Source organism: Moschus berezovskii, chromosome 26, assembly GCF_049115385.1.
Source record: "Moschus berezovskii isolate FMDL1 chromosome 26, NW_MosBer_1.0, whole genome shotgun sequence".
Taxonomy (NCBI): domain Eukaryota; kingdom Metazoa; phylum Chordata; class Mammalia; order Artiodactyla; family Moschidae; genus Moschus; species Moschus berezovskii.
Window position 1 is genome coordinate 3,384,062 of NC_142485.1, and position 124,613 is coordinate 3,508,674.

Sequence of the window (124,613 nt, forward strand, 5' to 3'; positions counted from 1 at the left end):
GCCGAAGAATCGATGCTTTGAACTGTGGTGTTGGAGAAGACTCTTGAGAGTCCCTTATACTGCAAGGAGATCCAACAAGTCCATTCTAGAGGAGATCAATCCTGGATGTTCATTGGAGGGACTAGTGCTAAAGTTGAAAGTCCAATACTTTGGCCACCTCATGCGACGAGTTGACTCACTGGAAAAGACTCTGATGCTGGGAAAGGTTGGGAGCGGGAGGAGAAGGGGACGACGGAGAATGAGATGGCTGGATGGCATCACCGACTCTGTGGACATGAGTTTGAGTGAACTCCGGGAGTTGGTGATGGACAGGGAGGCCTGGCGTGCTGTGATTCATGGGGTCGCGGAGAGTCGGACGCGACTGAGCGACTGAACTGAACTGAACTGATTTTTATTTGAGTCCTGAAGCTGAAATTTTTTTTTCTCAGTGGTTTTAAAAAATTTTTTTATTGAAATACAGCTGATTTACAATGTTGTGCTGGCTTCAGATGTATAGCAAAATGATTCATTTATACATAAATGAAAAAGTGAAGCTGTTAGTCACTCAGTCGTGTCCAACTCTTTGCAATCCCATGGACTGTAGCCCGCAGGCTCTTGAGTTCCTGGAATTCTCTAGGCAAGAATCCTGGAGTGGGTAAAGTGAAGTGAAGTGAAAGTCGCCCAGTCATGTCTGGCTCTTTGCGACCCCATGGACTATACAGTCCATGGAATTCTCTAGGCAAGAACACCGGAGTAGGTAGCCTTTTCCTTCTCCAGGGGATCTTCCCAAACCAGGGATCAAACCTGGGACTCCTGCATGGCAGGCAGATTCTTTACCGTCTGAGCCACCAGGGAAGCCCTTATATAAATATACATAGCCACACGTATTCATTTTTACATTATCTTCCATTATAGTTTATGATAAGACATTGAGTTGAGTTCCCTGTGCTATACAGGAGGTCCTTGTTGCTTACCTATTTTACATATAGCAGTGTGTGTATGTTAATCCCAAACTCCTAACTTATCCTCCCCCTCTCCCCTTTGATAACCATAAGCTGGTTTTTTTATGTCTGTGAGTCTATTTCTGTTTCATAAAGAAGTTCATTTGCATTGTTGGGATTTTTTTAGCTTAAGAAAACTTCACTGTGTTGTTGAGAGAGAAAACCCTAAGAGTTCTCATCCTACATAAAACAATACACAGCAAGACGACTGCAGACTGTGATGAGCTCTGTGAAAGAGACAAGAGGGTGTTAAACAGAGAGTGAGGAAGGGAAGGGGACAGCTTTAGGAGACACTGAACCAGAGAATCATCCAGCAAAGTGAGGAGCTGTCAGAAGACCCACTTAGATTGAAGAAAAGTCAGAGCAAACGCCTGGAAAAGGAAAAGGGCTTGTATGTCCAAGCAAGAGAAAGAAGCAAGCAAGCAAAAGGCAGCTGGGGAGAGCGGGAGGGAGGTGTTGGTCTGAGAGCAGAGTGTCTGTGGTTGGGTTGGGTACCGTGAGTGGTGCTGCCAAGACAAAACTGTGATGGGAGATGGATGCTGGGGACGGGGAACAAGTTACTGACAGGTTAGGGAACTGAGAGACCCTGGTGTGTGTTGCAGTAACCCAGAATGGGGACGGGAGTCAGATGGAGAGGAAGACAGTAAGCTGAGAGGGTAGATCCTCAGTGAATCAAGTGCAGCAGGAAGGCAGCAGGTTGACGGCTGTGTGGAGAGATGCCATGGAGCAGAGTGACGCTGTCCCGACCTTCCAAAGCCATTCAGGTCTTAGAGGGAGAAAGGAGGCAGGCTGGTTCGGCCAAAGCCCTGGGGAGCAAAGTAAAAGTGAAAGTCGCTCAGTCATGTCTGACTCTGCAATCTCATGGACTATACAGTCCATGGCATTCTCCAGGCCAGAATACTGGAGTGGGTAGCCTTTCCCTTCTCCTGGGGATCTTCCCAACCCAGGGATCCAACCCAGGTCTCCCACATTGCAGGCGGATTCTTTACCAGCTGAGCCACAAGGGAAGCCCTCTGGAGAGCCAAGTGATCTATTCCTTTCCCTGGCCTAAAGGACATTTTTTTTTTAACTCTTCAAAAACAGTCTGGAATGACATGACCCAACCTAGAAGCATGGGGCTCTGTGTGTGGATCTAGACCAAGGAAGGATTTGTGGGGATTTTCTGTTTTGACTTATATGCTTGTGTTTTGTTTGTTTGAACAAGGAATGTCTGTGCATGATATTGCATTTTTAAAACAATGAAAACAGAAGACAAGATTCATGGGGAGAAAGCCAACATAAAGTCTATACCATCCCCATCCAGTAAAGAATCTGCCTGCAATGCAGGAGACCCAGGTTCGATTCCTGGGTCAGGAAGATCCCCTGGAGGAGGGCATGGCAACCCGCTCCAGTATTCTTGCCTGGAGAATCCCGTGGACCGAGGAGCCTGGTGGGCTACAGTCTATAGGGAAGCAAAGAGTTGGACACGACTGAGGGACTAACACTTTCCCTTCCTTTCACTCCCATCACAACTATTAACGGAAGAATTTTCACAGGCTATAGTTGCTCTAAGGGTGTACGGTTTGCAGACGGTTTCCCCAGACCCCTGAAATCAGCCACTGGACGTCTCCGATGGAGGAGCTGGGCCCAGCTCCAGGTCACTCTTCTAGCATCAGAAACGATCAGTAACAAACCGGAACGGGTCTAGAGGGGCCTCTCTAACTGATGCGGTAAGTCCAAGACAGTCTCAAATGTTCAAAGGAGGTGTCCTTGTCGATCTGTCTTCTGAAACTTGTCTTGACAGGATTAACGAGAATTCTCTTTTGATAATTGCCAAAGAGAGTTCGCAAAATGCTGGAGGCTTCCGAGTCAGTCTCTAATAAAGCGCTGTATCTTGGGATGTTTGTTTCCCCTCAGCCCCTGGTCTGCCCTCCTTTTGGGGGCAATCCCTAAGTTGGTTCCTGGAGAACATTCCAGAAGAGCTGTCTCAGCCTCAGAACCTCTAAGGAGCCCTGGGTGGAGTCTGAGGCATCAGGTGGAGCGGTCCTCGCCTCGAGGGGGTCCAGACTCTCTGGGAGCTCCGTTGCACCCCATTCCAGGGCACCGGCTTTACCAGCCCCCTCAGCCTCCCCCCACCATAAGGGATCTAGATCTTGCTGCATGGCGCCCAGGAATCCACATACATTGAACAGGACTCCCTAGGGGACTTTTTCCACCTCATAAAGTTTGAGCAGTATTGACCTAGGGGCTTGACTGAGGTTGTGAAGGGTCATTTGACAACTTGGTAAAGAACCCGCCTGCCAATGCAGGAGAGACATAGTCAGGGGTTTAATCCCTGGGGCGGGAAGACCCTCTGGGGAAGGGCCTGGCAACCCACTCTAGTATCCATGCCTGGAGAATCTCAGGGACAGAGGACTTGGGTGGGCTACGGTCCATAGGGTCTCAAAGAGTTGGACATGACTCCACTAGACCATTCAGATATGACCTAAATCAAATCCCTTATGATTATACAGTGGAAGTAAGAAATAGATTTAAGGGACTAGATCTGATAGATAGAATGCCTGATGAACTCTGGATGGAGGTTCGTGACATTGTACAGGATACAGGGACCAAGACCATCCCCATGGAAAAGAAATGCAAAAAAGCAAAATGGCTGTCTGAGGAGGCCTTACAAATAGCTGTGAAAAGAAGAGAAGCAAAAAGCAAAGGAGAAAAGGAAAGATATAAGCATCTGAATGCAGAGTTCCAAAGAATAGCAAAGAGAGATAAGAAAGCCTACCTCAGCGATCAATGCAAAGAAATAGAGGAAAACAATGGAATAGGAAAAACGAGATCTTTTCAAGAAAATTAAAGATATCAAGGGAACATTTCATGCAAAGATGGGCTCGATAAAGGACAGAAATGGTATGGACCTAACAGAAGCAGAAGATACTAAAAAGAGGTGGCAAGAATACACAGAAAAACTGTACAAAAAAGATCTTCACGACCAAGATAGTCACGATGGCGTGATCACTCACCTGGAGCCAGACATCTTGGAATGTGAAGTCAAGTGGGCCTTAGAAAGCATCACTACGAACAAAGCTAGTGGAGGTGATGGAATTCCAGTTGAGCTACTTCAAATCCTGAAAGATGATGCTGTGAAAGTGCTGCACTCAATATGCCAGCAAATTTGGAAAACTCAGCAGTGGCCACAGGACTGGAAAAGGTCAGTTTTCATTCCAATCCCAAAGAAAGGCAATGCCAAAGAATGCTCAAACTACCGCACAATTGCACTCATCTCACACGCTAGTAAAGTCATGCTCAAAATTCTCCAAGCCAGGCTTCAGCAATATGTGAACCGTGAACTTCCAGATGTTCAAGCAGGTTTTAGAAAAGGCAGAGGAACCAGAGATCAAATTGCCAACATCCGCTGGATCATAGAGAAAGCAAGAGAGTTCCAGAAAAACATCTATTTCTGCTTCATTGACTATGCCAAAGCCTTTGACTGTGTGGATCACAATAAACTGTGGAACATTCTGAAAGAGATGGGAATCCCAGACCACCTGACCTGCCTCTTGAGAAACCTGTATGCAGGTCAGGAAGCAACAGTTAGAACTGGTCATGGAACAACAGGCTGGTTCCAAATAGGGAAAGGAGTACGTCAAGGTTGTATATTGTCACCCTGCTTATTTAACTTATATGCAGAGTACATCATGAGGAACGCTGGGTTGGAAGAAGCACAAGCTGGAATCAAGATTGCCGGGAGAAATATCAGTAACCTCAGATATGCAGATGACACCACCTTTATGGCAGAAAGTGAAGAGGAACTAAAAAGCCTCTTGATGAAAGTGAAAGAGGAAAGTGAAAGGTTGGCTTGAAGCTCAACATTCAGAAAACGAAGATCATGGCATCTGGTCCCATCACTTCATGGGAAATAGATGAGGAAACAGTGTCAGACTTTATTTTTTGGGGCTCCAAAATCACTGCAGATGCTGATTGCAGCCAGGAAATTAAGACGCTTACTCCTTGGTAGGAAAGTTATGACCAACCTAGATAGCATATTGAAAAGCAGAGACATTACTTTGCCAACCAAGGTCCGTCTAGTCAAGGCTATGGTTTTTCCCGTGGTCATGTATGGATGTGAGAGTTGGACTGTGAAGAAAGCTGATCGCTGAAGAATTGATGCTTTTGAACTGTGGTGCTGGAGAAGACTCTTGAGGGTCCCTAGGACTGCAAGGAGATCCAACCAGTCCATTCTAAAGGAGATCAATCCTGGGTGTTCATTGGAAGGATTGATGCTAAAGTTGAAACTCTAATACCTGGCCACCTCATGCGACGAGTTGACTCACTGGAAAAGAGTCTGATGCTAGGAGGGATTGGGGGTGGGAAGAGACGGGGTCGACAGAATGAGATGGCTGGATGGCATCACCGACTCGATGGACATGAGTTTGAGTGAACTCCGGGAGTTGATGATGGACAGGAAGGCCTGGCGTGCTGTGATTCATGGGGTCGCAAAGAGTCGGACACGACTGAGCGACTGAACTGAACTGAACTGAACTGAAAGCGACTTAGCATGCACGAAAACCAAACACAACCTGTTATACTGAGTTTTGCATGAATTTGTGAATTTTCAAAAGGTTTTTTTCTTTAAATCAAGTTGAGAAAAGTCATTTCTCAAACCCCTGAATGTTTTGAACCATTGCATTTAAACTTTAGGCCCCATACCCCGTCCTACAGTCCCACGGCTAAACGTGGAAAACAATGCCAGATGCCCTCCTGTACCCAAACTCGGGCTCTCTGGCCTTCCTTAAATAACCCAGGAAACCCAGGCGCATGGGGCAGAGTCAGATGGCCACTGTTCCTGAGCATTGTTTGTGGAGCAAATGGAAAGACTCATTTCATGTTTTATGACATTTCAGAATCGATTTACAACTGCCTACTCCCTCTGAGTCTGGATTTTCCTTTGAAATAAAAAACACTGTAATAAAAAATAATAGAGAGGAACATTGAATTGGAAAAATGGTAATGGTACAAAAATGATATAAAAATAAAATCATACCATTGTTGTTCTTTAAGATTCATTCAATATTCACTTAAAAAAAATAGAATCCAGGCAAGGTTCTAGGCACTGGACCACAGCAGTAAACTGAGCAAGCATCCTTGTTCTCAGGGAGCTTCTATTCTAGTTGGGAAGAAGATAAAGAAACAAATATATCAAGTGTCGTGTGGTGAGAGATGCAATGAAGAATAGAGCAGGTCTGGGGGTAGAGAGGGCTTCCCAGGTGGCGCTCGTGGTAAAGACCCGCCTGCCCGTGCAGGAGACTAAGAGAGCAGGTTCGATCTCTGGGTCGGCAAGATCCCCTGGAGGAGGGACGGCAACCCACCCCAGTATTCACGCCTGGAGAATCCCATGGACAGGAGAGCCTGGTGGGCTACAGTCCATGGGGTTGCGACTTAGCACGCATGCACGTGTGGGGGTAGAAAGTGGGTAAGGGTGTGGGGCAAGGTTCCTGCTTTTGGGTGGACCAGGTAAGACATCTGAGCAGAGACCAGAGAGGGGTGAGGGAGTGAGGTGGGCGGAGCCTGGGGTGGGGACAGGGCAGCAGGAGCCGAGAGAGCAGGGGGCAAAGAAGCAGGAGATGGGTCAGGAGGCTGGCAGAGAACGCCACGTCACATGGGACAGTGTCGCCGTCGGCTCAGATTCTGCTCAGAGCCGGGAGGCCACTGCAGGGCTTGGGGCAGAGCCGCCACCTGATCTGACTTGGAATTTGTAGGTGCAAACGATCGGAGGCTGCAGGTGGAAGCAGAGGGGTTCAGGACGGGGGTGCGCCAGGGATCGCTGGCTGCAGGGGTGGTGGGGAAGCGGCGTGGGCTGCACCCCTGTCTTGCTTCCTCTTGGTTGTCAACTGAAGAGCCAGCTGAGAGCTTTAAGATTCTCCCACAAAGACACGATGAGCGGCAAGTCCAAGTTCACGAGCCAGGTCTCATTTCAGGTGGGTCTTCGCTCCGCTCTGCCGCCACTAAGTCTCCAGGTTAGCTACATGCCAACAAAAATTCATTTAAAATTTTTTAAATAAATAAATACCATTTCTAGGCACACACACGCACGCACACACAGCCACACACACACACAGTTTCCAGGCTGTAGGGGCCACACGGCCCTAACCAGATGATTCCATCCTTGCTAGGGAACAAAATGTCACACCCTAAGACCTTTCAGTGCAAAGATTCTATGATCTCTCTGCTTCAGACATTCCTTGAGCTTTCTAAGGCAAAGTCTCCTTGCTCCTGGAGACAATATCCTTAAAGGGCAGACAATTTATGAATATTCAAAAGAACAGAGAACTCAGCTTAGGAAGCTGGTTTACCTACAGTGTTATTGACTATGGCAAATGGGAGGAAAGCTTTTTCCTAAAATCCCACATCAACATATTTGCAAAGGCTGATAAATGTAACGGGAGCCCTCCCAGGGATGCCCAGCTGTGAAAGCAGGCCTTGAAGACTGCTGCAGGGAAGTAATCTCGTGGTGGAGCTTGGGGCATAGACAGGTCACACTGGTGTGCGCGCTCAGTCATGTCTGACTCTTTAGTGACCACATGGATGGAGGCCCACCAGGCTCCTCTGTCCATGGGATTCTCCAGGCGAGAATACTGGAGTGGGTTGACATCTCCTCCTCCAGGGGATCTGCCCTATCTGGGGATGGAACTTGGGTCTCCTGCATTGCAGGCAGATTCCCTACCACTGAACCATCTGGAAAGTCCCAAGACAGGGCCGAGGGATAGCAGAGATGCCTCGTGTACACCCTTAGGCAGCTGCCCAGCTTCTCCACTTCCTTCCTTCATTTCCTCGCCGGCTCATGTACTGACCCATCCATTCATCCATCAGATTGATTGCATCCCTACCATGTGCCAGGCACGTGCTGAGAGCACTGGGGCGCAGAGACGTAAAAGCAAAGACCAGACGATTCCTACTTGGAAGGAATTCATGCAGTCGGAACCCCAGATTTCATTGCTCACCCCACAGGTGGAGGGGCTGCTATGCCCAGAAAAAGGGTGGGCTCCCACAGGGTCCTACAGTCTCCTGACCTGTCTCCAGCCCCTCATCCCCTCTTCATGAGCTTCTCGCTCCAAACCCTTGGGTTTATCTCTGAAATACTCAAGCACAGGGCAGTCTGCATTTTAATTAAGTTGATGGATTTAATTCTTTTTTTTTTTTTAGTACTCAGAATTTTATTAAAAATATTTTTTTTCAGGTGCTGATGGTTCAGCCCATCTGACTTGTGAAAGCACTGGAATAAATCATTTGATTTTGTTTTCCCTTGACATTTTCTTACAAAAGTTTTCAGGCATCCAAGAATGTTAAAAGCCTAGAATATGCCATCTTGATTTACCAGTTGTTAGTATTTTGCCATACTTTGTATATACTTAACACAAATTAAGAGTAATCCATAATATGACACAATATCCTGTGCATATGAAAAAGCATATATATTTCTGTACAGTGAAAATTAACACAACATTGTAAATCAACTACACTTCAATAAATTTTACAAAAACAAACAAAACTAGGTGGAAAGAATTTTCTGACCCAGTGTCTGGGCCCTGGAAGGCAGCTTTTGTATTCATGAGCTTAAAGTAATTTTTAAGTGCTCATCATGTAAATGTGAAGAGAAAGAAATTCAGGATATTAATGTATACATATAGAATGATCCCTATTTGGGAAAATAATATATTTAATCACAAACATATACATGGAGAGAAAATATTGGGAAGATAGTCAACTAAATGTTTCCTTGGTTATCTCAGGATTGTGGATTTATGGGAGAATTTTATGTTTTCTCCATCTTTATTTTTCAAATCGCCTATACTGAGTGTGTATTACTTCTATTGTCATTCAAATGTAGCTTTTTGAGAATCAGGTTTTAATTATTTGCCATTAAATCATGGCATTTACTACTGCCATTTGCACAGTGCCGTTTACTCAAACTTCAAAAATGCTGCACAGAAACCTTTAGAAAGCGGCTGCTAAGTCCCACTGAACTCTCCACGACAATCGTGAGCCCATCTTCATGTTAGGGATAAGCAACTGAGCTTTCTGAGGACCGAAGAGGGTCAGAGAGGGGAAGGTGTAGACGGATCCCCCTGGGGGAGCTTGTGAAAACACAGATTGCAAATACTGCTAAGGCAGGGCCACAGAGGAGAAGCAGGGCCTGGGGCAGAGGCCCATGGCGGACCCCTGCTCTAAGACTGTGTCTCGGCTTCCTCACCTGTCGATCAGGAAGATTCGTTTCTGCCTCGGGGTGGTTACGAAGGTAAAACAGGAAGCTCATGTCTATGGGTTCCCAGACTGCAGCGGTGAAGAACCCGCCTGCCAATCCGGGAAACGCGAGAGACGCAGAATCGATCCCGGCATCGAGAAGATCCCCTGGAGCAGGAAATGGCAGCCCACTCTGGTCTTCTTGCCTGGAGAATCCCGAGGACACAGGAGCCTGGCGGGCTGCAGTCCACGGGGTCGCAAAGAGTCGGACACGACCGAAGGACCGAGCACACGCACGCATGCAGGGCGCTTGGCGCAGGGCGTGGTCGTCGCGCCCACTCCACCGTTGTGAGATCTTTCTCACGACTCGGGTCTTGCTCCCCGGGTTACAGCATCCTCACGCCTCAATGCCCGCCAGCCTTACTGGAAGCTCTCAAAGCCTCTCTTATTCAAAGTGCCCGGAGTACAGTCTCCACTCACCCACACGTAGATGTAAATATTGTCTAAGGGGCCTCTGTTTGCAAGAAAGCTTGGGAAAATACTAGGTCTTTCTTTGCTGCAGAAATTTACTTTGCACTTAAAAAAGAGGTGGGGGGATCTTTGGTTGAAATGTTTGCTTGGGGGCTGAGAATGAAAACTTATGTTCCTGAACCCACCAAAATCATTTTCTGTGACACTTTAAGTCTTGAAAAGGAGTGCCAGGAACCCTGGAGGGAGAAGACAGCCTTGTGGGTTTTTGTTTGTTTCGCAGATGCTTCAAGGGGTTTCCTCCGACACAGATGGAAGCAGAGGGTGGGGACAGGGTGCAGGGAGGGGTGAAGAAGACCCAAGGGAGTGGCACCGTTTATGCTCAAACTCCCTGCTCCCTGGGCTGTCCTTTCTCTAAGGTCTGCTGGTCAGAGCCGAGGCTGGGGTCACAGGTGCTCAGGTAAACCCAGCAAGGAGGAAAGCATCTTAGGATGGGAGCCATCTTGAGTCTTGTTTTCCCCTTTTTGCTCTATTGGGATGGAATTACCCTAGGTGAAATAGATGACCAGTGCAGGTTCGATGCGTGAAGCAGGGCCCCCAAAGCCAGTGCTCTGGGTCAACCTAGAGGGATGGGGTGGGGAGGGAGGTGGGAGGGGGTTCAGGGCGGGGCGGGGCAGGGGGAGGGGAGGCGGAACACATGTATACCCATGGCTGATTCGTGTCGATGTATGGCAGAAACCATCACAATATTGTAATTATCCTCCAATTAAACTACGTTAATTAAATACATTTTTTTTTAAAAAAAAAAAGGATGGATGGGGAGGGGAAGGTGGGGCACTGCCTCCCAGTGGCTCCTGGACCGCCCACCTGGGCAGGTGCTGGGCTGGAGCCCAGCGTTTCTCTCAGCCCTCGCTGTCTCCAGGGTGACTGCACGGCTTAATTACACAGTCAGGTTGTTGGCTCCGTCTAGACAGCGAGGGTGGCGAAGGCTGAGACGGAGACGAGGAAGAACAAGGGGACTCCGGAGGTCTCTGAGCCTTCCAGTCGCCGTTTTCCGGGCCCCCTCCAGGTGGGAGAGGGCTGCTGGCCTCCTCTGCTCCTACACGCACACGCAGGGCCTGGCTTCAGGGATGTCCTTGTCTGGCCCCGGTTAGTTTTACTCCGGTGAGTGGCATCAGGGAGCCCTGAATTCTCTCTGAGGCACCGCCTCCCGGGCAGACAGGTCGCCCACCCCCACTGAAAGCATGGAGGCCGCAGAGAACGGGGACCAGGGACACAGGACAGATGGCGCCAGCACACCAGCCCACGCACCCTTACGGGGCTGCCGGGGCAGTCTGGGGAGGATAACTTTTTCTATCATACATGGTGTATTTGCTTTTGTTATATTATTATGGAAATATTGGAGATACAGATAAAAAGTAAATAAGTCACAGTTATCAAATAATAGCATCATTATCTTGGTATTTATGATTCCAGATATTTAAAAAATGACAATGTACATTTTTTTAAAGCAGGTGTTTTTTTTGGGGGGAAGGATAACTGAATAGCATCATTTTAGGGGATCTCCCTGGCAGTCCAATGGTTAAGACTCAGCTTCGAATGCAAGGAGTTTGATCCCTGGTCAGGGGACTAAGATCCCACAAGTCTTGTGTCACAGCCAATAAAATATTTTAAAAAACAGTAATCATAACATCATTTTATAACTGAGAAAACAAGGAGGAGAGATTAAGTGTCTGGACCCAATCACACAGAAAGTAAAGTACGGAATAACACTGAGGGCTTCCCTCATGGTCCAGTGGTTAAGAATCCACCTTGCAATGCAAGGGACACCGGTTCAATCCCTGGTCAGGGAAGGTCCCCATGCCGTGGAGCTACTAAACTTGTGTATCACAACTACTGAGCCAGTGTCCAGAGGCTGGGAGAAACACCAAGCCCGCTGGCCACAGCGACTGAAACCTGAGCGCCCTCGAGCTTGAGCTCCAGCGAGAGGAGCCACCGCCGTGAGAAGCCCGCACGCTGCAGCTGGAGAGTAGTCCTCACTCACCGACTAGAGAAAGCCCTCTACAGCAACGAAGACCCAGCACAGCCAATAAATAAATAGATGAAATTTTAAAAGAGTAACATTGAGGCAGCCAAGTATGCAATGTGAGTAAATAATACAGCATCTAATAAAGAATAAATTAATGTTGCTCAACTTCATATGAAGTTTAGTTAAATCTATAACTTATATGCAGAGTACATCATGAGGAACGCTGGGCTGGAAGAAGCACAAGCTGGAATCAAGATTGCCGGGAGAAATATCAATAACCTCAGATATGCAGATGACACCACCCTTATGGCAGAAAGTGAAGAGGAACTCAAAGGCCTCTTGATGAAAGTGAAAGAGGAGAGTGAAAAGGTTGGCTTGAAGCTCAACATTCAGAAAACGAAGATCTTGGCATCTGGTCCCATCACTTCATGGGAAATAGATGGGGAAACAGTGGAAACAGTGTCAGACTTTATTTTTTGGGGCTCCAAAATCACTGCAGATGCTGATTGCAGCCAGGAAATTAAAAGACGCTTACTCCTTGGAAGGAAAGTTATGACCAACCTAGATAGCATATTAAAAAGCAGAGACATTACTTTGCCAACCAAGGTCCGTCTAGTCAAGGCTATGGTTTTTCCCGTGGTCATGTATGGATGTGAGAGTTGAACTGTGAAGAAAGCTGATCGCCGAAGAATTGATGCTTTTGAACTGTGGTGCTGGAGAAGACTCTTGAGAGTCCCTTGGACTGCAAGGAGATCCAACCAGTCCATTCTAAAGGAGATCAATCCTGGGTGTTCATTGGAAGGACTGATGCTAAAGTTGAAAGTCCAATACTTTGGCCACCTCATGCGACGAGTTGACTCACTGGAAAAGAGTCTGATGCTGGGAGGGATTGGGGGTGGGAGGCAACAGGGACGACGGAGAATGAGATGGCTGGATGGCATCACCGACTCGATGGACATGCGTTTGAGTGAGCTCACAGAGTTGGTGATGGACAGGGAGGCCTGGCGTGCTGTGGTTCATGGGGTCGCAAAGAGTCAGACACAACTGAGCAACTGAACTGAACTGAACTGATACTCTGGTCTTCAGACGGTAACAAATCAGCCTGCAGTGCAGGAGACCTGGGTTCGATCCCTGACTTGGGAAGATCCCCTAGAGGAGGGCATGGCAACCCACTCCAGTGTTCTTGTCTGAGAATCCCCATGGACAGAGGAGCCTGGCGGGCAGGGTCAGTAGTTGTGGCTCATGGGCTTAGTTGCCCCGAGGCAGGTAGAGTCTTTTTGGACCAGGGATTGAACCTGTGTCCCCTGCATCAGCAGGCAGATTTTTAACCACTGGACCACCAGGGAAGTCCCCAAATGATCATTTTTAGTAGCTTTAGAGTGGAAATAGGCTATGTGAAAGTTTCAGGAAACTTTTCTTTTTGGAAACATCCAGGCATGACAAAAGATGCTCTTTCGATTTTGTGACATAGTTATCTTAACCACAGTTTGCTGAGATCTTGTTGTCTCTCTCCCATATTAGGCTGATGTCTATGGGGTCACACAGGGTCGGACACGACTGAAGTGACTTAGCAGCAGCAGCAGCAGCATACACCTTTTCGGAGAAGGCAATGGCAAGCCACTCCAGTACTCTTGCCTAGAAAATCCCATGGATGGAGGAGCCTGGTAGGCTGCAGTCCGTGGGGTCGCTAAGGGTCGGACACAACTGAGCAACTTCACTCTCCCTTTTCACTTTCACACATTGGAGAAGGAAATGGCAACCCACTCCAGTGTTCTTGCCTGGAGAATCCCAGGGACGGGGGAGCCTGGTGGGCTGCTGTCTGTGGGGTCAAACAGAGTCGGACACGACTAAAGTGACTTAGCAGCAGTAGCAGCAGCATACACCTTTTAAATCTATTCCAAATATATTGCATGTATACATGCTAAGTTGCCAAGTCATGTCCGACTCTTCGCAACCCCATGGACTGTAGCCCACCAGGCTCCTCTGTCCATGGGATTCTCTAGGCAAGAACACTGGAGTGGGTTGGCATGCCCTCCTCCAGGGGTTCTCCCCGACCCAGGGATCGAACCCTTGTCTCATACGTCTCCTGCATTGGCAGGCGGGTTCTTTACCACTAGCACCACCTGGAAGCCCTCAAATATCTTAATGGCTTTTGCATAAGTAACTGTAAATATTTCCAGGATTGGGATTATTACAGTTATCAAAGTAAACATGCTGTTATTTCTGATATTTGTAGCAGAATGAAAAAAGCAGGGAAAAACCTACTAGTGATTTCAGTGGCAGAAATCTGGTGAAGACTGCACGCAGTTTTCACAGCTATCTTAACTGTGTGTGCACGAAAAATGCGATGGCTCTGACTGAGGGTTCTGGGGGTTGAGATGCCTTTTGCCAAGTGTGATTTCACACCTTGGAGAGGACAGATGCTCATCTGAGAGGTTTAGCCCAGAGGACCCACTGATGGCCGTGCCTTTTAAAACTGACTCAACCACAGCCTTTAAAAGAGAAATCTCAGGGTCGGTGTGTTTGGGTATAATTGACCAACACATCCTCTTGATTCAAAAATCCTGGTGAAGAAAAACCTAAACATCTTTTATAGAAACAGCAGAACAGATCCTTCCAAAAACCCACATGGTGTGGCAATACTGTTTTAGGACCACGTGAAGCTATTTGGAAATCAATATTGAAACGTCTTTATGAAGTGAGCCATATGTCAAATGAGAAAGGACAAAAGGAACAGAATCGCGAAGAAGAGAATACAGAGCATCTGATTATGGCATCACTTAATATGTCTGTTTTCCTCTAGGCAAAGTTTCTTTATTATTGTTGATGCGATTCTTTTTATTCCATTCTCTGTACCACGAGCAGAGGGCAGGTAAGAAATGAGTCTGTAATTTTATATGCATGCTGTATGCCTTCCTCTGTAAATACCTATTCATACTGTGGTTATACAAGTAGTAGGATAACGTCAGTGAAAGTCTGAATAAAAGAAAGAAAAACACAGACAGAAAACATCTTCATCTGCTAGTGCAGTGCCTCATGGTGTTTCTGGCCACTGCCTCGCTGTCACATGGTACTTTCATATGGTGACTTCCCGCCCGGGCCTTGCAGTCCGGCGGGTTGAGCTTGCACCCATCTGCCCTTCTCACCAGCAGTTTGACCACCGCTAAACTGAGTGTGAGCATGCTCCGGGAGTTGGTGATGGACAGGGAAGCCTGGTGTGCTGCAGTCCATGGGGTCGCAGAGTCAGACACGACTGAGCAACTGAACCGAAATTGTTTGAACTTTTGGTGCCTCAGTTTCTCAGCTATACAATGGAGATGATAAGAATAGTACCTCTTCGGTTTTGAATCAGGGGATTCAACCAAGTGCAGAACAGAAATATTGGCGGTGGGGGGGGGGGCGGATTCCAAAAAGCAAAACCTGATGGATGGACACCAAGGAAGTGGGGGAGGGGTGGAAGGATGAACTGGAAGATTGGGGTTGACTTATACACACACCATTGATATTATGTATAAAATAGATGACTAATGAGAACCTACTGCATAGCATAGGGAACTCTACTCGATGCTCTGTGGTGACCTCAATGAGAAGGAAATTCAGAAAAGAGGGGATATGTGTATATGGCTGGCCAGTTCACTTTGCTGTACACCCGAAACTACCACAGCATTGTAAAGCAACTGCACTCCAATAAAAGTTAATTTTTAAAAAAAGCCTAAATACTAGGTGAAAATTTTAAAAATTAAAAAAGAAAGTTTTAAAAAACTTGAATTTGCTGTATCCTGGCAATTATTTACATAGCATTTACATTGCATTTACAATTACATAGCATTTATTTATTATTTATATAGCATTTACATTGCATTAGATATTACAAGTAATCTAGAGATGATTTCAAGTGTACGAGAGGATGTGTAGGTTTTACATATATACTACGCCATTTTACATAAAGAGACTTGAGCATCCTTGGATTTTGGCATCAGTGGGGGTTCTGGAACCAATCCCCCAGCCGTACCGAGTGCCACCGAGTGCTAAATGTATTGGTTTTGTCTCTTGCAATAAAACTGAAGATCAGAGAGGCTAAATGACCTTCACAGCTCTGGATTCAGGTCCAGAGGTGTTTTTTAAGACACATGAGAAATGATACGTGTTTCAGCTGCTCCAGAGATGCCTTTGAAGGAACAAATCTTCGCCTCCTGATGTCACACAGCAGGAAGGATCCGGTGTTACCCAGGTCTGGACTGCCTCGCTCCCCATGTTTAACTGGAATGAATCACACCTTTCTAGGGAAACTCAGGTTTACAAGATACAGAAGAGATAAAGGGGTCATGTAAACAGTACCACGAGAAAAACAATCAAGCAAATCTAAAACACGGGACATTCTGCAAAACAAACTGGCCGAGTGTTTTCAACAAGCCAATGTGGCCGTTGAGGAAAGGCAGGAGAGGTGGAACAGCTGGGCGTGGTTCTGGGTTAAAAGAGACTAAACAAACCCAGAACATGTGGTCTTGACTAGGACTTTGATTTGATCCTAAAGGGAAATCAGAGAATTGAATATGTACAGAATATTTAGACAAAACTAGGGAATTATTCGGAGAAGGCAATGGCACCCCACTCCAGTACTCTTGCCTGGAAAATCCCATGGATGGAGGAGCCTGGTGGGCTGCAGTCCACGGGGTCACAGAGAGTCGGACATGACTGAGTGACTTCACTTTCACTTTCATGCACTGGAGAAGGAAATGGCAACCCACTCCAGTGTTCTTGCCTGGAGAATCCCAGGGATAGAGGAGCCTGGTGGGCTGCCGTCTGTGGGGTCACAGAAAGTCGGACATGACTGATGTGACTCAGCAGCAGCAGGGAATTATTGCTAGTTAATAGTGAAAGTGGCTCAGTCGAGTTCAATTCTTTCTGATGCTATGGACTATACAGTCCATGGAATTCTCCAGGCCAGAATACCGGAGTGGGTAGCCTTTCCCTTCTTCAGGGGATCTTCCTGACCTAGGAATCGAACCGGGGTCTCCTGCATCGCAGGCGGATTCTTTACCAGCTGAGCTACCAACTTAATAATGTATAACTAACTGTAAGTGTAATGATGGTATGTGTTTTTTGTTTTGTTTTTCGAAGAAGAAGCAGGTTGAAGAATTTAGGATAAATTGTCTTGACATCGGTTTACTTTAAACTGTTTTAGTAAATTAAAAGACAAATATGACAAATATTATCAATTCTTCAACGTAGGTATTGAGGTGAGTGTAGGGGGATCCTTGTACTATGCTTTCTACTTTTATGAATGTTTCAAATTTTTCATAGTAAAAAGGAAACGAATGAAACAGACAAAAAAGGCCTTTTCTAGAAAGCAGAAGCTGTGTGTTAAAGATGTTGCAGAGACGGCTGAGCACCACACATGGCCAGATGCGACCGCTTGGTGATGGCGACATACACGCAGCTCTGCCTTCCACACCTTCCACATCACGTACATTTCATGAGTGCTGGTTGCTCAGTCCTGTCCAACTCTGTACGACCCCATGGACTGTAACCCGCCAGGCTCCTCTGTCCGTGGGACTCTCCAGGCAAGAAGACTGGAGTGGGTTGCCATTCCCTTCTCCAGGGGATCTTCCCAACGCAGGGAAGGTTTCATAAGGAGAGGACACAGAAGTCCCATTTAAAAAACTAAACTAAAACACCCTATACTCCTAAGGAAAACCTCTCCAGCCATTCCTGTTAAGGGCCAAACCTAAATTATCTGTGTAGCATTTATGTGCAATAAATAAACAATGGGATGGTATCAATAGTATGTGTTTATGATGCAAATATATTGGAGTACCAATAATTATTTTTTTAAATAAGAGGATGATGGACGATTTTGGTAACGATGGATCCATAAATGGGGACAGAAGTAAGAAAATCTCTATAGAATCTGAGCTCCCTATTCTGGGCTCTGCTCTAAGCCATTCATTTACAAGTTAGAAAGTCTGAGCAGAGTCTGAGCAGAGTAAATGTATGCACTTCCAAGTTCATAAAATCTTGATCTTACTCTCAAGCCAAGTTCAAGGAAAATCACAAGTTTTCATTTCATTCTCTAGCAGCTTCCAAAAATAACATCTTAACTACATACCTCTTTAGACCAACCACCATCCCAAGGATTTATTTTAAGCTAAGACACAAGTGGAACTAAATAAACCCTAAATATCGGAACATAAATCCCAGGCTTAGAAAGGACCCTGCTCGCTTTCCTGCCTCTGTCACTGAAGGACGCGGCAGTGCCAAGGAGTGACCCAGAGTTGTGAGTAATGAGCTTTTCCACTGTTGAAGGGCTTCCAAATACAAGTTTCTATACAATTATATGAAAAAAAAAATCTGTTTTCAAAAAATGTTATGTTCTCAACTCTGTAACATAGTAAAAATTTAGAACTCTAAGAGGACAAATATTCCCCCCAGTTCAGTTCAGTTCAGTCTCTCAGTCGTGTCCGACTCTCCACGACCCCATGAATCACAGCACACCAGGCCTCCCTGTCCATCACCAACTCCCGGAGTTCACTCAAACTCATGTCCACAGAGTCGGTGATGCCATCCAGCCATCTCATTCTCTCCTCCCGCCCCCAACCTTTCCTAGCATCAGAGTCTTTTCCAGTGAGTCAACTCGTCCCCCCAGTTACCCAGTTCTAAATCTCTGTCTTAGAACAGATGGAACCTTAATAGCTCATAGACGGCGCAAAAAAAGACCTTTACAAACCCAAACTGCTGCTGCTGATGGTGTATTTGTTTCTGGGAATCCAGTGTGCGAATCTGACAGCAGAGAAGCAGGGAAGCAGTGGCACGGGTTCACCACCATTTTCCACGCTCATCCATAGTCGGACAGTCCACAGACTGTCCAGAGACGTTCCACGCATTTCAAGTATCTTTGGAAACCCCAGTTTTCAAACTTACCCACCACCAGTTTCCTTTCAGACCTCTTGATTTAACACTTTGAAGAGGCCGGACTAACCTGCCATCTACAGAGAAAGAGAATGAATTCCGCGTAAGAGACACGAATCCCCTGGAATGATCCTTCACTTGACAGTTCTCGAAACAATTGAAGTGAAAGCGTCACATACTCAGCCGTTCTGACTCGCTCACTGAGAGAGAGGAGCGCTTCTGGGCAAACTCGGATGATTTCTGACTTACCTGTTTGTTCAGCCTCTCAGACTCATGCTACCATCACCCCCACTCAACAGGTGGCCACGCAGCTCCCTGGATGCGGCCTTGGTCTCGAGCTAGAATGGGGCAGAGGTCCCCCATGGCAATGTCTCCCGGCGACAGGAAGCAACCAGAATAGTGTACAAGTACAGGGTTGGCTGTGTGTGCTTCTAATTTATTAACTCTGGAACAGCCAAAGGAAGCCTGAGGTTGCTGGATTAAGTCCTGAAAAATACCAATTAGACCAGAATAATGTGTTAGATTCAACGATGATAGCTCTGGTCATGCCAGGCCCTGGACTAAGCAGTTTACAGACATTTCTCATTTAACCTTTAAAAAAAAATCTTATGTGGATAAGCAACAAGGTCCTACTATAGCACAGGGAGCTATATTCAAGATTCTGTGATAAACCATCATAAAAAATAATACGAAAAAGAATGCGCATAAGTGAATCACTTTGCTGTACCGCAGAAAGTAACCCATCATAAATCAACCATGCTACTGTTCAGTCGCTCAGTCCTGACTCTTTGGGACCCCATGGACTACAGCACGCCAGGCTTCCCTGTCCTTCACCGTCTCCTGGAGCTTGCTCAAACTCATGTCCATTGGGTCAGTGATGCCATCCAACCATCTCATCCCCTTCTCCTCCTGCCCTCAATCTTTCCCAGCATCAGGGTCTTTTCTAATCATCAACTATACTTCTATAAAAAGTGAAAAAAAGAAATCAGTTTTATTATCCCAGTTTTACCTCGGCAGCAGCAAACGCTGGGCAGGTTGAAGAACTTTCCAGACATCACTGTCTATCAGGGGGAGTGTGGGTCTGGAAAGAGGCCTGCTTGTTCCCTGTGTTCCTCCCCGGGGTGGGAGGCATGGGGAAGGTTGGGGCCGTGGGAAACCTGGCATGGCTGATTTACAATGCTGTGTTTATCACCGCCGCACAGAACAGTGATTCAGGTGTCCATACTCACGCATTCCTTTTTTAAGAAAGATATTCTTTTCTATGATGGTTCATCATAGGACGTCCCTGGTGGCTCAGATGGTAGAGTGCCTGCAATGCGGGAGACCTGGGTTCGATCTCTGGGTCAGGAAGAGCCCCTGGAGGAGGCATGGCAACCCACTCCAGTATTCTTGCCTGGAGAATCCCATGGACAGGGGAACCTGGCGGGCTACAGTCCATGGGGTCACAATGAGTCGGACATGACTGAGCGACTAACACACGCATTGGACCTTGAAGATTCTCGGTGCTCTCCAGCGGACCTTGTTGTCCATCCATCCTACACTTTAAAAACTTCCATCTGCTGACCCCAACTTCCCACTCCATCCCTCTTGGCAACCACAGGCCTGTTCGTAAAGAGACTTTTCAAGGAGACTGAAGTCAGGGATGCGGAAGGGCAAGCCGGGATGTTTGCTTCTAGCTTCACGGTCACGCGGGGCCAACATCCGTCCCCACTCCACCGTGAGATTAAAGATTGTCTTCCATTCCGTGAGTGTAATCCAGGAAGCAAGCAGTGTGTGTGGGCACACACACTCGCTGGAGAGGTGAGTCTGCGCCTGGCCTGATGTCTGTGGCGGAGGGTCTGTGAAGAGGATGACCCGGCCTAGTCCACCAGGTCCCGGCTGGCTAGGATGACGGTGCACTCAACCCTTGGAGGTTCCCTCTGGCCTCAGACGTCTGAGGTACAGCCATGTGGACACCACCAGACCCCACAGTCCACTTGGATTCCTTCAAGGGAAAGTTCTGGTTAACCAGTTGCCTGAGCTTAGAAAACTCATGCAGCATTTCTGGACCTCAGCTTCTTACGTGTGTTAATAAAATATTCAGGGATGCTCTCGAGGCCTCTTCCAGCCTGGAATTCTCTGACACTGAGGTCAAGACTTCAGATTCCTTTCCATGCAGGAGTGGTGGTGGGAGGTGGCTAGGAGTGTTTCGGGCCTCACCTTGGGGCCACGCATGCTTTCCTGGGAACAGCAACACAGACCCCACATGTCCCTTATTGAGAGCTTGAAGGTGTCATCCCACACCCGTGAACCATGGGCCACTGGAGGAGGTGGGAGAGGGGAAAGAGGACGCTATCAACACCAAGGATGATGTCCATCGCCTGCCTTCCACGGCTGCGTCAGTTCAGTCATTCCTTCAGTCGTGTCAGACCCTTTGAGACCCCATGAATCACAGCACGCCAGGCCTCCCTGTCCATCACCAACTCCCGGAGCTTGCTCAAACTCATGTCCATCAAGTCAGTGATGCCATCCAACCATCTCATCCTCTGTCGTCCCCTTCTCCTATGGCTGTGTACTGCACGCCTACTAAGTGCCAAGCACTGTTCTAGAATGCTTCTAAGCAGACGTGTTCTCGGCTATTGTGGGCTTTGAATTCCCAGAGCTTCAGCATTAAACGTGATTAATTAAAATGAGTGCAGAGAATTAGGACTCAGAAGCAGCTTCCCTAAGCCCAGGCTCCCCCAGTGGCTTCCTCCTGGTTTGCGGACTTCTTCCTCTTCTTCCTGGCTTTCCTATCAAACTAATCTTCTTAAGACACCCCTTAGGCTAAAATGCCTCTAGTGTCTTTCTCTTATACTTTGATCCTGTAATGAAGTCCAGGCTTCTCAGCTCACCGTGGACTGCTCTGCAAATGCCAGGCGACTTCTTTCCATCCTTCCAGCCACCACTCACTTCTTTTGAACAAATCTGTCGACTAGTGGTCTCTCCAGTAACTTCCGGAGTTTTTCTGCCTCCATATTTTGTTTTTGTTATTTAAAGATATAGTGGTTTGATTTTTAAAATATACTAAAAGAAGGCACGGGCTTCTCAGGTGGCTCATTAGTAAACATTCCGCCTGCCAGGAAGGAGAATGGGGTTTGATCCCTGGGTCGGGAAGATCCCCTAGAGGAGGAAATGGCAACCCACTCCAGTGTTCTTGCCTGGAGAAAGAATCCCAGGAACAGAAGAGCCTGGCGAGCTACAGTCCAAGGTATCCCAAAGAGGTAACACAACCGAAGGCACAGAGAATACCTCTCAGATTTTATTTCTGCCACAACGCCTGGCACTGTGCTTAGCATACACAGGGCAATTAATACATATTTGCTGTTTAATTGATTTGGGGCTGAGACTTGAGCTCTGTCTGCTGCAAAGACAGAACTCATCAAGTAGGCTTAGCAAGTCCACATTGATATCTTTGCTGCCAACTGCTTCTGGGCCTTGCAGTTACTGAGGTTAACTTTTGGATTCAAAACTGGATCCTTGACTTGCGATTTGCCACACCAGGGAACCGAGGGGAAGCTGATCTTTTTTTAAAAAGTTTCACAATAGCTACTTAAGAGCGTGAAATAATTTTCCATACTCTTTCATCCCTCCAAATTTCAGGAAACTGAACATGTGTTCCGTTCAAAAGCTTTCAGAAACTAATGGCCAAACTGCTCAAGCTGCAATCCAGTATGTTCGAATACAGTGTGTCCTTGTTGTCAGTGTATAGAAGGCTGAAGGCTCGTGTGTTTAGAGAACAGGTTCCTCAGAGGAGATGCTGTATTATAAACCGGGAAGAACGCTTCCATACCAAGTGCCAGTCATTTGTCGACGTCAAACCCACCTTTTTGCTGTTGCCTGAGAAACTTTTCAACTCTTATCAAGTCTTGGTAAATTTTGAAAATCACATGGTTGTTCAATGCCTCCATGTGGTAGAAAAAATAATTTAGCTCTGTCCTAGCTTTGTGATAGCAACCTTCAGGACCAATAGAGTCAGACAATGCTTAGAGTCCTTCAGAAGAATTGGTGTTTTTGTTTTTTTTTTAAAAAAAAAGCCTGTGGAAAAAACAACCCAAATTGAAGATAAAAACCCCAGATCTCATTAGGCCTCATGGAATTGATCCTTCTTTGCAAACCTTCTTTATCCTTCTGTCCTTCTGTATAAGGAATGACTTTTTCAAGCAAAGGAGCAACGTAAAATAAAACAAGTTGAATGAAATCTGCAGTGAGTCCATCTTTTCGGAAAAGCTTTATAGAAATTCTTTTTACATTCCTAACATAAGAGCTTTTTCCTTTTGATCAAAAAAAGAAAGGAAGTTTTTCTATCAAGTCATAGGGGTAGCTTTAAAAAGTCATAGTAACAAATGTTAATTTGTTTGACAATTCTTTGGATGTGACTTTGGCCAAAGAGAACGATCAGCTTCATGAAATATTTGAAGCTCCGTGCAAGTAACAAACCCAAAACAGGAGTGCTGGAAAGTTCGATGGGGTCTCTTTCTTTTGAATCAACTACGTCATTTCAGGGATCAGTCAATACATTGAACTTCAAGTGCTTCTACTTAAACATACTTGATACTCTAAAGATGGCTTGAGGAAGAGAATTGGATCATTTTGAGAATCAGAAAGAGGCATTACTAAACTGGAGCCCAATTTTTCAAAGCCCAGGGATGGCAGAGTGCTGCACCACGTGGGCCTTTTGGCTGAATGCTTCTTTTAAATGTAGATTGAGCCTTCTTATCAAAGCAGCCACTATATATATGTGCATTTGCCTGCCCTTGACTTTCAGAGTTGGGGGGAGGGGTGGAGGGAGATTTTCCTGGCACATCCTTTGGTTTCTTCAGGATAATATAGCATGAGAATGTAGTACCTACTTAAAATATGCCAATCAATATGAAATAAAGAAACAATAAGGATTATTCTCAGAGTGGGGAGCAGGGAACTTCAATAGTGATCATTAATTGGTTCGGGTACAATACATGTTATAAATTCAGCGATTCCCTTCACTTGCTTCCATTTTTGTCCACTTTCCCAACTATGCTGATTGTTAAGTTCTTTAAAATATTATCAGAGTTCTTTATATATTAAATATATTTAATATATTGTTCTTTAACATAATTGAGACTCTCCCTTCTTCCCCCTACCAAACATTGCCAGAAGAAACAAAATCATCTCCAGACACCACGAACCACAGCTGTAATTCTGCCACTGCCACTGACTTTCTGCTTGACCTTGGATAAGACACCGGGTTTCTTGGATGAATTTCTTCATCTGCAACATGAGGAGTTTGAACTCAAAGATATTATATCTTAGGCCCCATTCGGTAAATAAAATCCTCTGATTCCTCCACTCTTATCTTTCTCCTGAGGAGGTTTCTTACAGTCATCAATTCTGAGTCATAAAGACCCCCATGTCCTAACAAAATTCCTGAGAAGTAGGATCAGGGAAGGATTTATGAATACTTTACTTTGAGCAACAGTTAATAAACCACCTAATTATAGATACACATTTGTCCTTTCTTACAACTCACCAGTCACTATGGCACAGGTATGGCCCTTCATAGATGAGGAAAGGGAGGTTTAGAGAGGTCAATTTGGCTCCTTAGGCCTTGCAGCTAATAAGCAGAAGAGCTATAAGGTTACAAATGAATTATTTTTTTATGACAGAGACAACAGTCGATTTAAAATAATCTGACATAAAAAATAGTCTTCTGAGAGCAGCGGATTCTTTGTCAACATTTTGAGGTTTTTATTCCCCCCTCGGCAGGCAGGTCATTCCTGAACCATAAAGTACTAACCAGGGTTAGAGATAAGAAAGACTAGGACACAAAAGAGAGCTAGTGTCCCTCCAGACTGGGGGTTGGGAAGGCACTCCCCTATAAAGGAGGGGCCCTTCCATTTCACGATTTATTTCCCCAGGGACCAGTCTAATCCAGGCATCAATGAAACACAAAATACCATGCTTGGTTTTTTTAAAAAAATATTATTATAGTTGGTATCCAAACATATGATTTAGGCAAACCAAAATTAAAGAAAAAATTCAGCCACCATCCTAGTCATATGAGCAAATCAAGCCTTTTCTTTTCCTGCATTCTTCACTGGCTGTACTCACTGCTCAGTTCAGTTCAGTCGCTCAGTCGTGTCTGACTCTGTGATCCCGTGGACTACAGAACGCCCTGCTTCCACGTCCATTACCAAAACTCTCGGAATTTGCTCAAACACATGTCCATCGAGTCGATGACACTGACAGTGTAGACATGTATTTTAAAGAATCAGGAACCCAAATTTTCTTTAAGAGGAAGTCTCAATTTTAATAACTGTCTTCAGGTTATTTTTTTTCATCCCTACTGAGTTCATGTTTGTTTATTGTTTTCCCTTAAATTTATATCTTTTACATCCAAAGTACATGTATACAGCCTGGTTTTAAGCAGATTCTTTTGGGTTGTTTTCATATAACATACAGCAGAGAATGTTATTTTTATACGCTCTACTAGGACTTCTGAAATCAAACACAGATCTGGGATCTTTTCAAAATTTCTAAGCATCTGAGTGACTGAGGGATTGCTCTGTCTGGAGACAGGAGGCTGAAATGATGACCTATATATATTTTCTTCCTCAGCTTTTAGACCCCTTGATTCCATGACAATTCTTGGTAGGTACATGTTTCCTGGTAAGGGTTGAGCAAGAAGTCTCACAATTACTTTATGAGTCTTAATAAAGTTGGAGTTTCATGTTGAGGGCTAGGAGTTTAGGTGGGTGGTAAGAATGCTTGTTTTCCTGGTTAGTGGATATGACACGGGTTTTATAAATTGTGTTGTACTGTGGTAACTGAAGCCACACTGTTGCCATGGAAAAGGATGGCAATTTGAATGAGATAATTTAGAGTGGCCCATGGAAATCTGACTGGACAGTCGCTTAACGTACTACACCAAGTACGCATAACATCATAGGTACTTACTCAATTTCCTTCAATTGAAATGAGGAATAAGTGAGAAACATAACTGTAATTTGATGGCTTAAAAAAATTAATCTTGGTAAAAATACTAATTGAACAATTCAGAATTAGAGGGACTTTTATAAAAATAGTATGATTATTTGAATGGCATTTATATTGTAGCTGAAGAATGTACAGCGGTCCCCCAAACTTTTAATCCAAATTGTGACACCAAAAATTCTAAATCCAGTCTAATGCAGTAGTACAGAGTTTATTCCCATTGATTTCTCACATTCGTGAGACTGTCGCACGTTGGTTGGTTTTACCTGTCACGAAATCCTTTGTATCACTTTTAGAAAACAGCACGTCTGTCTATAAAAATGACTGGAAATACCTAAAATTGCAAAATGGCACGTGTCTGGGCAGAAAAGTCCCGTTTCTCACAGGCGAGCCTGCACCGACCTGTGCTCCTGGCAGGTAAACCGTCAGCGGGAGAAGCCCGGTCAGCGCACGGGAAAGCCCGTCGTGGGATTCCTCATTTCCCCTTAGGCTGATCACCTTTTCGGAGCGGTTCCCGGGGGCATTCTCTCGTCCAAAGTCCGGGCTACCGGATCACCTTTTATTTTTTTAAAGCCGGTCGCCACCCTCGGGTTTCCCTGGCAAAAGCCCTTTGGGGAGGACTTCCTCAGGTCACCTCCTCAGTCCGGGCAGCTCCCGGCGCCCCCAGCGCCTCCCAGCGCGGGCGGGGCGCGGTCCCTGGGTCACGCGAGACCTCGGCCCCCGGCCCGGCGCGCGCGGGGCTGCGGTGCGCGGGGGGCAGGGCGCGTGCGGGGGGAGGGCGCGGGGCGGGGCCTGCGGGGCGGGGCGGGGCCTGCGGGGCGGGGCGGGGCCTGCGGGCGGGGCGGGGCGCGGGCGAGCGTGTGTGGCGGGGGAAGCCATTGCCTGTTTAATAGTTGCTGCTGCTGCACTTCCGCTTCTCTCCCGGCGAGAGAGAGACACGAGTGGCCAGGCCCAGCCGCAGCCGCAGCAGCAGCCGCCGCGGCGGCACGGAGCAGCCAGACACAAAGAGAGGTACGGGGACCCCCCGCGCCGCCCGCCGTCCCCCGGCCGCGCCGCCGGGCCCCGCGGCCGCCCCTCGCCGCCCGGGCGGCCGCCGGGCGCGGGGCCGGGGCCGGGGGCGGCGGGGCGCCGGGCCCGCCCGCGGGGGGAGGGGCGCGGGCCGCGGGGGGCGCCCGGGCGGCGGCGGGGGCGGCGCGGCCCGAACTGTCAGCGCGGCCCCGGGGGCCCCCGGTGACCGCCGAGGCCCGCGGAGGGGGAGGGCGCGGGCGCCCCGGGGCGGCCGCGCTCATTGTTAGCCCTCCGCCGGGAGGCCCCGCACCCCCACGCCGGCGGCGCCCGCGCGAGTGCCGGGACCCCCGCGCGGCCGCGCCCCCGGCGGCCGGCCCGGGGCTGGGGGGGGCCCGGCCTGGACGCGCCCGCCCCCCGCCCCCGGCGCCCCGCCGGCTTCCTCCCTCGCCCCTCCCGGGCCTCCGCGCCCCGCCGCCTCGCCGGACTCCGCTCCCGGCCCCCGGGGGCCGCCGCACACCGCTCGCGGCCCCCCGCGCGAGGGGAGCCTCGGGGGCGGCGGAGGGGCGGCGCGCCGCGCTCCCGGCCGGTCCCCACCGCGGCCCCCACTCGGGGCCGGGAACACAGACAAGCAGCCCGCGTCCGACTCGCGGAGGCCGTGATGGGCCTGGAGGCTCGGGGAAGCGCGTGGAGGGCCCGAGCCCTCCTGACAGCGCCCGAGTTCCGTCTCTACACCGGCCTTTCTGTTTTCTCTCCCTCCCCCTGCAGGGGCTGTTTGCGGGGTGGGGCGGGGGGTTCGCTATGTCGGATGACGATTCGAGGGCCAGCACCAGCTCCTCCTCGTCTTCGTCCTCCAACCAGCAAACCGAGAAAGAAGCAAACACCCCCAAGAAGAAGGAGAGCAAAGTCAGCATGAGCAAAAACTCCAAACTCCTCTCGACCAGCGCCAAGAGGTACCGAACCCCACCCCCGCCCCCCAAAGCAGGCTTCCCACTGCCCGCACAGCCTCCGGCTGCATTGGGCCCGCCTCCAGTGAGGGTAGCTTACGCGCTCCTCGGGGCTTATGTGTTCATAAAAAGAGAGAAAAGGACCTTGAAAGCCCGAATTATTTCTCTGTGCTGCTGCTTCTGTCTTTTCTTCTGATCATTGTCTGCATGCAGCTGTTGTGGCTTGCCTTCCCCGTATCTTGCTGCAGTTTGTAAGAATCCGCATGAGTGTTACTAGTGACCCCCAAATTTGATTTCAGGTTATTTGTCCTGTTAATCACTAATCTGTGACCCTCCCGAAGACTGTCATCCCACTTAATTACTAATACCTGCCCGGACAGCTCTAGCACAACGATTTCTATCGCCCTCTTCCTTCTCACCTGTTGCACAGAGGACCTCTCTTTGAATAGTGCTTTCTCCACAGATTGCGTAAGGAATAACTAACTCACATTAGCAGAGTAAAAAATTTAATAGATGCAAGTGCATGTTTTCAGATGGGATTTAAAGAGATTTTTCTGATTTAGAGAGTTGAGGCAAATTAATGAATCAGTAAATGATGTAAATTATTTATTCTAGGCTGTTTTGGGGATTCTTTCTTCGTTTTGAGAATCTCCACTTAAATTTCAGGGAAGCTCAAATTTTTTTCATGCTGTCTCCTTTTATGCTGTAAACAACACAAAAACACTTTTGTCAACACAAGTTGAATTCAAGCAGTAGCTCTTTTTTCTCTCCCTCTTATGTCTCTGATAGAAGCTACTTTTAACCTCCATCATCTTTCAGTAGTATCCTCTGATCCCCACGAGCCTTAGTCTACAGCAGATTCTTTGGAGCCCCCATTCCTTTTCATAAATCCTGCAGGTCAGTGTACAGTCATTAAACTTTAAAGTGGCAAACCAGGAAGATAGTAAGGAACCGAAATGGTAGCTTAGATAAAGATGTCTGTCTTAAAAGAACGTTTAAAAAAAAAAAAATGGAACAGGAGGCTTTAGGTCTCCACTGAGTAGTGAGCCAAAACTTTTAGTTAGAAAGTTTGTCCTGTCATTCTCCCTGACTTGAAATTTGAAAAGTTGATAAAATGCTTTGGTTACCTAAGCACAGGAGATGAAGAAAAGACTCTGGCTTACTGTAAACAGTGTAGAGGTGTAGAGTTAAGTGGCAAGGTGCCTTGGCAAGATTCTCATTTGAGGTCGTTTGATCGCATCTCAGCTTCCCAGGAGTCCTGAGGGGCTCTCTCTGGTCAGCCCTGTGCTGCTTCTCACCGAGCCTGGCGTCTACCCTGCCCGCTTTGGATGGAGCTTCTCTTCATTCCCCCTCCCATTTTCTGGGCTCTCTGATCCAAGCTGAGGGCAGCTTTTGGCCTGACCTAAGGCAGAATATTTGCGTTAGTTCATTAGCATTTTTATATTTTGCTGGATTATCCTAGTATACAGGAATATATTTGGGGATAAAGGCACGGTGTCAAATATAAAATTGTCTGTTTTATGTAAGCAAATTAGAGATGGTTTTTTTTTTTTCTTCATTAGACACAGTTTGTCCATTTATGCTAAGGAAGTTAAAAACTCATTTGGAAATGCCTGGGAAAGAGATGGTAGGTGTGAAATAAATGAAAGGTGGGAAGCTTCCAACAGTAATTTTATCTATCAAGTTAACATCAGCTTTAACTCCCTAGGAATCTTGTTGAAAGAGTGGCTGTTACCATAAGGCAGAGCTGTGGTTAATAGTAAAGGTGCAAAAACAAGGGGCCTCGTATCCACAAAAGAACAAGGGGAAAAGTGAGGTCGCTGGGACCCTGTAGATGCTGCTCTGGGAAATTGATTTGGAAGGCAGGAATAGAGTTGGGATGGGCACATATACTAGGAGATGGAATGAGAGAGAAGCCTGAGTTGGCCGACAGAAGGTTACTTAACTGCATATTAGAAGGAAGCTGCTTGTTGGTTTTTTAGTCCACAGCTGAAGGAAAAACCCCCACTGCAGGTGGACTGGATAAGAAATACTCTGTGAAACATGTGTGGATTACTCTTACAAATCTTTCCCCAGTACTCTGGAAGTAGTGTGAATGTTTGCTGTAGAAATGAAGTGGATAAAGCTGTCTGGTATTATCTTTTTTAGGTATTAAAGAAACAGCTCCCTTTTCAGTGAATATTTTATCAGAGAGATTGAATTGACAAGGAGAATTTATACCAGTTGTGCTTAGGGGAAGGTGATTTTTGCCCCTGTACATAGGCCCTAACATACACAGCCATTCTAGTAGATGCAGGTAAAGAATTTGAAGCCTGCGATCCAAACTTTGCCTAACATACAATAATGAGTCAAACACCAGGGATGCCAAGGTCCCAGAGCTGATTTGATGATCCATAGCAAAAGAATTGAGGAGGACACAGATAAGTAGATAGCAGAGATAGCAAAGCCCTTTCTACAGTTAAGCAGATTTGCAGGGGACAAGCAATGTCCTCCAATTGGAAAGTTTAAGGAACTTCCCTAATCACCACCCCAATCCGAAGTAAATTTCTCTTGACTTATAAATGAAAGAAACTGCCTTCATAAAACCTTTTGCAGTCGCAGCTAGCTAGTCCTGTCATCCTACCCTCAGAAAACCTTTGGGAAGAGAAGAGCATCCATTGGGATTGATTGCTTTTAGACTGTGTGTGTTTTACTCCTGTACTGCCGAGGTGGGATTTTTAGATTGTACCATAGCCCTTTAGGGCTTGATACGTTAGGGGCAGGGAAGGTGGTAAAGACAGCAGGCTGGGTCTGGAAGGTGGCGGAGGCCTCAGGGCCGCAAACTTTGGTCTGAACTGATGCTCTGGGCGCCTAGGTAGGCCGGAGACAAAGGCCGGGCCGGCGTGAAGGCCGGGCGGCGCGGGCCGGGGCGGGGGATGGGCTCCGCGCTGTGGCGGCGCCCGCGGGGGTCGCGGGCTCGGGGTGCGGGCGGGGCCGCCGGGGAGCGCGGGGCGGGGCCGCGCCGGCGGCCGGTGCACCTTGCGGGCGGGGGCGCGCGGCGGGCGGGGGCCCTCGCGGGGGCGGCGGGGCGGCCATGTTGGCTGCGTCCCGGGGCGGCGGGCGGCCTGCGGGGCGCCGTGCGGGGCGGGGGCTTGACCGCTGTCTCTCTCTCCCCGCGCCTCCCTGCAGGATTCAGAAGGAGCTGGCGGACATCACCCTGGACCCCCCGCCCAACTGCAGGTGAGCGCCTCCCCGGCTTGCCTTTCTGCGCCGTCGCCTCTTCTCGCCGCTGCAAACTCTGCTTTTGTTCTCCGGCCAGCGGCTGCGGGGCGCCGGCCCGAGCTCGCGGTTCCGGCCCGGCTGCGGCTCCACCGGGCCCCGGCGCCGCGCGGCCGGCCGCCTGCGGGGACCCCTCGCGGCTCCTGGCGGAGCCGGGAGACCTGGGCGCCCGGGGAGAGGCCGGTTCAGGAAGCTGCCGTCGTGTGCTGCGCGCTCAGAGCGGTGACACTGCATCTTCACAAGCTACGTTGTGTGCGTTTTTGTGTTGGACTTCGGGCTGACCGATTCAGGATATAGTTTGTGGCTTTGATAAAGAGGTTTCTACTTTATAGATTTTAAACTCTTCCGTGGAGATGTTTTCTTCAAAATCGCTTTACTCGAACTGTGTGTATATAATGCATGTTTCTGTTTCAAAACAATTTGATATACTCTTTTGAAGGATTTGGTGATGACTTGATTTTATTTAAAATGGCCATTTGGCTTCTGTTGGTCAGGGTGGAAGACTGGAGGATTTTACTAAATCAGCGTGAAGTGACGAAGGACTTAGGTACTACAGTAGCGCCATTTGAGAGATTAATTATTCCATTCTATTACTCCCACAGTCTGAAAATTAACTGTAACAGCTATGCTAATTCTTAATTCTCAGCATTGATAATTTGAATAGGATGCGGTGTTTTAGAAGTGTACTAAACTTACATAGCATAGGAAGAAGTTGTTACTAGCAAGTAACGGTGGTGATAAACACAGAATTTAAAATGCGCCTGTGCAAATATTCAGGTTGAAAAACTAAACGGAATATTTTGCTCATGAACACTGAACTTTCTAAGCTATGGTTAATGGATTAAGTGGGGAAAGTTTAATACTGCCATGTTCATAACATGTTCTTGCTGTCGGGTCAAGTGTGGGGTGTTCCTTGGTAAAATCTTGTCCTGTTTTCTGAGTGTGAAGTGCCCTTAAACTATAGTTTGTAGCCAGTTAATCGTTCTCGAGGATTTCTCTCTTGGCTGTTAAGAATCTTTTCGGACGGTCTTTCTGAACAGTTGAGAAATGGGCCAGGCTTGGGGCTGGGATGTTTTCCTTTTCACCTTGGTGGCATCTTCATTCCGCTGGCGGCCTGTGGCTCCCCTTCGTTGGTTGAATTGAACCCACGGGCATTCCCCAAGGTACGTCAGCTCCCTGTCCACCTGCGTATTTGATACCACGTCTCTTCCATGTGTGCCTTGTGGGTTCAGACAGCTTTAGCTGATCTAGGTACCAAGTTTTTAAAGCATGTTTTCAAAACTAATCATGTTTATCAAGGCATAAACTACTTTCTTAAATTTACAGTTTAAAATTGTAAACAATTTGAAGGTTTTCATGGGATTAATCATTCTCTTTAAAAAATCAGTTCTCAGTACACTTTAGTTTCCTACCATTTTAGCTGAGTTTCCGTGTGAGAGATTTGTGTTGCTCAACATGTAGTACTTCTTATCCTTGGAAAACCCTCCTAAAGACCCTTCAGTGTGAAACCTCTGACCATCAATCACCTGGGGGCCAGGGGAAGCACCAAACTGGATGGATGTTGGGTTGTGGGCAGTGGGGACACAAGCTTTAACATACTTTAACATTTTGAAAAAATTTCTCTTCAGTTTCAGAGAAAACAAGACATTTTTATTTGGGGAGGGAAATGTGTATTATGTTGACTTTCAAAAGTAGGGACTGCCCTATTTTTCTGCAGACATTTTTCAGTAGGGCTGTTTAAGTGTTGTGAACCGTGATTTCTACTTCTGGTTGGTTTACTAGTGTTACTGACAGAATGTTGTACAATACCCCAGTAGTCAACTAACTTAAACGAGTTGGTTTTAGGTTTGTGTTGGTACCTTATAGGATTGAATCATTTACTATTTTAATGTGCATTGTTATTTGAGATGGAAATGGATAATCTGAAGCCACTTTTCGAAGTTCGTGTTCAACTCTTTGTGATCCCATGGACTGTAGCTCACCAGACTCCTCTGTCCATGAGATTCTCCAGGCAAGAATACTGGAATGGGTAGCCTTTCCCTTCTCCAGGGGATCTTCCCCACCCAGGGATCCAACCCAGGTCTCCCACATTGCAGGCAGATTCTTTACCTTCTGAGCCACCAGGGAAGCTAGCTTCCAATTAAAATGTCTGAATTAAGTGATACATTGAATGTATGCATGTTTATTTCTTTATAATTTTACTAATGTTACTCAGCATGAAAACTTGATAGCTTGGTTCTTACAAATTTTTAATTTTGACAATTGTAAACTGTATTTTGAGTTAAACAATTAGCTTTCAATTAATGTATATTAAGCTTTCATAGAACTGCCTTTCTTCAGTCACTATTGAGTGTGTGGCTTTGAACTCAGCTACATTGCTTTACTGAAGTGCAGTAGTTGGCACAGAGTAGCCTCTCAGTAAAACCGTTGGTCATTACAGGTCAGTGGGAGCGTGCTGCTCCTGCAGGTGCACTGGATGTGCTAAGTAGTTAGAGCACTTGGCAAATACACGTGAACTGACCGAGCTGCCAGACTTGTGTGAAATGCAGCTTCTAGCAAAGCTAGGTTTGAGCACATCCAGTTAAGTCCTCAGTGTTTTATGTACTGAGTAGGTTTTTTTGAAGAACAAAATGAGGACTGTACTCAGTTGTTGTCGTTCAGCTGTGTGCTCCTCTGCGACCCCACGAACGGAAGCCCACCCTGCCTCTCTGTCCTTCACTGTCTCCCTGCTGCTAAGTCGCTTCAGTCGTGTCAGACGCTGTGCGACCCCACGGACGGAAGCCCACCAGGCTCCCTGCCCCTGGGGCTCTCCCTGATTGTGTTCAGACTCATGTTCATGGGGTCGGCGATGCCATCCAGCCCTATCATCCTCTGTCACCGCCTCCTGCCCTCAGTCTTTCCCACCATCAGGGTCTTTTTTCCAGTGAGTCGGCTTTTCACATTTGGTGGCCAGAGTATTGGAACTTCAGCATCAGTCTTAATTCTAGTGAATATTCAGAGTTGATTTCCTTTAGGATTGACTGATTTGTTCTCCTTGCTGTCCAAGGGACTCAAGAGTCTTCTCTTGCACCACAGTTCGAAGGCATCAATTCTTTGGTGCTCAGCCTTCTTTATGGTTTAGCTCTCACATCTGTGTATGACTACTGGGAGAACCATAGACAGCTTTAACCAGATGGACCTTTGTCTCTGTTTTTTAAAATGCTGTCTAGATGCGTTACAGTTTTTCTTCCAAGGAGCAAGCGTTTTCTAATTTCACAGCCGCAGTAACCGTCTGCAGGGATTTTGGAGCCCGAGAAAATAAAATGTCACTGTTGCCACTTTTTCACCGTCTATTTGCCATGAAGTGATGGGACGGGATGCCACGATCTTAGTTTTTTGAATGTTGAGCCGGCTTTTTCATTCTCTTCTTGCATACATTCAGTGACCTCAAAACTATTTTAAACTGTATTTTAAGAATTACTGTGAGTTGCCATTTAAATCAGGTTCCTCGGTATCTCTGAACTGTTAACGTTTGCACACATAAATATGATCGTAACTAGTCTCCCAGTTCATGCACTGTGCTTTCGGTTAGGCTTTTCCCCTGCGCTTTGGCTCTCGCTCATTTAGGAGAAGAATGTTCTTAACTACTGTAATGATTTCCTAAAGCATTGGATTGTAAAATTATGCCTTTTAGATAGCTGGTGAACTCTGGGCCACTAGAGTCAGTTTTGTAGCTGTTATTTACAGCCTGAGGCTCAAGCTTTGCTAAATTGACTAGTTATAGCTATATAACTAACCTGTAGCCGTAAATGTCTGTAGCCTGTATGTCTGCACATAATAAATGACACATTTTGTGCAAGTCTTTTAAACTTCAGATTTCTCTTATTAGATGTGTCAGAAAATACTTATTCACTTAGTGCCTCAAAACCTAAAAATTAAGATTTGAGGCAGGGTGCTGTTTAGAACAGAGTGTCTTAGAAAAGTCGTTAACCATTTCAGGCATGGGTGAGAATAATAAAAATAAAATTTCCTTTTGTATGAGATGACTTTATTACGTTTTGAGCATTATTTTTCTGTTTTCTAAATATATAAACCCAACTAAATCAGTGCTTTTTATTTTGGGGGGAGGCCTAGAATGTAATCAGATACAGTGGTTTTAAAGTTTTATAGCTACACTTAAAACCCTTTTTTTAATATGATACAAAGGCTAATGTCAGGAGCATTAAAAAAAAGTAAAGCTGTTTTCTCAACCTTCTTTTCCTCATTCACTCAAAGGGCTGAACACCTGGCTGACCTGCCTCATAGTGTTGTAAAGCTCACATGAGATTAAGACTTTTCTGATTGTGTCAGACGGTGATACTATTAGAACTGCCGCTTTAGCTCCCTTTAATAGCTCATCTTTTTCCTAACATTGAGTTTTATTGCTTGTATTTTAAGTACAGTTTTAGGCTGTTACATGATTATACGGATGTATGTTTTTGAGAGGCTGAGATGCAGAGGTTGTGGAGTAAAGAGTGGAAGATACTCCTGGCAGTCTTTTCTGACCTTGCCCTTACAGAGGTGCTCTGGATCAGCACTGATTATGTCTGTGACTTTACATTTTTGTGTTCTGTGGTTTTATACACTCTCCTGGAATTGGTGGTAATGATAATGCGATGTCAGTTTAGAAATCCCGGGCTGCTAACCTTGGACTGAAAAGAGGTGATCCTCTTCTTAGAGTAGTAAAGGCTGATCATTTCATCCAAGCATGTTTTGTATGCTTGCTTGGGTTTAAGAAACAGGTTCAACAGAAGTCTTCTATACAAAAACCCTTACTTGCTGAAAAATAGCCTGCCTTGTACATATCTTTCATTTATCTGTTACCTGTCCAAAAGTGAATTGTTTCCTAAATGAGTAGGAACTCTTGTGGGTTTTGTGCTTCCCAAAAGACCACGTGTGTAAATTGTAAAACTATACTGCTGTTGTTTCCCATAAAGCAGAAAAGAATTCCTGTGTGACCCAGCAATTCTACTCCTAAGTGTTGTCCCGAGAGGATTGAAAGCAGGGACTCTGCATTGAGTCAGTGTTCATAGCTGCTCATGGTAGTCAAAAAGTGCAAATAACTAAGTGTCCATCAGCAGATGAGTGGATACACAAAACCTGCTCTATCCGTATAATGGAATATTTTTCTGTCCCCACCCACCCCCACCTGCTGCTGCACTTCACAGCATGTGAGATCTTTGTTCCCCCCGGGGGAGTGAGGGGTGATCGAACCCTCACCCCCCGCAGTGGAAGCGAGAGTCAGCCACTGGACTGCCAAGGAAGCCCCGTGGAATGAAGTTCCGATTCATGCTATACACTATGAGTGAGCTGGAAAATAAGCTAGACAGAAGGACAAATATTACTACATGATTCCATTTACATGATGAAATAATTGGAACAGGCAGATTGGAGGGTTCCCAGGGCGGGAGGAAGGGAGAATGGGTAGTTATTTCTCAACAGGGGCAGTTTCTGTTTGGGGCGATGAAAGTTTTGCCAGCAGGTAGTGGCGATAGTCGCACAGTGCTGTCGTTGTGATTATTGGTCCTGAATTTTACACTTTCAAGCGGTTTACAATGGCAAATTTTGTATTATATATTTTACCACACTGAAAGAGGGGGAAAAAAAGACTATACTGCTGTTAAAATGTTGTTGGCATCTTAAGGGAAAACTGCTCATGGTTTAGGAGGCAACAGTACAGTTTTTTTGGGTTTGCGTAAAGGAATGTTAGGTTCCTGCCATAAACTTTGAGTGCCTGTCACATGTGAGAAGTCCTTGCCTTCAGGGACTTCGTTGTTGGGAATCTTGGTGAGAAATGCACACACAGCTTTTGGATTGTACTTGGAAGTGTCCGTAGTACTTGCAAAGCAGTAAGTGCATGTGGCCTTGTTTTAAGGCTCAGAGGAGTGTGGTGTTACTGTGACCTGGCGTGAGGGTTTGTGTCTGGGTCTGCTCAGGAGAGCAGGAGTGAGTGGGGAGAGTGAGGGAGCCTGTTGGGGAGAAGGGGCTCATGTACAGGCCACAGGGTCACAGAGGAAAGCAGCCAGGGCCCTGCTGGGCGCCAGGGAGCCAGCGTGTGGCCAGGGTCTTCCCAGGTGGCTCAGTGGTGAAGAACCTTCCCGACAAGCAGGAGCCGTGGGTTCCAGCCCTGGGTGGGGAAGATCCCCAGGGGAAGGAAATGGCAGCCCACTCCAATATTGTTGCCTGGGAGAGCCCATGGACAGAGGAGCCTGGTGGGCTGTGGTCAGTAGGGTCGCAAAGAGTTGGATACAACTTGACAACTGCACAGCAACAAACGAGGCAGTGAGCAGGCATGGGAGAAGCAGCGAGGAAACGCGCCCCTCAGGGTCTCAGGGAGGCTTCGGATGTGACTTCCTGGTGCTGGAGGGTCGCCAAAACCCTTCACACCAGAGGTATGAACCGTTAGAGCTGAGCATCCAGGCAGAGAAGCACAGGCTGCGTGGAACTCCTGCTGCAGAGTCCAGGTGGGTGGGCAGGTGGGCCTGGGATGGGGGCAGGTGGTGGCCTCAGAGTGGAGAGGGGAGAGTGGTGGAGAGCACTGGAAGCTGAGCCCTTGGCCACTGCTTGAGGTGTGGGCGGCGTGAGAGGGCTCAGGGGTCCGGGGCAGACGGTGGTGCGGCGAGCACAGGTCGGGGAGGCCGGGAGACTGGCTCCCGCTCCCGGGGTGAGCACCTCGTGGACCCTGCACGCGCAGCGCTGAGGCCCCGCTGCTCCTCGGTGGGCCGTCAGCCAGGGCTTGCATTGTGGTGGTGACTCAGGCTGCGTTTAGCGGTCATCGAGCCCTCAGATCTGCCTCACCTGTTGCAGATTAGACAAGTCAGACGCACAAATTGCCCAAAGGACAGCAGCCATGATTCCTGCTTTTATTCTGATCCTACATATTCTTTTCCTCCAACTTTTTAAATCTGGAAACTTTCAAACTACGGAAGAGTTGAAAGAATGTTATAGGGAGCACCAGCCTTCACCGCCATACATCAACTGTTGAAACTTTACCTGTGCTTTGCCTCCATCTCATCTCTATATATTTATTTTGCAGAACCATTTGGAAGTGAGCTGCGGGCGTTGGGACGCCTGTTGTGGGTTTTTGTGCATTGAGTCTGAGGTGGGCTGGCGGGGTGTCTCCGGTAGATGCAGAGGTGGGTGATGAAGTCCACCCTATCGCCCCGGGAAGGGGAGAGTTGAGATTTGCACTCTGAGTGATGGGGGAACAGCGAGGCCCCGGCCAACACAGATGCCAAGTAGGGGAGAGCTCTGAGTCGTAGGGGGGGGCAGGGAAGCTTTTCCTGTGGACTTAAAGTATAAGAGCGTGCTTTGTAGATTGAGGGAGAACATGAGAAGGCGGGAGAGGGAGTGTTCTTTGAACACAGGTTTTAGGAAGACGATAGGACACAGGACTGAGATGGGTGGGTGAGTGCCAAGTCCCTGCGGTCGTGCCCAGCTCTTTCCGACCCCGTGGACTGTAGCCCGCCAGGCCCTCCTGTCCATGGGCTTCTCCAGGCATCCATACTGGAGTGGGTGGCCATGCCCTCCTCCAGGGGCTCTTCTGGGCCCAGGGATCAAACCCGTCTCTTCTGTCCCCTGCATTGGCAGGTAGGTTCTTTACCACTAGCACCCCCTGGGAGATGGTAAGTGGAAACGTGCGTGTTTGGAAGGCTGCTGGCCTGAACCTGAGGGTGGAGTGACCGTGTCTAGAGGACTGAAGCCTTCGTGGCCCTCGAGGAACACTGACTGCTGGAAAAGAAGCACCCACCCCCGTGCTCTTCCGTTTGTTCTTTCCTGGGGGACTTGAAGTTCCTTGAGAGCAGGGATTACGTCTTTGCATCCCTACATTGTCCAAGAGAGAGTCGGTAAACAACAGTTCGTTAAATTGAAATGCAAACACAGAAACCGAGTTTGAGTCTGATAGTCTAACGGGATGTCCTCCTTACCGTCTTCAGAAAGTACTGGGAAGAGCTGGAGAAGTGGCGGTCGCGTTTTACAGCTGTCCATCGCTGGCAGTCTTTCCGATCTGGCATCCAGTCTGTCTTGGCAATTTTCACCTTCCCGGCATCACAGAGGAGCTCTGTGGTACGAAAGACGGTGCTGTGGCTCGTTTGGGAAGATGTTTGCAGAAAATACCAGTACCGTTGTTCACAGGTTTTGACTTCAAAAGATTACTGCTTGCCAGGAAGTGAGCATTACGGGTACTGAGTAAATTAGGCTTCCCGGAGCGGCTCCCGGTGCCCAGAGCCTTTCCAGAGTGGGGTATGTGGAGGTGCTGGCACCCGCCGGAGGCATCTGACCGATTCCCCCCACCAGCGAGAGAAGCAGTGGCAAGCCACTCCAGTCCTCTTGCCTAGAAAACCCACGGACGGGGGAGCCTGGTGGGCTGCAGTCCGTGGGGTCGCTAAGGGTCAGACGCGACTGAGCGACTTCACTTTCACACATTGGAGAAGGCAATGGCAACCCACTCCAGTGTTCTTGCCTAGAAAACCCCACGGACGGGGGAGCCTGGTGGGCTGCAGTCCGTGGGGTCGCTAAGGGTCAGACGCGACTGAGCGACTTCACTTTCACACATTGGAGAAGGCAATGGCAACCCACTCCAGTGTTCTTGCCTAGAAAACCCCACGGACGGGGGAGCCTGGTGGGCTGCAGTCCGTGGGGTCGCTAAGGGTCAGACGCGACTGAGCGACTTCACTTTCACACATTGGAGAAGGAAATGGCAACCCACTCCAGTGTTCTTGCCTAGAAAACCCACGGACGGGGGAGCCTGGTGGGCTGCAGTCTGTGGGGTCGCTAAGGGTCAGACGCGACTGAGCGACTTCACTTTCACACATTGGAGAAGGCAATGGCAACCCACTCCAGTGTTCTTGCCTAGAAAACCCCACGGACGGGGGAGCCTGGTGGGCTGCAGTCCGTGGGGTCGCTAAGGGTCAGACGCGACTGAGCGACTTCACTTTCACACATTGGAGAAGGAAATGGCAACCCACTCCAGTGTTCTTGCCTAGAAAACCCACGGACGGGGGAGCCTGGTGGGCTGCAGTCTGTGGGGTCGCTAAGGGTCAGACGCGACTGAGCGACTTCACTTTCACACATTGGAGAAGGCAATGGCAACCCACTCCAGTGTTCTTGCCTAGAAAACCCCACGGACGGGGGAGCCTGGTGGGCTGCAGTCCGTGGGGTCGCTAAGGGTCAGACGCGACTGAGCGACTTCACTTTCACACATTGGAGAAGGAAATGGCAACCCACTCCAGTGTTCTTGCCTAGAAAACCCCACGGACGGGGGAGCCTGGTGGGCTGCAGTCCGTGGGGTCGCTAAGGGTCAGACGCGACTGAGCGACTTCACTTTCACACATTGGAGAAGGAAATGGCAACCCACTCCAGTGTTCTTGCCTAGAAAGTCCCAGGGATGGGGGAGCTTGGTGGGCTGCCGTCTATGGGGTCACACAGAGTCGGACACGACTGAAGCGACTTAGCAGCAGCAGCAGCGTAACGAGCCCGTGCCTGCTCTGCCTCTCCTGTGCGGTCGTGCACTAGAGTGAAACAGCAGGTGCGGGAACTGCTGTCAGCACACGCCTCACCCCGGGAACCCTCCTACTGCAGCGGCCGAGGCGCTCAGCAGGGCTCCTTGCTGGAGAGCTGCAATCCAGGAGCCGCTGTGTGCAGACAGCTCCTTGCTCGAAACACATGCCCATGATGGTGGCTTGTTGTTGTCCCTGCCATACTTTGTTGTCATTTAATCACGGAGTCATGTCACACTGCTTGTGACCCCGTGGACTATAGCCCGCCAGGCTCCTTGCTCCATGGGATTCTCTAGGCAAGCATGCTGGAGTGGGCTGCCATTTCCTTCTCCAGGGGATCTTCCTGACCAGGGAATTGAACCCACGTCTCCTGCATTCTGGGGGGACTGTACGACTTAGCCGCCAGGGAAGCCCCCTGCCACGCTATGTAGCTTATGATAAACTTGCAGGAAGCCGAGGTGATGTCTCCATCAGGAAGGTCCTGTTGACTTTGCGTAACTGAAGTTGTCACTGGGTTCTGTTACCTGGGCAGCATACTGCTCGTTAGTACTGTAATTTCAGGGGGTGCAGAGCTCTCCTGGGCCAGGCCTAAGCCGTTTTTTTGGTAGTTCGGCGCATCGGTCACCTTCCCTGGTGGCTCAGATAGTAAAGCGTCTGCCTGCAACGTGGGAGACGCGGTTTCGATCCCTGGGTCGGGAAGGTTCCCCTGGAGAAGGAAATGGCAACCCACTCCAGTACCGCTGCCTGGAAAATCCCATGGACAGAGGGGTCACAAAGAGTCGGACACGACTGAGCGACTTCCCTTTCCTTTTTCTGAGGAGGAACATGGATTCAAGACACAGACTTGAGATGTGTATACTTGGGAGAAGTCCGCTTGCAGAGGCTCTTGGATGTCTCCAGCTCACCCGGAGAGGGAGGTGTGAGAAGAGGGCTCAGGGTGGAGACTCGGCCGTTGTGTAGACGGAGGTGCCGGAGGCTGAAGGAGACAGAAGGAGGGGGGAGGAGCAGGCGGGGGTCAAGAAGCAGCGAGTGGACGGGGTTTTGGGGGGAGTAGTGCTGCTGAGGTGGGAGGAGCAGAGACCCGCAGGTGTCTGCTGGGTTTGCCCCTTCTCGTTGCTGGGGGCCTTCCCGAGGCGGATCAGTAGCGGGGCTGATTGTCGAGAAGGAACAGGGGTTCATCTGTGTTCCTCTTCCCAGCTAGCAGATTTCATTGTGTTTATCCAGGGAAGGGATTCAGTGCTGCCAGAGTTTTACACACGTGTAATTGTTCTTAACATTGTGTATATTATTTCTATTGGGAGGGAGTCTATCATTTTCAGTGAATTCTCAAAAGGATTGGGGGGGTTCCTTTTCTCTCCCTCCAGTAGAAAAGTTCCACCTTTCCTAGCGTCAGGGCCTTTGTGATCGTCATGGCTAACACTGTGGACACCATATGTGAACAGTGTGGAGGTTCACATATTGTGTTTTGATAAATCCCTTTTGCTGGACTTGGTTTGAAAATACTAGGCAGTGGATAAATTGGAAAATCAGTAAACTGCTGCTGCCATCCTTAAACTTTTTTACCTACTTTGATTGGCAGTGTTTTGTGCTCGTCAACGCTTGTGCATGCCCTAGAATAAATGGCTTTATGTGTTTACATTTAACACAGCGGAAGTTATTCATCATAGTTGATTTTTTTTATCCTTTTAAGGTTGACTGTTAACGTTGTTTTACATTGAATGTACCTGGAACTCTTAAAGATCCTACAAGCATCACCTTTCCAATCATCTTCTAGTCCCGTTTTATTAATTTGTTTCAGATTATCCCAGGCACTCTTGGGGCTGTGTAACTTGATAATTGAAACTGGCCCTTTTTCTGAGGTTGATTCTCCAGACACATACTTGTAAATTACATACCACAAGCCAGGGACAGTAAGACACCTACAGTCACTGCTACGTGTGGTTAATGGTTTCATGTAAGACAGTGCAGATGTTGGTCTTCCCTAGTTCTTCCCATCAGAGCCACATGTTTAAATAGCAGTTACGCAGATAAACCAGATGCCAGGTTCCCATTCCGATTTGGAGCAGGGGTGGGGGCACTGCACAGCTCTCCTAAGGGATGTAGTTGGGGTCTGTTTATTCACCTCACAAGAGTTGTCAGTCAAAGCACTACGTTTTTAGTCTCCAAAATACACTGTATTTCACTGACATTAGCTTTGTCCAAAACTGGAATTTTGGGTTATGATTGTTTAAAACAGTCAGAAGTCATTGTAGTAAATGAGTATTTGGAGGAGAAATTATTTATGGTCTCTCTTACTCAAATAATTTTGACAAATTCGTAAGGTGAATTTGATGACGCAGAGAGGCCGCTTTTGCTTGTGTGGTGGGGGCTTCCGAACCGAGTCCCGGTACTGGCCCACGTGGCGGGATGGGGGCGTCCCGGGGACGGGGTCCTAAGTTAGTGGCTTAGGCCACCTGGAAGAGTGAGAGCAGAGGTCTGGGAGTTGATGACAGAATAAAGAAACTTTCTGGGTTGGGAGACGTTCGGCTAGCTCAGAGTATTTGTTGGCATCACAGGAGCGTTGGGTACAGGCAGAGGAAGACAGCCAGTAACTGTGGAACCGCAGGGGTTTTGGTTACATGGCACCTGCTCCCCACATAACTTACATTTCTCCTGCCACCACTCGTAACCTGTTCTCCTTTATGGAAATGTATGTCAGGAAAGGTACTGGACTTGGCTTTGTAAAGTTTTATTTCTTAGCTGACTCTGCTGGAACACATTTATCCTAAAGAAAAGAAGATCGTTAAAGTGGTGTCCATCAAAGATTCTGAAAGAAAACATTTGTTTCATAACAAGCTCCAGGAGGATTTTATATATATATATATGTATAAAAACCCGAGAGAGAACTTCCGCTCTCACCCAAGTAAACAGCTCAGTGATGAACCTTAAGTGGTGATAGTAATGTGTGCGCGGAGGCCAGCAGTAAAGGCAGCAGCGCCCTGTGTTACCGACCGTGTGTGGCTCTGCTGTGGCCTTGGTCCTGCTCCTGAGTAACCCTTTCACGGAAAGTCCTCAGAAGGCATACTTTTATTCTTCAGCCTGATGGGCAAGACCCCAGAAAGTGCTGCTGCTTTGTAGCTCAGAATACTGAGATGCTCCATATCCAAATGTACTTATTACATAGTAAACATTGCCAAGGGCTGCACAGGCGTCTCAGTCACAAAGGATTCACCTGCCGTTGCAGGAGATAATGGGCTCGCTCCCTGGGTAGGGAAGATTCTCTGGAGAAGGAAATGACAGGCTGCTGCACGGTTCTTCCCTGGAGGATCACACGGACAGAGGAGCCTGGCCTACAGCCCACGGGGTCGCAGTGAAAGAAAGTGGAAGTGAACTCGCTCAGTCGTGTCTGACTCTTTGTGACCCCGTGGGCTGTAGCCTACCAGCTACAATGGAGAAGTGGAGATCCCATTTCCTTCTCCAGGGGATCTTCCTGAGCCAGGGATTGAACCGAGGCCTCCTGCCTTGCAGGCAGACGCTTTACTGTCTGAGCCACCAGGGAAGCATGGGGTCATAGAGTCAGATAAAACTGAGTAACTCAACAGCAGACTGGCAAATAATGTGGACCAGTCTTAAACCATTCATTAAGGACACAGTTCTTGTTAGAACCAGAATTTGAAATTGGTTTTTTTCCTGGCCGTGGCTGCTGGATGCTGTGTAGATATAAGAATTTCTTTTACTGCCATGTACTGTAACTGTTTGCATTTAGACATATTGGGAGGAAATACTGTCTTATAGTGCCTGGAAGTTAAAATACGTGGTTATGAAAGAAACCCTAAAAAGTGACTAAGGTCTTGGAGCCCAAATCAGCCGTCATGATGGAAATTCTGTCGCTTGGAGGATTGGGTGTTCCTCTTCTGTTTCTGTGTCCTGTTTACTGTGAGATGAGTGACTTTTCATTCACAGGTGACAAGGAGGGCTCTTCTTGAAACCTGCAGTTAGAGGTTATAGTCCAACTCTTAACCTTTGCTTTCCAAAGGTTAAGCTTTGTAACCTGGTAGTAAGCCCCTCCAGTTCTGAAGTTTCTCTGAGGTCGGACAAGCCCGTGCAGCGCGATGATAACACTTGTCGTTTGACCTGGAGGTGCAGGAAGAGAAATGCTGTCTTGTTTAAAGGGCTAAGTCACATCTGGAGACTTAATGACGTAATACAGGCTTAGGCTGCCACTTCCTTTCAGGCTGAAATCTTTGTCGCTTTGCTCTGGCATTTCTGGCTTCCTTATTCCTTGCTGTGTGCCCTCCCTCCCCCTGGCCCGTCCCTTCAGAACAAAAAGGTTAGCCAGTTGGGGGAAGTTTTCTATTTGTTCTGAACACGTTCACTTGAACCAGAAAGGTTTGTGACACTGGATTTGTTGAGGGAGAGATGTGATTGTGAGTCTCCAGACTCTGCATGAGTTGCTGTTGGCCTGAATTTTGAAAGGATGGTTTGTTCCCCACAGACGTCCACCAGGCCCAGTGGATGAGTGAATTATGTTCCTTGGATGACTTTTTAAAACATGACATCCTGAATTCACATGATTTGCATCAGAATAATTGTCTGTGATAAGGACAGATTGTTTGTTCCAGTTTAATCTTACTGCTAGTTTTGCAAATGTATGGAGGCCTGGCATGGTTATCAGTGACTGGGGTGGGCGGGGTGCCCCCGCGGGGCTGTGGGCGCTCTGCAAGTCTCTGCTCCGAGTCTGCCGCGGCACACTCCAGCCAGCAGCCCTCTGACTTGAAGCACAGCTGCATTAGGCTGCCCTGCACTCAGTCCCCGCCCTGACATCCATTGGGCATTTCCTGCTGTGCCAGGTACACGAGACAGAGCCGTGGGGAAGCGCTCGTGGGGCTCACAGGCATGTGGAGGGAGGAGCAGTTTTTAAAATGTGTGAAACCGTCCTCATCACAGGAAAAGAAATGTTTTCTTTTTTTTTGATTTTGTGTCCGGTATGAGATGACGGATATTCACTTACTGTGGTCATCACTTGGTGATGCATTCATGAGTCAGAATGTTATGCTGTGCACCTGAAACTTAGGCAGTGCTGTATACCTGCTACTTTTAAATAAAACTGGGAGGAAAGTGTAAAGAAAGTGATTTCAGGCAGCAGAACTAAGAAATTAGTGTAGGGTAATGGTGTAGTGAGTGACAGGGCCAGTGGGAGCATTGGTTGGTGCCAGTTGGGAGAGATGGCCCTGAGTGATGACAAGGAGCCAGCCATGAGAGGACATTTTTAAGCCCAAAGACAACAAATAGAAGACTAGACATTATGCGTGAGAGTCTAGAGTAGTAGGAAATGAGGTGGGCAGCCGTCAGATTGTATCGATTTCAGTAGAAGGCCATTGGAAAGTTTTAAATAGAGGAATGGTCTATACCACCATGATTAGCCTAGTAGTCTCACAAAAAGCAGGCACCATCAGGAAAAAAAAATTAGAAAAAAAATTTAGGAAAGACATTTCCTTGGCTGTGCTGTCTTCATTGCTTTTGTGCGGGCTTTCTCGAGTTGGCCGAGTGGAGGCCCATCTTCGCTGCTGAGCAGTGGCTTCTCGGGGCGCGCACTTCAGCAGCTGCGGCCCGTGGGCCCGATGTGGGGCACGGGCTCAGTCGCCCTGTGGCCCGGGGGATCCCCTCTGTGTCCTCCGCTTTGGCAGGTAGATTCTTAACCACTGTGCCACCAGGGAAGTCCTGAGAGTTAGTTGACTAAAATTATAAACCGAGCGTTTATCTGTGTCTCTGTGTGTACAGCACTGGGTTGGGTTGTATGGAGACGATCTCAGCATGAAGCGGCACACAGCGGGCAGTGAGCTGGACGTTGCGTCTTAAGGCTCGTGGGGCAGGACTGCGCTCAGTGTCTCATCACACCCCCTTCCATCCAGGCTCGCCGCCTGTGCCGCCATGACTCCCAGTTCTGCCTCTGACCAAGCACACCCGGGGGGTGGGGAGCCCGCCTTCAGGCTGAGGGTGGAGAGGAGGAGGGAGCGTTCACGGGGGGAAGGGAGGGCAGAGTCCCACAGCCTGAGCCGGTGAACAGCGGCCTGAGAGACAGCACCCCTCGCTGCTAGGGGCCGACAGGGAGGGTGGGGGGTGGAGGGTGCACGGGCTGGGGGCATCCCTGGAGGGAGGCTGGGGCTCTGGAAGGCTCTGCCCTGAGAAGGGAAGGGGTCTGCAGAGGGCTGACCTATTTGTCGAGGTTAGAAATGGGGCCTCACGTGTTGTACCCGCAGGCTACGTTTACACCCCACATGTGCTATTTTGTATAAATAAGATCGTCTGAAAGAGAAGCAAAGAAAGGCACAGGAGAGACCGCGGAGCTGGGTTCCGGAAGAGGCGCCCCGGACTTTGCCATCACTGCGGACACACCAGGCCTGCCCTCCCCTGTGCTACCTCCGTGGCAGCCCACTTGGGGTTTGGGCTCTAGGGTAATTTTGAAAGCAGTTTTGCCAAGAAAATATCTTTGGAAAAAAGCGTGTATGTGTGCTTTGTTAAACTCGTTCTCTGGCCCTTCGGAACCCTTTGTTTTCTGCACTTTCCTTGCCCTCCCGCTCTTGGTCTCTCTCCTGATTTCTTTCTGGGGCGTAATTGACACGCAGCATGTTAGCTTCAGGAAGACAGCACAGTGGCTGCATGTTCGTGTTTGTTTTGAAATGATCACCATGGCGAGTCCAGTTAACGTGTTACCATGCACAGTTACAGATGATTTTCCTCGTGATGAGAACTTGTGAGATACACTCCACTAGCAGCTTTCAGCATGCAGCGGTGTTGGCTGCAGCCCCCACGCCGTCTGTGGCTTCTTACTGGGACTTGTGCTTTCTGACGCCCTTCACCCGTCTCCCCAGCCTTCTCCCAGCCGCCAGTCTGCTCTGTCTGTGAGCTTGGTGTTGGGGTGTTCGATTCCACGTGTCAGTGAGATCACGTGCTGTCCGTCTTTCTCTGACTGACTGACTGACTTCACTCAGCATTGTGCTCTCGGGCCCATTCACATTATTGCAGGTAGAAGACTGCAGTCTTTTTAACGGCAGAGTAATATTCCTCTGTGTGTGTATGCTCACATCTTCACACATCTCTCAAGGGGGCACTTAGGTTGTTTCTGTACCCTGGCTGTTGTGAATAATGCCACAGTGGACATGCGGTATATTTAGACAGTCCCAGAAGTGGAATTCCCAGATCATAGGATAGTTCTGTTTTTAGTTCTTTGAGGTAGTTCCATCCTCAGCAACTGTTTTCTTTCCCACCAACAGCGCACAAGGTGGAGCCCTCTGTTTCTTTTTTTTTTAGTTGAAGAATGGTATTCACTTACTGTGTTTCGGGGATAGAGCACAGTAGTTCAATATTTTTATCAAGTACATTGCATTTAAAGTTACTCCGTGTAATAGCTTGTTTCCTGCGCTGCCCAGTATATCCTTGTTGCTATCTCTTGTATACGTGGTGATGTGTATCTTAATCCCGCGCCCCCAGCTCTCCCCCATGTCCCCCTCCCGACTGGTAACCCCTCACTTGTTCTCTGTCTCTGTGAATCGGTTTCTGTTTTGTTACATGCATTCGTTTTTTTTAGATTCCACATGAAATGATAATGTAAAACATTTACCTTTTTCTGTCTGATTTATTTCACTAAGCATAATACCCTGTGGTCATCCATGTTGTTGCAAATGGCAGAATTTCATTCTTTTTTTATGGCTCAGTAATAATTCCATTGTGTATTGTACATCTTTATCCATTTCTCTGTTGATGGACACTAAGGTTGCTTCCATATCTTGACTCTTGTAAATAATACTGCAGGGAACACTGGGGTACCTGAATCTTTTTGAATTATGGCCCGGGTCTGTGCCTGGGAGTGGAGTTGTTGGGTCCTGTAGTAGTTCTGAGTTTTCAGGGACTCCCCACCCTGCTCCCCGCAGTGGCTGCCCCAGTCACACCCACCCACTGTGCGTGAGCTCGCTTTCTTCCACACCCTCACCAGCACTTGTTACTTGTAGACTTTCTATTGATGGCCATTCTGAAGGGTGTGAGGTGCTGTTTCATTGTGGGTTTGATTTGCGTTTCTCTGATGATTAGTAATGTTGAACATCTTTTAATGTTCCCTTTGGCCATCTGTATGTCTTTGGAAAAACTTCTGCTCAGGTCTTCTGCTCATTTTTTAATGGCATTTTTTTGATACTGAGTTGTATTAGCTGTTTGTTTATTAGTACCATCTGTTTCTTAAATGTTTGATCTCTGGACCGTGCTTGGGCCATGCGTTAGTGTGGTTCAGTGAGCCCTGCAGGATGGTATTCAATTTTATTCTCAACTCTTTGCATCAGGTCTTCTGATATCCCCTTGACAGGACCACGGATAGGTGTAGTGTCTCAATTGTTAGATACTGTAAATAGATTTAAGTTTCAGTAGCCTAATTGTTCAGTTCCCATTATATATGCAATAATAAAATCACAAATAATGAAGTGAATTTTCTACCAATCAGGGATAATTTGTTTTTGGCAAGCTGAAATCATCTGTTGAATCTGCAAACGTGCAGAAATCCTTAGGTTTAGAAAATGAACAGAACAGGAGGAAGCGCTGTGTGACTAAACGTAGGGGTGGGGCCCTTTGGGTTCTGGTTGTGTGGTGCCTGGGGCTGTGGATCACCCCTCACTGCTCTGCTCCATTCGCCAGCCTGGACCCTGCCCCTGCATGAGGGTGGCCCTGCCTTTGCGGCCTCCCCTGCCCCCCGAGAGCTGCAGGGATGTGTGGCGTGGCCTCGGCTGGAGCACTGGCTGCCCCGCAGAGCTGTGCCGGTGGAGCAGCGGAAGCAGGGACTCCTGTGAGGCAGTTGCTGTGGGGCAAGCCTTGCTTCATGTAGAGAAATCATCTGAAGTTTCCAGCATCTGTTTCGGCGGGTGCGGTCAGGCCCATTTTACAGACGACAGAATCGAGGCACAGGTTCTGGGTGGCGAGTGAGTGGAGGGCTAGAAGAGGGGCCCAGGCCTGTTCTCCAGCGCTCGGCTCAGTCGCAGGTGGCAGAACTCGGCTTCAGTGCGCTCAGATAGGGAGGTGGTTACAAGCACATGCAGCTGTGTGACCCATCAGCCTGACCTGAGCCGTTCCGGGTGGCAGCGGGGGTGGGGGCCGCGCCCCCCGTCTGGGCTGTGCTGCCCTCTGCACGGGTGCCTCGTCTCTCTCACTGCAGGTCGCCGCTGCGGCCCTGCCTGGACGAGCAGCACCGCAGGAACTCAGGGAGAAGCTGCCTTTTTTTTTCTTCTTTTGGCCAATTCCAAAACTTCTGGGTGACGGCCCAGTTAGTGCTGTTTGTTTGACTCCTGGACCAACCAGCTAGTTTGGTCACTGGTCCAGATAACACCAGTGTTGATGGTTAATTGAAGAAAATGGAAGGAAGCCGTCCTGTTGGTTATTGGTTCCTAGTAACTGGCCTGAGGTCCCTGGGTGCTCTGCGCCCTCTGCGGATGGGGCCATGCCGGCCACCCGGCCGCACAGTGACTGGAAACTGGTCGGTGCTCAGATGTTTGCCAAGTGCGGGGGGTAGTGGGTGACCTTCCCGAGAAGGGAGCCCACCTGGAAACAGACCTCAGTTTTGTGGCAGCTGTGCAGGCAGTGCCGCAGATGCAGACAGCCTGTCGGAGCGCTCTCAGCCAGGGAGAAGGGCTGTCTCTCCTGGGCTGGGAGGTCGGAGGCTGGTTTTAACTGCAGCACCACCCGTCTCCCCTCCTCCCCTGCCCTCACTCTACGTGTGTTTGTGTCTCAGGACTGCCTGGTGTAAAGTGGAGACGCTTGTGTTTTTATTTTGTACTACTTGAAGAGAAGTTTTGCGCTGTTGTTCCTAAGCTTAAAAAAAAAAGTCATGGGTGTGCCTCTCTTGAAAGTGAACCATTTGATAGTCATATATTAAAAACTAAGAATTTACTACACTATCCCAGTGGGAGAATTTGTTTCCTAGACACCTTTGGAAGCAACTACATTAATTAATTTACATGTGATACATAAATTAATTTGACTTCTTATTTTCGAGAACCATTTGTTTTCCCCATTTTTAGATGATTAACTGATTCAGGCAGCCGCCTGCGGTCTGAAAGCCATTCTGAAGCAGAGGTTCCAGTATGAAGTGTCAGCTGTAGAGAAGGATGCTGCGGAGCAGTGGCAGTGTCCACGAAGCTGGCAGGAGGGTGAGCTTCTGCATTCAGCTGCAGACTCTGCTGCCCGTGGAAAAAAATTGCAGGCATGAATGCAGAAAGAGGCTGCCTTAAGATACTGAAAGTTTTCTATCAGACAGTGTCAACTTTTGATGTTGGTGACTCAACAGCTTAACTCTTGGTTGTGTGCAGATGGTTTTTGCGATGTCGTGGGGCAAGACCCGCACTGCTTCATTATTACAGAGCCGACCAGTTGTCTTTGCTATGAGGAGAGCTGGCTTTTAGTCTCACAAAATGTGATTCACATCTTAACTCTGCTCCTTAGTGCTCTAACCTGGGGCAGACCACTTAACCCCTTACAGCTTTCTCATCTGTAGACTGGAGATAATAACCCCTAGCGAGTTCTCCTTCAGAGGGCAAGCATTTGTTACCGTTCAGGGCGGTTTTTCTAAAACGTGTCAGGTTGGAGCCCTTCCTCTCCCCGTTGGCACCCTTACGGCTGTCTCAAGCCGCCCCTGAGGTCACTGCTAACCTCCCTCCCCTGGTCTGCTGGTCCCTTTGAGATGAGAAACTGGATAGTGTTTTCTCTTACACTTTTCTTCTGTGAATGTTTTAACTTACACTGTTTTTATGATGGAGAATTCACTGCGGGGACAGTCCTTCAGACCGGATACACCCTGGGTGCTCACTGCACGCAGTGCCCAGAGCCCCGCAGTTCAAGTCTGCACGCGTGTGTGTGCTCAGGCACTTCAAGCGTGTGCGACTCTGTGGACCGCAGCCCTCCAGACCCCTCTGTCCATGGGATTCTCCAGGCCAGATCACTGCAGTGGGTGCCATGCCCTCCTCCAGGGGACCTCCTGGACCCAGGGATAGAACCCGCATCTAGTTGGGGCTCCTGCATTGCAGGTGGAGTCTTTACCGCTGAGTCACCGGGGAAGCCCTTTTGAGTCAGTATGTCTTTACCTAATAGGTAAGTGGAAAAGACAGACCAAGGCTGGCCTATTTCTTTTCTAACTTTGTAATGTATGAGGAGGACGTGTTTCAGAAACTTAGTTTTAGGAGGGTAATCATGGCAGATGTTGTTCGTTGGCTTTGGGTTTCCTAAAGCCATTGATGTTTGCCATATCTTGGAGCTTTAAAAGGAGCTACACGGTTCCCTTTCCCTTCTTTTAAGTTGAGGAATTTCTTTTAAAAATTAAAGTAAATTTGTATTGAATTTTGTTTTAGGACTTGAGGTATTTCCTGGAATACATAGAAATCAGTATGAGCAATCAGTGTTTGAATACTTAAAATTTAGAAGACGCTGAGTTAATTACTTGCTTAAAGCAAGTGAGCATTAAGTGTGTGTTTTGTTTTAATATTTATTTATTTGGCTCTGCCAGGGCTTAATTGAGGCATGCAGGCCTAGTTCCCTGACCAGGGGTTGGTTGAACGTGGGTGCTCTGCGTTGGGAGTGCAGTGTCTTAGCTACTGGACCACCTGGGAAGTCCCAAGTGGTTTATGTTTAGTGCCGTGGTTCTCGATCCATTTTCAGTCTCATTTTACGAAATATTCAGAAGCCACAGCCCACCCCAGTGGCTCGTCATCTCCAGGGGAGTGTTCAGACACTTGCATAGGCTGTTCACAGGCCAGTTGTTGGAAGGCATGCAGTGTATATGTTGCCTGTAGTGTACTTGGGGTCCTAGTTTCTGTTTTCATGGCTTATTCATAAGTTACTAAGCAAAGTAAAAAGATCGTTGGTCAGTTTGGGAAACATTTTTTTCTTCACTTTTTGAACTTTTAGAAGGAAAACCTCAGGGTAAAGATGTGTATAGCTTTAATCAGTTCATAAATAATTGAGCCCTGGTGAATTGAGACTGTGTTAAATTTCAGTGTGTGGTTCTGTGCATAATCAGCAGAAACAATCCACAAAGTAAATGGTTTATTTCAGCTTGTGGCAGCTCTGTGTTCACGGGCGTTCGGCGGAAGGTGGGCAGAGGGGCTCAGTGCCTGTCCCCCTTGAGTTCTGAGCTGTCTGATGACTTCAGCCGCTGCTTTAGTGATCTAGTTGTAGCAGAGACAAGATACATGTATCTCAGGGAAACGTTTCTGTGAGTTTACTACTGATGTTATAAGAAATACGTTTTATGTTCCATGGGCCTTTTGGAACAAAAGCTGCTTAGATGTAGTTGAAATATATTGAAACAGCAAGAACTGAAGCATTTTAAAGTTTTGTGAACAAGTTTTTAGAGCTGTTTTTATAACTTAAAATAGATAATATTTAAAGTGAACTTTCAGCTAATAAAAGTAGCTATCCATTCAAAAAAAATTTTGCAAACAGCTGATTTAGAGGTCTCCATAAAAATATTTTTTCATTTCACTTATTGCTCATAAATTTTCACCGATAATGCATTCATTCATTGAACATCAGTTACCGTCCCTGTAAAACATGTAAATGACACAGGCTAGGCTCAGGCCCCATTGAAGGTCTTTGTCTGGAGGAGCAAGGAATTTTAAACAAGAAATAAAAGGACTGTAAATTTTACGCTGAAAACTAAGCTGTTTCAATTCTCCTGGTCAGAGGCAACTCTGGTTCTTTCTTTCAAAGAGTGATACAGGCTTTTCTTGGAAATTGTAGAGCTGAGTTTTTTAGTCCAGTTCCTCATTTTATGAATGAGAACACTTAGATCTGGGGAGGTGATGTGACCTTCCTGTGTTTGGGAGAGAACACCAGGCTTCTGATTCCTGCCCATGCCCGTCAGTGACAGACAGGACCATGCATGCCCGCATCTATCAGCACCTTCTGCTGATGGGCTTCACGCTCTCTTTGTGCTGGAGTCTCGGTTTACTCAGAAAGAAGATAAAGCTCTTACCATTAAATAGTTCATAGTCTAGAGTGAAAGACTGGCAGCTTTGAAAACAGGTTTATAAAGGAGTTATTTGTTTAGCATATGGATTAAGATGACAGGTTCTGAATTAGATTGAATTAAAATTATAGCTCCCCACTTAGTAGATGTGTAAATTTGGGAGAAACATAAATCTCTGCACCTCAGTTTCCTTATTTGTCAAAAGGAGTTAAAAGTGCTTATGGCCTCATAGGTTTTTAGGATTTAAGTCTGTATCGGACATAAAACACTTGCAACAGTGCTCTATTCGTAGCGAGCCCTTGATATGCAATAGCTAATACTAAAAATGCATTATTTTAAAAAAATTTCATTGGAGTATAGTTGATTTACAGTATTGTGTTAGTTTCAGATATACAGAAAAGTGAGGTAATCATGCATGTGTATCCACTGTTTTTTTCTTAATATTTATTTCTTCATTTGGCTGTGTCACGCAGGATCTTTCGTCTCTGATATTTCTTTATTTGGCTGTGTCATGCGGGATCATTTGGTGTGGTACAGGAACTCCGGTGGGGTTTCCTCACCCTGTGGCACATGGGAGTTTTGTTCCTTGACCAGGAATCTGAACCTGTGTCCCCTGCATTGCAAGGCAGATTCTTAACCACTAGACAACCAGGGAAGTCCCCATTTTTGTTTTTTTTTTTAAATTAAAAAAATTTTTTAATCAGATATAGTTGGTTTTACAGTGTTGTGTTTCAGATGTCCAAGAAAGTGAATCACTTTTCCGTATACGTATATCCACTCTTCTAGACTCTTCCCAGATACGTCATTACAGAGTATTGACTAGAGTTCCCTGTACTATAAACAGCCCTTAACTAGATAACTAATGAAAGCATTCTCTTTAAAGTTATACTATTCTGGTTTTCCTCCAATTTACAGAAGAAGAAGTTGAAGCATAAAGTTAGGGAACTTGCCCATGATCACACAGCTAGAGATTTTGGGAGCCAGCACTTACAGACTGGGAACCTAACCAAGCGCCCTCTGTGTTGATCTAGGCCAAAGTGTGCTCCAGACTTACTGCCAATACTAGGAAAGTATTTGGTTGGTTGGTTTTGGCTTTGGCTTTTGTTTTATTTTTTAATAGGGTCGCCTGCATCTGATTTGAGTGAGAATGGTTTATTTGATAAATAGCATTTATTTTTTAAAGAACTTTTGATTAAATGTTGATAGTATATGGTATGTAGTTTCAATAGAAGACAGACTCTGATAATGTGGAAAATTGAAAATTATAAATCTTTATCCATCTCTTGAAAATTTCCCTTCCTTTCCACCTACCCATTAATCGGTGTTGCTTTATACTACACATTGATATTTTTAAGTCTCTGCAGGTGAAGTTTTTCATACTGTTAGTCTATAAGTGATAGCTGGTGCATGACTTTTAATATTTAATAAGGGTTTCTTTTAAGCAGCCTACGGCTTCCCTGGCAGCTCAGTCAGTAAAGAGTCAGCCCGCAGTGCGGAAGACCTGGGTTGGGAAGATCCCCTGGAGAAGGAAATGGCTACCCACTCCAGTATTCTTCTGGACAGAGGAGCCTGGTGGGCTGCAGTACATGGAGTCACAAAGAGTTGGACGGGACTAAGTGACTGACTTTGACTTTTCAAGGGTTCCCTTTAAGCAGTACAGAGTTGGGATTTCTTTTCTAATCTGACAATCTTTGTATTTAAACTGGAGTGTTTAGCCCGTTTACATTTAGTGTTATTGTTGATGTGATTGGGTTTAAAATCTATTGTCTTACTATTAGTTTTCAGTTTATCCCATCTGTTCTTTATTGCCTGTTTCTTCTTTTCATGCCATCTTTTAGGGTCAGTTTATCTTTCAGTGATAACTTATGCTTTGTTCGGTTACTGGCTGTAACTCTTCTGTTTGCTTTTTGAGTGGTTGTTTTAGAGTTTGTAGGATTCCCTTGTGGCTCAGAGGGTAAAGAGTCTGCCCACAATTTGGGAGACTTGAGTGTGATCCCTTGGAGAAGAAAATGGCAACCCACACTAGTACTCTTGCCTGGAAAATCCCACTGACGGAGGAGCCTGGTCGACTACAGTCCACAGGGTTGCAAAGAGTCAGACACGACTGAGCGACTTCACTTTGACTTCAAGTTTGTGAACCACGTCTTTAGCGTATTTCAGTCTGCCTGCAAGTGATCCTATGCCCTTTACGGTACAGGGTCCTTCAACATTTATTCCTTCTACTGACATGCTGTTGTTGTCATAAATTTTATTTCTGCAGGTTATAAACCCCATAATACTTTGTTACTCTTTCCACGTTAAATAATTACCCTTTTCAGAGATTTCAGGAATTAAACATTCACGTTTTCCAAATATATTACTGTTTCTGGTGTTGTTTACTCCTGTTTATAATTCCAGGTACACAGCTGTTATCATTTCCTTCCAGCTGAGAGATTGCCTTTAACATTTCTTACAATCAGGTTTGCTGGTGATGAATTCTGTCAGCTTTTGTATATCAGAAAAATCTTTGTTTTGCCTTTGTTCTTGAAACATTTTTGCTGGGTATAGAACTCTGTGGTAAAGCTTTCTTCTCACGTATTAAACTGTTGCTCATCTGTCTTCCGGCTGGCTTTGTCTGCTGTGAGAAGTCGGCCAGCGTCCGCATGTGCCACCCCGACGCCTCCCCCAGCACATCAGGAGGGTTTGGTGCGGAACGTCATCACTCAGAGCTCAGAGGATGGTCACGACAGTGTGCACTGCCTCTGTCAGCTTTGCTGTCTGTCATTTCTGGGTTTGTTTCTGTTGATTGGATTCTCTCCTTGTGTTTTCAGACTTTTCTGTGTCTGGTAGTTTTCTGTTGAATGTCAGGCATTGTGAATGTACCATTTTGGGTGCTGGGAGTTTTTGTATTCTTCAGCATAATGTGGTTTTTTCTTAAGTACTTTTGGCTGTCTTGCGTCTTCGCTGCTGTGTGGGGACTCCCTCTAGTCGCACTCTGGTTTCTCGTTGCAGTGGCTTCTCCTGTCGCAGTGCACGGGCTCAGGCGTGTGGCTCACAGCCTCAGTTCCCCGCGGCATGTGGAGTCTTCTGGACCAGGGCTCGAACCTACGTCCCCTGCCTCGGCACGTGGCTCCTTAACCACTGGGCCACTCAGAAGGCCCTTAAATATATTTTGAGCTTTATGTTGAGGTACAATTAAGTTACTTGGAAATAATCTGATCCTTTCAAACTTTGTTTAAAGTGATAAGAACAGCTGAAGGTTTAACTTTTTGTTAAACCTCTACAGAGGCAGTACCATTCTGAGTGCCCTGGGGATTAGGAGATTTTTCTTCTCTGACAAGTGGAAACACATCTTAGCCCTGACGGAGCCCTGGGGCTGTCCCCTCATTCCCTGTGTGTGCTCTCCCTGGTGTTGTGAGGTGCACCTCTGGTGTGTGTGCCAGACCTCCGGGTTCTCTCCCTGGGCAACTCTCTGCCTTCCAGCACTCGTGGGCCCTGGCCACCTGGGTTCTGTGTGTGTGTGCGTTTGTTCGTTCTGGGTCTGCACTGTAGGGAGCATTGGTGTGTGTGTGTGTGGTGTGTGTGTTCTGTCTCTGCACCGTAGGGAGCACTGGTGTCTGTGTGTGTGGTGTGTGTGTTCTGTCTCTGCACTGTAGGGAGCATTGGTGTGTGTGTGGTGTGTGTGTTCTGTCTCTGCACCGTAGGGAGCACTGGTGTGTGTGGTGTGTGTGTGTGGTGTGTGTGTTCTGTCTCTGCACTTTAGGGAGCACTGGTGTCTGTGTGTGTGGTGTGTGTGTTCTGTCTCTGCACTGTAGGGAGCACTGGTGTGTGTGTGGTGTGTGTGTTCTGTCTCTGCACCGTAGGGAGCACTGGTGTGTGTGTGTGGTGTGTGTGTTCTGTCTCTGCACCATAGGGAGCACTGGTGTGTGTGTGTGTGGTGTGTGTGTTCTGTCTCTGCACTGTAGGGAGCACTGGTGTGTGTGGTGTGTGTGTGTGGTGTGTGTGTGTGTGTGGTGTGTGTGTTCTGTCTCTGCACCGTAGGGAGCACTGGTGTGTGTGTGGTGTGTGTGTTCTGTCTCTGCACCGTAGGGAGCACTGGTGTGTGTGTGCGTGTTTCTTTCTCAGGAAATACTGCCCCGCGCTGCCTGGCGTCCGGCGTGTAGAAATCCTTGTGTTTCTCTCTGTTGTTTACAGCGTTTGGGAGAGTTTGGTCCCTGTCTTACCCATGTTGACCGGAAGCTGAAGTGACGTGAAAAGGCCAGGATATTTTTTTCATGAATAAAAGTCATTAGAAACTGGTACTTTTTATGCTGTTCCAGTTTTTATACATTTATTATAGTAATACTTTCAGAAAGTAGGTGAACTGTTTTGAAAAGATATAAAGTTACTGGGTTCTTGTTGCAGTGATGGAGGGATGGGAATTAAGCTCACCTTAAGTGGCTTGTGTTTCAAATCTTATCTGCTATCAATGAGTAAAAGATTTTATCTAAAATTTATCTTGACATTTGGAGACTAGCACTGGTTCTGGCCAGATCAGCTGCACGTTGCACTTAGAGAACTTTTGGTTATTTTGGACTGTTGGTTTCTTTTTTACTCCTACTTTTACTGACTTAGGATTAAGTGTGCTTTGAGTATATACTAATTCTAATATGATTGTAGGTCAGATCACATCAGGAAAATGTGTGTTGATGATAAGACATTGTGGATGGCTACATTGTTAGAGAGTACAGTTTATTTTCCACGAATTTCTGTTGGATTTGCAGGTGAAGTGTTCTGAATCTGATAGGAGATGTAAATATCAGATACTCAACTCTTGCACTTCTTTCATTTTTAAAACTTGCCTCTTCTGAGCCAGTGCCGTTCAGCTGTGGGATTCTGGAGCTCTTGTGCGGTCACCATTGGCCCAGAAGCCTGCACGACCTCTCCTCTGAACACAGTGTTGTGCTGTGCTCTTCTGACTCAGGTTTGAAATCCTACGGGCTGGTGAGTGAAAGAACCCTGTGTAGCCAAGAGTCCCAGTTTTATATCACCGTCCTAGATCTGCTTGTTTTGTGGCAGTGTGTTTGTGGGTGATGGTTTGGGGTTCTGGTAGGAGAGGGCTGAGGGCATTTTGAGGGGGAGCTGCTTGTTGGGGGCAAAGAAGACGACTTCATGCTGTGATTACTCTAAAGACTGTTACACTGGACCAGAAAGTTAATTTACCTTAGAATGTGCAACTAGATAAAAGTAAGGCTGGTGTGACTTGCAATTTGGCTGTAACAGGTAGTAAATCTCAGATGTAACAGACTCTGTGTTTCTAGGGTCAGGTAAGAAGATGGATTCGCGCTCCTTTTGGGAGCTCATTCTGGATTTCCTTTTGTGGTCACCCTTCATGGCTCATTGGGGGTTTTTTTTGGTTTGGGATGAATAGCAGTTTTCATGACATGAAGTTGAAACAACTGTAAGTATATTTTTCCTGTTTTGAACTTTTGTTTTATGTTGGCGTGTAGCCGGTTAAGTGTTAGGGTAGTTTCGGGTGAACAGTGAAGGGACTGAGCTATTCATATGCATGTGTCCATCCTCTCCAAACTCCCCTCCCACCCAGGCTGCCACGTGACAGTGAGCAGAGTCCCCTGTGCTATAGAGCAGATCCCTGCTGCTGACCCACTGCAGATGCAGTGGTGTGTGCACGCCCACCCCAGACTGCCTCACTGCCCCTCTCCCATGCTCCCCTGGTCCGGCAACCAGGAATTGTTCTGTCAGGCTGTTTCTGAAATATGTAAGTATAATACTTATTGCTGTAATATACCATGGTGTATATATACTGTATATGAATATATTTTAAAACGTTTTATTAAAATATAAAGTATGGTATAGAACTTTTTGTCTGGCAAAAGCATAGTTTGAGGACAACTTTCTTCAGGTTTCTAAGATTGAAATTGACTTGCTTTCTGTCACCCAGGGCAGGTTTCGTTGGGGGTGGGGAGAGAGACCAGAGCGTTTTTCATGACACCGTGACTTAGTCTGTGTGGTTGGGAGGTTCTGTCACACAGCGGGTATTGGATGTTTGTTGACGGACACCGAGCTTTTCACAGTGTTGACTGTTGCTGACGGAATGTTAGGGCGCTGAATTGCACGCTCTCTGGAGCGCCGTTCGTGTCATGACACCGCACATCTTCTCAGTTCTTTGCTTGCAGAAATTCTTCTTAAATCTTTCGGTGTCTTCTGCTGTTAAAGTGGAATACAGGGGCATGTGAACTTAGCTTTTATTGAGTGAGAGAGAGCTGTGATTCTTTACTCCCTGCCTCCTCCCGCACCTTTCCATGCCCCCGGAGCATCCGTATCCTTAGCTCCCTGTATGTCTTCTAAGCTGTGGTCATCTCCTGTAGCTCTGTGGCAGTTAGAACAGCGGTCCATGCAGATGCTTCTCAGAATCCACGTCCAGCCATCCTGGACTGCCCTCTGGAGTTAGTGCTTTCAACCAAACCTTGGAACTTAAAAACAACACGTCAAAATTTCCTTTCACCCGGGTGCCCCTCCTCGCTCCTGTCGCTTCAGTGGCATCGTGTTTGTACCCAGGTTGGCAGGCACTGCCTCTTTGTCCTGCTTTCTGGTGGTACAGTACCAGTGCAAGATGTATTTTTTATATTTTTGCCCATGTATCCCTGTGGCGGGTTCTGGTTTTCTGGATTATGCTGAGGCGCCTTTATTAACGGTCTTTTAGGTGTGAAACTGCAATTTGTGTACGCAATTTGTGTCGATAGAGCTGAAGTGTGACATGTGCTGTGCTTGGGGTGGGCTCTCCAGGGTTCCTGCTCCAGCAGCTAGTGCGCGTCCCCTCCACTCCCAGCACCCTCCCAAGTCAAGCGTTTGTATAAACTATCTTCCTTTTCCCTCTTCCCGTCTTGCTGGTTTTGTCCATTTCCCCTCCTGTTAGCTCCCAGAGCGCCCGACCTGCTGTGTGTCGTCAGTGCTCAGCTTGTTTATGTACTCTGCTTGCAGAAATGTCCATCCCTCCACCATCCCTCCGTTTCTCTCCTGAGCACAGTGTTTTCAGCTCTGGTCCTTGATTTCGTCTGCTGCGCGGTGCCCCGCCATGGGGCATGCCCCCTCTGTCTGCACAGGCCCAGCCTGCCCGCAGCTCCATCGCCACTGGCCGAGCCCCGCAAGCGTTCCAGTGCGTGTCCACATGCAGATGGCCCTCTGTAAGAGCTGAGCAAGACTGCGGGGTTTGTGGGGTGTGCTTAAATTTCATTCTGCCCAGGAGTACTGCAGAGCGGCTGTGCCATCTCCATGCCCCTCCTGGAGCAGGGCTTGGGGGGTCTTCATGTATCCCTGTGGCAGGTTCTGGTTGTCCGGATTTTGCCAGTCTGCAAGCAGAAGGTGGTATCTGTAGTTTGATGTGTATTTCTCAGATTATGCCACTTGTTAGCCTCTTGGCATTTCCTTGTCAGATTTTTGTGTGTCCTGTTCTGCATATTGTCTAACCAGCATTTGTCCACTTTTCTAGTGAAGTGCTATTTGATATCTTAGATATTAAACCTTTGTTCTAGACTTTGCAAATGTCTTCTCTCTGACCACTGTTAACTTTATAATACAGTATTCCTCTTGTATCTGTTCTTCCCCATTATAAGTTTTAAGTCCATCTCAATCTGAATTCTAATTGTGTTTTTTTGTTTGTGAGGCAACCCTGTAAACTTACTCTAAACTTACACATGGGGAATATATCCAGGCAGCTAGGTCAGTCTTAGGAAAAAAAACGACATTGCGTGGAGGGCAGGAATTGTCGTTTTGCCAGAGGTGAAGGCATGCCCCATTATTAAACTGTTTTATTGCCCTGGCCTTGTGGTAAGGTAAGGAAATGAAGCGGATTTAGGGTGCTTAGAGATAGAGACGTGTAGGAACTTCTCTGGTGGTCCAGTAGTTAAGACTCCATGCTTCAGTGCAGGGAGCACAGGTTTGATCCCTGGTCAGAATCTTGAGATCCTGCATGCCACGCGGTACAGCCGAAAAACCAATAAATAAGTGAAAGATAGAGGTGTGTGTGTGCCATTGTAATATATGTCACAGTGACACAGGACAGCAGTGGGAGACCCAGTGCATTGGTTTAATAGCTGATGTGGGGGAGACAAACTCACCCTGTGGAGGCAAATAAAAGTGGGTTCCTGCCCAGCTCCGTGTGTTAAGAGGTCTGGATGGATTAAAGGCCTGCGCTGGGAAGGTAGGCTGTAGAGCCAGAGAAGAACATGTGACCCACAGGCCAGGAAGCACCTTTTCAGCATGTATTCAAAAGCACAGACCTTAAGGTGAAATGGAATACATTTATCACGTGGAATTAAAATGTTCCCGGTCGTGGACCTCTCTGCCTCAGGCAAGACCCTTGGGGGAGGGGCCGGGTTGGCAGAGCGCGGACATCCTGTGCGCAGCCGGTGGACGCCTCTGTGCTCAGCTCTGCTGCCCCGCTCGGCTCTGAGCCTGGAAGCTGGCGCGTGGCGTGTTCCCCTCCCCTCACTGAGCACCTGTGGAGGAGTCGTCCGGATCAGCGTCTTCCGAACAATACAAGGTCTGCAGCGGCGTTCCTCGTGGTGGCTGTTCAGAAGGAACAATCCTCTTTTCTCCGAGTCTGCCTCCCCTGCTGTCTTAGTGTGTGGACTGGAAAGGATCTGCCTTTTTTCTGAAAGCCTCAGAGCAGTGATGCAAAACTTAAAGGTCCAAATGGTAAATATTTTAGGACTTGCTGCTGCTGCTGCTAAGTCACTTCAGTCGTGTCCGACTCTGTGTGACCCCATAGACGGAAGCCCACCAGGCTCCCCCATCCCTGGGATTCTCTGGGCAAATTTTAGGACTTGCAGGCTGTGTTAAAACTATTCAGTTCTTACCCATAGTATAAAGCGGAAGCAGGAGATGTGGGTTTGATCCCAAGGTCCGGAAGATGCCCTGGAGAAGGAAATGGCAGCCCACTCTAGTATTCTTGCCTGGAGAATCCCATGGACAGAGGAACCTGGTGGGCTACAGTCCTTGGGGTCGCAAAGAGTTGGACACGACTTAAGTGACTTAAATGGCAGTGGTAGCAGCAAAGGAACTGTAATTTGTGTGTGTGCTGTGGGCTGAAGCCACTTCTGGTGGTTTTTTCAAAAGCTGCGAATCTCATTAAATGCCTAGACTTGTGGTACTGCTTTTGTGGAAGACTGAATTAAGTCCCAAGGTTAAATGAGAATTAACTGAGAAGTACATCTTTTAAGTATCTGCTTTTAATGCATATATGGGTTAATTATTCATTTGACCAACCTCTTGATGGTATTTTATGGGAGAGTTAAATGTTTAATAGACGCTTCACATTTATGAAAGCAGAGTGTTCCCTGAACAGGTTAGGGTTTTTTAGTGTAATTTTTACTACTTTAATTATTTTGTGAGATAATAGCTTGAAATTAAAATGAGGAATGCTCTTTTTCAACCTGCAGATTCACAGAGCAGTTATTGGGGGTATGTAGCTAGTGCATGATTGGAGCCTTCATTCAGTTCAGTTCAGCTGCTCAGTCGTGTCCGACTCTTTGTGACCCCATGGACTGCAGCACACCAGGCCTCCCTGTCCATCACCAACTCCTGGACTTGCTCAAACTCGTGTCTGTTGAGTCGGTGATGCCATCCAGCCATCTCATCCTCTGTCGTCCCCTTCTGCTCCCGCCTTCAATCTTTCCCAGCATCAGGGTCTTTCCCAGTGAGTCAGCTCTTCTCATCAGGTGACGAGAGTACTGGAGCTTCAGCTTCAGGACTGAAGGTGCTCAGCTTTGTCACAGTCCAGCTCTCACATCCACACGTGACCGTTGGGAAAACCATAGCTGTGACTAGATGGACTTTGTGGACAAAGTAACGTCTCTGCTTTTTAATATGCTGTCTAGGTTGGTCATGGCTTTTCTTCCAAGGAGTAAGCGTCTTTTAATTTCATGGCTGCGGTCACCATCTGCAGTGATTTTGGAGCCCAAGAAAATAAAGCCTCTCACTGTTTCCACTGTTTCCCCAATTATTTGCCATGAAGTGATGGGACCGGATGCCATGATCTTAGTTTTCTGAATGTTGAGTTTCAAGCCAACTTTTTCACTCTCCTGTTTCACTTTCATGAACAGCCTCTTTAGTTCTTCTTCGCTTTCTGCCATAAGGGTGGTGTCATCTGCGTATCTGAAGTTACTGATATTTCTCCCAGAAATCTTGATACCACTTTGTGTTTCATCCAGCCCAGCATTTCACATGATGTGCTCTGCATATAAGTTAAATAAGCAGGGTGACAATATTCAGCCTTGACATACTCCTTGCCCGATTTGGAACCAGTCCGCTGTTCTATGTCCAGTTCGAACTGTTGATTCTTGACCTACATACAGATTTCTCAGGAGGCAGGTAAGGTGGTCTGGTATTCCCATCTCTTGAAGAATTTTCCAGTTTGTTGTGATCCACAGTCAAAGGCTTTGGCAAAGTCAATAAAGCAGAAGTAGATTTTTTCTGGAGCTCTCTTGCTTTTTTGATGATCCAACAGATGTTGGCAATTTGATCTCTGGTTCCTCTGCCGTTTCTAAATCTAGCTTGAACATCTGGAGGTTCACAGTTCACATACTGTTGAAGCCGGTCTTGGAAAATTTTGAGCATTGCTTTACTAGTGTGTGAGATTAGTGCAATTGTGCTGTAGTTTGGACATTCTTTGGCATTGCCTTTCTTTGAGTTTGGAATGAAAACTGACCTTTTCCAGTCCTGAAGGCACTGCTGAGTTTTCCATATTTGCTTATATATTGAGCGCAGCACTTTCACAGCATCATTATATGGTGGTAAAAATCAAACATGCTTAAAGCAGTCTTTGGGCTTAAAAAGGTCGATCTCTGAAATATCTTCTGTGTTTGGGTAGCTAAAGGGTGTGATATGTAGTCGTCTCTCTAGGAATCAGTTCCGTGTTCTTACTAGTTTGTCTTTTATTTTAAATTATATTGAATTAGTGCATATCTTAATAATTGTGAGGTAAGGTAGCTTTCATTTGTTTGATTTCAGTATAATGCCTTCATGAATTATGTGGGATTTTACTGTAATTTTGACGTTTGAAGTGAAAAGATGATTATTTGAAAGCCAAAATGTAGCTTTAGATTTTTATGGCAGCAGTTACTGATACTCAAGTAAGCAGCCGCTATTTCTGTGGAAATTTGGTCACTTACCGCTTTTAAAATACCTGTGTGGGTTCAGTAGCGGTTAAAGGCCCAGAACCGCTTTATGTAGTTCTCCTTTCCTTCTCAAGGCTCAGTTCAGGGCCGTGTCGTCAGCCACACCCTCCGGATGAGCGCTGAGCGCTGAGCTGGGATTTGCACGCGGATCTCATTTTCAGATTCCTCGTGTTTGGTTGTATCATACCATGAAGTGTGTTTGTAAAGCTTTTGAAAGCAGCATGACCCTTTCTTGAGACAGATTTCAGGGAAGTAAATCATTTAGAACAGTGAAGCCTTCTCTCCCCTTGGGTACAGTTTGAACACTGTTGCTTGCAGTAGGTATTTCTGGTACGTTACTGAGGCCCACTAACTTGCAGCCTGAGGCTTGTTACTGAATTTGTACCAGATTCTGCCCTGCCTTCTCCTTTCTCCTTCCGTTGATGCCCACTGAAGCCGCTCTGCACCTCTTCGATGCAAGCCCTTCCCGAGGCGCACCGCCTCTTTACTATACCATTGCCAGGGAGCTCCTGCTGGCGGGCCCCCCAGATTAGATTAGCAGGGACAGGGCTTTGGAAAGGGGGCGGGGAGTTCAGAGGTCAGAGGAGAACAGGACAGTCACGTTGTGATGGGCAAGAGAAGGAAAGTGAGAAATGCCCTTTAATTTTGAGACTATCCCGTTGTTGTTCACCTTTAGAGGGTTTACCGTGGAACACTGAGGGTGAAGCGGGGTTGAATCTCAGGTAGCAGGGTGTGTGGGGGAGGGCAGAACTAGAAGTTGGCCCCAAAGAACAGGAGAGCGCTGCACTGTAGCTTGCGGGGGTAAGGTGTTCGGGGGACTGTTTCAGACTTTGTCGAGTCGTTTTTCTTTCTCAGGGGGAAGTTTGAATAGAATCTTTTCCCTTTGGCTGTGCCTCACGGCACGTGGGGTCTTCATTCCCCAACCAGGACCGAGGCTGGAGCCTGTGCCCCCAGGAGTGTAAGCCCAGGGTCCTCAGCCCTGGGCCCCCAGGGGAGGCCCAGCCTCGTGTTTTAATCATTTGTTGTTGGCCCTTCTCTTGGCTAGCACTGTCAGGGGAGCAGGCACCCGCTTTGACACTTTTGTGAATCTTGTAAGAATTTTGAACAAATACTCCTGTCTAAACAGGTAGCTTCTAAGTGGCTGATATGTGAGCACACTGGGGTTTATCTTGTCAGGCTCTCCTGCCCCTGCCAAGCAGCCCCTGCTGCCGCTGAAACTCTCCCTCGTCCCGGAGAAGTCAGCCGTCCTCCCAGACCGCGACCTCTGAGTGAGCTCTGCTCGGGCTGCGTGCCCGTCCCCGGAATAGGAGGGTGGCTCTGGTGCCCAGGCTCGGGCGTGGCCCTCCGCTCCAGCAGCCGTCCCCCGATCAGGTTTCTGTGGGCTTCTTGGTGCTCCAGGGCCGCCACTGTGCCCCGCTGTCTGCCTGAACTGGCCGACCACTCTGACTGCTTCTGCTTTCTCAGCCGCGTGGGCTGCTGCACTGCCCGAGTGTCCTGGGTGCTGCCGCAGTCCGCTGTGGCTCATGCGTACGTGCTCTGGACTGTGCCTGTCTGTGGGTCTTTTACGTCTGCAGTCCTGGTTCTTCATCAAGGCCCATTCCAGCCATGCTGCCAGAAGAACTGGTTAAAAGGATCCATTTTGCTCCAAGGTTTCCTTCCAGTATTGCTTTACCTGTAGTAAAGCATCAGTTCAGTTCAGCTGCTCAGTCGTGTCCAACTCTTTGTGACCCCATGAATCACAGCACGCCAGGCCTCCCTGTCCATCACCGACTCCCGGAGTTTACCCAAACCCATGTCCATCGAGTCGGTGATGCCATCCTCCAGCCATCTTATCCTCTGTCGTCCCCTTCTCCTCCTGCCCCCAATCCCTCCAAGCATCAGAGTCTTTTCCAGTGAGTCAACTCTTCTCATGAGGTGGCCAAAGTATTAGAGTGTCAGCTTTAGCATTAGCCCTTCCCATAAACCCATTTAAATAAGTGTTTTTTTAAAAAAATGTTAAACCTGATGTGTTTTTTTAATTATTTTTTATTGAAGGATAATTGCTTTACAGAATCTTGCTGTTTTGTCAAACATCAGCATGAATCAAAACCTGATATTTCTGACTTCTTGAAATAAACAGACATGTTCATAACTATTGCATATAATAGCAAACAAATCAAGCATATACCTAATGACATTTTCTGAGCTAAAATCATGGTGTATAGTTTTCTGAAATGTTACTGTCTGAAGCATGCTAGATTATATACATAAACTCAGCATTTCGTTTTTCGCAGATAAAATAATGACGCGCCTGCATGTGCTGGGGCAGTGCTAGGGCAGGCACCTGGGATTTGTGCTGAAGAAAAGACTGGGCATGCTGGGGAGACAGCTTGGGTTTCGTGTGTGTGTGTGTGTTGAGGTATCCGAGGCTCTGTGCTTTACTGATAACCCTTCGGGGTTGCTGCCGTGAAGTAGCTGTGATTTTCCCAGGGACAGTTCTGTTCGCCCTGTGCCCGCTCCAATCCAGGTTGTTCGGTGTCCATCGCCTCTTAATTAGGCTGTCTGCTCTGTTCATTGAAGGTTGAATGTGTAGCTTCCAGCTTCTGAATGGATTGATGTTTTCACTGTTTGGGGTTTTCCACTTTGTAAAACCGTGACTGTGTCTTCACTGTAGCCCCGTAGGCAGTACAGAGCCATTAAAATCATGTTAACTTCGTTTTCCCTTTCCATCTTTTCTTGGTTTTTGTTTGCATTAAAAGCTTCCCTGGTGGCTTAGAGGTTAAAGCGTCTGCCTCCCATGCGGGAGACCCGGGTTCGATCCCTGGGTCGGGAAGATCCCCTGGAGAAGGAAACGGTAACCCACTCCAGTATTCTTGCCTGGAGAATCCCATGGACGGAGATGCCTGGTAGGCTACAGTCCACGGGGTCGCAAAGAGTCGGACACGACTGAGCGACGGAACGGAACGGATACACCGGCACAGTTTAGAGAATCTGATATTTCTGTAAGGTTTCTTTCAAAGGAACAGCTGTTCCCAGAACTTCGCCCACGTTTCGCTCCAGAGCAGCTGCCTGTGTGCTCAGTCGTGTCCGTCTCTGTGACCCTGTGGACTGCAGCCCTCAGGGCTCCTCTGTCCTTGGGATTCACAGGCGAGAACACTGGGGTGGGTTGCCGTGCCTCCTCCAGGGTCTCCCCCACCAGGGGTCAGACCCAGGTCTCCTGCCTCGGCAGGCACACTCTTCACTGCTGGGAAGCCCCCAGAGGCGGCTACCCACACTTTTTTGAGTTAGTTGTTTTGCTGTTTACCTCCCTGTTTTTAGGTTGCTGTTTAGTCGGTAAATCACGTCTCTTTGCGACCCCGTGGACTGTAGCCCACCAGGCTCCTCTGTCCATGGGGATTCTCTGGGCAAAGAAGACTAGAGCTGGTTGCCATTTCCTTCTCCAGGGATTCTTCTCAACCAGGGATGGAACCCAGGCCTCCAGCTTGGACAGATAGATGTGTCCACTGCGTAATGGTCACTACACCAGGTTTAGGTAGCATCCACCGCCGCACGGATGGGTGAGAACCTTCAGAGGCTGCTCTCCCAGCAGCTCTCAGGGGTACGGAGGTGGGAACCGTGGTTGCCCTGCTGTCGGTGACGCCCTGCGGCTCCTTTACTGTTGAGGTCTGTGCTGCCTGACCACCTTCACCCAGACGCGCCCCCCGGCTTCTCTGAACAGCTTCATCTTAGCCATGTTCTTTGCTTGGTGTGGCATCTTCTGTGTCTCTGGGTGTTGGTGGTAAGTTTACTCTGGGCTTCTTTGTGATCTCTGTATTCTCTGGTTGTCCCTCTTCCCGCCTGTCTTGCTTTTTGTCGGCCCTGTTGTAGGAGCCTGCCCCTCGGTCACAGTTCCTGAGGCGAGCCCTGGGGTCAGTGACCGGGGTCCTCCTGGGCCATCCGTGGTCCCTTGGTGCCAGGGAGGAGGGCTGGGGTCTCTGGGGCGCCCAGGGTGTGCGGACGCCCTTGGCTAGGCTAGGACCTGGCTTCAGAGCACCCTGTTTTAACTTCTCCAGAATGCAAACCCCCGGCCGGTGGGGTTTTCTGTCCCGTGTGACAGGTGACCGCAGCGTCGGCAGCCTGGAAGAGCACGTGCTTGTTCCGCGGTGGCTGCTGGGCACTGGAGGCTGCGGTCCGGGCCGGTTCTCTTCTGACTTAGGCCGGGGAGAGCTGTGCTCCTGCCCCGCGGGTCGGCTGAGCCTCGGTCTCGGGCCTGGGCACACGCGGCCTGACCCTGTGGGGTGACTGTGCAGGCGGGGACGGCGCTGCGCGGCTCAGCAGCGGCCTCACAGACGGCCCTGGGACGTGGCTGCGGCAGGCGCGCTCTGAGCCGGCCCTTCCCGCCTCTCCTGGCGCTGCCCCGGGCGCAGACCCCGGGCCTGCAGGGCATGGGCGCGGTCAGACGGCCCACCTTTGGGGTTGCTGCGCATGGTGTGAGCCCCTGTGATGGCCGTGCAGGAACCAGTCCTGGACGGCACGTCCTCGACCACTGGTCTGCTCGCCTCCCAGCCCCGCTTGGTGTCCTCTGCTCTCCAGTTCGGCCCATCTTGGTAGGTTCGGCCGATGTGGAAACTCTTGCTCTTGTGCAGGTGGCGCCTGGAGGAGGAGCCTCTGGCGCACGTGTTCACGCGGCATCTTCCGAGATGGTCGTTTTCCTCCTCTGGTCCGGTATCCACGTTAGGTTTGGGGTTTTCTTTTTCCTTAAAAGTGAGAAATTGAAGATGTCGCCTTCATTTTTCACGTCTGTCTCTTCTTTAGCCTTCCTTTCCAGCCGCGTACTGGGCTCTCACCTGCATCGCGCTCTGAGCCTTGGGCTTGCAGCAGGTGTCTCCTTGGCTCATCAGAACTTCTCTTGCCATTTGATCTTTTCTCTAAAACTTTATCCTGAATAGGCATGTTCTTCAGCAGTTAGTTCTCTGAAAGTTTATGCCATGTACAGTCAGAAGTCACCAGCCGACATTTTTGTTAGGACCCTTTTCTGTTCGGGGAGAATGCGCTTAGCTGTTGAACGATTAGAGTCCTTTTCAGAGGCGACTGACGTTAGCCTGAGGTACATGTATGTGTGTGCGCTGCTCATGGTGATTTGGGAGCCAGAATGGTGGCTGGCCAGTGGCCCGGGGGAAAGCGCTGTGTGTCTGCTCAGCAGCCCCAGCACTGGCCACTCGTGTCTCTGGAAGCGGTGAAATGTCACATGTGGACACCACTCCTGGGCCTCCTCAGCAGCTGCTGCAGCGCCTGACTCCGAGAAAGCTTCTGTCCCTGTGCTCAGCCAGGAAGGTGTGTGTAGCCAGTAGGATGGGTCTGGCAATGAGGTTTTGTGATGAGAAAGGAGCCAGAGACCCCCCAGCCCTGTCTCGGACGTGTAGGGACGCGTAGGGAGGGACCTGTAGGGCCGCGCAGGGACACGTAGGGAGGGACCTGTAGGGCCACGTAAGGACCTGTAGGGCCGCGTAGGGACCTGTAGGGACGCGTAGGGACACGTAGGACCTGTAAGGCCGCGTAGGGACCTGTAGGGACGCGTAGGGCCCTGTAGGGCCGCGTAGGGACACGTAGGGACCTGTAGGGACACATAGGGCCCTGTAGGGACGCGTAGGGACCTGTAGGGACACATAGGGCCCTGTAGGGACGCGTAGGGACACATAGGGATGCGTAGGGACACATAGGGACCTGTAGGGACGCGTCGGGCCCTGTAAGGCCGTGAAGGGACGCGTAGGGACACATAGGGCCCTGTAGGGACGCGTAGGGCCCTGTAGGGACACGTAGGGACCTGTAGGGCCGCGTAGGGACCTGTAGGGCCGCGTAGGGACACGTAGGGACCTGTAGGGACGTGTAGGGACCTGTCGGGCCGCGTAGGGACCTGTAGGGACACGTAGGGCCCTGTAGGGACGCGTAGGGACCTGCAGGGACGCGTAGGGCCCTGTAAGGCCGCGAAGGGCCGCGTAGGGCCCTGTAGGGACGCGAAGGGACGCGTAGGGACGCGTAGGGCCCTGTAGGGACGCGTAGGGTGCAGTCACACTCATTCGGTCTCTCAGCCGTTCACAGGTATCAGCAGCCTTTCCCTGTTCCCCGCTGACTGAGAAAGAAGCCAGCAACTCCCCAGTGCAGTAAATAGCTCTGCCCACCTCCTGACCTGTGATGTCCTGGTGGTTCTGAGTGGCAATGGAGAGGGATGGAACAAAAGGCCTCAGAGGCCTGGCTTCACAGAGCGCTGCGCAGGGGATACTGTGCCCCAGGCGGGCTGCCCTGCGTTTGATCGCAGGTCAGTTCAGCGCTTGCCAGCCTCCCAGGGCTGTCAGAAGTCGCAGTGTGTCTGAGCTCCTGGGGCCCAACTCACTTCTCAGCTGCAGAAATAGGTGTCATGTGCTAACACACCTGCTTTTTAGTTTTAGGTTTTTTTTTCTATTTCTACCTGAAGAATTGTGTTTCTTTTTTCTCTTTGCAGTCGAGGAGCATAACATGTAGACTGTCACTCAGTTGAACTGATGCTCGTTTTTCAAAACCATCTTCAGTTTTCATTAAACTGGGGGTTCTTAGCATTTTGGGAGTTGTCACATTGTTAGCAAAACCTTGCCTGTCCTCCTTAGTGAGTATGTACTGTGTGGGATGTGTGTATTTTCAGTTAATTCATTTCTGCAAACAAAGTGAATCAGTTTTTTAAGAAATTTTAATAACACCTCTTAGCAGATCACAAGATTTTCTTGTTCCTGTTTAATTCCAGCCTGCATCCAAACGCGGAAGAGAAATGAGATAATTAGGTAGCAGAGGCAGACTGGTAAGTGTGATTAAAGGAAAGTGGTGTGAGTCCGGAGACAGGTAATTTTATTAGAAGCTCCATGGGTTATAGCGGAAAGAAAGTACATGGTAGGAAACAGGTTAGCAGGAAAAGCCTAGGTTGCATTTTCCAGAGCTGGGACTTTCCCCTCTAGGACTTCGTCATCCAGGCACTTACTTCACCTCTGGAATCTGTGTCCCCATCTTTAAAATGGGGATAATGTGAATTTTCATGATATGAAAGATTTGGGTGAAGATCAGAGAATTCAAAGTTTATGAAAGAACTGTGGAAATGATATGTTCCTCTGCAAATGTTGGGTATTGTTCTGCTTTTTATTTCTGTAGGTTCTTGGAACGATATTTTAAATGTGCATATGTTAGGTCAGAACAAACTGATACCTAATAAATCCTGGAGAATTGAATTCAAACTTTATTTTGCTTATTATACTTGGAGAAGTTTTTATCTACTTTATTGAGGCATAACATCACATAAAATTAAATTCACCCCCCTTCCAAGTCTTCCGTGTTTTGACTCTTCAGCTGAACTGTTCAGACAGATATTCCAGTGACGTGAGCAGGTCGTCGTAGCTGCCAGTTGACGTTTTTAACGTGTCTGCTGAGTGGCCCGTCAGGTCCCCTGCCTTGATTTGAAAAGGATTCGCTTCCTGCTCCTGGAGCCTCTTTGGTTGGCACGGAGCCTTCTCTCCACTCCACACGGGGGGCAGGGTGGGGAAGGGAGCGGGAAGGAGCCCCTGGCTGAGGGGGAGAGTCCCAGGCTTCCCCAGGCTCTGTGTTGAGCATCAAGAGGCCTTGTCACAGGGCCGGAGGTGGCAGCGGCCACAGTCACTTCCTGTGAAAGACTGTTTACGTCATCACTCAAAGATGCAGCGAGTCAGGGGGTCCCCAAGGAAAATATATTTGGGTTTTGGCACAGGAGTGAAGTTTCCAAAATCTCCTCTCCACCCCTGCTGACTCTGTTCTAAACCACAGTCTGTGAAAACTGGGCTTCTGTAGCCCAGATTGAGTACCCCCAGCCCTGAAACCCTTAAAGCACTGGTTTTCTGCTCAGAAACCCTGTTTACCCAGGATCACCACATTACTCACCTTCTCTGATACTTTCTCTCTTACTTGGTGGGTTCAATTCCATTTCATCTTTCTAAAATGGAAACACACGTTATTATGAAAGTTACACATGATTGTTTTTTAAATCCCAGTCATTTAGATCCGTTTGAAGGAGAAGGTAAATCCCCTGCCTCATCCTTCAGGTATAACCACTGTTAGAGTTTGGTTGTATGGTATGTCTTAAAAAATGAGGTTGCTTTACATACCATTGCAGAACCTGCTTTTTAGGTTAACATTACACTGTGGGTTTCTTTAAATCTCATGCAGGATGCGTGCTTCATCTCATTTAACAGCTGCAGAGTGTACCTTTATACGGTTGTACCGTGGTCTCTTTAACCTCTCTCCTAGTGATAATTTAGTTCATTACAAATATTTTTCTATCATACATAAAGACCTTATAAATATGCTAATACTATAGCCGTGCACATGTCTCCAATCATCCCCTTAGGTTAATTTCTAAGAAGCAGAATTTCTATGTCAAACAGTATCCTGGGTTTATATTTGAACATGTTCCATCTAATCACAGTCTGAAAGGACTGCTAATTCACTGTCCCACAGCAGTGGAAGAGTGCCTGTTCCTTTGCGGTTAACACGGAAGACTCTTAGTCATTTGAATTTTTGCCAGTCCTTACAGGTTAAAATGTGCCTCGTGTTGAATTTGCATTTCCTTGAGTCTAAATAAGATTGAGAATCTGTTTATTGGCCGCACGGGTTTCTTTTGAGAAATGCCTGTGTACTTCCAAGGTCGAGCCGCTGACCCTGCGTGTTGTGCTGGGGGTCTCTGCGCCCGCCTCTGACACACGCTCGTGACTCCTCTCTCTGAAGGGCCTTGTTTTCCTGTTGTCACACCTGTCCGGCTTTCCCTGTGTAACTTCGTTAGTCTCTCAGCTTTGGTGCCCCGAGGAGGAGACCCTTGAGAATCAACAAGCCGTTTCTGGAGTGTTAGGAGCGGAGGGAGAGGCGGGAGTCAGCCTGGGAAGGAAGGGCTGTCCACGAAGGACGCCTCCAGGCCCGAGCCCACCGGCCGAGAGTCTCGGGACGCGCCGGGGACACATCCCACCCGGCCATTAGCTGGTGGTCAGGCAGCTGTTGGAGGCTGTTCCCGCAGTTTATCCCTGCCTGACAGGAACATCCTACAGGGTGCAAAACCGCCTCTACCACCTAGTGTGTCTGCGGCTGGAGTCTGCGGCTCCCTGCCACCTCCCGTCAGGGCCCGAGGGCCAGGCCGGATGCCGGGGCTGCCCGGACCCCCCGTGCCTGCCCTGCAGCCTCTGCCTGGGCCCCCCGCGCCTGCCGTGTGGCCTCTGCACAGGGTCCCCCGCGCCTGCCGTGCGGCCTCTGCACAGGGTCTTTGCCGTGGTCAGATGGCAGCGGGGGAGGGCAGGACCCCCCTCTAAAAAGGCCCTAGCTTGGGGAGTCCTGCAGGCTGCCCCCGGTCCATATTCAGAGGGGTGGGAGCCAGGCGCCCTGGGGAAGAGTGTTTGGGAGTCTGTGGATTGTGCGGTGAGCTCGCTGCAGGGAGCAGCCGCCGCACCTCCTGCCTGTAACAGCCACGAGGAGCCGCTCTCAGGCACCGCCGGGTGCTGGGAGCTGACCCAGACAAGGCTGGAGGGCCGCCTGGAGGCGCTGGCAGCCTCTGTGCAGGGCTTGGCCTGACCTGTCCCCACCCTCAGGTAGAAAACTCACGCATATTTTCTTCCAGTTCCTGTTCAGACTTTTAGGGTTTTGAGGTTTTGTTTGTTTTAAATAACTGATGAAAGTAAGGGTCAAACACTTGTTTTAATAGTTAGCCAGTTGTGTTAATATGATTTTCAAATAATTTCCCCAGCAGTTCTCAGGTTTTTAAAAAAGTTTCAGGACCCCGTTATACCTTTAAACATTATTATAAGCAAGAACTTTTGTTCATGTGGTTAATAATATTCGTACTGCATTCAAGATTAGAGCTGAAACATTTTTTAAAAAGTTCATTTAGAAATAACCCAGGACATGTTAACATGTAACTCTGATTTTCCAAATCTAAAAAACCTAAATGAGTGGCACTATTTTACATACTTGCGGATCTCTTCAGTGTCAGATTTAAGGAAACAGCTGGATTATTCTCTCTGCTTCTGCACTCACTGTCTTCAGACGGGGCAAATGGGAGAGATGGAGAGGGGAAGAGGCAAGATGGCGGGTCAGGGCTGTGTGTGGTCCTGACCTGCGGGCTGCCGCAGGGGACTCAGGGTACTCGTCTACTTTCTTCCCTGATGGTGTCAGAGCCAGCTCGAGCTGAAGGCGTGTTTGTCCTCCAAACCCCCCTGCGTTTGTGCTGAGGGAAGTGGTAGGGGCTGGACCAAGGGTGCACAGCACCTCCATGGGGCATTTGCTTAGGCCTGGGAGGGGTGTGGGAGGAATCGGGAGCCTGGCCAGCGAGCCCCAGCCTGGTGCAGGCATGTGGTCTCAGATCCCCTCTCTGTGGATTAACCACAGACAATCTAAACTGAAATACGTTCAAGGGCAGTGAAAAATTTTAATTATTAAATAAAAGCTTTATCAAACGATTCAATTAAAATAATTCTAGAATTCACACCGCATAATAAGTGACCCAGAAAGTCCGCTGCTGCGAGACAGTTGAGGCAGGTCTTCATCTGACTCTGGACAGGCGAGGGTGGGCCTCGCGCCCCCTGCCCACGGCTCCCTGCTCGCCCGCCTGTAGCGTGGAGGCAGCCCAGATGGCCAGTGTGAGTGGCAGGAAACCTCAGTGAGGGCTCTGTAGCTGGAGGTATGCTCGAGTCTTCTCTTGGAACCGTGCAGAGCCTGGGAAGTTCTTGCTTGAGAATGTTGGTGTCCTGTGAGTAAGTGGCTTCTGCTGGTGGCCCTGTTGCTGTTGAGGGTCAGCCCTGAATGTGTGGAGGGTGCACATGGCAACACCCCCCCACCCCATCCCCGAAGTCTGAACAGGAGGCGCTGTCTCCACCGGCCACCTCTCGCTGACGCGCAGGACGGTTACCGTCTCCATGGACAAGCTGGCTGTGCTCAGCTGCCCTGGGGAGAGCCCAACTAAGCACTGGTTGCTAGTTACAGTGGCCCCTGAACAGTGCGGGGATCGGGGTCCCAAGTACAACTCTGGACTCCTCCCAAAACTTCTAACAGCCTGCTGTTGACCAGAAGCGTTACCGATACCAGCCATCAATTAACATATATTCCGTACATTGTATGTATGCTCAGTCATCCATACGATACATACATGCACACGCAGTCACGTCTGATCTTCGCTGCCCTCTGGACTGTAGCCCACCAGGCTCCTCTGTCCATGCGATTCTCCAGGCAAGAACACTGGAGTGGGTTGCCATTTCCTCCTCCAGGGGATCTTCCTGATTCAGGGATTGAACCCACGTGCCTTACGTCTTCCAGCATTGACAGGGGAGTTCTTAACACGAGCGCCACCTGGGAAGCCCATTGTATGTATACCTACATTTGTTTTATACCTTCATGACATACCTGGTTCTTAATTTTTTGATATTTCTAGGCTATGCAATTAGGCTGTGAGTTTTTTCAGATTGTTAAAGATCCTCCTGGAGTTTCCCAGTGTATCTATTGAAAACAATCTGTGCATAAGTGGACCCCCACAGTTGAAACTCGTGTTGTTCAGGGATCAGGAGTCCTCACTCGAATTAGCAGCTTTATAGATGCTGATGTAAACACTGCACCTGAAAACTCAGAACTCGGCCGGACTCCAAGGCTGATACCCTGGCTCTGGCTTCTCCAGTGGGGATAGAGGAGTAACGGCCCGAGAGCCTGACCTGCTCAGACCGTTTCTCTGGGAAAAACAGAACAAATTAGAATTGTTCTCAGTCAGCCTTGTCTGGTTCCTGCAGCAGAGCTATTGTCTGGTCCACCTTAATCCTGAGTAGCTACCTGTTTAACACCGAAGAGGAACGTGGCCTCTGAGACGCGAGGCGTGCCAGTCTTTTAATTCTCTGTAATCCTTCCAATGTGTTGTCCCCCCATCCTCCACAGTCGGATTTTTTTAGGCCCTTCGTTTGGGACTAGTTTGTCATTTCACATGCTCGCTGCCTGCCCTCACTCTTTACTCAACTGTTCAGAGGTTAAAGCCCGATTCTGGGCTCAGTTAACTAAAATCTCTAAAAATACAGCCACCTCTCATTGAGAGTAAGCGACCCCTGAGGAACATAATTTCTTAGGTCTGCAGTTCTTTCAGTGTCCCTGCTGGAGTCTCTTTCAAATTGTCATGGACTAGTTGTGTCCTTACTCGAAGTCTAACTTTTTCAGTATTGGAATATGAATTTCCGGAAGGACGGGACTGCATTTTTTCCTGAAGCAGTGGCATGTAAGATCAAACCACAGCTGGCGGCCAGTTGGGCAGGACTGAGCTTTCGTGGGCTTTGTTATCTCACCTGACTTGGAAACATCGTCACATAATCCTGAACAGCGGTACATGTTAGGACCAGCTGATTCAGTGTTAATTGCTGTCAGGCCTACAAACCTGTACTGTATGTGGGAAGTTACTCTCCAGAGACTTGGAGTCTGATATGAGAGAGGTTGTGCACCCACGTAGCTTGTAGCGGTTTAAGTAATCCACAGACAAGTCTTTTCTGATTGGAAACATGTTTCAAAAGTGAGCTCTCCAGCTTCCGCAGGCCTCAGAGCAGCCCCGTGCTTCATGACGAGTGTGTCGTGAGTGCCTTGACAGGCCGTCTGCTCTCCTGCGGAGCACAGCCGCGGGGCTTTGCGGGAAGGCCCCTCCCCTGGCGGGCGTGGACCGTGGTGTTTTCCACGTGCGTTTGTCTGAGTGAGTTCCCCTTCCTGTTAGGACACTGTGCCCCCTGCTTGGACTCACTGTTCCAGAGTGCCTGCCTGGGTACACAGATGTGACTCCTGCACGGACCCCGGCTCTTCCGGGCAGTCCTTTAGGTAGGCCCTTGGTCTGGAAGCTCCTCCCGAGGGACGGTGCTGAGGGCACACCGGGCAGCCCCACCGTGTGCGCCCAGGAGGAGCTCGGCCGGGGCGCCCTGTGTCTAGACCATTACTGTTTTCTGAAGGGGCGCCAGAACAGCATGGTTTGGGGGTCTGTTTTTGTGAAATTCCTCTGAATGTTTTCAGTAGCTGTCCCCAAGAAGGTTGCTTTCATTCCCTGGACCAATGTCTAGGGGAGTCCCTGTCTAGGGGAGTCCCTCTGATCAATTGAGAAAAGATACCTGTTATTTTCTCATATTCATCTTGAGTTTCTTAGCAAAAGGAAAGGAAATTAAGAATGGACATTGAGTTATATGTTTGTAGGGAACATAGATTTGATAGCCAGTCTCTTCCTGTAAGCACTTTCGCAGTTCTGTGTTTGGTTATTGATCTTTTACAGACCGAACAGAGCTAAGCATCACCAGGGTTGATACTTGTTTTTTATTGCAGAGAAGTACAGATGGAGAAGGAGAGACCTAGATAACACAGCTGGTCGTTTGAATCTGTTAGAGAAGGTTGGAAAGTGGGGTTGGTATTTGTTGCCATTTGCGTCCTCCACAGCCACCGCCTCAGACTGTGATGTGCTCAGGCATCGTTTGGGGACTGTGTTAAGGTGCAGATTCTGATGGGAGGTCTGGGGTGGAGCCTCAGAGTCTGCTTTCTAACAGACACCCAGGGGATGCTGACGTTGCTTTTGTTCAGGGACCACGTTTTGAGTAGCTGGGGTCTATAGAGCACTGGGTTGTGTGCAAATCTACTTTTTGGGGCAGGCGGCAGGGAGGCACCTTTTGGGATCTCAGTTCTCCACCCAGGAATGGAACCCAGGTCATGGCAGTGAAAGCACCAAATCCTAACCACTAGACTGCCAGGGAACTGCTGCAAATCCAACTTTCATTGGTAACAGCATCTGGATCGCATTTCGCCTGCTTTCTCTGTACCAGGCACTGAGCAACAGAACAGCGATCGGGAATGGTGGTGGCGTCTGACAGCGCGTGGGGCTGCAGACGGACGCAGTTCTCTTTCCCACTGATGCACTCGCTCCCGTCCTGGCTGCGATATGCAGAACCCTCGACGGCGTCACCCAGGGAGAGCGCGGCTCGAAGGCTCCTGTCAGGTGTGGGCTTCGGGGCGTGTGTGACGGCAGCGGTGCACTGTATAGGAACTCCTTGCTCTGTCAGGGGCTGTCTGCGGGGAAGAGAAGAGATGGGGACGAGCCCGTCCAGTCTTCGAGTTTCCTGGGGGTGTGGTTGCCTCCAGGCGCCCGTCCTTCTGAGACATGGCTCACTGTCCTGTGGGGCGACACCAGGGCTCCGTGGGGGCTTCTGGGAAGAATGAGCCGTGCACCAGGCTGACCTGAGCCTCTGCCGTCCCGGGACCCGCCTGATGGCCTGCCCTGGGTACCCCCACGCCCGGCTGCCCGGATGCCCAGCTGTGGCATGCTTGTTGTTTTTCTGTCCCCCAGCCTCACTGTTCTCTAGGGTGTGAGACCAGATAACTAAGTCTTTCAGGGTTATGTCTAAAATCGCATCTCAATTAGGGATTTCTGTTCGTAAGCAGGGATCATCTCTCCCAATAAAAATTTTAAAAATTGATTGTAATACTTGCCTTGCTTCCAGGATGTTGTTTGTAAGAAACTAATACACCTTTTGAAAACTGAAGGGCAGCATTGGTTTCTTAACTGTTGGAGTGGAAGAATAGTCTGTAATAAATTGATCCTGAGTGTGGGCATGGGTGAGAACTGAGAAAAACATCTTACAGTGAAAATAAAGTTGTTTCATTTGAAATGAAGTTTAAACATTCATATGTGTGGTTTTCTTGGAAAAGTCAATCCAGAGGGCACATCAGATTCTATAGTAAGACTGCTCTGATGACAAGTTTTAAAGATTGGTTTTATTAATTTCCTAGGACTATACCTTAAATGACTTGTATTAGTTAGGTTCTGGACTGTTCACATTAGGACCGTAAGTGTTACACAGAAGTTTCACCGACTGATGGCTTTTGCTGTGTGGCCCCCAGGTCAGCGCTGGTGGGACTTGGGGCCTGTGGCCGCTCTGCCCCACACGCTCCAGGAAGGCAGGGGTCCTGTCTGCCCCCGCGCTGATCGATCCGTGGGACCTCAGGAACCACTGCAGAAATGAGAAAACTGCATCAGGAGGAGGGTCCTCTTGCTTTTCTGGCGTGTTTGCCGAAGCCGTCTTTGTTTCCTGCTTCTGCTTGCGTGCTGGGTCCTTGGTGCTGCGCGGGGCGCGGGGCGCAGGCTCCACTGCCGTGGCCTCGGGCTTGGTCGCTCTGCAGCTTGTGGGGTCTTCCTGAGTCAGGGATTGAAGCCGTGTCTCCTGCACCGACAGGTGGATTCTTTACCACCGAGCCACCAGGGAAGCCCTAAAGCTGTAGTTATTTGGACCAGAAGGGAAAAAAACAGAATTTAGGTCACAGTTCTTTCCTTTGGCCTGTGTAAGAGTTTATACAAAACAAACAACAGTGCGATGCTTTTGTGTCGCCTCGGCCACGTGGCATGGCTCAGGGTCTCAGTACCTCGATCAGAGATTGAAACAGGGCCCTTGGCAGTGAAACCAAGGAGTCCTCACCACTGGACCGCCAGGGAGTTACGGTGCACTTTTGAAAAGTGTTGTGTTACAGATAAACCTGAATTTAACAGAATCTGAAAGACAAAGGCTCAGCCACTTGCGGAGATTGCAGTCACCTCGCAGGGAGGTGTGTTACGGTGTTGTTGTTCCCATCTTCCCTTAAGCTTAAATTCAGCCTCCCATTTCCCAGCTCAGAACTTTCCACTCCTTCTAAGGCCTTAGACTGATTCATATACTTGAACTGCTGTTTAAAATTGGAGTTAGATTTCTTATTGTACAGCCGAAAGTATCTCCTGTACAGGGAGGGGACGGGAGGCAGGTGAAGGTGTGTGCTGGCCCGAGGAGGTCGACCAGTCAGTCGTTTCATGGAGGGAGGGTGGTTTGTTCGGACACACTCCCCCGAACACTGTCTTTCTGAGAGCTGGGAGCTTCTGCCCTCAAATTTTGCCATGGGTCTTTCTATCCATCCTAACTTTTTCCAGTGAAAATTAGAGGGGCAAAGGCAAAAGTATTGCAGGCCCCTTACCATAATTTTTGTTCTGTGATCAAGAAAATGCATGTGACAGAAAGCTGTGTGGCCTCAGTCAGAAACAGGCAGCATTGCTCGGTCTTCAGTAGGTTCTCAGACGCCCCCGGGTTGAGGACCCACAGGTCAGGGGTCTGTGCTGTTGAGTCTTTTCCAAAGCTCCCGTTTACGCTTCCCGATTTCAACTGCTTTCGACGCTGCCTCGCTTAGACCGTTCTCACAGCCGCCTTCGCCCTGTGTTGTCTCAGTGGGGGGGACGGCGCTCACTGAAAGCTCTCCTCCAGGGCACGCCCATCTCTGTGACAGACCTGAAGCCCTCTCTCCAACACGTATTTATCGATGGGACTGCACCATCTTAGTTGCAGCATGTGGGATCTAGTTCCCTGACCAGGGATCGAACCCAGGCCCCCTGTATTGAGAGACTTGAGTGTTAGCCAGTGCACCACCAGGGAAGCCCTCAAACCCTCCATCCATCCATTTCTCCTGAACTTTCAGAAGAGTTTACACCCGAACCGAAAGCTGCTTACAGACAGGCAGCAGTGTTGATTTGAATTTCTAGCTGGATCACGGGCGGCAAGCTGTGAACTGTTGACGCTTGCGTTCTGGATGGTTGTCCTTCACCCAGTCACCTGTCCAGGGGGCCCGCATGCAAAGCACCTGCTCTGAGGTTGCCGGAAGAGCTTTTTAAATACGTGGATTCTTGCTTCCCCTTCCTCCTCCTCCTGGCTAAGCTCAGTAGTAGCCCTGGCATGAAGGTCAGGAATCTGTTAAAGTTCCGCAGATGATTTTGGCGATGAAATTTTAGAAGCCACAGATTTTCTTTCCAGTGATAAAATCTGCTTGTAGTGGCATGTTGTTAGATCGCTGTGTTTCTGTCTTTTTTCTGTATTAAGGGCCCAGTAGGATTGGGCCTTTGCCAGCATCTCCGCACCAGGGTGGGACTGACTGGCTTCATCGTTATTTTTTTCTCTGTCTCTTGGCACCACTCAGCTGACTATGAGGAAAACAGAATGGCTGCTTATGCACCTGGAGAAGAAAATTCCCACTCCAGGATTCTTGCCTGGGAAATCCCTTGGACGGAGGAGCATGGCAGGCTACAGTCCATGGGGTCACAGAGAGTAGGATACGACTGAGTGACTAAACAGCAATTGATGCAGTAGTGTTCTGGATGGCCTTGCTTCTGCTCGTGCTTCTCAGCTGTAGGGAGGGGCTTAGAGAGCATGCCAGCCTTCCGCCTTCACGTCTTCGGCACTGCGAGCTCGGTGAGAGAGGACGCGCTGTCTTCTTACCTGCGCCTCCGGCAGTGTGCTCCCCATCTGCTCAGACGGGTCACAGCTGCGCCAGCCCGATCTGTAGACTTCCTGCAAACCTAGAGGCAGGGCGGCCAACTTAAGACGCCTGAGGACCAGCGCTCATCTCAGGATATGAGGCAGCCATCAGACCGCATCCGTTTGCGCGGAGGGGTTACTGCCTGTCTCCAGAGAGAGCGCTGGCCAAGGACACTCCTTGCGTCCCAGCCTGTGATAGCTGGGGTCAGACGTCTTCCAGAATCGGAAGTCGTCTAAGATGGTGTCTGCATATATGTGAGACTTAATCTTAGAGACGGTGTTAAACAGTCTCTCTCTCCATGCGTGTCCATTGTCGAACAGGTTTATAATAGTTCTTGGGACTGTCCATCCCAGGGAAGTATGAAGGGCCATCCCGTGTGGGCCAGTGGTCCTGCTCAGCTCATTAGGGACAGAGGCGGCCGCTGCCGCTTAAAAGAGCGCCCACTGTGGGCCTGCTGCTCTGCAGAGGCAGCACCCGCACCTCAGCCCTCAGAACGTCGCCATGAGCTGGGCCGTCTAGGCTGGGAACTTGCTCAAGGTGACGCAGCCCATGGGCCCTCAGTTCAGGGTCTGGACTCTCTGCCTCTTGACCCGGTGGGCCCCCACGGGCCCCTGCTCCCTGTCTGGAGGACTGTGGGGAGGCAACGTCCTTCCTTCTGGGCGCACCATGCTCCCTCCCCAGCTTTTCTCTCCTTTTACAAAAGCTCACGCCCCAGCCTATGTTGCTGTTGTTTCTTCTGCAAACCCCAGACTGAAAGGAAAAGTCTCCAGTGGGTTTGGGGAGAGTACGGGGCCACAGACGGCGCTCACGTCTCCTTCCTTCTCTTCTCCCTCCCTCTTCATCTTTCTTTAAAAGGCATTGAGCCCCGCCCCTAACCAGTTAGCAGAGGGCAGCGTGATGGGGACCCCGGCATTCAGCGTCTGCCTGGTGTGGGGCAGCACGTGTGTCAGTGAATGAGCCCAGTTCACACGAGACGTTTGTCTAAGAGTTTGGCCTGCTCTGAAAGTCTTCTGGGTGTTGACTGGATCTGCAAGTCTCCAAATGAAGATCTTTTTTGACTCTGATGCTGGGAGGGATTGGGGGCGGGAGGAGAAGGGGACGACAGAGAATGAGACGGCTGGATGGCATCACCGACTCTTGGACATGAGTGTGAGTGAACTCCGGGAGTTGGTGATGGACAGGGAGGCCTGGCGTGCTGTGATTCATGGGGTCGCGGAGAGTCGGACACGACTGAGCGACTGAACTGAACACACTTTACTGTCCTCAGAGCAGCAGTTAATAGGTTTGGGAATCTGAAATGAAAACGTACAAGTGAACCCCTCCACAGTGTCGCCCATGTCATCCCCGTGCTGTGGGAGGTCTTTCTACTTCAGGAACCAAAGCCCTTGTCTTTTCTAAACACCAGAATGTTACCCAGTTTGGACAGGTGCCTTGGTTACACTTTTGTTGATGAATGTGCCTGAGTATACTGATGCTGACCCGACAAGGCTGTGGAGAAGGTGCCCACTGTGACCAGCAGTGATCCAGTGTGTGGGGAGCTGCTTGTGGAGTTGGACTTAGGCTGAGACGAAACTGAATGACTGGGTCGTTGTGTCCCCTGCCCACCCATACTTGGTTTACACTGTTCGGAGGACTGCGATCTGTGGGCCTCCTTTCTGCTTAAGATTATGGAGAAACGGGGAAGAGCCCCGTCAGAGGGTCAGAGGTGACGCTGTCACCAGGGGCGACGCGGCTCTGAAGAGCTCTGTGTGCTGAGAGGTGTTTCTCTCTTGAAGCGTGGTTTGCGTTTCCTGCGGTGCACGGAGGAGAGGGTTTCTGGCTCCTTCCCAGCCGGGCCGGTGTCAGGGCTTTGGCACCCCTGCCCGTGTTCCTGGCCGGAGCCCCGCAGGAGGCCCGCACCCGCGGGTCTGGAGGGCGGGGGCCTGTGCTCCGCGGAGAGCGCCGCGCGTTGCCCTCACGGGGTGCGCCGCCGGAGCCGGGCACCGGCGCCCTCTCACCCGCCGCTGTGTCGTCCGCAGCGCTGGCCCCAAAGGCGACAACATCTACGAGTGGAGGTCCACCATCCTCGGGCCCCCGGGCTCCGTGTACGAGGGCGGCGTGTTCTTCCTCGACATCACCTTCACGCCCGAGTACCCCTTCAAGCCTCCAAAGGTAAGGTGCTCCCCGACTGCCGCTGAAGTTCAGACATCCCCATGAGAGATGAATCCGGCTTTTAAAATGGGGGTTTTAACCGCAAAAAGCAGATCCCGACAAACCTCTAAGTGCATTTGAACACACCTAAAACACGTCTTTGGGTTGACTGCCTCTTCTGGCAAAGACCATTTCTAAGTAAGTGTGTTTCCATGGGACTTAAAATCCTGCTGTTTATAGTAACATGTCTCCCCATAAGTAATCTCCTGTTTCCCACTCATCAGGAAAAGTTTCTAACCGATAAAAATGTTGTCACAGTCTCCACACACGGAATAGTGCAGGGACTGTTAGCGTGGCCCCAGGGCGAGGATGACATGCAGATTCCTGAAGTGCTCCATCTTTAGAACAAGGCAGCTGGAGACCTCCTGCCGACCAAGCCCTGGAGCCCACCCGGGTCCTTCAGACCCTGGAGCGGGCTCTCCCCTGGGGTGGGGGCTGCCCCGTCGCTGTCCGCTGGGAGTCGCAGCGCCTCCTCAGAGTGCGAAGCAGAGCCTCCTCCGGGCCAGGGCGCACTGCCGGGCAGAGGTGCGGTTGCAGCCGCAAGGGCTGATGGCCAGTCCTGTCACTTTAAAAAGGGGGTGCGGTTACAGGTTCTGTTCACTTTGGAATGATGCGGTGTATTTCACAAGTGGAAATTAAGAGACCAGACAGAACAACTCAGCTTGTGTGGCTGATGTTGTTTTGTCTGCTGCTGTGGTCCTTACCGATTCTGGCTCCACCCCCGGAAACTGTTACAGTGAATTCTGTGATGTAGGCCGGCAAGACAGCTGCAGGACCTGATGTAAAGGTCAGAAATGAGCAGAAACAAGCCGCATCTGCTAATCCATTTTTCAGCCTTTTGGGTGTGTGCTCAGTGTTCGCTAAGCAGTTTGTCTTCATGTACCCACTGCTGCTGCTAAGTCGCTCCAGTCATGTCCGACTCTGTGCGACCCCATAGACGGCAGCCCACCAGGCTCCGCCGTCCTTGGGATTCTCCAGGCAAGAACATGGAGTGGGTTGCCATTTCCTTCTCCAATGTGTGAAAGTGAAGTCGCTCAGTCGTGTCCGACTAGTAGCGACCCCGTGGACTGCAGCCCACCAGGCTCCCCCGTCCGTGGGGTTTTCTAGGCAAGAGCACTGGAGTGGCTTGCCATCGCCTTCTCCTCATGTACCCACTAGGGTGTTTGAATTAGGTGCTGAAGTTTGCTTTGAGGCTGTGTAGTTCTACCAGCTAACACAAGAGGTCAGCAGACTACTAGCTATCCAAACTTTAGAATGTTAGGAAAATATTTACATTAAAACTGCTAAAGGTGAATTCAGGAAACATACAGGGAACTATATCCAGCCTCCTGGGATAAACCATAATGGAAAAGAATATTGAAAAAAAAAAGAATGTATATATGTGTGTGTGTTGTGTATATATGTATAATTGAGTCACTTTACTGAAAAGCAGAGATTAACACAAAATTGTAAATCAACTATAGTTCAGTTTAAGAGGAAGTCTCTTAACACTGGCCTTTTTAAGTTAAACTGTACTTTATTCACTTTTTTAATAAACCAGTGTCTATTTCTTTCAAAGTTTTAATTAGAGCCATTTAATTGAAAAGGTTTTTTTAGTAAAATGTTGCATTGTTTGCTGTTTAAATTTCATTTAACACTACCTTATTTTTTAGGTTACATTTCGGACAAGAATCTATCACTGTAACATTAACAGTCAAGGAGTTATTTGCTTGGACATTTTGAAAGATAATTGGAGCCCAGCACTAACCATTTCTAAAGTCCTTCTTTCTATCTGCTCACTTCTCACAGACTGTAACCCTGGTAAGCTTATGGCTGTTTACCTTGTTTTACTCCTCCTCACCTGGGAAATAGTGGTTTTTTCCATTTAAACTAAGATTTTCTAAAGTTCAGATTTTATTTTTGTGCAAGCTTTCAAAGGAGAAAAAACTTAATTGTTTTTCCAAGAAATTTTTAGTCGAGTTGTCTACTAGTTGAAAAACGCAGCCACTGCACTGTTAGTTGATGTGCTCTAGGAACAAGGTGTTTTAAACTGCAGGCTTCACATCAGATTGCCTGAGGTTTTTACATCTTTGGTCATTCCCTCCTTTCTTTATTTTTATTCTGCTTTTGCATATTCCCACGCAGTTCTCCTAAACCGACACGCTTGTGAATGTTGGGTCATCGCCTCTGATCTGCCCTCTGCCTGCAGGTCCACTCTGAAGCTGCCCCTAACTGAACAGTGGTTCCCTGCTCTATACATAGTGATTGCCAGACTGTGGTGCTTTCTGAACCTTCATTTCCTCTTATTAAATTTTTTTTCTAGATAAGCCAAATACAAATTTAATTACTAAAGATTCTGTTTAGGTTTCAGAGAAGCACTGCTTAACTGAAAGTACAGGTTTCAACCTGGCAACTTTGGCCCTGTCTGGGTAAACAGTGGAGAGGTAAATAGTTTCATGTTGCAATAGCCTCGAGGGCCTCACCGTGTTCAGTGTCAAGGCCGTGGTGCCACTGAGCAGAAGAAGGTCCTGTGAATGGAGCTGGGTGTTCCCGGTAGTCAGGGTTCACGGTAGTCAGGCTGTGAGCCTCCCGGACCCTGACACGGAGGAGCAAACCTCCAGTGGGGGGTGGCTGTTGGGGGAGAGGAAAGTCTAGAAGGAAAGGTATCCAGATTGGAGGAATAGTTTGATCACAACCACCTGTCCACATTCTTCCAGGCTGTCACTGACTACTGGCTAAGATTTAAACGTCCTTTTCCTTTCCTCAAAGTAATGTGCATTCTTCTCTTCCAGCCGACCCCTTGGTGGGAAGTATTGCCACTCAGTATATGACCAACAGAGCAGAGCATGACAGAATGGCCAGACAGTGGACCAAGAGATACGCTACATAAACTGGGTTTTCACAGTGCTTTACATTATTTGTCTGTCACAGAGAGAGCTGCTTATGATTTTGAAGGGGTGGGGGAGGGTGGGAGTTGGTAAAGAGTAGGGTATTTCTATAACAGATATTATTCAGTCTTATTTCCTAAGATTTTGTTGTAACTTAAGGTATCTTGCTACAGTAGACAGAATTGGTAATAGCAACTTTTAAAAACTGTCATTAGTTCTGCAATATTAGCTGAAATGCAGTACAGAGAAGAATAGACATTTGGGCTCAGTTGCTTGTAGACTGTAAATTTAAACAGCTTAATTTCGTACAGGTTACACATGACCATTTATGTAAAGTCCTTCCAAGACTACACGTTTTTTTGTTTTGAAAAATTGGAATTTGTTTTCCCTCCTTGAAAGGGAACATTGATATTTAACAGCTTTTAGAGACTGTCATCTCATATATAAAATGGACACGTGGCTATAAGACACCAATATAGAAAATGAGTAGTTATGTATTTTATTTTATATGCCAATCTACTTTATTGTGAAGAGAGAGAGGTTTGAATCAGGACTTTTGAAAACCTGTAGTAAAATACCTTAAGCTGTTAACTGTCAGGCGTGGAGTAGGAGTTGCTCAGTGGATTGGTTCTATGTTGTGGACTACTTAAGTCTGCATTTGTTACTGTGCTAATAAACAATATGAAAACAACCACCAACACTGCTGCATTCATTAATTTCTTTTGCCTTTTTTGGTAGTTTTTCTTCTTGCTAGATCTTTTCTATTAAAACAGTCTAGAGGTAATGCAGACTGTACACGTTGGTTCATTTACCCAGCACCAACTTGGTATGTTACTCTTAATTTATCCAACAGCCTTGCAGGATAAATACTAAGGTGCCTTAGAAAAGGGTAGATAATCTAAGTCATTTTCTTCCAAAGATAAGAGTTCTGCTACATCTTTTTAAAAGCATTTTCCAATTTGTAGATGCAGTGGTGGAATTAGGTTGGTGCAAAAGTAACTGTGGTTTTTCAGTATTGAACTCTGCCGTTTGATACTGGAATACATTCTTAAGTGTGGTTATACATCATTTTAATGTGCATGTCTCAGTTTCAGTTTGCTTTTTTTTTTTTTTTTGCTAATGACTTACTACTCGCTAACAAAATGATGTTAGAAAATAAAATCAATTTTCTTACTCGATTTCAAAATGGGTTGTAAGCAGCAGAGACAACTCGCAACATCAACGACATACTTGGCCCAGGACCTGCTAACATACAGCGCAGGGGTGGATCAGGAAGTCTTGCAAAGGAGACAAGGGCTTTGAAGACGAACACGGTGGGCAGCCAGCGGAGGCTGACCACAGCCAGCTGGGAGGGTCATCAAGGCTGATGCTCTTACAACTACACAAAAAATTGCCAAAGAACTCAGTATCAACCTTTCTATGGTGATTCGGCACTTGAAACAAACTGGAAAGGTGGAAAAGCTCTGTGAGTGGGTGCCTTATGAGCTGACCGCAAACAGAAACTAAAGTGCACAAAAAGTGGAGTTTACACAACAGCTGGCGATGGCCAGCTCAGTGGCTGGACTGAGAAGCTGCAAAGCACTGCCAAAGCCAAACTTGCACCAAAAAGGTTCTGGTCACTGTGCGGTGGTCTACTGCTAGCCTGACCCACTACAGCTTTCTGGATCCTGGTGAAACCATTACCTCTGAGGAGTACGCTCAGCAAATCGGTGAGATGCACCGAAAACCGCAGTGCCTGCAGCTGGCATTGGTCCTCAGCGAGGGCCCGATTCTCTCATCCAGCACTCGCTGCACCTGGAACAAACTGGCCCACAGTCTTGCCTCGTCCGCCATATTCACCTGAACTCTCGCCAACCAACTACCACTTCTTCAAGCATCTCAACAGCTTTTTACAGGGAAGCAGAAAATGCTTTCCAAGAGTTCATGGAATCCCGAAGCACAGATTTTTATGCTACGGGAATAAAGTTATTTTTTGTTGGCAAAAATGTGTTGATTGTACTGGTTCCTATTTTGATTAATAAAGATATGTTTGAGCCTAGTTATAACGATTTAAAATTCAGGGTCCAAAACTGCAGTTACATTGGCACCAACCTAGTACAAGATATTGAATCAAATTCCCAAGGACAGTAGGTCCTTGGGGTTACCTATTTTACATATAGGAGTATCTGTTAACCCCAAACTTTCAATTTATCTCTCCCCACCTTTCCCCTCTGGTAACCCTAGTTTGTTTTCAAAGTCTGTGAGTCTGCTTCTGTTTTGTAAGTAAGTTCGTTTGTGTCATGTTGGATTCCTCATGTTAGGACACTAGATTGTCTCTGACCAACTTCAGTTAGTGGGATAATCATCAACAGCTCCTTTTTTTCTTTCTCTATGTGTGGTGTCTGCTGACGTCGCCATTTCTGAAGAGCCTAGATCTGGTTTTTGGTAGCTTTTCTCTTGATGTGAGTCTGTCTCACGTTGCCTTGTGACTTGATTCAGGTTGTATGCCTTTTGCAGGAATACCCTCAGGTGATGCTGTCCTTCTCAAGGCACCGTGTCCATCTGTCCCCTTAACTGGCAGCATCTACTTTTTTGATATTTATTTATTTGCTTTGGATCTTTAGTTGTGGCATGTGGGAGCTAGTTCCCCGACCAGGGGTCAAACCCTGATCCCCTGTATTAGGAGCAGAGTCTTAGCCACTGGGCTACGTGGGACATGCCCTCCCCTGTTTAGGGAGAATATAAAGCCATATATATATATATGATTTAAGATAGTCACTGCCTTCGAAGAGCTCCTTGTTTGTTGGGGTGACAAGCCTGGATTACATTTGCACCAACCTAGTATCGCCACATGAGAAGTGGGCTCTCGTGGAGAAGTAACTAACTCCAGCCACAGTAGAAGGAGCTGTGGGGTCCAGAGTGGAGCTTCATACCCATTCATTACATGTTTTAAAAGAACAATCAATGCTGTGCACTAACAGAGCCAAGCTGAGCTCAGCAGAGGAGCAAACTGCAGGATGGTTTTCTGTGGGTTTTTTGGCCACACTGTGTGGCGTGACGGATCTTAGTTCCAGAACTTGACCCTGTGCCCCCTGCATGGGGCAGCCTGGAGTCTTAACCACTGGACCACCAGGGAAGGCCCCCCACCCTCATGTATTCCTTTCAAATCCTGTGTGCTGTGCTGAGTCGCTCAGTCTGACCCATGGGCTGTATCCCACCAGGCTTCTCTGTCCGTGGATTCTCCAGGCAAGAATAACACTGCAGTGGGTAGCCTTTCCAGTCTCCAGGGGATCTTCCTGACCCAGGGATAGAACGCGGGTCTCCCACATTACAGGCGGATTCTTTACCATCTCAGCTTTAAATAATTTTAAAAGTATTTATATGTGTTTAAAAAAAAAAAGGTTCAACACTCAGTAACTGTGAGAGAGGGCAGGGAACGATTTAACCATCTGAGCGATAGTTATTTAACCAAAAAAAAGAAAGTGGTGAGAAATACTAATTATAAATCGGCCAATGCTGCCACCATGTAAGTTTTGTATCTTATATGCTGTAGTTCTTGCCTTGCAGTCACTGAACTGAGCCAATTGAGTTTAAATTCACTGAAGCGCATCATCTTAAAAAATATTCAAGATAACTACTAGACCTTTTATTTTGTTGTGTTGTTGTACCACTTATCTCATATTTAAAACCAATAGTTAACTGCTTTCATGGTTGAAATGACTGAGTAGCTTGCTTCTTACTTTCCAAGTAGTTATGGTAATTCTGACTCATTCAGAATGGAAGCTTTACTAGTGTTTAGCAGCTTCCTAAAGAAGGAAGAACCAGTTTGAACGTATTTACACCACCTACTCAATTCATGCTAAACATTATTTCAACGAAGTTAAATCATACATTTTGTTCCGTTTAGCAAGATCTCCACCAGATGAAGTTTAGCTTAACTCAGTACCCCAACTGTTTACTGTTTGTGGTCCAGTCTGGACACGTGTGAGGTGTCACTTGGAACCCTAGACGTGAGACGATGAGAAGTCTGCATAAGGTGACCCAGGATGACCGCTTCTGAGAAAGGTGAAAGGTGAGCAGACCTACTCGGTCATCTGCACACAGCCAAGCTTTATTCAAGCACAACGTGACGCAAAGAGCACAGGTGCCCGGTTCAGGGACAAGTTTCAAACAGGGAGGGTGCAAATACATGACTTCAAATCAGGCAGTACAACTTGGCCCAAGTAACTTGACGATAATGGAAAGTGCATCAGAGGTTTCCTAAGGACCAAGGCAGACACGAACGGCCTAGCTTGAACGCAGTGGACACCTAGAGGCGGTCCCGACTGCCGGACACTGGCGCGCCTGAAGTTCTAGTTCTCGGAGCTCGAGTTCCCTTTGCTTTTCCTGCCAGGCAGAGGGAAGCTGGATTTGCTCTGGGGCTGCGAGAGCTTGCTGGCCAGCAGGGTGAAGGGCTCGATGAGCGTCCTGCGGTCCGTGACCGTCACCTCCCACAGGCGCACCTTCTCGCTCCGGGCCCACTGCTGCGCCACCTCGGCGTCCACCTGCCTCTGCTCCGAAAGGTCGATCTTGTTCCCGAGAACAACGATCGCCACCTGGAGGAGGGACGGAGGGAAAGGTCACACTTTGCCGCGTCAGCTCCCAGACCAAATGGAGAAGCAAGGCTGTACGTGTAACAAACCGCCTCATCGAGACCGCTTCTCAGACGCACCTCACAGCTTCCTGTGCGCATTTTGTTAAACAGGAATGCGCTGCGGGCTGCCGTGAGACACTCTAACAGGTGAAACACTTGCGGTGTGACGGGAAGGTGGACGGGAAATCAACGCCTGGGGTACAGATAACAGCCTGACCCAATGTGCCGGCAGCTCAGGTCAGCTCTGACCTGCTGTCTGGGAAATCTGCGAGATGGCCTTGAAGACACAACAGGGCGCCCGGGGCGGGGAGAGGGCTGCACCCGGGGAGCTGACTCAGTCCACTCCACTCACGTTCATCCAAATCACAGCAGAGCGCCTGCGGCAGGCACCGAAGCACCTGCTGAGCACGTGCCCCAGCGCGAGCGAGCCTTCACTCAGAGCGGAACACGCCACGCTGGGCACCCGGGCCACGCGAGCAGCAGTCACAGGGCAGTCAAAGCCGGGGGCTGAGAGCCCTGCGGAGCCGACTCAGGCCGGAGGTGGGGAGGCGGCGCGGGGACAGCGCGGAACCACGGCTGCCCCGCCGTCGGAGGCGCTCTGTGGCCGTCCGGCGGGACGGAGCAGCGCCCGGAGCCGGGCTTCTGGTGGGTCTGTAAGGCCTGCTTCTCAGCAGGAGCCGCCCGCCCGGCGCGCCCCCGCCACGAGCTCAGCTGCGCCGGTCCTTGCCGCCCGCAGAGGCGGTGCGCTTTGCCCGCAGACGTCCCCGGGGCCGGCGGGACAGGCCCTGGCCCTGCGGGGCCGGCGGCGGGGATGCGGCCTCTCGGCTCCGCGCAGCCCGCGTCCTGCCCGTCCCCGGCGCTCATCGCCGAGCGGCGCCTGGTCACCCCGCTCCGGGCCCCCTCAGCCGAGGTTCCCCTGGTCCGCCCCTGACTCCCCGACCACCCCCGGTAACTAGAACCGATTGTTCTGAACGGCCCGTGTTGGCTGAGCTGGGTCTTCGCTGCTCCGGGCCTCTCCGCGCGGGGGCTTCTCTACCGCGGCGGCCAGGTTGCAGAGCACAGGCTCAGGACTTGCGGGGCACGGGCGCAGCTGCTCCAGCGCATCTTCCTAGATCAGGGATCGAACACTTGTCTCCTTCACCGACAGGCAGAGTGAGTCTTGACAACCGAGCCCACCAGGGAAGCCCCAAGTTGAACTCAGCTGCACTCTGTGCCAACAGCATCTACTTCACGTGGCTGGAGAACCACCTGCCGGCGGGACCCTGTGCGCTGCGGCCCCCAGTGGGCGCGCTCCCCTCACGCCCCCTCAGCGCAGGGCCTCGTCCCGCGGCCTCCACGGTGCCGCTGACTCTCCCTCTCCAGCAGGAAGACAGAGGCAACGGGGAAGGGACCTTCCGTGTCCTTCCACCACCGCACCCAACCGCCCTCCGCACCCTCCAGGATAGGGTGTCGCTCCACCAACCATACCCTCGCTCCTACACACAAACAACCCTCTCACCTGAGACACAAAGCCGCCTCAGCATCCTTCTCCAGCTCCTGCCCCCTGTGCTGTGCGCCGTCATTTCAGTCCTGACTGTGCGACCCCACGGACTGCAGCCCACCAGGCTCCTGTGTCCATGGGGTTCTCCAGGCCAGAAGCCTGCGGTGGGCTGCCATGTCCTTCTCCAAGGGATCTTCCCCACCCAGGATCGAACCCGCGTCTCCTGTGTCTCCTACACTGGCAGGAGGGTTCTTGACCACTGCACCCCTCGGAAACCCTGCTTCCTCTATGGGACAGGAGAAGCCCATCTACAGACCCAGGCAAATCCCACCCGCCACAGAGCAGCTGCGCCTGCACGCCCCAGGGCCGGCTCCACAGGAGAAGCCCAGTGAGAAGGCTGCGCCGCAACTACAAAGCTGTGACTACAGCAAGCCTGTGCAGCGTCAAGACCCAGCACAGGCAGGAATAAATGAATAAAAAAGACCAAAATAATGCCATCTGCAGCAACATGGATGGACCTAGAGACTGTCATAACAACGGAAGTAAGTCTGAAGACGACAAATACCACAGGAAATCATTTATATGTGAAATCTAAAATATGACACAGATGAACCTAACACAGAAGCAGGCTCACGGAGAACAGACCTGTGGCTGTCGAGGGGAGACGGCTGGGGGAGGGATGGAGTGGGGGTCGGGGTCCACAAATAGGAGCCTTCATATGCAGAACAGAGAAACAAGGTCCTGCCGTACAGCAATACGTTACAAACTACAGTTCCACCTCTGTCAGCATTCTTGAAATGACAAGGTTACAGAAATGGAGAACAGGTGAGTCAGTGACGAAGGAGGGAGGGCTGGGCGGGGAAAGGGGTGCACATAAGGGGTCCTGCTGCTGCTGCTCAGTCGCTTCAGTCGTCTCCAACTGCGACCCCATAGACGGCAGCCCACCAGGCTCCCCCGTCCCTGGGATCCTCCAGGCAAGAACACTGGAGTGGGTTGCCATGTCCTTCTCCAGTGCATGAAAGGGAAAAGTGAAAGTGAAGTCGCTCAGTTGTATCCGACTCTTAGTGCATGGACTGCAGCCCACCAGGCTCCTCCGCCCGTGGGGTTCTCCAGGCAAGAGTGCTGGAGTGGGGCGCCAGTGCCTTCTCCAATGCACGCATGCATGGTAAGTTGCTTCAGTCGTGTCTGACTCTGTGCGACCCCACAGACAGCAGCCCACCATGCTCCTCCATCCACGGGATTTCCCAGGCAAGAACACTGGCGTGGGTCGCTGTCTACTTCTCCTGAGGGACCCCTGCAGTCCTGGGAAGGCCCCCGGCTGCATCAACGTCCGTGTCTCGGCTGTGTTCTCTACGATGCTGCTGCTGTCCTTTAATCACTCAGTCGTACCTGACTCTCTGTGACCCCATTATTTGCAGCCCACCAGGCTGCCCACGGAATTCGCCAGGCGAGAATACTGGAGTGGATTACCATGTCCTCCTTCAGGGGATCTTCCCGACTCGGGGATCAAACCCGTGTCACCTGCCATTTCAGGCAGATTCTTGACCACTGAGCCACAGGGAAGCCCTATGCTACAGTAGTTTGGCAGGATGTTACCAGCACTGGGGGAAACTGGGTGAGGGGTCTCTGCGATTTCTTAAAATTGCATGTGAATCTACAATCATCTCAAAACTAAAAGTCTGACATGAAAAAATACATAAAAATTAGGTTAAGACCATCCAGTGCTGTTAACAGGTTCAGGCCATGCTTCCCTAGGCACTGAGAAGGTGGTCTTGACTTGGAGAAAAACCTGCAACAAGAGAGCTCCAGGCAGGGGAACCAGTGACTGAGAAGGACCTCTGAGGGGACTAAACTATCCTGCTGAAACATTTTCCAGAAAGTAGACCCCTGGAGTGTCACTGGGGAACAGGGGCAGGGGAACAAGGCTGTGTTTACAGACATGGGCCAGATCATCGGAGACCTCATAGACGGTAATAAGAATCTTATTTTCAAGTGGTAAATCAATAGAAACCAGTAACTATTCATTTTTTCCCATTTCTTTCCTTTTTTTTTTTCCCCTTTTTATGGCTGAAGACAATCCCATTTATCCAAGGAGACAATAAAAAGCCCTAGGAAACAGTGGTCCCAAATGATATGAAATGAACTATGCATGTGGGAGACGGAGTCATTAAAGTTCAACTTTACACGGAAACCAGCAAAGGCAGAGTCAAGTGCGGGTCCTGGTTGAACCCAGTCCGTCCTGATTTCCTGGGCTAAGAAAACAAAGTCATGACCATTACAGATAACTATGAATACAACTGAATACTTTTAAAACATTTTAATTGTCCAGAAGTCCATGCTACAATTTACACAGAATTCACAGTTGGCTGTTTTTGTTAACAGCCCCACTTACCTCTTTTTTATCTTTGAACTTATCAATCTCCTTCTTCAGAAGCTCCACTCTTTGAAAGGACTCGAGGTTGTTCACACTGTACACAAGAACAAAGCCGTCGGCAAATGAGAAATAATGCTTGGGCAGCTCTACGCCTTCCTGAAGGCCTCTGGTGTCGTACAGATGGAGCTGCTCCTTGACGCCTCGGTCCGTCTCCACCGACGCCATGTACACGTCCTCCATCGTCTCACAGTCCTCTATTCCTGGCAGGAAAGACACGTTATTACTTTTCAAACCGTTACTGAATCGGTTACAACACTGCCTCTGCTTTTTGGCTGCCTGGCATGTAGGATCTCAGCTCCCCGACTAGGGACTGAACTCGCAGCCCCTGCACCTGAAGGCGGAGTCTCAACCACTGGACCACCAGGGAGCCCCCAGAAATTACTTTTGTACATATAAATATCAAATCATTACATTATTCATCTGAAACGAGTAATATCAACTTTATCTCCATTTTTTAAAAAACCTATTACTTTTTTGACAACTCTGTCAATTTTTGAATATTTTGTAATTGTGTACAAGTTGGCTTTCTAGGTTCCTTATTTACTATACCCAAGAATCATATTTCCACTAACTTATTTAAAATGAAAAGTAGGTAAGATTCTTTCTTCCATGTAGGAATATTTAGGAATAAAAGATATATATATATATTTCCATATAGGAATAAAAAGTAAAAATTTGGCAATGAGATTTACTATTACTTATTTTTAAAAAGTAACTTACAAGAGTCAGAGAATTTAATATCTAAAATGGAAATTAAAGTCTGAGTTTTAAAGTAGTTTCAACAACTAGAGTGGCCCTGTTTTCTTCTTCATCAGAGTCAAGGACAGGACTTGGGTAATCTTGATTTTTCTCTGTACAACTTCCACTATTTCCAGGGTCTGTTTAAAGGACTCAAAAATGTACATATCCAGTCTGGGTCTAAGCACCAGGCCTTAATTCCCAAGTACCTACTGTGCACTTCTGTGTGACGGCTTCCACGGCCTTCACACGAACAAGACTTGCTACCCTTCCACCCACACCTGTCCCTGCTCCCTGCTTTGTCCCGTGATCGCCATCCGTCTGCTCAGTCTCCGGTGTTCTCCCTGAACTAAAGACGTATGGGTGAACGTGAAAGTTAGTCACTCAGTCGGGTCCGACTCTGTGACCCCGTGGACTGCAGCCCACCAGGCTCCTCTGTCCGTGGGATTCTCCAGGCAAGAATTCTGGAGAGGCCTGCCATTTCCTTCTCCAGCGGATCTTCCCAACCCAGGGATCAAACCCAGGTCACCTGCATTGCAGGCAGATGCTTTACCTGGTGAACGTGGTCCCAAACCAGCCCGCTGACTGCTACGATCTCTGCTCAACCCACCGCCTGCTCCCGCTCCCCTGGCTTGTGCCCTTCTCCTGGACCACTACCAGCAGCTCAGGACACCTGGCCAACACCTCATCGTCTCCAGACTCTGCTGAAATGTCAGCTCTGCAGGTTTTCTTTGGATTATCCTTTATTCTCCACCCTGCACTTCCTGTGTCTTGCACAGGTAAGACCATTTCACCCGTCCATCTTTTCTTATCTGTACCCTCCAAACTGGAGGGTAAACTCCTCGAGAGCCAGGACTGTGGCTAATCTCTCTCCAGTTCTGAGGACCAACACATCGACTTATGGACAGAGAAAGTCCTCAGAGAACATCGAGTGGAATGCTGAATAAGTGAGCTCACGCCTGGTGCCCCAGTTTCATCCCCTGCTCGCGGCATGCTGAGCCTTGAAACAGGCAGCTTACTCTGCTCCATCCGTGTGTGTTCTGTCTCTGCGACTTGCCCATAGTGTCCTTGAGAGAAACACCCATTCGGTGTACACGGCAAGTATTCAACAGCGGTTTGCTGACAAGGTTAGGATGAGAAGATGAACACTGAATTTCAATGACTAGCGCGAAAGGCAGTCCATGAAGACACAAACTTGGCAGGGCTTTGATTACAAAAAAATTTAAAAACAAAAACTACCACGACTTCGGTCACGGTGGATGTTTTATCCACCAAAAGCCAGTCTGGTTCCCTTCCTCCCATCAAGCTTATCCCTTTTGAGATTCTGTCATCCTATAAACCATGTGCAGTCAGACTCCTCGCCAGCTCTCCGGATCACCTCTCCCACTCCATGCTGCCCCATCCCTGCAGGAAACTAAGCTGCACTCAAGGCAAGGACAGAATAGATGCTGCCGGGACGGCAAACAGAGGGCACAGTGAAAACTGGCAAGTCAGTGACCTGCTCTCAAACTGTGGGGCCAGCTCTTTACCCTCGAGGCAGAGGAATCTGGGGAATCTGACCAGTGAAAAAGTTAAGAATCCTAAATATGCTAACTTCTCAGGAACTATTAATGACAAATGCCCCACCAAGGTCACCTTATAATGAAGCAAAGTCATGACTCCTACCCATGTGCTTAGAGCTTTAAATTAGCTTTTCCGTTCGCCATTCTTAATTACTAAGCAGACAACCAAGGGTTACCAGACCACTGAGAAAGAGACCAAAAGTCAGGAAAGAGCGCCTGAAAAGAAAGAGACTATGCAAAGAGAAGAAAACAACCAAAAAACTACCAAATATTACACTTAGAGAATAAGATAGTGCATTCGTGAAATAAGAATAGGATACTAAGAAATGAAAACTGAAAAAGATGAGGAAGATTCCCATAAAGTAGAACCAAACACTGAGAGACAGAAAGCAGGAGAGGAGAAATTTTAAACATCAGAGGGTTAGTCCAGAAGATCCAGCGTCCAAACAAAGAGACTTCCGGGACTTCCATGGAGGTCCAGTGGCTTAAGACTCGGCGCCTGCAAAGCAGGGGGTGACGGTTCGATCCCTGGTCAGGAATGAAGACCCCACATGCCATGCGGTGTGGTCAAGGCATTTAAAAAACAGCATGTAATCACAGAAAGACGTTAGATTCGGAAAACCACCTCAGTGTGTGTGTGCTCAGTCATGTCCGACTCTGCGACCCCACGGCCTGTAGCCCCCCAGGCTCCTCTGTCCATGGGATTCTCCAGGCCACAGTACTGGGGTGGGTTGCCATTTCCTCCTCCAGGGGATCTTCCCAACCCAGGGATTTTCTCGGGCATAGAGAGTCAGTCACAGGGTAATAGTGAACAGCTTTATTTGGAAGCCCAGGGTTACGACTGCACCAGGCACAGAGGGCAGTCTGAGGCTGTCATCGCCCAGCGCCCCATTTCACTGTGAAACATTTTTAACCCAAAAAAGGACTGGAACATGTGCTCCAGCAAAAGAAGGGCGTGAACAAAAGATGACACAAGGTCCAGAAATGGGAAGTGAGACCCAGAGCGAAGGAAGGAGCCAAGGGAAGTGCTACGGAGACAGCGGTGCAGCAGGCCCTGCGGACGCCAGCTCCCAGAAGGTCTCACCAAGTGTGCGTGTGTGCTGGGGGCGTATCTGATACCGCAGAGCTCACAGAAAACAGAGACATCTGGACAGGCATAAGAACTAGGTAAAGGTATAAACAAACTAAAGAAATGATAAACAGGGCAAATATTAGCCTCCACAAATAGAAGAAGAAAGAAGGGAGACACAGTGCATGGCAGTGCTCAGCTGAGGACATCCACATGGGCCAGCAGTTCGCAGTGTGTGGTCTGACAGGGATCGCTCGAGGCCTCCTGCCAGGGACCCACGCAGGCCAAGAGTCAGACACCAGCGAGCAGCTGAACACAACACGGGCGGCACTGCTTTCGGGGCAGTGCTGAGGCGGTCACCATTGCACTTGTTGACCTCTGCTGATGACGCAAAAGGAACGGTGACTGAAACCAGCGTCGGCTCAGGGCAGATCCAGGCAGGGCACCGACTGTGTTAGTGGCTGAACTCCCCACCCCCTCCGATTGCAGTTTAAAAAGAAACAGTCAATTTCATTTAAGAATGTCCTTGACACAGCAGGAAAAATTAGCAAACTTACTGAATCCCAGTCTTTGACTCTGTATCTTTATCTTTTCAATATTCCATGTGGTTAATGGGAAGTCTGCATTAAGTGTTTCACTTAATGAAGAATGGTGACTGGAGGGAAAGTTCTTGTGTCCGAGTTGCAAGCTGAACTAGGCTTTCTTTTTTAAAAAAAATAACACCAAAAAAACCATGGGTTTTTTGGGTATCTGACAGACATTTTCTCAAAGATGAATAAACAGAGTCTGTCGTTGCAAGGAAAATAACTGACAATATGTGTGGTTAATGATAAAATTTGTGAGCTTTCAAGCAAAAAGCAGAATTTATCCATTGGCATAAACTTGATAGCCTCCCAGATTGGTGATGACATTAACAAATGTTATTCAGAAGACCTGCTTATCTGAGTTAACCAGTATTTTCCAAATGACCCATTCATGATCAAAAACCATGCTTGGGTAAAAAACCCATTTGATGTGCAAGACAGATCAATGTGATTTTAATGTACAAGCTCACTGACGTGGCTTCAGGGTTCACACTGCATACCATCAATGACAGAGTTTTAGTGAGATACCAAAGGAGCAAATCCTGAACGATCTGCAGAGCTGTTAAAACACTCCTGCCTTTCTCAACCACATACTTGTGTGCGGCCAGATGTCCTTCACGGATGTCAACTAAAACAACACACAACAGCAGGCTGAACGCAGACACAATGGGTTATGATAATCCGGCCGCCTTCAGCTGGGCTGGACATTCAATTTTCAGAAATGTAACTCAACAACTCTTCTCACTAAATTGTTTTTGAAAGTATAATTATTTTTCATAAAAATGTGTTCTTAGCATGTAATAAATTTAATGTTCTTACTTTAAGTATTACATTTAAAATTTTCCTCAGTTTTAATTTCTAATATAATAGAAATGTCGTTAAGACACAGCCTACAGAAACAAAAGCTGTGGGGGTTTTGACAGGATAAAGAGATTCTTTTTTCCCCCTTGGGCATAATTTGTTTTTTGTACAAAATTAGAATCTGAGGGTAAAAAATTCAGAAATGTTAGTGCTGCATTTATGACAGGAGTGATGGTTTTGGGGAAATCAAAAGGTTTTCGGAATTTCTGACACAGGCATCGTAATAAAAACCGAGTGTGGAGTTAACCAAAGCTGTTAAATATTATTCTGGGAAGAAGAGAATCAGAGCTCATCAAAATGGCTAATGAAAATAAGACAGAAATGCGCTCCAGGGTTCTTGCCACTGACAAACACTTCAAAGATCGTGATTCTACCCAAGAAAAGCCTCATTTAATTCTGTAGTGTCTATGACCTCCTTAAAGCCAGAGCGGCCGCGTCATAGCCTGGGTCACAGAGGAAGTACAGAACAGTTTTTAACTCAGTGAATGGATAAGTGAATGAGATAATCCAATTCACAAAAGTAGGTCATACTGCAGCTGTCTCTTCCATTCTTAAAACCCATTCAGCGGTATTGGAAAGTCGTGCGTGGAATGAGAGGTCAATGTATCCTCAAGCCAGTGAGTCTGTGACTCCAAGACTGCTATTCATGACGTAAATAACCTACTGGAAACCACAGACGACACTGTCCTGCCTGTCATAACTCCTGTTCCAGCAGAGTAAGTGCCAGCACCCGTGAATGTCGACAACATAAAAACGTGTTCTCCTTGCCCCTACATCCCCCTTCCTTCTCTGTCGACTTCCGCAACCCTTCCGTTCCCTCTAGACGACACCTCACCCATCTCTAGGTCAGCGCGGCCAACCAAAGATCCCAACCAGTTCCCAGAGCCTACGGAGAAACTAGAGAAAAAAAATCTTACCAATTGTATGATTCCCATAAAGGAGCTGCTCCAAAATCGCCGTTTTCCCCACAGATAGCAAGCCACAGACCACCACCTTGCAGCCTTTCCCCATCTTCTCTTCGGAGATCGCTGTGAAGAGAAAAGATCTTTAAAAGAAAGAAAGAAAAAAATCCTTTCCTTTTTTTATGTTTAGATGTAATTAGTAATATGTACACAGGGGGATACTGGGTATTGCAAGTATAAAAAAAGAAATACAGAATAAAGTCTATTCTTCCAAACCCCATTCCCTGGTTCCCACATGCTCCTTTAGAGCAATCAGGTTCCATATATATCCCTGCAGAGGTAACATGGAGAAGCGCAAGAATGCACGTATAAACACACTTGTTTTCAGAAAGAATAGACACATCTTATATAAAGACTATTTCAATACTAATTAAAGTCTACAGCAAGCTGAACAGAATCCTAGATAAATCCAATCCTTGAAAGACTGCCTGCTCATCAATGTCTACCTGGAGAAACAAGCATTTAAGTAAAACTTTAAGGAGCCATGAAGATAAAAATTTGGATAGAGAATGGACGTCATTTTTTAAAAGAAGCATTAACACCATTGATGCCAATGTTAGTCTTTTCTCAGGAGAGGGAGACACTGGATTTGGGGCTGTCTTAGTCACAATTTTTTCTGAGTCACGGTTCTTCATGCTAGAAAAATTGCTCAGGCACTTTAAACCGAAAGAAAAGGAAAACTTACTCCTCCTTGCTTCCTCACACATCAAGGAAGAGAGAGATCAGGTAACATTTTATTGAATTTTCCTCAAGGTTTTTTTTATCTTCTAGAAGGCAAGGTAACAGAAGACAAGGCAGAAACGGAAAAAAGACTCATTAACTACAACAAAACAGCCTGCTAAGAGAATTTAGATTTCCACATTGCCTTTTGTCACCTTCCAACACGAACCTTAATCATCATGTCCTCCAGTTCTCTTACCTAGAAGTGTGGAGGGGCTTCCCAGGGGGCTCAGTGGTAAAGAACCCACTTGCCACCGCAGGAGATGTGGGTCCAATCTTTGGGCTGGGAAGATCCTCTGGAGCAGGAAATGCAACCTACTCTAGTATCCCTGCCTGGGAAATCCCATGAACAGAGAAACCTAGAGGGCTACAGTCCATGGGGTCACAAGAAGTGGACATAACTGAGTGACTAAATAACAAAAACAGAAGTGTGGAACATGCAGTAACTCCGTCAAGGCAGAAAACAACAAAAATGTTCAAATAAGCATTCAACAGAAGAGACCTGTGGACATCTCTCTATATGCATGTTGCACACCACTTGTTTTTAACCAAGACCTAAAACACTAAGCGAAAAAGAACTTTCCATCAGCCTTCTGCACTTTCTCAAAGTCTGCAGTGATCTTCCCAAGTGGCACTCGTGGTAAAGAATCCACCTGACAACGTAGGAGACGCAAGAGATAAGGGTTCGACCCCTGAGTCAGGAAGATCCCTCTGGTCTTCTTGCCTGGGAAATTCCACGCAAAGAGCCTGGCAGGCTATAGTCCACAGGGCTGCAAAGAGTCAGACAACTGAGCACGCACAAGACGCAGAACCGATTTCCGGTATTAGTGTCAAGTGTACAAAGTGACTGACAGTGTTGATCCATTACACTCCACTTACAGTTATTATGAGCTACTGGCTATACTCCCCGTGCTGCACAACATATCCTTTTCAATGACTTGTATTCACGGGAGTCGTATAAACGTTGGTCCTCTCAGCCCCCACCCCTACGTTGCCCCTGCCCCTGCCCCCTCGCCATGGTGGCCGCCAGCTCGCCCTCTGCATCTGTGAGTTTGCGTCTTCCCTGTGAACTCACTAGTCTGGTTTTTTCAATTCCACGTTAGTGGTAACATACAGTACTTGTCCTCATCTCTTATTTCAGTAAGCCTAATGCCCTCCAGGTCCACCCGTGCTGTGGTAAATGGCACAATGCCCTTCTTGTTTACGGCTGAGTGATGTTCACTGTGCGTGTGTACCATGTCTACTTTACCCACTCATCTCTGGATGAACACTGGTTGCTTCCATATTTCGGCTGTTGTAAATAATGCTCCAGTGAACACTGTGGTATATGTATCTTTTCAAATTCGTGTTTTTGTTTTCTTGGGATATAAACCCGGGAGTGGAAATGCTGACTCCTATGGTAGTTCTGTTTTTAGTTTCTGAGAAACCTCCACACTGTTCTCTGCAGTGGCCGCACCGGTTTACATTCCCACCAGCAGTGTAGGAGGGCCCTCTGTCCCCCTGTTCCTCACCAACATGTGCTATTTGTAGGCCTCTGATGACAGCCATTCTGATAAGGCGGTCTCTCACCGGGGCTCTGATTTGCATTTCTCTGATGATGAATGACGCTGAGCGTCTTTTCATGTGCCTCTTCGCCACCTGGATGTCTTCTTTGAAAAAGTGTCTATTGAGATCCGTCACTCATTTTTAAATTGGGTTGTTTGGTTTGTTTGATAATGAATTGTTATATTTTGGATATTAACCCTTATCAGTCATATTATTTGCAAATATTTTCTCCCGTTCAGTACGTTGTTTTCATTTTGTTAATGGTTTTCTTTGCTGAGCAAAATCGTTCAGGTTTAAACAGGTGCCATTTGTTTCTGTTTGCTTTTGTTTCCTCTGCCTTAGAAAACAGGGTCAAACATTGCTAACATTTATGTCCAAGTGTTCTGCCTCTGTTTTCTCAGAGCTTTACAGTTTTCAATCTTGCATCTTTAGTCTGTTTTGAGTTCATTTTTGTATACTGTGTTAGGGAATGTTTTAATTTCTATTATACGCAACTTTCCAGTTTTCCCAGCACCACTTACTGAAGAGACTTTTTTCCTCCATTGTATATATTCTTTCCTTTGTCTTAGATTGTTAAGGTCTACATCTATGTATAACCCAAATCAGCCACACACTGAAATATTTTAAAGCTACTATTATTATAGTGCAGTAATAACACAGTACTCATTTCCAGAGCAGTATGTTACATTTTACCAGTAGATAAATAATCATCACTTAGGTGATATAACCATTATTTCTTAGGTGGCATGCTCAGAATCTTTCTGATAAATCCTCCCAAGAATATTTATCACCTACTTCCAGGAGAACCACTTCTGTTAGGGGATTTTCTTTTCAATTTCAGAGTACTTGCAACAGAAGAATTCTCAGTCTGTCTTTATAAGGGCAGGGTTTGGTGTAACACTAATCATCGACAGTATGGTAACACCTATGTCAACGACTATGGCCTACATTAAAAGGTTTTCTACAGATACTTTTGAATTTGTGATTAATGTCATTTCCTCTATCATAGGATTCTACTCTCTATCTATACTGTGGTCTTCTTTAAGTTATACTACTGAATCTTTCAAAGGGTTTTTACTATTAGTTAAAATTTGGGACTTCCCTGGTGGTCTAGTAGCTAAGACTCTGTGCTCCCAATGCAGGAGCCCTGGGTTCGATCTCTGGTCAGGGAACTAGAACCCACATGCCACAACTAAAGTTCCCACATACTGCAACTAAGAGCTGGTGCAGCCAAATTTTTTTTAAAACAGGATTTGTATGCCAAGTGAGAATTATTTAAAAAAAAATAATAATAGTTAAAATTTAAAGAAAGTTGCCACCTAACGATGAGAGAAGAGAACAAGAAAGTGATGGCAGCACAAACTAATTCTGTTGTCAGAAAAGGTTGCTGCTGGAATCTAAATTTTGATTTTTCCACTATTTTCTATTGTTACTTCCCTTCCTCCAAAACATCTCAGCCCCACAGAATTTGTAAATACCAATCCTCACCTCTTCTCCCCTTACCGTTCAATCAAAAATGTCCCCCATTACCACATACTATACCAACCTTCAAAAAAAATTCAAATGCTTTAAAAGGGTTAGGTACATACTGTAGTTGAGGGAAGCTGCTGTTTTAAGAAAAAAAAAAAAGCACAATGATTAACAGCAACAGACCCTGTGAAAGGGAGGCAGGTATGAGTGCTAGGGATTGTAGAAAACTGAAAAAATGCTGAAATCGACAGACTCCTGAGAATTCCAGAAATCAAATATTCCTGAGACTCTTTGGAAGTAGTCTTAATTATCTGCTTTAAAAGTGGTACACTACAATTGTACTTTGATCACTTGTGACTGGCAGATAAAGTATGTTAAAAATATGCATTATTTTGTATTTATGTATAAGAAATTGCAGGAGTTATTTCAATACCTCAGAGGAAACTTCATCAAGGGCAAACAGCAAAAGAAACTAAAAAAGAGGTAATTCAAACACTAGAAAAGGATTTTAAGGTTTTTTAGGAAGGAAAGAAGGAAAGAAAGAAAATAGAACAGACTGTGGTAAATATTTTACACCACCAAAAAGAAAAGATGAGAATGTGATTACTTAAAACATACCTGAAACATTCTAGGTTCTTAGTTGTCTTCACACGGAAAATACTACTATTACATAAACCCGAAGATCAGTGACCTGCTTTACCATCAAATAAAAAATATGAATTCTGAGGCACAAACTACTGTGTGTAAAATAAATAAGTTATAAGGCTACACTGTACAGCACAGGGAATATAGCCAATATTTTCCAATAATTATAAATGGAATATAATTTAAAACTGCAAATCATTGCTCTACACCTGAAACATAATATTGTACGTCGACCATGCCTTTAAAAAATTCATCTCTTAAAAGTATGAATCCTTCAAAAAAATTAACATCTAAGGTAAGATTTTGAATGAATAACATTAAATACACACAAAAACACTTCATCTTCTATGCATGATCATGATGGTAGGGACTCTCATGACATAAAGGAAACTGTTCTCATGCTTATTTATATACACTCATATTTACAAACCAAAATTATTAAAAGCTTAGTTCTCTAAGAATTATAATATTTCATAATTCCCAAACATAATAGATATGCACCATTTCCTTCCAAATATAAAAGGAGATCATCTTCAATGCCCTAAATGGGCCCAGGAGTCACAGGAAGAGATGGGGTGGCCAAGCCGCTTAGTAAAACCAGGTTTTGAAAGGCTCCAGAGTAGACAGATGACCTCTAAGATTCCTTCTAACACTCTGAAGTTATGAGTGTGGAAGCTACTTACCCAGAAACCACATCAACACAAGGTTAACACCAAAAGCGGGAGCTAAGGATACTTGTACAGTCCCTACCCTAAGAAACTGCAGGACAATAAAATTCAATCTGGGATCTATGCGTCCCTGATACTCTGATGTATTAATAAATGACCAAGAAAATGTGCTCAACAGACAAAATCCAATACAGTTTTAAATACATATTGGTTTGCCTTAGGCTAATCAATAATGTGGCTAGAGAATAAAAATGTGATCTAATCCATTCAGTTGAAAACACTGAGCCCTGTCAGGATTCTCTTTTTGAAGAGCCACCGGACACAGCTGACAACCTTAAATTATCAGTACGGCTGTTCTAAGGAAATCATTCTAGTTTTAAAGTAAAACACAACTTTTTTTATGCAACCTGAAAAATATTAACACTGAAACACTGTTGACATTATAAAGAGATGTTATGGATCTTATAATGTAAGCAGAGCAGGAGGAAAATTTCTACTCCTGTGCATTGGTTTATGTAAACATAATGGATTGTGTGCAGTACTTCCACTTACCCATATATGAATACATTTTACTTACATAAATATATATTAAGAGTTTTGCAAACAACATTACACATAGTAAATACAATAAGCACATTCCAGCCTACCATTCTACTCATTCAGTAAATATTTACTGAGGGATGACCATAATGACAAGCATTAGGGATAAAGCAGAGGGCAAAACCAGAAATGATCACTGCCCTCAGAAATCTCAAAATCAATTTGCAATACCAATCCAAACCTTGAAAAATTACTACATGAGACACTGCAAATTAAGAAACAAAACTGCAAAACCTAATTAAGAAATTAGCAGTGATTAAATACATTCCCAGAATCCTCTTTCCAAATGATTCCAACTTTGCAATCAATAGTTCTTGACTAATGTTTCTCACAGCCCACATCTGATCCATCAGTAAACCTTCTACTTTGAAGGCATCTGTGGCTGGATCAGTTAGCGCCTCCATCACTAATGAAGTAGCCCAAGGCACCATCTTCTCTCACACGGTCTCTCAAAGATGTCTGTGTCATATTCCCCAAATCCGTGGGTATTCCACTTTACATGGGCTTCTAGGTTACAAGACTTCTGCGGTTGTGACTAAATTAAGAACCTGAGAGGGGGAGATCACCCTGGATTATCTGAGTGGCCCCAACGTCATCACAAGTGTCTTTACAAGGAGGGACAAGAGGGTCAGAAAGAGAGAGACAGAAATTTGAAGATGCTACAATGCTGGTTTTGCCAATGAAGGAGTAAGGAGCCAAGGAATGCAGGTGGCCTGTAGAAGCCGGAAAAGGAAGGAAATGCATTCTCCCCTAGAGCCTCTAAAAGAAAACACAGCCCAAGAGACAACCTGATTTTAGCCTAGTGAGATTTCTGACCTACAGAACTGTAAGACAACAAATGTGTACTGTTTTAAGTCTGTAAAGTTGCTGTAATTTGTTTCAGCAACAATAGAAAAATGAATACAGCTTCCTAACTGGCCACATTTTCCCTTCTTCCTTTTAACCTCAAAGGATGTTCTTTTCTTTTTTGGCTGCGCTTGCTTGTGGGATCGTTTAATAATTCTCCCCCAAGCAGGGACTGAAACCGGGCCATAGCATTGAAAGCACTGCAGAGCCAGAGAATTCCCCCAAACGATCCTTTTTAAAATGTAGGTCACATGAAGTCGCCCTTCTGCTTAAACCCTTCCAGCGGTTTCTAATCTCGGAAAGTCTGCAAACCCACAGTCCTCATAAGAACCTCCACCTCTTTGATGTCGCTTGCTCGTTTCCCCTGTGGCTAGATTCCAGCCACACGGCCTCTTCGCTGTTCTCGTATTAACGCAGGCACTCGCCAGCTTGGCACTGTTCCCTCTGTCTGAGATCGGGCCCCGGGGCTCAGGTCTTTCCTCCAATGTCACTCTGAAGATTCCGGCCGAAATTTCTACCCCCATCCCAATACCCCCTACCGCTTCGCTCCGTCAACGTCTGTCCTTAGCACTTACCACAGAATACAATATATGTATGTTGACTGCCCTATTCCAAGAAGCTAGAATCTTTGCCACGACCCCAGCCTTCTTCCCAGCAGCTGGGCGCACACGAAGCACTTCATAAATCAAAGCCCCTCTCAGGGCTTCTACAACGGTACCACTGCAACTAGGGAAGAAAACAAGCAAGATCGGAAACGGGGCTGGAAACTAACCAAACCCGTTAATTCAGACGACAAAGGCGTCTCCTACACCTTCGCCCCATTTCAACTTAAAATGGGTAAAAGCGTGAAGCCACTTCATTTCTCTAAAATGAAAATATTCTGGAGGGGCAAAAAAAAAAAAAAAAAAAGCCAGTAAACGTCAGTGAAGAACGCAACACAAAATATCCGCATTTTCTCGGCTTCCCCCACCCCCGAAAACGCTCGCACCTGCCGACCAGACTGTGGCAGATAAATAGGTTTTTTTTAAAAAAAAACCAAACCCGTGGTTCTGACGGAGCAAACCCAGGGCCAGAGCTGCACGCAGGAGAAGCGCCAGCCGGGCGGGCCCGTCCCCGCCCCGCGCCCCCGCAAGCCCTCTGGAGGAGAGCCCTCAGAGCGGGGCCTGCGACCCCCGCTGCTCCGGGAGGGCCGCCGCCGCCGCCGCGGAGCCCCCGCGCCTCCAGCGGCCCGCCGGCGGGCCCCGGCCTGTGCGCGCGCGCGCCCAGGGAGAGGGGGCGCCCGCAGCGCCCACCTGCCTCAGCCGCAGACGCTCGGCGGCCCGGACCTCGCCGCGGACGGTCGCCGCTGGCTCAGAGGCGCGCGTCCCGGGCAGCGGGGGGCGGGACCCTGAGGCAGGTCGCGCCCAATCCTGGCCGAACTCCGCCCGCCCGGGCTCGCTGCCAGAACTACATATCCCATGAGGCCCTGCGCCACCGCCGCTTTCCACCGGAAGGAGGCTCGCTGCCGTGGGGGGCGGAGCGCCAAAGGGATTGTGGGAGAAAGGTTCACTCCTTTCCGTCTGGCGGCAGCCATCAGGTAGGCAGTGTTAGGATATTGGCCGTTTCATCCGCCGCCGATCTCCCCTCACGTCGGCCATCCAGGCCTGGGGGCCCTGCGTCCTGGGAGTTTCTCCTGCCCCCTGCGCGGCGCGGGTTCGATTGAGATGGGGGGTAGCGCGGGAGCGGAGAGGCGGCCCCCTGGAGCGGCCTGGGGGGGATGCGGTGATGGCGGCGCGGACCCAAGCTGGGCCCGGGGCGCGGAGGAGAGGGAGGCGCGGGGGCTGAGGTGCGGCAAGCCGGGCCTCGGGCGTCCGAAAGCGAGGCCGGCGGGCCGGGAGGAGTAGGCGTCTTGACCCGCGCCTGCCTTGGGTCGGCGGGCGCTGAGGCGGGCGGCTGCCCGCGGCGCGCGTGCTGTCTGACGCCCGCGTGTCCCCAGGGTGAGCCGACATGGGCGCCTACAAGTACATCCAGGAGCTGTGGAGGAAGAAGCAGTCGGACGTGATGCGCTTCCTGCTGCGGGTGCGCTGCTGGCAGTACCGCCAGCTCTCGGCGCTGCACCGCGCCCCGCGCCCGACCCGGCCCGACAAGGCGCGCAGGCTGGGCTACAAGGCCAAACAAGGTGAGGGGGACCCCGGGGCGGGGGCGCAGACCGTCCGACGGCCGGGGACGCGCCTGGGGTGGCGGCGTGGGAGCCCCATCCCGGGGCCTGCAGCCTCACGGCCTCCCTGTCCTCCTCCACTCGAGTAGGCTATGTCATATACCGGATCCGTGTGCGCCGCGGGGGCCGCAAACGCCCAGTTCCTAAGGGTGCCACCTACGGCAAGCCTGTCCACCATGGTGTCAACCAGCTCAAGTTTGCTCGAAGCCTGCAGTCGGTTGCGGAGGTAAGAGACTTTTTGAGTGGCGCGCGTGTTGGTCACCTCCTGGAGGTGATGGAGAAGGATCTGGGTCGCTGTTGAGTGATTCATTTGTACCTGGATGAGCCCTGTTGTATTTGAAGTTTGGCTGGGTGATTTTTATTCTTGCTAACCTCAGTAAATCTTTTCCAACACCTAACTTAGGGAAAAAAATGCAAGACCGTTATAAAAGCAGTATTTCTTTAAAGACGACTCTCCATCGACATTAAAATTGGACACATGGGGAGATAAAGCCTTTTGTAAGGTGAAGAGAAATACATAACGTTGTGGTTTGGTTTGTAATGATAGAATTCACATTTTCTAAGACATAAATAGGTGGAATTCGGTTCTGACATGATACAGAAAAGGGTTTCTCGCCCATCTGCCCCCACCCTCCTCCCTGCTTAAGTGATAAAGAATCTGCCTGCAGTTTAGGAGCTGCAGGTTTGATCCCTGGGTCGGGAAGATCCCCTGGAGGATGAAATGGCAACCCTCTCCAGTATTCTTGCCTGAAAAATCCCATGGACGGAGGAGCCTGGTAGGCTGCAGTCCATGGGGTCACAAAAAGTTGTAAAGGCAAGGACTAAGCACAAACATGCAATCTAGTTGAGTTGCTGCCAGAATTTAGATTTCATTTGGGAATCTCCCATTGGTCATACAAATTAATGTGAGCCTGTGGAGCCTAAACTTTTAAAGGGCAGTTAAACATCTTAAAGAGGAAGTCTCCCCAGGTGTTACTGGTTATGAGTTGTCTTTCTTGGCTAGTAAATTAAGCTATGCTCTGTTGAAGAGGTTGGCCAACCTGGGCCTGTTGCCTGCCATAAGCTAAAAGTATTTTGTATTTTAAAAGGCATAGAAGACCATGCAAGAGACCTTTGTAGCCTTCAGAATTCTCTAAAGTTTGTTAACCCTTCTGTTGTACTAGAAAAGTGCGGGGTTCCATTATACTAAGTTTGGTTAGCTAGATATTAGTATTCACACCTTAATTGGTAAGAAGGTAATAAGAGAAAGGTTTCAAATAAGTATGTTTGTGTTATTTTCTAGTAAGTCTTCTACTTGGGGTCCCACCCTGGGGGGAGATGCTGAGTATTTGAGTAGTTTAAGTCAGAAGCCTTAGTCTCTTGTCTAGTGAATTTGCTGTCTAATTTGTTACTGGGATGTGTGGAAGGCTGACCTTGGGCCTTTGTTTCCTGTCCTAGGAGCGCGCTGGCCGCCACTGTGGGGCCCTGAGGGTCCTGAATTCCTACTGGGTTGGTGAAGATTCTACGTACAAATTCTTTGAGGTTATCCTCATTGATCCATTCCATAAAGCTATCAGAAGAAACCCTGACACCCAGTGGATCACCAAACCAGTCCACAAGCACAGGGAGATGCGGGGGCTGACGTCTGCAGGCAGAAAGAGCCGCGGCCTGGGCAAGGGCCACAAATTCCACCACACTATTGGTGGCTCTCGCCGTGCAGCTTGGAGAAGGCGCAATACTCTCCAGCTCCACCGCTACCGCTAATATACGTAATGTTTGTAAAGTTCTTACCTAATAAACAATTTAGGACGTTCTTGTCTGCTTAAAAGTGTTTTTTAATTTGTTGAAACTAGTTGTCTGCAGATTGCTTCATTGAATGCATTGTCAAATTATGAAAGTTAAAGTGCAATAATGTTTGAAGACTTATTGAAGTTACTTACACATATAAGTGTATATGAAGTGATGGTGTATCTTGTTAATAAGGGAAATGCCTTGTTTTTGCTTTATTAGGGAGTTGATGTGTCTGTTTAAAATGCTGTTTGGTACAATAGGTGTAAAATTCTGTAAAAGAGGAGTGCAGAAACTTAACCCTGTAGATTTGTTGATGCATGTGGTGAGACCTGCAGCTTTATTGGGGTGATGCAATGCTCTGCAGTTTTATGGAGTTTGGCAGGGACATTTTCAGTTGGATTTTTCTTGGAAATGTGAAGGGTGTCCTGATCCTTTCTCATGATCATATGCAGAAAAATAACGAAATTTTTGACTAGGGCCCACATTTAGGCTTAACCTAATACTACATTTGTGTAACTGCTGCTTCTGAAAGGCAAAAAGTAAAGTAATGACACCATTTTTAAGAGAATTGAATATTGAATAGACGTGTTGCAAAAGGGTTCTGACAAATGAATCAAATCCTGGTTTACCTAAATTGAATTGCCTTGGACTCCATGGTACCACTGAAGTTCATATAAAGCTTCTGGTTCAGGCTTTGGGATCTGTAGAATACTAAACTTTGTACAAAATGGTCATATTTACACTGGTGTCGATTAAAACTGATGGAAATTGAACATTAGATAAGTGAGGGGGGAGTTAATTAGCCCTAAGGTTTGCAAAGTGTGATGTTAAGATTGGGAGCTTGGTGTTCATCAGATCCCTTTCCAGTTTAGGACGATAGGAAAAACTTGGATCAAAAAGTTAAATGTTTTATCTATAGTATAAGTTTGTGACCATCATGAACTCTCTAAGCCACGTTAGGGGATGGGGGAAATAGGGGTGGTTATATTTAAAAGTATCATTGCTGAGTGTAATCTGTTCCCTTGGGTCAAGTCACTCCATTCTTAAAAGGCTATTGGGAAAACTCATCGTTGGTGTCAGTGCAAGTTGAGCTGGCCTCCAACGTAGTGTTGTCCACAGTTTCCCATCCCTGCTCGAACCAGCCTCACGGTTCCAGACTTGTTGGGCTGCCAGCTGTGGTTGCCCTTTCCACCTCATTCTGCTTGCTCATTCATGTCTTCCTGTAGACTAGGCTTCTGTTTCCCAGGGTGGATTTGAGTGTAGGAAATACAGAAGAGGAATTACCCCAATTCTTGGCTTGCTATCTTCATAAATAGTTTGATTTTGAAATTTAATCGCTGGTTTTCTTGAACCAGTTTTTCTTCAAGGGTCTTTACAAAGGCCCACTTAAGTGATTTCCAGAAAACAGGCTTGCAAAACCTTATAAGACCCAAATTCGTTCCAACTCAAAAAAATCTTAAACCATATTATTTTGTGTGTAGAGGTTGTTCAACTACATAATAACAGAATAAATGTATTAAACCAAAACAAATGGACCTTCTGTTATCTTTTGTCATTTAATACTAGCAGACTTCAACGCAAACCAACCTGCAAGAAGACACAACAAAATGATGGCAGAAACAGTCAACGATTTCAGGGGAGATGTATAGTACTTAGTTTTTCTTGCACTTCTTTGGTCTTTGCGTGAATTAGAAAAACTTGTTTGAAAGTTTTTTTCCAACTATTCACTTTGCCACTTGGGGAGGGCAGGTCAAAGGTCGGGGTTCCCTGTATTCAGATCACAGTCTGAATAGCTTCAATGGCCTTCCTTGCCCCGGCCTGTGGTCTCACTGCTGACCTCATTCTGGAATAGCTCATCCCACTCCTGGCACTTGTCAGGCACTCCAGTCTCTTTCTAATGCCTGTATTACAGGAACACTCAGCAGATAATACATGTCACCTCAGAAGCTTTCCCTGACAACCCTGTAAGTTGTACCCGTTGGAAAGATCAGCAGTTGGTTCAGATAAACCCCAATTGATTATTAGGATTTCGCTCAGCAGTAGGGCAGTTGGATTTTTACAACCCCAGAAGGTGGAGACTAGTCATTACGGAAGCAGACGAAGCAATTGCCCAAGGTCGCCCAGTGGCAGTCTGAATTACTAGCCTCTTAAAACATTTAAAGTTTGGTTATACGATACACTGACATGGCTGAAAGTTCAAAAAATAAAATTAAGGACTACAGTGGAAGTCTCGCTGCCTCTCCAGTTCCCATTCTGGAGGTAGTGTGATCAGTATGTTTTTACCATCAGGAGATAACTCATAAATACAATATATATGTATTTTTTCTTTTTTACCCAAATGGGTAGGATATTATACATTTGAATTTTTTTTTTCATGTAGTTACATATCTCTGAAGGTATCACTGACTCAATGGACATGCAAGCTCTGGGAGATGGTGAAGGATAGGGAAGCTTGGCATGCTGTAGTCCATGGGGTCGCAAAGAGTTGGACACAACCGAGTGACTGAACAACAACATATCTGAGCTTATTCTATACCAGTTCATCAAGAGCTTCCTTGTTCTTTTTTATGAGTGCACAGTATTTTGTCATATTGATGTACCGTAAGTTGTTTAATGTGACTTCTACTGATGAATATCTTTTTTTTCCAGTCTCTTTAAGAAGAAGTTTTTTGCATATATCTTCATTTATCTGTAGGATTCATTCCTAGAAGCAGAATGGAGGAGATAATATACAGTGTGTATATTACCGTATGATTCCATCTTTATGACATTGTGGAAAAAGCAAAATTACAGAGACAGTAAACAGTCACTCAGTCATGTCCTGAAATATTTCCTGAATATTTCCTTCCAATGAATATTCAGGACTCAATCAGTCCACTAGTTTGATTTCCTTGCAGTCCCAGGGACTCTTCAAGAAGAATCCTCCCCAACACCACAGTACAAAAGCATCAATTCTTCCAGCTTTCTTTACAGTCCAACTCTCACATCCATACATGACTACTGGAAAAACCATACCCTTGATTAGATGGAACTTTGTTGGCAAAGTAATGTCTCTGCTTTTTAATATGCTGTCAAGGTTGGTCATGGCTTTTCTTCCAAGGAGTAAGTGTCTTAATTTCATGGCTACAGTCACCATCTGCAGTGATTTGGAGCCCCAAAAATAAAGTCAGCCACTGTTTCCATTGTTTCCCCATCTATTTGCCATGAAGTGATGGGACTGGATGCCATGATCTTAGTTTTCTGAATGTTGAGCTTTAAGCCAACTTTTTCACTCCTCTTTCACTTTCATCAAGAGGCTCTTTAGTTTTTTGCTTTGTGTCATAAGGGTGGTGTCATCTGTGTATCAGCAGTTGCCAGTGGTCAGAGGGAGGAAGGAATGAATAGGCAGAGCACCGAGGATGTTTTACGGCTGGAAGCCACACTGTATGATGCTCTATGCTATATAATATCGCTGTACGTTTGTCTAAGCTCACAGAATGTACAGCTCCAAGAGTGATCCCTGCTGTGAACTATCGTATTTAGTGATAATACTGCAGTGCTGGTTTATCGGCTGTAACAAATGTACCATGCTGGAAGATGATACTGATGATGGGGGAGGCTATACGCGTATGAGGGCAGAGGGTTTATGAGAAATTTAACTGTGAACTTAAAACTGTTCAAAAAAAAGTTTTTCATAAATAGCAAGCAAGCCAAAAAAAAAAACAAACAAAAAATATGTACTGACAGAGATTCTGCTTGTCCAGTCTGATAGAATTGTCATCTACTTTTATTTTTACTCTTCTGAGTGTGGCAGAAGCAAAGCCACACACCATAGCTTTTTTCCTGGGCATATAGCTGAGCTATGTTTCACCCAGTGCCCCTACTTTTAGGTAGGGGTCTTAATGACATTCTTGCCAAAACATGAAAACAAATGACACATCTCCTTCCAAGGCAATCAAGAGCTGGTCAGTCAATGAAGGCCAGTGATTCTGATCTTGTAGCTAGAAAATGGTAGAAAAAGCTGTTCAACCCCATCAGCCTGCACGAACCAGAAAGCTCTGTTGCGTTAAGCTACTGTTAATTGCACTCTTCCTTATGCCAACTAAGGTCTGTCTAGTCAAGGCTATGGTTTTTCCCGTGGTCGTGTATGGATGTGAGAATTGGACTGTGAAGAAAGCTGAGTGCCGAAGAATTGATGCTTGTGAACTGTGGTGCTAGAGAGGACTCTTGAGAGTCCCTTGGACTGAAAGGAGATCCAACCAGTCCATTCTAAAGGAGATCAATCCTGGGTGTTCATTGGAAGGACTGATGCTAAAGCTGAAACTCCAATACTTTGGCCACCTCATGTGACGAGTTGACTCACTAGAAAAGACCCTGATGCTGGGAGGGATTGGGGGCGGGAGGAGACAGGGACAACAGAGAATGAGATGGCTGGATGGCATCACCGACTCGATGGACATGAGTTTGAGTGAACTCCGGGAGTTGGTGATGGACAGGGAGGCCTGGCGTGCTGTGATTCATGGGGTCGCAAAGAGTCAGACACGACTGAGCGACTGAACTGAACTGAGAGATATTTTCGATGCATGATTGAGTGAAAGTTGCTCTGTTATATCCGATTCTTTGCGAACCCATGGACTATACAGTCCATGGAATTCTCCAGGCCAGAATACTGGAGTGGGTAGCCGTTCACTTATCCAGGGGTTCTTCCCAATGCAGGGATCGAGCTCCAGTCTCCTGCATTGCAGGCGGATTCCTTACCATCTGAGCCACCAGAGATATTTTTGGCACACTCGGGAATTGGGAGTTTGCTACTGGCGTCTCTAGAGGGTAGAAGCCTGGGATGCTGCTAAATACCCTATAATGCACAGGACAACTCCCCACCCACCATCACCCGCACCAAAGAATTATCCAGCCCCAAATGCCAATAGCATCACTCCTGGAAAACCCGGCTCAACACACACATTAGCTTATACACAGACTAGATGGGGCTGGGGGAGAAGGGCCTGCATTCAACCCCCTTCCTCCACCCCTTCTGCCTTTTTCTGAGTGGGTGGGTAGGCGGGGCAAGAAGGTTGACTTGCGTTGTTACTCCATGCATTCCCAGGTGGGTGAGGTAATAGTGCCTCCAAGGGGATGGAAACTGGATTTTGAGGGCAAAAAGACACAAATATTGCAACGGTTTGCGGCCCTCTGAAACTCAAGCCCACATGACAAAATCTTATTCCTTGGTATTTCATTTTTTTCCACTACAGACAATTTAAATGATATTTAGTTTTTCCCCTTAGGTGAGTGACAATGAAAAAAAATGTTGAGAAACGTTGCCTTCCACTGAAGTGTGTCATCAATCTTCTCCAGTGATGTTCTTTTCTTCTGATCTTTTGTTTTTTTGTTAGGTCCAAGGGAAATGTAGCCATAAGCTTTTAGAGTGGTTGCTGTATTGTGTAGCGAAGAACATGAATAAATGTTTTTGCAAGCTAGCAAACTGTTTAAAATGTGTATGCTTATGGACTTTTAAAAAATGGACATAAAGATACACAAACATGCCGTTCAAATTCTAACATCTAATTTAAGATGTTTTCTCCTTTTTTTTTCACCTCTTCTTCTAGGACAGGTCATTAATTTGAAGAAGGAAAATCTAGTAGAATGCCACAGTAATGAATCACAAATACTAGACATTCTAAAATAGAATATTTTCAGTTTTACACCACAAAATACTCTTGTTTTCTGTTAAGAATACTTCAAAACTTACCTATTTATGTAATATTTATTAACATGCTTAAGAAAGGTTTTCTTCTTTCTTTTTTCAGCAACATCAGTAGTTGAATGTCGGAGGTTAAGAGAGGTTTCTAAAGTTCGCTCAAGATAAGGCAAAGTAATGAGCAGAACTTTCTATCAGCCCAGAAGAAATATGCGGAGGGTTTGTATTTGTGTGTGTGCATTAAGGAAGAACAAATCTGACTCCATATTGGATTCATTTCTTTTACTTTTACCTTTCCAATGCTTTTGCTACAAAAGGGATGTGCCTATAAACTTATACACAGAGACCCATCTCTGGGAATCCTGCCTCCGGGGTCATGAGCTAGAATACCTTTGTTTAACTCACAGGAAACATCCTAACCAGGCCCATCTGTGAATGACTGCAGGGCGGAAAAATTTACCAGGTTCCCTCTAGAGGCTGATGAAACCAGGAAATGTTTGACTTGACTCCCTTCCCTTTTAGTATAGAAGGACCCTGGATTCTAACTTGGGAAGGATGGGTCTTGGGGGGCATGAGTCTACCATCTTCTCTGTCAGCTGGCTTTCTGAATAAAGTCACTATCCCTGGGGGACCTCCCTGGTGGTCCAGTGGCTAAGCCTCCAAGCTCCTGATGCCGGGGGCCAGGGTTCGATCCCTGGTCAGGGAACTAGACCCCACATGCTGCCACTAAGAGTTCGCATGCCGCAACCAAAGACCCTGCCTGTTGCAATGATGATCAAAGATTCCGAGTGCCACAACTAAGACGGCGCAGTCAAATCAATAATCAAAAATAAAGACGTACGTAAGTCGCTCTTCCCTGCCCCAGTAATTTGTCTCTCAATTAGGCCTGTCGTGCAGCGAGCAGTGTACCATCTGTGCTTTCTTCCTGCCACGTTCACGTGCAGAGACCTTTTTGCACGAAGAGAAATGAAACATCTTTGTACCTTTGCTCACCTCCAGACAAGCCACTCCAACAGACCAAAAGCAAACAGCAAGCGTAATTGCATCCTTAACGTTTAGTCCTGGGTCTGCAGCAAGAAGGAAGCCTGCCCCTTGGGCAGCTGTGGCCTGTGCTGTCCTTCACAAGCACGGAACGACACTTGTGATACTGGTTCTCTGAACGATTGAAGGATTACTCGAGTTGTTTGAATGATGTCATTCTGCTGCAGTTCCTCTGGCTATTTGGCTTTCATACTGCAAATGTGCTAAAAATTTAGATCCCAGCTTGAACATTTATTTATGCTGAGGTCAGCCGTGTGGGCTGCCTCGTTATACAGAGCCTGCAGGGGCAACCCTTCTGGGCAGGCAGCCAGCACTCTCCGGTGGGCAGGAACAATTTCAGCTCAATTTACAAAGCAAAAGAGAGGGATCCAGTTGATCTATAAAGACCAACTCTGCAAGAATTAGTGCAAAATGGAGATCAGTCACAGTTTGCCCATCTTCCTGAAAGAATAAAACAGTCTTCAGATATTGTATCCCTCTTCTTTCAATGAAAGCATCCACTCTTGTTCTCTTATTAAAAAAAAAAAAAACTCAGACTATCAGAAGACTTATTATCTAATGTTGATAGATTCGATAGATAAAAATGGATAAAAGATTGCTTAAGGGATGCATATAGTAAGTGATTTCTAAATCCTTGGGAAACTGTGAGGTTAAACGGTGCTGACTGCCCCCAAGGACCCCACCCAGTGTCATTCGTTAACTTTTTCTTGACCCCTGAAAGGTGATCTGAGATGTCCAGGTCCTTTAGGTTGTTCTTGCAGGTTATGCAAGCACAGATGAACCGGGTAAAGTCAGCATTCTAGTAGTGGGATTCTGCTTCTCTGTTGCTACTGAAGACTTTCCATCCCCCAGAATGTAGGCTCAAATGAGCCATGAGGATTGCCTTTCCCTTCCTCATCTAACTGCAGGGATGAAGCATCTGTGTTTGGTGTCTGTATTTGTTCTCTGTTGCTTCTATTACGAGGAACCACAACGCAGTGTCATAACACAACACAAATTTATGATCTTCCAGTTTCGGAGGTCAGAAGTCCAAAGAGGGTCTTGAGAGGCGAAAATCCAGGTATTGTCAAGGCTGTGTTTCTTTCCAGAGCATCTAGGGGAAGACTTTTTTTTGTCCTTTCTAGCTCCAGAGATTGCCCCCATCCCTTGTTGGTGGTTTGCTTCCATCTTCAAAGTTAGCAATGGCCAGCCAGGTCTTTCTCAGCCTGCCCCGTAATTCCTCATTTAAAGAACTCTGGTGATTACACTGGCCCCCCTGCATAACCCAGACTAACCTCTTAGGTTTAAGGTCAGTTGATATGCAACTTGAATGCCATCCGCAAGCTTAATCCCTGCTATCGTGAGCTGTAAGATGTGCAGAGTTTCCAGGGAATTAAGGCACAGTTGTGCATGCCTTTGGGTGCGTTGTTCTGCTTGCCACCGTGTCTTTGACTGTCAGGCAGTAATGAAACCATTTAAGCTTCAACCATATTGCTGTCTCAATGGTCAGTAAAGTTCTCCCTTCTTTCTCGTTTAAACACATCTGCACAGACCTTGTCTTCCCAGATCTCGTGCTCCTCTCTCCCGTCTCTGTTCACACACTGGGTCCCCTTCTGAACTGCCTCCCCACCATCTGAATGTCTCCTCATCCTTCAATCAAAGACGCTTCTTTAGTGACGGCGTTTCTGATTCTTCCATGACATTTGTTCCTTCTTCCATGGCTGGTCTTTCTGTGCATCTTTCATTTGTCTATTCCACAAGCATTTATTAAGAAAAAAAATGTATTGAGGAATACACATGTGTTAGAAGAATGAAATGTCCCTGCTCCCATGTATTCTGTATTTTAGTAGTGGAGATAATACATACAGGCAAATAAGAGAAATAGTTTCACGCAGTGACAAGAATTGTGCAGCAAGGGTGGAATTAAATAGAAATTGGGCCTTTCTCCAGAAGGAGAGGACGTTGAGATACCATGTGGAGGACAGGAGTCAGCTTACGATGATTTGAGGGAAAAGTATTCCAGGCAGAAGGAACAGCAGATGTAAATGCCCTGAGTTGGGAATGAGCTTGGGAGGTTGGTGATGAGGAAAGGAAGCCAGGGAAGCAAGAAGTCAGAAAGAGCAGAAGGTGAGGTATTCTTTTAATTTTTATTTTTAACATTTTGACCAGGTCCATGGCATATGGGATCTCAGTTTCCTGGCCAGGGATCCAACCCTTGCCTCCTGCAGTGGAAGCTAGGAGTCCTAACCAGCGGACTGCTGGGGAATTCCCTAGAGTTTTGAAGAATAGAAACCAACAGGCTGCAAAAAAAAAAATTCATAATGACTATAAAATAAAACTGACAATGGCTAAAACTAAACATGATAAGATTTATTGTTGACTCAAAAATAACAGAATTAAATCTTGGCAAAATGAAAATCTGCAAAACTTGATAAGGCAAATGGACAAAATAAATCATTGACAGAAATCTTCATAGTTGAAACTCTGATTGGGAAAAAAAATAATGAATCAACTCTTTTATGATTTTCAGGTAGAAATTTGATTTTTATGAAAATAAAACAAAGTAAAAATGGGAACTATTTGAAATAGCTTAACTTCACCATACACAAAACTGGTCAATTATTGATTAGTTCAGGAATAAATTATTCAAATCAAGTTGGCCTAATGGATTTGTCCAGTTAATACTTTCCTACTGAAAATTTATCAATGTCAAGATAATTCTGACTAAAATGTATTCATAAGCTTGTCATGACCAACCTAGATAGTATATTAAAAAGCAGAGGCATTACTTTGCCAACCAAGGTCCGTCTAGTCAAGGCTATGGTTTTTCCCGTGGTCATGTATGGATGTGAGAGTTGGACTGTGAAGAAAGCTGATCGCTGAATAATTGATGCTTTTGAATTGTGGTGCTGGAGAAGACTCTTGAGAGTCCCTTGTACTGCAAGGAGGTCCAACCACTCCATTCTAAAGGAGATCAATCCTGGGTGTTCATTGGAAGGACTGATGCTAAAGCTGAAACTGCAATACTTTGGCCACCTCATGCGACGAGTTGACTCACTGGAAAAGACTCTGATGCTGGGAAAGGTTGGGGGCGGAAGGAGAAGGGGACGACGGAGAATGAGATGGCTGGATGGCATCACCGACTCGATGGACATGAGTTTGAGTGAACTCCGGGAGTTGGTGATGGACAGGGAGGCCTGGCGTGCTGTGATTCATGGGGTCGCGGAGAGTCAGACACGACTGAGCAACTGAACTGAACTGAAGCTTGTCAAAGAATCAACTCTCTATGGGTTTGAAATGACTGCCATTAAAAAATCCTATGGAATCATGCTTGGTGAAGTGAGTCACACAGAGAAAAATGTCACTCCTATGTGGAATCTAAAATAAATGATATGAATGAACTTATTTGCAAAACAGGGACAGACTCACAGACATGCAGACAAACTTATGGTTCCCAAAGGAGAGGAGGCAAGCATGGAGGGATGATCTGGAAGACTGGGATGGACATATATACACACTGCTATATATAGATGGTGTGATCGCTCACCTAGAGCCAGACATCCTGGAGTGCAAAGTCAGTGGGCCTTAGGAAGCATCACTACCAACAGGGCTAGTGGAGGTGATGGAATTCCAGTTGAGCTATTTCAAGTGCTAAAAGATGATGCTGTGAAAGTGCTGCACTCAATATGCCAGCAAATTTGAAAAACTCAGCAGGGCCTACAGGACTGGAAAAGGTCAGTTTTCATTCCAATCCCAAAGAAAGGCAATGCCAAAGAATGCTCAAACTACTGCACAATTGCACTCATCTCACATGCTAGCAGGGTAATGCTTAAAATTCTCCAAGTCAGGCTTCAACAATAGGTGAACCGTGAACTTCCAGATGTTCAAGCTGGTTTGAGAAAAGGCAGAGGAACCAGAGATCAAATTGCCAACATCTGTTGATCACAGAAAAAGCAAAAGAGTTCCAGGAAAACATCTACTTCTGCTTTATTGACTATGCCAAAGCCTTTGACTGTGTGGATCACAATAAACTGTGAAAAATTCTGAAAGAGATGGGAATACCAGACCACCTGACCTGCCTCCTGAGAAATCTGTATGCAGGTCAAGAAGCAACAGTTAGAACTGGACATAGAACAACAGACTGGTTCCAAATCAGGAAAGGAATACATTAAGGCTGTATACTGTCACCCTGCTTATTTAACTTATATGCAGAGTACATCATGAGAAACACTAGGCTGGAAGAAGCACAGGCTGGAATCAAGATTGCTGGCAGAAATATCAATAACCTCAGATATGCAGATGACACCACCCTTATGTCAGAAAGCAAAGAAGAACTAAAGAGCCTTTTAATGAGAGTGAAAGAGGAGAGTGAAAAAGTTGACTTAAAGCTCAACATTCAGAAAACTAAGATCATGGCATCTGGTCCCATCACTTCAAGGGAAATAGATGGGGAAACAATGGAAACAGTGGCTGACTTTATTTTTTGGGCTCCAAAATCACTGCAGTTGCTGATTGCAGCCATGAAATTAAAAGACGCTTGCTCCTTGGAAGAAAAGTTATGACCAACCTAGACAAAATATTAAAAAGCAGAGACATTACTTTGCCAAGAAAGGTCCATCTAGTTAAAGCTATGGTTTCTACAGTAGTCATATATGGGTGTGAGAGTTGGACTATAAAGAAAGCTGAGCGCCGAAGAACTGATGCTTTTGAACAGTGGTGTTAGAGAAGACTCTGGAGAGTCTCTTGGATTGCAAGGAGATCCAACCAGTCCATCCTAAAGGAAATCAGTCCTGAATGTTCATTGGAAGGACTGATGCTGAAGCTGAAACTCCAATACTTTGGCCACTTGATATGAAGAACTGACTCACTGGAAAAGACCCTGATGCTGGGAAAGATTGAAGGCGGGAGGAGAAGGGGACGACAGAGGATGAGATGGTTGAATGGCATCAGCGACTTGATGAACATGAGTTTGGGTGTACTCTGGGAGTTGGCAATGGACAGGGAGGCCTGGCCTGCTGCATTCCATGGGGTCGCAAATAGACACAACTGAACGACTGAACTGAACTGAACTGATGTATAAAATAGATAACTAATAGGAATCTGCTACGTAGTACAGGGAATTCTACTCATTACTCTGTTATGGCCTATATGGGAAAAATTTTTTTTGAAAAGAGAGTGAATATATGTACGTGTGTAACTGAATCATTTTCTCTACACCCGAAACTAACACAGCACTGTGAACTAACTATACTCCAATAAAAATTTTAAAAAACTCATAGGTTTTGGTACTCTAAATAAAACATACAACTAAAAATGACTTACTCTATAGCACAGTGAATTCTACTCAATACTCTGTAATGACCTATATGGGAAAAGAATCTTAAAAAGAGTGGATACATGTATATGTGTAACTGAAACACTTTGCTGGAAACCTGAGACTAACACAACATTGCAAATCAACTGTGCTTCAATAAACTTTTTTTTTTTAAATTCCATAGGTTTTAAGGCTAAACTGGCAAAATCAAAATGGTAAGCTCCAAAGTTTTAAAAATATAAAAATTGATTTTAATTCATATTTTCAAGTAGTTTTAATTCATATTTTTGTTATAGTACTAATAAAAATTTTGAAACATTTTTGAAAATATACAAAGTAAAAAGAAAAATTATCCATAATATCATTGAAACAAAACTATTGTAAATCTTTTGATATAGTCTCCCAATCTTTTTTATGTACAGATACTTTAGAAAAAAAGTTGTAATACTATTTCATATGCAATTTTCACACTAATTTTGTCACTTAACAGTAAATTATCAATATTTTCATGTTATTACTTCACCTTCATAAACATTCTTTTTAAAGACTGAGGAGAATTCAAATTTTCTTATGTTTGGGCAGTTAAAGATTTGCCAGACTTAGAGTAATACATTGTTATCGTTTAGTTGCTCAGTTGTGCTGGACTCTGCGACCCCATGGACTGCAGCATGCCAGGTCTCCCTTTCCATTACTAACTCCCAGAGCTTACTCAAACTCATTGAGTAAATGTCCATTGAGTTGGTGATGCCATCCAACCATCTCGTCCTCTGTCGTCCCCTTCTCTTCCCACCTTCAATCTTTCCAAGCATCAGGGTCTTTTCCAGTGAGTCAGCTCTTCACATCAGGTGGTCAAAATACTGGAGTTTCAGCTTCAGCATCAGTCCTTCCAATGAACATTCAGGACTGATTCCTTTTAGGATGAACTGGTTGGATCTCCTTGCATTCCAAGGGACTCTCAAGAGTCTTCTCCAACACTGCAGTTCAAAAGCATCAGTTCTTTGGCACTCAGCCTTCTTTATGGT

At 47.4% G+C, this 124,613-nt stretch overlaps 3 protein-coding genes and 2 long non-coding RNA genes across 7 annotated transcripts; 2 read left to right on the plus strand and 3 right to left on the minus strand.

The window, feature by feature from the left end:
* Positions 1-18,431: 18,431 nt before the first annotated feature.
* On the minus strand, positions 18,432-26,213 carry LOC148773724 (uncharacterized). Its single transcript, XR_016036508.1, has 3 exons — positions 25,993-26,213; positions 18,850-19,086; positions 18,432-18,677 (listed from the first exon to the last, which is right to left on the minus strand). It is a non-coding gene; the product is annotated as an uncharacterized LOC148773724 (long non-coding RNA).
* A 233-nt stretch (positions 26,214-26,446) lies between these two features.
* Positions 26,447-87,515, plus strand: UBE2E1 (ubiquitin conjugating enzyme E2 E1). Of its 2 annotated transcripts, XM_055416757.2 has the most exons (6): positions 26,447-26,601; positions 27,364-27,548; positions 30,711-30,761; positions 83,779-83,911; positions 85,603-85,750; positions 86,722-87,515. In XM_055416757.2, the coding sequence occupies exons 2-6, from the start codon at positions 27,397-27,399 to the stop codon at positions 86,817-86,819; spliced, it is 582 nt and encodes a 193-aa protein (XP_055272732.1). In that variant the 5' UTR covers positions 26,447-26,601; positions 27,364-27,396; the 3' UTR covers positions 86,820-87,515. The 2 variants fall into 2 exon arrangements, with proteins under 2 accessions (XP_055272732.1, XP_055272733.1); XM_055416758.2 differs by lacking the exon at positions 30,711-30,761.
* LOC148773725 (uncharacterized) lies at positions 28,114-31,008 on the minus strand. The gene is made up of 3 exons (XR_016036475.1): positions 30,783-31,008; positions 28,706-28,944; positions 28,114-28,245 (listed from the first exon to the last, which is right to left on the minus strand). It is a non-coding gene; the product is annotated as an uncharacterized LOC148773725 (long non-coding RNA).
* Positions 87,516-90,889: 3,374 nt separating the features above from the next.
* On the minus strand, positions 90,890-109,038 carry NKIRAS1 (NFKB inhibitor interacting Ras like 1). 2 transcript variants are annotated; one of them, XM_055416760.2, is made up of 5 exons: positions 108,906-108,982; positions 108,189-108,339; positions 101,075-101,185; positions 95,302-95,543; positions 90,890-91,391 (listed from the first exon to the last, which is right to left on the minus strand). In XM_055416760.2, exons 3-5 carry the CDS (start codon positions 101,166-101,168, stop codon positions 91,149-91,151), a joined length of 579 nt encoding a protein of 192 aa, XP_055272735.1. In that variant the 5' UTR covers positions 101,169-101,185; positions 108,189-108,339; positions 108,906-108,982; the 3' UTR covers positions 90,890-91,148. The 2 variants fall into 2 exon arrangements, with proteins under 2 accessions (XP_055272735.1, XP_055272734.1); XM_055416759.2 differs by lacking the exon at positions 108,189-108,339 and having other exon boundaries at positions 108,906-109,038.
* Positions 109,039-109,107: 69 nt separating this feature from the next.
* RPL15 (ribosomal protein L15) lies at positions 109,108-111,617 on the plus strand. Its single transcript, XM_055416755.2, has 4 exons — positions 109,108-109,189; positions 109,589-109,771; positions 109,900-110,036; positions 111,248-111,617. Exons 2-4 carry the CDS (start codon positions 109,600-109,602, stop codon positions 111,551-111,553), a joined length of 615 nt encoding a protein of 204 aa, XP_055272730.1. The 5' UTR covers positions 109,108-109,189; positions 109,589-109,599; the 3' UTR covers positions 111,554-111,617.
* The last annotated feature ends 12,996 nt before the right edge of the window (positions 111,618-124,613 follow it).

What these genes read in the sequence shown, in the direction of transcription:
- UBE2E1 (XM_055416757.2), top strand. Translation starts at nt 27,397, where the DNA reads ATGTCGGATGACGATTCGAGGGCCAGCACCAGCTCCTCCTCGTCTTCG. An exon ending in GACCCCCCGCCCAACTGCAG is followed by an intron (nt 30,762 to 83,778) that starts GTGAGCGCCTCC and finishes TGTCGTCCGCAG; the next exon opens with CGCTGGCCCCAAAGGCGACA. An exon ending in TCTCACAGACTGTAACCCTG is followed by an intron (nt 85,751 to 86,721) that starts GTAAGCTTATGG and finishes CTTCTCTTCCAG; the next exon opens with CCGACCCCTTGGTGGGAAGT.
- NKIRAS1 (XM_055416759.2), bottom strand. Translation starts at nt 101,168, where the DNA reads ATGGGGAAAGGCTGCAAGGTGGTGGTCTGTGGCTTGCTATCTGTGGGG. An exon ending in TTATGGGAATCATACAATTG is followed by an intron (nt 95,544 to 101,074) that starts GTAAGATTTTTT and finishes CTTTCCTGCCAG; the next exon opens with GAATAGAGGACTGTGAGACG. An exon ending in AGTTCAAAGATAAAAAAGAG is followed by an intron (nt 91,392 to 95,301) that starts GTAAGTGGGGCT and finishes TCCCTCCTCCAG; the next exon opens with GTGGCGATCGTTGTTCTCGG.
- RPL15 (XM_055416755.2), top strand. Translation starts at nt 109,600, where the DNA reads ATGGGCGCCTACAAGTACATCCAGGAGCTGTGGAGGAAGAAGCAGTCG. An exon ending in GGGCTACAAGGCCAAACAAG is followed by an intron (nt 109,772 to 109,899) that starts GTGAGGGGGACC and finishes CCACTCGAGTAG; the next exon opens with GCTATGTCATATACCGGATC. An exon ending in GCCTGCAGTCGGTTGCGGAG is followed by an intron (nt 110,037 to 111,247) that starts GTAAGAGACTTT and finishes TTCCTGTCCTAG; the next exon opens with GAGCGCGCTGGCCGCCACTG.